This window comes from Hyperolius riggenbachi, chromosome 4 (assembly GCF_040937935.1).
Source record: "Hyperolius riggenbachi isolate aHypRig1 chromosome 4, aHypRig1.pri, whole genome shotgun sequence".
Taxonomy (NCBI): Eukaryota; Metazoa; Chordata; class Amphibia; order Anura; family Hyperoliidae; genus Hyperolius; species Hyperolius riggenbachi.
In genome coordinates this window covers 118,356,129-118,500,307 of record NC_090649.1, presented here as the reverse complement: position 1 = coordinate 118,500,307, position 144,179 = coordinate 118,356,129, and the positions used below count along the sequence as shown (strand labels likewise).

Below are 144,179 nucleotides of genomic sequence, written 5' to 3'. Positions count from 1 at the left end.
ACTGTTTCCATTTAAAAACCTTAATTTAGCCATGCTGACACGACAAGTCTCCTGGCGAGACAAGTAAATTGAGCACCGGCAGTGCTAGAAAAATTAGGCGCTGCTAAAGACGGCACTGTAAATTTGCAACTATGATGTGCTGAGTGCATAATTTGGGTGCCGGGGGATGCCAGAGTTTGCCTATCATATAGCTAAACTTCGGATCAGCCAATTGATGCTGGTGTTCAGCCATTACATACAGTAGCAGTAAAAAGTATGTGAACCCTTTGGAATTATATGGATGAGCTTATAAAATGGCTCAGACAGCGGACCATTGGGGAGCCCGGCTTCAGATTCAAAGAAGCTTTGCCCGGGCTCCTATGTGCACGATAATTACAGAGACAGATACACTGTAATTATGCAACGGAACTTGCGGCGACAGGCGTCGGGTGATTAGCGGTGGTATGTATATATATATATATATTTATATATATATATAGGAGTGCCCGGCAGAGCTACTTTGGGGGCTTCCAAGATGTGCTTCAACCCAACGTGGAGCTCTGGGGTCTCCTCATTACAAGAGACCTCCAGATGCAGCGGTGGAAGATGGTGGCGATGTTCAGTGTGTGAGTGCGCATGTGTGGGGAGCGAGGCCATGGTGCTGAAGGACAGCACCACAGCATAAACCTCGTTCCCCATCGCCTGGTAAAAGGGTGCATTGCTCAGGCAGTAATGCTCCCTAACAATCGGCCACTGTGCAAAGGAAATGGGTAATAGGATTTGCCGTTAATCCGCGCGCGATGGCAAGGTGATAAGTAGCTCGCATCTGCAAGCTACTTATCACCTAGAATAGGATATGGCTCCATGTGAGGAGAAAACGAGAAACAGCACACCAACATCAAAATGTCTTCCCAACTGTGAAGTATGGTGGTGGGGTATCATGGTTTGGGGCTGCTTTGCTGTGTTAAGGCCTGGATGGATTGTTATCATTGAAGGGAAAATGAATTCCCAAGTTTATCAAGACATTTTGCAGGAGAACTTAAGGCCATCTGTCCACCAGCTGAAGCTCAGTAGAAGATGGGTGTTGCTACAGGACAGCGACCCAAAGCATACAAGTAAAGCAACAAAAGAATGGCTTAAACAGAAGAAAATACACCTTCTGGAGTGGCCCAGTCAGAGTCCTGACCTCATCCCGATTGACATGTGTGGCATGACCTCATGAAAGCGATTTACACAGTTCTGTAAAGAGGAATGGTCAAAAATCACTCCTGACCGTTGTGCACATTTGATCTGCAACTACAGGAAACATTTGGATGAAGTTATTGCTGTCAAAGGAGGTTCAACCAGTTAGTAAATCCAAGGGCTCACATACTTTTTCCACCTACACTGTGAATGTTTACATGGTGTGTTCAATAAAAACATGGAAATAGGAGAGATATGCACACTTCTCTTGTGCAGACTGGCCACAACTGGCCGAAGTTACGGGACCCGGAACCGGTGATACAGAAGGCTGAGGACGGCGGCATGGGAGCGAACCGTGCGCACGGGGCTGGAGGAAGCCCCAGGTATGTAGAAAATGTTTAGTTTTATCGTCTCTGGTTTCCTTTTAGTTAAATATTTTATAAGAGTGTTTCTCCAGAAACCTAGACATTTTGAGAAACATGCAAATTTATTTAAAAGGAACCTTAACTGAGAGGCATATGGATGTTTCCTTTTAAACAATACCAGTTGCCTGGCAGCCCTGATGATCTCTGTGGTTGCAGTAGTGGCTGAATCAGACTCCAGAAACAAGCATGCAGCTAATCCAGTCTGACTTCAGTCAGAGGCTCAGAGCACCTAATCTGCATGCTTGTTCAGGGGCTGTGGCTAAAAGTATTAGAGACACAGGATCAGCAGAAGAGTCAGGTAACTGGTATTATTTGTAAAAGGAAAAATCCATATCCTTCTCAGTTTAGGTTCCCTTTAAAGCCTAGCTCCTGCAGGCACCAACATATATATATGAAAGCACAGTAAGAAGGGTTGCCAAGTACTGCAGTACACATTTACTTTGGAACGCCTGAAGTGAGAAGAATATGGAGGCTGTCGTATTTATTTCCTTTTACACAATACCGGTTGCATGGCAGCCCTGATCTCTTTGGCTGCAGTAGTGTTTGAATCACACCTCTGAAACAAGCATGCAGCTAATCCAGGCAGACTTCAGTCAGAGCACCTGATCTGCATGCTTGTTCAGGGTTTATGGCTGAAAGTATTAGGCTCCATTCACACTTAGAAGTGCAAAACGCCGGCAATTTTTGCCGGAGTTTTGCGGGAGTGATTTTTCTAAAAAATCACTGGACAACGCAGCGATTTCTCCGCGATTGCGTTTAGCGCTTCTATAGCACTGAAACACGATTGCTGGGAAATCACCTGAAAATGGTGCAGGCTACGCGTTTGCGTTTCACGATTTTGGGCGATTTGCGGTGATTAGCGCAAATTGCCCAAGTAAGAACGAGCCCATAGGGTTTCATTACACTAGCGCTTTCAAAAGCGCTAGCGTTTGAGCATTTTGCCAAAATCGACGGCAAAACGATCAAGTGTTATTGGGGCCTTAGAGGCAGAGGATCAACAGGACAGCCAGGCAATTTACATTGTTTGAAAGGAAATACATTTGTCAGCCTCCATATTCCTCTCTCTGGGGGACATTTATCAAAAGTGTCAGAGACAAAATATTAGTAGGTTTTTAGAAATCTGTGCAGAATTGTCTCAGACGTCCTAAGAAATCACTAAATAGTGCAGATTCCTTCTTAAACTGTTAGGAATAGGAGGAGTTAGGAAGGTCTCTCAGGCAGTGCTGTGTGTGAGGGAAATTACTGTTGCTGAGGTAACCAACATATCTGCTGTCAGCAGGCTCTATGTGAGGGGAGAGGAGCCCTTCACAAAATCATGTCTAACCTGCACTATCTGTAGAACTGCTATAGAGCACTTTTTAATCTGCAGCAGTTTAGGGATGGATTTGCACTTTTCTTAACTGTAGTGCAGCTCTAGAAATTCACGCTAAACTGCCACTATTATGTAGGCTTTGGGAAGTTTCTTATTATCATGCAGAACAGTTCCTCTGCCGGTTAGAACAGTTTTAGTATAAAAAACTGTTGGTAATGCTTTGCTAAATCTGTCCCATTGTCCTTTCAAAATATCGGTTACATGGCCTGAAAGGGTCCATATGAAGAAACTGTGTGTGCGCTGGACTGCTGCTCTTTCATAATTGAACACCATCATTCTCTTGAGACATCAATGAGTGACGCACAACCTGAAATCTGAGATTACAATTTGCAGTACACAAGGGCCTTGATTCACTAACCGGCACTAAGCCGGTTAGTGTGCCTTATCACTTAGTGGGCACAAACTACAGCGCTAACCTTATCTGAGGTTAGTGTGCCTTATCTGAACTTAGTGCCCCTTAAGTAGCTTTGTGCACACTAAAAGGTGCACATAGCTACATCGCGCACTGCACTGCGCACAGCGCACACAGTGTAATGCGTCGATCTTTGCGCTTGGTGCGACGATAATGTCGCACCCGCTATACTGTATATGATGCAACCATAAGGTCGCATAGGATGTGACGATAACTGTGCACTGATGCGCCGTTTAGGTCGCATCATGTACAGTATAGCGGGTGCGATGTTATCGTGCAGTGCGCGATGTAGCTTTGTGCATCTTTTAGTGTGCACAACGCTACTTAAGGGGCACTAAGTTCAGATAAGGCACACTAACCTCAGATAAGGTACACTAACCTCAGATAAGGCACACTAACTCAGATAAGGCACACTAACCTCAGATAAGGCACACTAACTGGCTTAGCGCCGGTTAGTGAATCAAGCCCAATGTCTGTGTTGCAGGAAACCGTTAATGTAGACCCCTGTGCATTGTACATGGGTTGTTATTATTATTGTTAAATATTTACAGTATATAGCACCGTCATCTTCCGAAGCACTATACAGAGTATATTGTCTTTGTCACTAACTGTCCCTCAGAGGGGCTCAAAATCTAATCCCCACCATAGTCAAATGTCTATGTATGTATCGTGTCATGTAGTGTATGTATCGTAGTCTAGGGCCAGTTTAGGGGGAAGCCAATTCACTTATTTGTATGTTTTTGGAATGTGTACTGGTGAATTGGGCACCTGTGCCACATTTTGGCTACACAAGGCTGCAACAGTTTCGATCCAGGGCCGGATTTACCATAAGGCACTGTAGGCACATGCCTACAGGCGCCTGATGATGGAAAGGTGGCTCCCTCCCCTCCCTGAGAGCCTTCCTCCCTCTTTCCTTATGCAGAGTCCTGATAAGAGTGTAAATGAGAGGTTACTCACGCAGCTCTCGTCATTCCACTGATGAGATCTCCATTCAACTGGGGGAACCTCATGCTACCTAATACTGAGAGTACCTCTGGCTACCTAATACTAAGGGGCACCTGTAGCTACCTATAACAGGCAGGGGAAGTAAGGAGAAGTGACAGCTGGGACAGCCAGCACACTAGCCCAGCGCTGTGCTATAAGCCCAGCACTACATGACCTGGGCTAAGTTTCCTGCGGGAACTGGCCGTCAGGGAACAGTTGTGGGGAGGGGAGCTTTAGTGAGGGGCGCAGGGCAGGCCCGGATTTACCTCCCAGGAGCCTATAGGCACAGATGTCCTGGCAACTTAGACTTCGCCCTCCATGGACCTACAAACAGCTGCAAAACTGCACTTCAATTGTGCTGGCTGTCCCAGCTGTCCCTTCTCCCTTACTTCCCTTGCCCATCATAGGTAGCTACAGGTGCCCCTTAGTATTATGTAGCCAGAAGTACACTCAGTATTAAGTAGCTAGTGGTGTCCCTGGCTGAAGGGAGATCTTGTCAGTGGAATGCAAAGAGAAGGGTGAGTAATAACTTTTACACTCTCATCCAGACTATGCATAGGGAAGGAGGGAGGGAGGCGCCTGCGGAGGGGAGTGAGCCGCCTTTCCATCAGTGCCTTATGGTAAATCCGGCCCTGACGCAAGGTTAGTTTGAATGGGAGGAGGCGGGTTTAGTTAGGCGGGCAGGGGTGACGTCAGTCACCATTAGGAGAGCAGCGAGAGCAAACGTCCCACCCACCCACCCACCCACCCTTTTGTTAGGAGCTAGGTTTTGTTGTTTTGTTAGGGGTTTTAATAAGACATTAGGTAGTTGCCGCAAGCCATGGCGCCTTATGGGACCGGGTGGGGACATGCATTCGTTATAAAAATAGGTTTGTGGGATGGTGGAGGTCCCTTTGCTAGTGGTGTTGGATTTGGCAGGTGGGAGGGGCAATGGAAGGTTTTGGTGGGATGGTTTTCGAGGGAAAGCCATCTGATGTGAGAGTGTTTGGCGAGATTCGGATTAGGTAGTGGCATGCAAGCCCAAGGGACTCCTGAGCCTCAGCCTGCGGCTAGGAGTTGTTGGTTTCATGCTGGTGTTGCCCCTTCCGGGTTATGGTTTCTAGCAAAGGGATGATGTTTTGGGGTTTCATGATTCACTTGTATGCACATGTATGTATAATTTGATTGTTATATTTATTATGTATATGATGTATACTGTGTTGGTTCATGAGGGGCGGAAGGTGGAGTCAAGGGTACCAGGACATCTGTGTCTATAGGCTCCTGTGATGTAAATCTGGGCCTGATCCGATCTGTAACACCGTTTTCATTGGTGGTTTTAGCATTTGTTTTCTCGTCCACCATTTGTGTAACCCTAAACCTTTGCAACCTAACCTCCTGCTTAAGGACACCTTTTCCCAATGCCTATCTCTAACCTTCCCCCTTGGCAAAACCTGCTTCCTAATGCTTGATATTTGCTTCCTCTTTAATGTTTTCCTAAAGCTGATTTTACAATGTTATGTTGTGATTATTGAAGGATCGCACAACAACAGTTTTGACAAGTTGCACCACGCGTTACCGATGTGGCATGACTAAATCAGTGAGGCATACTTACCATTGAAAGTGTGCCTCATTTCTGTGGCTACGGTGGCTACCGTATATGATGCACTGGAACTCTTGCAGTGCCATGACAAAACCGCAGCATGTTGCCGCAACACGATTAATGTAATAGCCTCATAGGGCTATCACTGTTTCTGTGATGGAATGCAGTGGTTTTGAGCAACGTGATGGACCACATGCAGTGTAAAAGGGGCCTTATATTGATGTAAACTGCCTACAGGAATGCCTAACATTAATCTCCCTTAAAGAGACTTAATTTCTTGCACAGGAGACAAGGAAAACACAGAGAAATCCACCCTGTGTGTGTTTATAAAAAACAGCCGGTCTAATACTCCTTTCTCAGCAAGTAATCACACTGTAATTTTAGCTGTCAGCTCTCTCGGCTCTATGCTGTCGGTGTGCTGAGTTATGTGCTAATATGTAAACACTGGTGGTTAACCCTTTCTATGCTAAGTAGAAATTTAGGGCTGGTGAACACCAAGACACCTTTAAAAATGCCATCGCTTTGAAAAGCGCTTGGCTATTGTATTTGAATGGCACGGATCACACCAGAGCGATGTGATTTTCTCCCAAACGGAAACACGGGTCCTGCAGCATTTCCGCTGATTTTTGAGGCGATTCAGCCTCAATGTTAAGTATAGGAAAGTGGAAAATCGCTCTGAAAAGTGCTAGATCAGAGCGATTTTCCAAACGTTTTGTTACAGAAGCTGTTCAGTTACAGCTGTACAATAACAAAAAATAAAAACCACTACACTAAAACGCACCAAAAATCACCAGGCATGATTATAAAATCGCTAGGCACATGCCTAGAATGGCCTAGAAAAATCACTTGTTTGTGTTTACGCTAGCGCTTTTTGGTGTGTACTGGCCCTTATTGTAGGAGTTCTGTAAGCAGTAACAAAGAAATGTTTTTCTTTAAATGTTATTATGATGTTGCTTACTTTTTAGAGAAGAGAGGAAGTTCTGGGTTTAGATCCATTTTAATAACCCATCTATCTTACCACGCATCCATTTTCTAATGCCCATGCTTAACCTTTGTATGAAAAGCTAGTTTTCTATGCCTAATCTTAAAGAGAATCTGTACTCTAAAAGTCTTACAATAAAAAGCATACCATTCTATTCATTATGTTCTCCTGGCAGGGACGGATCTAGGGGGGGGCAGACGGGTCTCTTGCCCCAAGCGCAGTTTGTTGAATTGTTAAAAAGGCGGCAACATTTAGGTGGGGAATGGCAGTTTAGGCGCCAAAACCTGACCTTTAGGCGCCAAAACTGGATGGGGAATGGCAGTTTAGGTGCCAAAACCTGACCTTTAGGCGCCAAAACCTGACCTTGCCCCAGGCGCAACTTGGTCTAGATCCGTCCCTGTCTCCTGGGCCCTTCTGTGCTGTTGCTGCCACTCCCTGCTGCAATCCTGGCTTGTAATTGCCAGTTTTAGGCAGTGTTTACAAACAAAAAACATGGCTTCTAACTAGCATGTGATAGGCTGAGAGAAGCTCAGTCTGTGACTCATACAGAGCCTGCAGGGGGCATTGAGAGGGTGTGTATAGCTTCTACCTATCACAAGCAGAGCAGCACATTCCTGCCTAAATGCCTGAGCCCGACAAAGCCATCAAAGGAAAGAAGATTAGATTATAACAGAGATAATACAGCCACTGTGCAACTAGGAGGCCTAGTGCACACCAGAGCGGTTCTGCTGCGGTTTGCGATCCGCTTGCGGGTGCGGATCCGCTAGGGTAATGTATCTCAATGGGCTGGTGCACACCAGAGAGGGAGGCGTTTTGCAGAAACGCATACTCCCGGGCTGCTGCAGATTTTGGATTGCGGATGCGTTTCTGCCTCAATGTTAAGTATAGGAAAAACGCAAACCGCTCTGAAAAACGGCACTTCAGAGCGGTTTGCCAGGCGTTTTTTGTTACAGTAGCTGTTCAGTAACAGCTTTACTGTAACAATATATGAAATCTACTACACCAAAACCACTTCCCAAAACCGCAAAACGCTAGCTGAAACGCTACAGAAAAATAAGAAAAAGCGTTTCAAAATCTGCTAGCATTTTGCAGATCTGCTAGCGGTTTTTGGTGTGCACCAGGCCGGAAAGGCTGCAATAAGACAGACCACATTAGAACAGGTATAGGAACTTATAGGATAGAAGAAATAAGGCTGAACATTTTGTTACAGAGTCTCTTTAAACCCCTATAGCAAAAAAAAAAATAAAAAAAAAAATAAAAAAACCTTCATGATGCTCAACATGAGCTCTCTAAGCCTAACTAATATAATACACCTCCCCTAATATATTCCTTCAACTGGGTGCCTCACTGTTTTCTGAGTGGTGAAAATAAGCTAATGAAATAAACATTTGTATCTATCTTCCTTCCCCTAAAAATGACTTTTTAAGATATTCCACAGTTTTATTTCATATTTAAATCTAGTTTTCAAGTTTTTACTGTTTTATTGTCTTTGCTCAATGACACGTTCATTGAAGTATGCCAGAGCTAAAATTTATAAAATATTGACCTTTTTTATCTCTTTCCTGCTCTCAGAAGACATTTTCTGTTAGGAAAGTGTTATATAGTTGTAATTTCTTATCAGACAGGGTCACACTGTAGACTGACCCAGTCCTGACTGGAACTGCCACTTACATACCTGATGTTTAACTCTTTCAGGCAGAGAAAGAAAAAAGGAACAGAGCCTAGTTATTTGTGTGCTTGGCACTATACATACCCATGTCTATCTCATCATGTCACATGTCACCGCAGGTATCCTTTAACAGCATAGTTGAAACAATTTCCACTCGGTTCACTGCCCCTTCCAAAATCAGCTGGTCCTTCCAGGACCCAAAACACTGACACTAAAATCGCCTGCTTCCTTCTAGATCAAGATGTTAAAGTGGACCTGAACTCAGCACTCCTTTCTGATCTAAAAGATGTGCAACAGCATAATAACCTTTAAACACAAAACATTTCTGTGTTACAGCTGATACAAATCCTGCAATAAATCTGCAGGGTTTCTACTTCCTGCTTTCATGGAAGCAGACACATTGTTAACATTCTGTGCGTTCGAATGAGCTTTTCTGCCGTGGCAGTCAACTGACTCAGGGAGAAATTAAATTACACTTGTACTTCACAGATCAGGGGGAATTAGACAGGCTAAATTCTTTAAATACATACAGGGTCAGGGGGCACTCTCTATGTTTTCCTTCTGTCCTGTGCAAAAGTTCAGGTACACTTTAAGAGGTGTTTTATTTGACAATAGCGATCAATGAGCGTCAACTCAGACAAACAATCAGCAGCTGAGTGCCAAAATTGGTCTAGGAAAACATGTGAGCCAAGGGAGGATTTAAATGGTAAACAGGACTGTTTCACCAAAATGGAGCAGAGAATATTGTATTCTCAAGAGTTGTTATCTGCAGGTACTGATATGCCGGTCTCTACAGGTACAACACATGAAAGGACATCACCTCCTGAAAACCTCTCCTGGCAATAGAGACACAAGTGCTAACTAAAGCCTATGTAAATATGTAGCTAGACATTTAGACACATACACTATGTCCTTGTTTATTTCTTCAGACTTGGCCAACCAGGAAAAACCCAATTGATAAAGAGACCATGAATTCCAGTAAGAGTTGCTATGAAGCTAGTTCAGTGGTCTCAATGCCTCTCATTCCAGCTAATCCTAATGAGTGATTGAACGGCTGACCTGGCTGGGGATTTTCCCTTCACACAGATACGGGAAAGAGACCAGCATTTCATAAGAGGCACATTGTTTCTCTCATAAGCCAAGAATTTACCATAAAAACACAGCTCAGCAACTAAAAGACGTACATTCTTAAAGAATGGCTATTAGTTCATATTCCTCATGTCACTTAAAGGGGTTCTTTCACGAAAAAAGTAGGCAGTTAAAAAATGTGACAGATGACAGGTTTTGGGCCAGTCCATCTTTTTAAAGAAAACCTGAACTGAAAATTAAAAGTCAAAATAACCATACACAGATCATACTTACCTCCTGTGTAGTGTACTCCTCAATCTCGTTCTCCTTTTCCACGTCCTGTGTGTCCACTGTGATCAAGGGAATTCTCTGTCCTCCATTTTGAAAATGGTCATTACCCCATAACAGCTTCTGGGTCAGCACACTGTTAAACTGTCATATCGCCCACTTGAGCCATAGGAAAACAAAGACATTACTTGGCACATCAGTTGTCCTCTCAGCTATAACTGACAGCAACTGATAAATAACTGACAGCAACTGATATATTTCAATTCTGACAAAATGTTGTCAGAACTCGAAGCGATCACTGTCAGAAGAAAATGGTGCGCTTCTGAGAGGAACTAAAAGCAAGGTAACTATGTAATGTTCATTTGAAGTTACGTCATGTGTTTATTTTAAATAATTTTACTCAGTACAGGTTCCCTTTAACCTCCTTAGCGGTATGGACGTATTGTTACGTCCATTACCGCCGGAGGTCGCCGCTCAGGCCCTGCTGGGCCGATTTTTATCAAATAAAAAGCAGCACACGCAGCCGGCACTTTGCCAGCCGCTTGTGCTACCTGATCGCCGCCGCTCTGCGGCGATCCGCCGCGAGCAGCGGTGAAAGAGGGTCCCCCCAGCCGCCGAGCCCTGCACAGCCGGACCAATCAGTTCCGGCCAGCGCTAAGGGCTGGATCGGAGGCGGCTGACGACAGGACGTCGGCTGACGTCCATGAGGTCACTCCGCTCGTCGCTATGGCGACGAGGTAAGCAAAACAAGGGAGGCTGCTCATTGCGGCCTTCCTTGTTAATTCTGATCGCCGGAGGCGATCGGAAGTACGCTACAGGAGCGCCCTCTAGTGGGCTTTCATGCAGCCAACTTTCAGTTGGCTGCATGAAATAGTTTTTTTTTTATTTAAAAAAAAACCCTCCCGCAGCCGCCCTGGCGATCTCAATAGAACGCCAGGGAGGTTAAGGGGGATTCTCAGGGCTTTCTTTGTTTTCAACAGCATTTCCTGAACAACAGTTGCAAAATCTAACTGACATAATAGTGTGCAAGTGATTAGGGAGGCCGGCTGGTATCTTGCTATTTTTGCAGTTAAACTGCTGTTCAGGAAATGCTGTTGCAAACAACGAAAGCCCTGAGAATCCCCCTCAAAAAGATGGACTGGCTCAAAACCTGTCATCTGTCACATTTTTTAACTGCCTACTTTTTTCGCGAAAGAACCCCTTTAAGTGTGCAGTAGTTGTGTCTTTTTGGCAGCTTCTACCATGCTTCTACCAGAAGAAAACAGGGTTACAAACACACTAATTATAGGCCAATAGCAAACGCAGGAAAACTGCAACGTGCAACGCAATAGCCGAATATTGAAGCACACTGGTGGAAAAGGGGCACCGCGGCAACCATGTTCATTGCTGTGCCCATGCAATCGGAAAATCTTGTGTGATCATGTGCGATCTGAACACAATACACAGCCAGTGTAAAAGGACTGTTATGGTCATAATTGTAGCTGCTGCAAGAAATAATCCTTTGGAGTGAGAGTTCCTCTTTAAAGCTCCTGTTGGAGAGCTTGCATCAGCTGTTTGGAGGCATTAATGAGTGATGACAAGTACATACCGTAATTAGGCTACAGCTTTACATACTTTTGAAGGATACAAATTATAGGATTGAGTAGTGGAGCCTTGAGTCCTTATGCAAGTCACTTTTTCTTCTAAGTTTTCTCCTAGGAGATAATTTTACATCTTCTCTTTAAAATAACTTTCCAGCACCCTGCAAATGAAATGTACTAAGATGTAGGTGAAAAAAGTATGAAAGTACTATCTATTCTAGTATCTATTCTATTATCAATTAGTATCAAATTATTCTGAGAATGTTTTTACTTGTTGGTGGTTTTACTGACTAAAGGGGTGATTCACAAAGGTTACTTATTTTTTCAACTGTAAGGAGTGCTAATGCAGGAGATAAACAAATAAGGAGAGATAATTCATGAGATAAATAGATAAGTAGAGCTAAACCATGATTTAAGTCATTTAAGGAAAGTTATACAATGAATTAAGTCAGTTAAGGAGAGCTAAACTATGATCTTAAGGACCGGCTGGATTTTCAATGATCTGTGCTGGGTGGGCTCTTCAGCCCCAGCACAGTTCAGCAGGCAGGCAGGGCGATCAGACTTCCCCCTTTTTTCCCCACTAGGAGGATGTCCTGCTGGGGGGGGGTCTGATCGCCGACGCTCACGTGTACCTAGCGGGGGGGCTTCTCAAAGCCCCCCTCCGCAGTGCTATCCTGCCCTCCCTCTCCTTCCTTCCCTCCCCTCCTTACTATGGGCGGTACAGGACGCCGATCCGTCCTGTACCGCCTCTGATAGGCTTCAGCCTATCAGATGCTGGCGATCCCCGATCAATCAGAGGCCGGGGATCGCCGATCTCCTTTACGGCGCTGCTGTTTCTTCCCCGCGTGTTTACATTTCGCCTGCGAGCCACTATCAGAGGCTCGCAGGCTGTTCACGGAGACTCCCTCCGTGAACTGACATGGAACGGGCGGCTGTTTCCATGGAAACACCACTGCGACCAGCCGACGCCTATTGGCGTTAGGCGGTCGTTAAGTGGTTTTAAGTCAGTTAAGGAGAGTTATACATTGAATTAAGTCAGTTAAGGAGAGCTAAATCATGAGTTAAGTTAGATAAGGAGAGCTAAACAATGAGTTAAGTCAGTTAAGGAGAGCTAAACCATATCATCAAAATATAGAGCAAACTAAATTTATCCATCTCCATGGACAATACTAACACAGTTTCAAACAAAAAAAGCACCCATGGTTCATAATCCAAGCAATCACAACTGCATGTAGCAAAAAATGTATATAAATTTTATTTAGGACGTATCCAGCAATAAAAACAACCAAATCTCCAGCATGAAGTGAGAGGGGATATATGAATAATAAGCAAATGGATAATGAATATACAGTGCTGATGAGGCAAGTGTCCAGACAGTACATCACATTACACAGTTTACTGAACAGCGTCAGCTCCTAAATACAACTGTCTCAATTACATACACAGTGTGGCTGTCAGAAAAACAAAATAAAATGAACTCCTCACCGTTCCAAAAGCACTGCCCCTCTTAGCACCCGCCGGAGAAAAAAGGACCTCACATGTATCGCACCACCTGCGGTGCTTCTTCGGAGATCGGAGAGTTCGGAGAGTTAAGGAGAGCTAAATCATGAGTTAAGTTAGATAAGGAGAGTTAAATTGTGAGTTATTATGTAAGGTTTAACAGAAAAGCTTTGTAAAATCAGGCCCTAAGTGTGAAAATATTACCTAGGAGAAAACTCAGGAGAAAAGGTGGATTGCATATGGACCTTGGAGTAGCGCGTGTGTACACGCTGTCGGCGGACTGATAAGGCTGTTTCTGAACGATCAGCTGAGCAGATCGTTCAGAAACAGTCTTATCAGTCCGCCGACAGCGCGTACACACGCACTACTGTCGGCTGAACGTCCGCCCAGCGGGAGGGTCTGACGGACCCGTGTTTGCCGCAGGTAGTGCGTGTGTACGCAAGAGTGTGGTCAGTAGTCCACCATCAAGCATTATAGAGTCTTGTCCAAGGACTCCTTACTGTAAAAGTACTGATCTTAGCTAGGATTTGAACCCTGGTCTCTTATATCAAAGGTGGTGTCTTAAACCAGTACAGTATCCAGCCAACTCAAAATAATCGCAGATCCAAATTTTTGTAGAACAAAATAGTCTTGCTTCGCTAATCAGTACACATCACCCAATGCTGTTTTTGTATGGCTGGAATGGGGTGCATCAGTGTGGGATGATCAAGCAGCTAAAAGGATAAGATAGAGATGATGATATGGAGGAAACGGAGTTGAGTGTTAATAAGTGGGGCTTATGGTTGCATATGGGGGACAGAGATTGTAATGTGGGGACCAGAGGTCGGTACGAGAATACTGGCCGCAAGAAGAAATGGACGCGCAGGCGCCGTGCCTGAATTTATCGTTTTGTGTAACGGCTATGATTCGGCAGCCCGACCTTTCCCTCCCCTTCTCTCCCAGCGCCGCCCTCCGTGCTCCGTGCTCCCCTCTCGGACTGTAAATGCGCACAGGGAAGCGATGTAAATACCTACCTCACCGCCAATTGCCGCCAGTCTTCTCCTCTCTGCATAGTCGATATACACACGCTTTTCAGCGTGTGTACAGCGGCTATGCACAGAGGAGAAGACCGGCAGCAATTGGCGGTGAGGTAGGTATTTACATCGCTTCCCTGTGCGGCGTGTGCGCATTTACAGTCCGAGAGGGGAGCACGGAGGGCGGCGCTGGGAGAGAAGGGGAGGGAGAGGTCGGGCTGCCGAATCATAGCCGTTACACAAAACGATAAATTCAGGCACGGCGCCTGCGCGTCCATTTCTTCTTGCGGCTAAATAGCCGTTTCCGACCAGAGGTGTATGTTGGAGGCGCAGATTGCAATGTGGGAGGCAATGGCTGCATGTGGGGAGCATAAGCGGGATTCTGAGGACCAAAGGATTTTTGCATTACAATTGTAATCATATTTAGCATATTATGATCATCACTATATGAAAAAGGGATACTCCCATAGCTTGCCTAGCAACAACAGTACAGTCCTCATAGAGAAAAAGCCATCTTCACTCGGGTATGTGGTAGCTTCTTAATTCCAGGTGGCCGTGCTGTCACTTACAGTAGGTAGTAGAAATCTGACATTACCGACAGGTTTTGGGTTAGTCCATCTCTTCATGGGGGATTCTCAGCATGGCCTTTATTCTTAATAAAAACATTCCCTGAAAAAGATTTATACAAAGATGCTGGCCAGGGCCAGCCTCCCTGCTCGCTGCACACTTGTTTGGCAGTTTGACAGAGCAACTGCCATTCACTGAGTGCTTTTAAAAATAAAGAAAACCCTGAGAATCCCCTATGAGAAGATGGACTAGTCCAAAATCTGTCAGCTATATCAGATTTCTACTACTTACTGTAAGTGACAGCAACATAGGAGAAAAGTAATGTATGGCTCATTTTACTCTGAAAGAAACATACTTCTTATTTGTGTATGTTTACGTGTATTTTAAATGTTAAGATTTTCGCGTCAGAGGTCCTTTAAGTCACTATTCTAGGATAAATGACATAAGACATAGCAGCTCAGATAACATGTATTATACTTTAACAATTGTACTAAGTAGATTTATGTTTTTGTTTTACTTTTTTCATTCAGCTGTCTGAAACAGGGTAAAGGAGATGTGGCTTTTGGGTTAGTCCATCTCTTCATGGGGGAGTGTACTACCTACTGTAAGTGACAGCAACATAGTAGAAAAGTAATTTATGGCTCATTTTACTCTGGAAGAAACATACTTCTTATTTGTATGTGTTTACATGCATTTTAAATATTAAGATTTTCGCGACAGAGCGGTCCTTTAAGGATTGACTGATTGGATGTTCTTGTCCAAGGTACTCTCAGAAGTCTTCTCCAGCAACACAATTCAAAGGCATTGATTCTTCTGCGGTCAGCCGTCCTTATGGTCTAACTCTTACAACCATACATTGCTACAAAAAAACACGGCTTTAACTTGTAGGTGAGCACAAAATGGTTTGCACCTAATCCCCTACATTGATATCCTTCATTGAAAAAGTCCATATCATATTTTAAACTGTTTTTTACATTTTTTTGTTTATATTTTTGGGCACCTTTAGTTACAGTGCATACCTGTGATTATTGGCATTAATGCACTAGAAGTCTTGGATAAGTTATGGATATGGCAACATGAAACACAATATTAGAAAGCACATTCCTTTAGTCTAGCTAAAAGAAAATTGATTCTTCACAAAAAAAAAAAAATTGCATGTCTTTAGATTCAGATTATCTTTCATTTCCTGTGAATACTCAACATAGGGGTACAAATTCAGTAAATAATTAAGACTAGCCGACCCGCGGCGTAGCATACGCCGCATAAGAGGGTAGAGGGCAGGAAGTGGGAATTGGACACAGCAGCGGGGAGGGGGGTTGGACCCTCCCTCAACTGGGTCCCCCATGTGCGCTTGACCTCCTGCTTAACCACTTGCCGACCGCACGCTTATACCGTGCGTCGGCAAAGTGGCAGCTGCAGGACCAGCGACGCAGTACTGCGTCGCCAGCTGCAGCTTAATTAATCAAGAAGCAGCCGCTCGCGCGAGCGGCTGCTTCTTGTCAAATCACGGCGGGGGGCTCCGTGAATAGCCTGCGGGCCGCCGATGGCGGCTCGCAGGCTAGATGTAAACACAAGCGGAAATAATCCGCTTTGTTTACATTTGTACGGCGCTGCTGCGCAGCAGCGCCGTAAGGCAGATCGGCGATCCCCGGCCAATCAGCGGCCGGGGATCGCCGCCATGTGACAGAAGACAGCCTGTCACTGGCTGCACAGGACGGATAGCGTCCTGTGCAGCCCAGATCTCCGGGGGGAGCAGGTAGGAGAGGGAGGGGGGAGAATGTCGCCGCGGGGGGGGCTTTGAGGTGCCCCCCCCGCAACATGCCAGACAGGAGGAGCGATCAGACCCCCCCTGCACATCATCCCCCTAGTGGGGAAAAAAGGGGGGCGATCTGATCGCTCTGTGTGGCCGCGGATCTGTGCTGGGGGCTGCAGAGCCCACCCAGCACAGATCCAAACAAACAGCGCTGGTCCTTAAGGGGGGGTAAAGGGTGGGTCCTCAAGTGGTTAAAGTGAACCTCCAGACTAAAAATCGACTCAGCAGCACTGAAAAGGCTTGGTGTTTCTTTAACAGTTTCACAGCATCAAAACTTTGTTTCTCTTATACAAGCCTCATTTTTAGCTGCACAGAAGAAAACTGCCCGGGCATTTTTCCCCTGATGCTGTGCAAAGCATGATGGGATTTCTGATGTTGCTGTTCTCGTTCTGCTGTTTTGGTGCAATTTTTTTTTTTTACATTTTTAATTTGACATTTGAAACCTAGCACATGCAGCTGGGAGAGGTTATCAGGACACAGGACAGTTGGAGCTGTGTCTTATGCTCCCTGTCACCTCCTTTCACCCAAAAAGATGGCTGCCCCCATGACAAAGATGGCAGCCCCCATGAATCACAAACATTTGCCTGTTCTTTTAAAACAGGGTGGGTAAAAAATTATATTACCTATCTATTCTAATTAACATAACTAATGTAACTTAATGACAGTATGTTTGTTTTGGCTGAAGTTCCCCTTTAAGCACAGTAGCAGCCGCCACTATTAGTAAGAGGCAGCGGGCGGGGATGACTCACCTCTTCCATGTTTCATCGTGCGTTCCACTGTCGTCACTTCCTGCAATGCCGCACACTGTATTGGTGTAATTTGCCTTTTTAAAACAGAAAGAAATCTGCAATAATTCAGCTATAAATGAACATTTGTGGTTACCCACAATGCACTGCTACTAAATATGCAAATGACCCATTTTCCCCCTTGGTAAGCCAAGCAAGCATCCAGAGCCGCTGGTGTATAGCAAGCATATAAGTTTTAAATTTTACACAGTCATATCAAACCCACATGTAGACAGCCTGTTTCAGACTTTTGGTCCTCATCAGTACATGGCAGAGATTGATACGGCTGTATGAGATAGGGCTTGGACCAGTACAACAGAGTAACAAAGCAGCTCAGGGTGACCCAAACCACTCGGAATGTATATGGGGATAAAAGGGACCAAAAAGACCTCCTGCTAAAAAAAGCAAAGCTTGGTGTAATTTGCTTTCCTAAAACAGAAGGAAATATGCAATAATTCAGCTATAAGTTAACATTTGTGGTTACCCACAATGCACTGCTACTAAATATTCAAATAACTCCTTTTCACCCTTAGTAAGCCAAGCAAGCATCCAGAATCACTGGTGTATAGCAAGCCTATAGCTTTAAATTTTACACAGCCTGTTTCAGACTTTTGGTCCTCATCTTTACATGGGAAGGATTGATATGGCTGTATGAGATAGGGCTTGGACCAGTACAACCGAGTAACCAAGCAGCTTGGGGTGACCCAAACCACTCGGAATGTATAGGGGGATAAAAAGGACCAAAAAGACCTTCTACTAAAAAAATCAAAGCTTGGTGTAATTTGCCTTCTTAAAACAGAAGAAAATCTGCAATAATTCAGCTATAAGTGAACATTTGTAATTACCCACAATGCACCACTACTAAATATGCAAATTATTCCTTTTCACCCCTGGTAAATCAAGCAATCCTATAGCTTTAAGTTTTACACAGTCATATCAAACCCACATGTGCCAGCCTATTTCAGACGTTTGGTCCTCATCAGTACATAGCAGGGATTGATAAGGCTGTATGAGATAGGGCTTGGACCAGTACAACAGAGTAACCAAGCAGCTCAGGGTGAACCAAACTACTAAGAATGTATAGGAGAATAAAAGAGACCAAAAAGCCCTCCTACTAAAAAAAGCAAAGCTTGGTGTATTTTTCCTTTTTAAAACAGAAGCAAATCTGCAATAATTCAGTTATAAGTGAACATTTGTGGTTACCCACAATGCACTGCTACTGAATATGCAAATTATCCCTCTTTGCCCTTGGTTTGATATGACACTACTTCTTCTTCTTGCTTGGACCAGCCCCTTCTTCTTGCTTGGACCGGCCCTGGGGGCAGGGCGCTACTTCTTCTTCTTGCTTGAAGGTTGAGGCACTTACTCTATTATATATATAGATGACAGAAATCTTAGGTCACAAGGTAAGGACCAGTGATGGACAGCTCAAAATGTCATTTGAAAACCTATAGTGATGTACACTTAAAAAAACTCTCTATACCAGTGAGTGGACAACCACATTCATTGCAGCATAGATTTCTGTAGTGCATATTTTTTAAAAAATGAGTTTGCAGAGAGCTTATGGTTATTAATATTCAGTTTGTACTTTCTGGTGCAAGAAGGTACTTGTAATGATCCGCTCAGCTGTCTGCACAGACAGACAGCTGTTTGACCATTCCTTAAGTCTGAGGGCTGCAGGTCTCTGGAAAAGAGACCTGTCTTTGCATTGCAAGTTTCAGACCTGCTCTGCTGCTGAGGAATTTGCATAAATTTGTTATGCAAATTGCCTACTTGCCTTCTTTGAGGGCTGGCAGTATAAATACCATGTTCTCCCAGAATCCTTTGCTGGTCATCTTAATGGTTTGTTACTGCTAAACACTCCTAGAGTGTCAGCCTTGCCTGTTTGTCAAAGATTATCTTAGAGTAATTCTTGGGACTGTACTAGGCATTCCCTGTAGTGCAGTCAGATTGTATTATCTGTTTTGCCTGTTCAGTCTTTGTGTTGCGATTGTCCTGTCGCCAGCGGTGGTCGACAGGAAATCGTTCTGTCTGTCTGGGGGTGCTAACCAGAGCAGCGGTTGCTACTGGTAGCCCCTTCTGTTCATCTGTCTGGATTGCATTAGCCCTAATGGTAGTGGCAGTGCTTCCTTCTGTGCCTCAATTGCCTTGTCGCTAGCGGCGGTCGACAGGGAATCGTTCTGTCTGTCTGGGAGTGTAGGCCAGAGCTGCGGTTGCGACTGGCTGCTCCATCTGTCTGGATCGCACTCACCCTAGTGGTAGTGGCGGTGCCTCCTTCTGTAATCTGCCTCAGGGGTGCTAACCAGAGCAGCGGTTGCTACTGGTAGCCCCATCTGTTTGTCTGTCTGGATCGCACTCGCTCTAGCGGTAGCAGCGGTGGTTCCTTCTTAACTCTGTCTGTCTCTGGGAGTGTAGGCCAGAGCTGCGGTTGCTGCTGGCTGCTCCTTCTCTCTGTCTTGTCTGATACGAACGATTGCTGTAGGCTCGGTGAGGTAACCGTTAAGCAAGCGTTTGCATTCTTTATTTCGGGTTGTGTGTCTTTGGTTAGTTAGGGTGGCACTCTTATCACTGGGTGCCTAATGCGCAGTGATCGTGCAGAAACGCGTTCGCTGTTGCGAATGAGTGCGGTGTTCGCATTTAGCTAGCGTTTGTTATGTTCCTTATCTTCTGATTGTTGTTTGCTGTGCCTTTGCTACTCTCATGCTCTGTCCTTCTCAGTCTGGTGTCTGTTGGCAATCGCCATTCTTGAGATTGCATTCCCGCTTTTGTTTCTGTAGATGTGTGTTCACCGTCGCTGGGTGGCGGGAGATTGGGGAACACACATTTAGTCTGTCTCTGTGCTCTCTCTCTCTTAGAGGGCTATCGTGCCCTACTTTGCCTTATCTGTACAATTCCCAACTGGCATCTGTGGCCGTGCAGAGGCTGTGCTCGTCTGCACTCCACAGCTCCATCTGCCGGTGGGAACTGCCCTCTACTGGTGCATTGCACCTAACCTGGGTTCTCCAAATTGCACGTTTGTGGAGGATTTCTGCTGTGTCAGCGCGCATCTTGTGCGCTGACCATGGAGATAGAAACCCGCAAACGTTACAGTACTTTAGCCTTCACTTTGCACTGGCTGACAGTTACTTGGGTGGAAAAGTCTAGGGCTTCGTGCTTGCCAATTGTAGCTGTAATTTGCATAGCGGGCGAGTAGCCCCGGTGTCTGCTATTTCTCAAGTGACTCCACTCTAGCGCCAACATTTTGGCCCATAAACAAAATCTTTATGGGTCATTTTGACTGTGCCCACTACTGCGGCACCTCCATTGTTTTCTATTTATTTGGCGTGGATTTGTGGCAGGGGATGGTTAAAGATCAGGCATCAAAGGAATTTTCCGGGGGGGGGGGGGGGGGGGGTAAGAGGTATAGGCACGTGGGAGGGTGGTTTTAAGGTTAGGCATCAGATAGGGTGGTTAGGTTTAGGCATTGGAGGGGGAGGGTTTTGTGCAAGAAAGAGTAGGGTCAGGTTTAGTTGTAGTAAAATATATTTTCTGTACTTTGCAGCAGTTTTGTCTGCAAAGGGTAAGAAAATTGTTATTTGACCAAAGATGCATGTCACTGGCCATGGCTGGGGACTACCTGAAACATAGCATGTAACCCTATCAGCATGTCACTGGCCATGGCTGGGGACTACCTGAAACATAGCATGTAACCCTATCAGCATGTCACTGCCCATGGCTGGGGACTACCTGAAACATAGCATGTAACCCTATCAGCATGTCACTGCCCATGGCTGGGAACTACCTGCAACATAGCATGCAACCCTATCAGCATGTCACTGCCCATTGCTGGGGACTACCTGCAACATAGCATGTAACCCTATCAGCATGTCACTGGCACTGCCCATGGCTGGGGACTTCCTGCAACATAGCATGTAACCCTATCAGCATGTCACTGCCCATGGCTGGGGGCTACCTGGAACATAGCATGTAACCCTATCAGCATGTCACTGCCCATGGCTGGGGACTACCTGCAACATAGCATGCAACCCTATCAGCATGTCGCTGACCATGGCTGGGGACTACCTGAAACATAGCATGTAACACTATCAAGGGTTCAGGAAAGCTCAGAGGGGCTCAGTATGAACAATACAGTTCTGCTGTGATTTTTATTAACATATTGTTTCAACGTCATTTGTAAAAATACAGGTCTCCAGGTAAATATGTCAGATGCTTCTTTATCTTGAATTCCGCAATACTAACAGAACACAGAGATCCAATACCAAGGCACTTGTTGTACTTGCACAAACAAGCATTAAGCAATAGTGGAGGATGCCAAATGAATCTTTAATTTGTCAATCTTTAATGGATTGATAAGGTATCATGGGAGCACGAGTGTCTGTTAAAGAAGACACAGTGCAGGGTGGGATTAGCGTACTGCAGAAAACTTAATGCGGATAGAAGCTGAATAGCCAAGAAAGCAAATCAGAAGAAACACAATTTTAGTAATACATGCATTAGAAATACAGTGGGTTGCAAAAGTATTCGGCCCCCTTGAAGTTTTCCACATTTTGTCATATTACTGCCGCAAACATGAATCAATTTTATTGGAATTCCACATGAAAGACCAACACAAAGTGGTGTACACATGAGAAGTGGAACGAAAATCATACGTGATTCCAAACATTTTTTACAAATAAATAACTGCAAAGTGGTGTGTGCATAATTATTCGGCCCCCTTTGATCTGAGTGCAGTCAGTTGCCTATAGACATTGCCTGATGAGTGCTAATGACTAAATAGAGTGCACCTGTGTGTAATCTAATGTCAGTACAAATACAGCTGCTCTGCGAGGGCCTCAGAGGCTGTCTAAGAGAATATTGGGAGCAACAACACCGTGAAGTCCAAAGAACACACAAGACAGGTCCAAGACAGGTCAGGGATCAAGTTATTGAGACATTTAAAGCAGGCTTAAGCTACAAAAAGATTTCCAAAGCCTTGAACATCCCAAGGAGCACTGTTCAAGCGATCATTCAGAAATGGAAGGAGTATGGCACAACTGCAAACCTACCAAGACAAGGCCATCCACCTAAACTCACAGGCCGAACAAGGAGAGCGCTGATCAGAAATGCAGTCAAGAGGCCCATGGTGACTCTGGACGAGCTGCAGAGATCTACAGCTCAGGTGGGAGACTCTGTCCATAGGACAACTATTAGTCATGCACTGTACAAAGTTGGCCTTTATGGAAGAGTGACAAGAAGAAAGGCATTGTTAACAGAAAGCATAAGAAGTCCCGTTTGCAGTTTGCCACAAGCCATGTGGGGGACACAGCAACCATGTGGAAGAAGATGCTCTGGTCAGATGAGACCAAAATGGAACTTTTTGGCCAAAATGCAAAACGCTATGTGTGGCAGAAAACTAACACTGCACATCACTCTGAACACACCATCCCCACTGTCAAATATGGTGGTGGCAGCATCATGCTCGGTGAGTGCATCTCTTCAGCAGGGACAGGGAAGCTGGTCAGAGTTGATGGGAAGATGGATGGAGCCAAATACAGGGCAAACTTGGAAGAAAACCTCTTGGAGACTGCAAAAGACTTGAGACTGGGGCGGAGGTTCACCTTACAGCAGGACAATGACCCTAAACATAAAGCCAGGGCAACAATGGAATGGTTTAAAACAAAACATATCTATGTGTTATAATGGCCCAGTCAAAGTCCAGATCTAAATCCAATCGAGAATCTGTGGCAAGATCTGAAAACTGCTGTTCACAAACGCTGTCCATCTAATCTGACTGAGCTGGAGCTGTTTTGCAAAGAAGAATGGGCAAGGATTTCAGTCTCTAGATGTGTAAAGCTGGTAGAGACATACCCTAAAAGACTGGCAGCTGTAATTGCAGCAAAAGGTGGTTCTACAAAGTATTGACTCAGGGGGCCGAATAATTACGCACACCCCACTTTGCAGTTATTTATTTGTAAAAAATGTTTGGAATGATGTATCATTTTCGATCCACTTCTCACATGTACACCACTTTGTATTGGTCTTTCACGTGGAATTCCAATAAAAGTGATGCATGTTTGTGGCAGTAATGTGACAAAATGTGGAAAACTTCAAGGGGGCCGAATACTTTTGCAACCCACTGTAAATAGGAGACTGAACTAGGCATTTAAAGCAAACTGAGATATTTGAAACAAAAGGGGTTATATTTACCTGGGGCTTCCTCCTGCCCCCTGAAGTCTGTTACCTCCCTCCGCATTGGTCTGATCCCCTCTAGTGAGCCACAGTGGAGTCTACGATTCAGCCGGGTCGCGTGGTCCTGTCCATGCACACCCCCAATCACACTCCCGCTGCTGGGAGCATTCTTTGCAAGTGCAACTATAGTCTTAACTAACAGCGCTTGTGCAGAATGCTCCCGGCCACAGAAGTGCAATTGGGGGTTGCACATGGCTGGGACTGTGCATTATACAGTAATCCCCACTGGCTCAGTTGGCTGACTCAGGAGCTGGAAGTAGTGCAACTGAGAGTACAGAGAGGATGGTGAGGGAACAGATGACCCTCCCTTATGTGTTAAAAAAATGTATTGCATTATTTGCAGAAAGGAGCAAAGTATCTATTACAAGGGGGAAGGGGGGAGATCCCCCCCCCCCCGACCTTTCATTCAGTGATTTAGGGCCGATCCAGTGCCTGGTGTATTCAGGTTTGTTGTTGTAAGGCAATGTGAAACACTTGGCTAGCAGATAAAAGTGCAATTAGAGGACAGGCAAGCTGGTAAATATACACAGCATGATGCAGAGCTTGCCTGGAAGGTCTGTGGGCAAACATCTGTCTGGTCTCTCCCCATTGTGATAATGACTGCATGTGCTGATAAGGTGTTAAACAAGTTGAAAAGTTTTTGACAGTCCCTAGACTCCAGGAGGGCTGCTTTCTGACTCGTGTGAGAGACCAGCAGGGACAGGAGTCCTATTACAGGCAAGTAGCCTCTGTGTGATGAAGGACTGCAATACAGATAAGATCTCTGCTCCATCTCAGGCTATTCTCAATTTCTCTCCACTCCTCCTCTGGGCTAGTGCAATAAAAAATCGCAATAGCAATCGCTAGCAATTTGCAAGTGCGATTTTGTGAAGCGGTTTTCAGAGCGATTTTTGAATGAATTGCTCCAAAAAATGGTACATGCAGCATGCTTGCGATTTTGAAAAAATCACAACGCTGCTGTGGGAACACCCTCATATGGCCCGTTTCCACTAGGAGCGGTGCGATGCGGCTACATAGCCGCATCGCACCGTAGGTGTCCTGAAACACATGCATGGCAATGGAAGAGTTTCCACTGCGTGCATGTTGTGCGGAGCGATCCGAGAATCTGCAGCATGCTGCAGATTCTCGCACGGCTGCATCCGCCCGCAGCCGCGTCCCATCTCCTCCATAGGTTTCCGCATCTGGAGATGCGGAAGTGATGTGGCCGGCGGCGGAAGTGATGCGATGCGGCTAGGTAGCCGCATTCGCATCACTTACTAGTGGAAACCGGCCCATAGGGTAACATTAGCCAAGCGCTTTTCAAATCGCTCTTGGTGTGCAACAGCCCTCCCTCATTCACCTTTGTTTCCCTCTTCCACTAGTGCTGGGTGTCATTGTCTTCTTGTCATACAGGAAAGCTAAATAAAAGTGCAATTCTGGTGAGGCAAATATCTTCTTCCCTCTCTGGCCCAGTGCACACCAAAAACCTCTAGCAGATCTGCAAAACGCTAGAGGTTTTTGAATCAGATTTCAGAGCGATTCTAGGCATGTTTAGAGACGTTTTCTACACCTGCCTAGCGTTTTTTGGAGCGTTTTTGTGTAGCAGATTACAAATATTATTACAGTAAAAGCTGTTACTGAACAGCTTCTGTAAGAAAAACGCCTGGAAAACAGCTCTGATGTAGCGTTTTTCAGAGCGGTTTTCCACTTTCCTATACTTTAACATTGAGGCAGAAACGCCTCAGAAATCTAAAAAAATGCTGCAGCCCCTGAGTTTGCGTTTGTGGAAAAAACGAGCCACTCTGATGTGCACCATCCCATTCACTTTCATTAGCCAAGCGGTTTACCCCCTGCAAGCGTTTAAAAAAACGCATCAGAACTGCTCTGCTGTGCACCAGCCCTCTTTCAGCTTTTCTCTCCTCACCGTTTCTTCCCTTCTCTGCATAAGCACTTTTCTGAGCGATTTTACCGCAATCGTGATTTTACCATGATTTTGATGTAAATCAATTTGAGTGTTTTTTTAAAAGCTCTCAGAAAGCTCTGATGGATGGCTAAAAGCGTTCAGAAAATCGCTTATAGTATGTCTGAGCCCCTAGTATTTGTACGCTGCGGGTGAGTTCGGCGCCGGGAGCACTGAATTGACAGCTCTTCCTGCTGCCACGAAACTCCCCGTAGGCGTTAAATACTATTCCCCCTCCAAGGTGTTGCAACTCTGAGGGAGGTGTAATTTGGGGTATGGCGATCACCGGAGCCCGCATTTTCCTTGCACGCCGCACGCAGCATATTATTGCTGCTATGGGGCTCCTGGTTTGGGTAGCCGGTGCTGACCGCCAAAACCACCTGTTTTACCTTCTTCCTTCTCCAATCTTGTTATTAGAAACCATAATCTAAAGCATGCATCAATTGTTACAGGCAGATTTTTTTTCTAATGTTCGGATCATAATGGCTTTTCCACCTGTCAGTACTGAGTATGGATTATTATTATTTATTATTATTTAGTATTTATATAGCGCCGACATATTACGCAGCGCTGTACAGAGGATATTGTCTTGTCACTTAACTGTCCCTCTGAGGAGCTCACAATCTAATCCCTACCATAGTCCTATGTATGTATTGTGCAGTGTATGTATCGTAGTCTAGGGCCAAGTGGGAAGCCAATTAACTTATTTGTATGTTTTTGGGATGTGGGAGGAAACTGGAGTACCCGGAGAAAACCCATGCAGACACTGGGAGAACATACAAACTCCTTGCAGATGTTGACCTGGCTGGGATTCGAACCGGGGACCCAGCGATGCAAGGTGAGAGCGCTAACCACTACCCACCGTGGATGTTGCCTATAGGGTTTCATACTATAGTAAAGTGGGTTGTGTGCAGGCAGTGATGCACTGCCACTGACCACCAAAAAGGCATGGATGTTAAGGGGGGCAAGGGGGATTGGAGTGAAAACAGTGATGGAAGGAGGGGTACCAAAACTTCTGGAAATTAGCATTAGCAAGGCAGGGATCATGGTGCCAGGAGGGAGGTCAGTAAAGATGTGTTACCTGACTGAGGGTGGTCTGATAAAGAGGGAGGGGATATCCAAGATGGAAGAGGGGCATATTTGAGGGATTAGTAGAGATGGTGGCGAAGGGGAGGACATAAATGGGGGTGAGGGGGGAAGGAATGAGCCTTGTGGAATTGAAGTGACCATACATCTATTGACATCTGGCTACCTATACTGGGGAGTGACAGCTGGCTATATATACTGGGAGCTCATCTGGCTACCTATAGTGGGGGGTCACTTGGCTACCTATACTGGGGGAATATCTGGCTACCTTTCCTGGGGGGTTGTCTTGCTATCTATTCTGGGGGGACATCTGGCTACTACCTATAGTAGGGTGACATCCAACTACCTATACTGCAGGGACATCTGGCCACCTATATTGGAGGGGCATCCTTTAAACAGGGTGGCTGAGGAAGGGGGCCCCAAATTTATTGCTCTGCTTGGGGCCCTGTGTGGTCTTAATCCGGCTCTGCAGCTGATGCAGTGAACAAATTAACTACATATTTTTACACAGGGGTGGCAAGGCTGTTTCACACAAAGTGCTCACGCGAGTACTCATTACAGACCAGCCAATCAAACATCAAGTTCAGGAACCACTGCTATCCCTACAGCTGATTGAAAGGCAGAGGTTTTAGTGTGCAAAAAAATGCATTATTTTGCGTGGTCATATACATGGTGCAGTGGCCCCTCTGGGTCAGTAGCCCTGTAACATGCATAATGCAGCATGCAAGCATACAGTGCATACACTCCTATCAGAAGTTCAAGAACACATATCCTGACGGCCCCTTTACACTTAATTAGTTGCTCTCAGTTATAACTGAAAGACAATTGATTTTCAAAGTAATGCCCATGTTTTCTTATGGGTCAAGTCCCACTATACGCATTTTAACTGAAATCTTTTTCACAATGCACTGCGATGGAGAAAAAAAATGTGTATCAACGCATACCAACACCTTAAAGAGGAACTCCAGTGAAAATAATGGAATAAAAAAAGTGCTTCATTTTTACAAGAATTTATTTATTAATTTATTTATTGTATTTATAAAGCGCCAACATATTACGCAGCGCTGGACATTAGTTTAGGTTACAGACAATATTTAGGGGTGACATACAGCAATACGACAATACAGGAAAACAAGAAAACCAGATCACACAGCACAGTATGAGTACAAGGTAATGCTTAGTCAGTCACTGGATGGAGTATGGAGATTAGGCAAGTTAGGTTCACTCAGATGCATAGCATGGGTTCACAGTAATGGAGGTGCATGATCAGGTAGGACACAAAAGGAGGAGGACCCTGCCCAAAGGCTTACAATCTAGAGGGAGAGGTAAGGACACGAACGGTAGGGGACCAGAGTTCAGCTGTGGGTTTAGAGCACTTGTGAGGGGTAGTAGGCCAGAGTGAAAAGGTGAGTTTTGAGGGCTTTCTTGAAGATGTTGAAGGAGGGGGCTGTCCTAATGGGTGGAGGTAGGGAGTTCCATAGTGTTGGAGCAGCTCTTGAGAAGTCCTGGAGGCGTGCATGGGACTAGGTGATGCGGGGGGCGGTTAGGCGAAGTTCATTGGAAAAGCGGAGTGAGCGGCTAAGTGTGTACCTCTGAGTAAGATCGGAAATGTAGGTTGGACAGTTTTTGTGGACAGATTTGTAGGTCAGACACAGTATCTTGAATCTGATTCTGGACTGGATAATAATAATTATGTATAAATGATTTAGTCAGTGTTTGCCCATTGTAAAATCTTTTTAATTCCCTAATTTACATTCTGACATTTATTACATGGTGACATTTTTACTGTTGGCAGGTGACATAGCTGCTGCATGCTTCTTTGGCAGTTGGAAACAGCTGTAAACACCTGTATTTTCCACACTTCAGCAAGGTTCACATCTACCTGATGGACCACGCCTTTCCTGATTCAGACCCATTAATTAATTTGAGCTGTGTGAAAAATGTGTGAGGACCTCGGCCCGTTTGACATCCCTGTATTAGACTAAGAGGCACCCCAGAGCCCCCAACCGCTCACCACCTTAATCTCTGGTTATCTGGATTGCAATTACTGCCATATATCCCCTTTTCTTATTTCTCTCTGTTTCAAACACAATAGGGGAATGATAGCTGTGTGAGTTGTGCGCTCCCTCCTACACTGCGCCCTGAGGCTGGAGCCTCTCTCACCTTTGCCTCGGCCCGGCCCTGCTGACAGCGGTTACAGGACTTGGAGAAACAGCATGAGAATGACCATGACCTTGACCCCATTTATATTTTGTCTGGCCTCTCTTCCATCTTCACTCTCTCATTTTCAAAACTCTGGGGAGATTTCCAGGGCACATGTGCTGTCTATCTGCACTCCTGTATTGCTACAGGTAGTAGGTAACACCTGTACAGGTAATTTATTATGCCTCAAACACCAGATACAATCAATAAGATAAGATAATACGTTTTTTAAAACAGAAACAAAGCTATACAAGAAAGATCAGAAATAACAACACAATAATACACATATAAAACTATAAACCTTAAAGAAAACCAGAGCTAAAGTAAAGAAAAGATTCTATACATACCTGGTGCTTACTCCAGCCCCATACGCGCTGATCGATCGCCCGCCGCTGCCCGCACCTACGAGAACCGGCTCCCCGCTCTTCCGTCAGTCGGAGCCAGTCTAGCGTAGCAGAAGTGCGCTCTTTGCGTATCTCTGCAGCAGCCGCTGGAAAGATACATAGAGGGCGCACTTCTCCAGCGTAGCCCGGCTCCGATGATGTCAGTGACGGGAGCCGGTTCTTGTAGATGCGGGCAGCGGTGGATGGCGGCGTGGGATCGATCAGCGCGGATGGGGCTGGAGGAAGCCCCAGGTATGTATAGAATCTTTTCTTTACTTTAGCTCTGGTTCCCTTTAAAGGGTAACAGAGCCGAATAAAGCTAGAGAAACGGGGGAGCAGGCATATACTATCACCTGCCCTGATGCCCACATCTCCGGCCATTCTCCTCTCTGTCCCTCATATCTTACCTAAAAGCCCCTCGGGATCCTCTTCTGGGTCACCAGAGTCGAGCTTTATTGTGCAGGTGCTGGCTGGGAGCACTTTGCGCATGTGTAGTATGGCATCAATACGCATGCGCAGTGCGCTTCCGGCCACAGGCGCGCACCCTAGGACGCTTGCAGTCTGGCTAGCGCCTGTGCAGTAAAGCCTGACTCTGGAGACCCGGAAGTGGATCCTGGGGGGGACCTTTTAGGCAAGCTATGGGGGCAGAGAGCAGAATAGGGAGAGCAGTGGGCATCAGGACAGGTGACAGTATATGCCTGCTCCCACTGTTTCAGCTTTATTTGCCTTTGGTATCCTTTAGCACATCCCCTGTGTGTTATATCCTTTTGCTTGTGTTGCAGTCTGCATCTATCCTCAACTGTGCAGTGACTTTTCCCCAGTTGTTTAACTGTGTAGGATTGTAATTGCAAGATCATGTCTGATCTGCAAACTTGGCTCTCCAGCTGTTAATGTACTCCTGACCTGGTTCCCTCTCCCCCCTCCTACTTTAAAATTGTTTAATTACTGGTGCTGTGACTAGCACACAGCACCACCCTCCCCCCACCTGTGCCCTCTGTAGTCCCCGTTCTGCTCAGTCATAATCTTCAACTGAGGCAGAACATCGATTATGTGCTTGGAGGAAGTGACAGTTCTTCCTCTCCTCTGCTTGTTTATAATTCACCACCCTCCACCTGCCGCTACAGGTCCCTTTATGATTTACTGCACACAGCGCGCAGGGGAGATGCGCTGAGAGCGATCGTGTGGTATTTGAGGTCGGAAGTATATCTGATCTCAAATACCACAGGATTGCTTACAGCGCATCTCTCCTGCGCGCTGTGTGCAGTAAATCATAAGGGGAACTATAGCGGCAGGTGGAGGGGGATGAATTGTCACTTCCTCCCCGCACATATTTTATGTCTGAACGGGGCGCTGGAAGTTTGAGGATGGTGCTGTGTGCTAGTCACACAGCACCAGTAATAGTATGAGGACCATGTACCAGGTAAGGAGTACTTTAAGGAAATACAAGTCCTACAATGCATTTGCCTTTATGAATCATGACTGTGGCTGTCAGACTCCTGCAATGTATTGTGAGAGTTGTAGTTCCTTAACAGCTGCAGAGCCAAGTTTGCAGATCACTAGCACATATGGCATGAGGGCACAAGGTAAGGTAGCACGTGGCACTTGACTTCCGGGAATGATGAATAATAATGGAGAACTTTTACCATTGAATGTACCTGACATCACACTTTGCTTTCAGACTTACTTAGCCTTTGAAGCATTCAGTAATTACAAACTGTGCAAAGGTAGATTGGAACAACATTCTGCAGTAATATTCTAATGTTTATTTAGAAAAAAAAATCCGTTTATGTATACTTTAATACTGTAATTAAAACATCTGAAATATAGTTTTTCCTCTTTAATCCCTGAGAATGTTGTGCTGGCTACCTGACTTTACAAGTAGTTGATTACATGACTTCAACTCAAGCCTTATACACAGGTATGAGTGCTGTCACCTGACCGAAAATGGGAATCGCAGGTGGAAAACAAATGCATTGTAAAGTATTAATTTTTTTTTTTTTACTTAAACATTAAAAAAAAATATTCAACCCATTTAGATGCTTATCTTACATAGTTATTTGGGTTGAAAAAAAAAACAAACGTCCAATTGAGGTTAACCAAAATCAACCTAGTTATTTGGGTTGAAAAAAGACATCCATCCATCGAGTTCAACCAGAAAACAAAGTACTTTTTTTTTGTTTATTAATGAACTCTGTTACTAGCAGTAACAGTGTTCATTTAGGGTCTGGGAGGACACTCTTGGCAAATAAATCAGTTGATCTCTTGGGCTAATCATTGCAGGGACAGGGGTCAAGGGATCACATGATCTCCTTGACCAATCTGTGGTGCAGTTCGGGGGTCACGTTACGTACAATACAGAAAAAAGGTACTTCCTGTGCACAGTTTACAATGATCACTGTTACTCATTGTAACAGTGATCATTGTAACTTAACAGGACACTGATAGGGTAGAGGGACCAAATGGTCACTTGCACCGATTGGTGTTGTGGTGGGCATGCTCGGGGTGCATGCAGTCGGCAGCAGTTTTTTTTCTCGGATATAGGTCCTTTGTCCTGGTGGCATGAGTGGCCACTTTTCAGGATGTAGAGCCTACGACCTTGTGGCATAAGTGGTTAACACACGATCCATTTACACATCCACTTGCACCTCACTTACTGCAGTGTGAACCTTGCCTAACTCTCAAGTGTTGTCTTTCCAATTATGTATCCCTTTGTGGATGGGCCTATTGTTTCTGTATGATGGATTCCAGCCTCAGCATAACCTTGATGTTGGACTTTCCATGTATTAATGAATATGTGCAACTGCCAATTCTATGTTTATATTGGACATATTCCATCAAAAGACTCTTAAGCAAGTGATTAATGCGGGTGGTAACATGTAGGGAAGTCAATCTTTTATAGTAATGAAGTCTTTAAATTGTGAAATGATAGATAAAGAGCTGTATTCTTAAACGCAATACCTTATTATGTTTATAAGCTGAAAAGCAAACACAAGGCTTTCACCAAAAATGCAAATCACCACACAAGGAGGAGCTACTAACAGGGAATCTGAAATCGCATTGTTCTTTAATGCATAGGATTTAGTAGGATGGCAGATTATTTGCATGGAAATACATAATAAGATAATGAGAGATCTGTTGAATGATGATTTAGCTATCACCCAAGGGAAAAACAAATACATTAATATGTGAAGATAATCACATAACGACTAGGTCAGGAATTGACAACTACTCGACTTCAATGTTGTAAGAACACTTTACATCACAATTATGTATCTAGGGACCTCTAAATTGAATGGTACCCACTAAAAGTATAATTACAAAACAAATGCATATTTAATAGAGCTCAAAGTCAATACTCCTTATTTTGTGTCAACAAAATGGAAAAATATATCCGTATGAGGTCATCTGGAAACAGGCGTTTTCAATTATTACTTTATTTTAGATAGACTATCTTCTGATTATTCTCATTATTTCTCCACAGTATCCCCTCCTTTATTTAAGCATTTGTCATATTTTTTTTTTATAAAGGTCTTCCCTTGTTGTAGTAGCATCACACTCCTCACCTATGGGTAGGATGATTTGACAGCCAACCAGATCTGGTTCAAAAGTCGCCAACTTTACTTTGATCGCAGCTGTTACCGGACCAAAGTACCAGCTGACAGAGTCTCTTGGGTGCCCCATCTTAGTTTTGGGGAACCCCATTCTATATTTATATACCTTTGTTTTGAATTATTCTGTGTGAGCAGAGGAGCCTCTAAATATGGACCGAAATGAAGTTCTGCTGCCGTTCATGAATAACTTGTAGCTTGGTCTTTCTCGGGTTTATGACTTTATTTCAGCTCTAAACAAACTGCATTATTAAGCATTAAAGAGAAGTGCACTTTAGCATGGTCCAGCGGGGTTAACTTCGCAGCACTACTAAGCTGATATAAATAAACAACAAGGAAGCCTGCATGAGCTCTAGAGATCTGCCTCGGGCTGTTTAATGTTCTTTTATAGAAAGCAGTAGGTATGCTGGACACACCAAGAGGCCATTTGTCGGCCAGGTGCACATCCTAGGATGCAGCTTGTATATAAATAATGTGGATCACACAATTTGATTTCTCCAAACTGAAAACCTTAGTAGCCTGCAAATGTAGTCCTGTTTATAAAAAAAAAATGGAAAAAAACGCAAAAAAGGATATGAGATGTCCATATGAACGTTTACAAACGATTCTTCATACGAACGATCGGAAATTATAATTTCAGACCACTAATGGACAAAGATCTCCTAACTAATCTGATCATATTGACAGTATCGATCCAAAAATCAGATTGATTTCATTAATCTGATTAGATTGGTCAGGAGATTTTTTTCCATTAGTGGTCACAAACGATTATTTCCCATTACTCATACGAAGAATCATTTGTATACGATCGTTCAGCAAATTGTATCGTTAGTGACCACCTTAAGAGAATCTGAAGCGAGTTTAAAAAAAAAAAATAGATTCTCACCTAAGGAGAGGGAATGCTCTGGGTCATAGAGCCTTCCTGTACCTCTTACGGTGCCTGGATCTCCTGTTAGCAGTGTCCGACCGACGGGTCGAAGTCCAGTCACTTCCGGCAGCAGCGGCAGCTCCACAGATTGTGGCGGTCTTTGCAAGCAGGAAATCCCGTTCAGAACGGGAATTCCTGCTGGGCTTCCCCCGTCGCCATGGCGATGGGGCGGGATGACATCGCCGATGTCATGGACGTCGGGACGTCAGAGGGAATCCCGATCCACCCCACAGCACTGCCTAGCACTGATTGGCCAGGTTGCACAAGGGGTCTGGAGAGGGGGGGCGGTGCGGCGGGTAGTGGCGGATCGGGGGCGAGCGGCGGCGAGCGGATGTTACAAGCAGCTAGCAAAGTGCTAGCTGCATGTAACAAAAAAAAATTATGCAAATCGGCCCAGCGGGGCCTGAGAAATCCTCCTGCGCACGTTACCCCGACCTGAGCTCGGGATAACCGGCAAGGAGGTTAACTGCTCATGGGAAAGAGGCCTTTCAGATCACTGAAAGCGAGATTTGTGATATTGGGAGACACCTGTTCCAAGGCAAAGTATATAAATGAGTGTGTAATGTATACAAAGTTTTAGCTGTATAGTAGAGACATGAGGAAATGTTACTATTGCTTTAGTTATATCAGGACTTGCAAAATAATGGAATCCTATTCCCCAGCTGTCTAAAGGACATGCTTCTGTAGTGTTTGCCTAGAGAAATGTCATAATAGTTATCGATTGCCTGAGTAGAATGAGGTCACTAGCAGTCCGATACACGCTGCAGCAGGTTACACAAACTGGACAAAGTTTTTGAATATTCTAAGAATTCAGTTGTTTTCTTTTGTAACCATGTTCCATGATTTACTCTACATTGGATATATTATAATTTATTATTTATTGTATTTATAAAGCGCCAACATATTACGCAGCGCTGCACAATAGATAAATCGGTTAACATACAAGGTAGAACAAAACAAGATCATGCAAATGATTTGATAACAATACAGTGTCATAGGTCAAAATAGAGACTGTTCTAGTCCACAAGAAGGGTGATTGTCAGTGAGATTGCATAATCAAGATGGAAACACTAGGGAGGAGAGCCCTGCCAGAGGCTTAAGGTAGCCATACACTGGTCGATTTGCCATTAGATCGACCAACTGACAGATCCCTATCTGATCGAATCTGATCAGAGAGGGATCGTATGGCTGCCTTTACTGCAAACAGATTGTGAATCGGTTTCAAGCTGAAACCGATCACAATCTGTTGAGCTGCTCCTGTGCCCTCTCGACACCCCCCCCCCCCCCGTATACATTACCTGAAGCTGGTTCTGGGTCCTCTTCTCCGCGCTGCACGCATCCCAGCATCCTGCACTGCATCCCAGCGTACACTGTGTCACTCTGTGACCAGGAAGTTCAAATAGAGCGCCCTCTAGTTGAACTTCCTGGTCACTGGAGTGACACAGGAAGTTAATGTACGCCGGGATGGAGCAGGAACAGAGCGGTGCAGCACGGAGAAGATGCCCGAGAGCCAGCGTCAGGTAATGTATACCTGCATCGGATCGGCCGCCGCTAGCGACGCGCTCCCTACCCGCGGGTGATCGATGGTAATTTTCCGCACGGCGCGATCGACGGACCGATCCGATTTCGGGAGGAAATCGGATCGGCGGGTGCGTTTAGCGCGAACGATTGGCAGCAGATTCGATCCCAGTGATCGAATCTGCTGTCGAAACGGCGGCAAATCGGGCCAGTGTATGGCCAGCTTTACAATCTAAAGGGTGGGGGTGGAGACAATAGGTGCATCTTTTGAGAGGGTGTCTAACAGAACATATTATGGTGCTGGTGTAGGGGGGTATGCGAGCATGAAGAGGTGAGTATTGAGACCTTGTTTGAAGGTATATATGAATATTCATTGTATACAGTACATATACACACGTAGGAAGGCTTTCCTGTACAAAGTCATAGCCATCATTCAGAAGAAAAGGATTGTGGAAAGTATGCATTAACTTCATAAAGATTTTTTGAAGTATTGGCACTTGCACTGTGTTTGCTGGAATGTTCAAGGCCCCCTTATGAATGTGCTGTCTGTGAATGATTAACATATGGGCAGGCCCGGTCCGCCCATGATGCCAAGTGAGGCGACTTCCTCAGGTGGCAGAAGACTGGAAACAGCACCAGCAGAAACAGGAAGTGAAGAGAGTGCCTGGCCAACCTATACTGGGGGCAACTGTACCTGGCTAGAAATACTGGGGGCACATATACATGGGTACCCACCTATAATGAGCGTTTTTTAGGGAGATCACTGCAGCTATAACGTGTGGTGCAAATTGTCTGGTGCTGTGCGATCATTCCAATTCGTGCATTTTTCAAGAATAGATCTTTTGCAGGAACAGATCTTTTGCAGATACTGATCTTGTGAATGTCTACAGCATCTTTGTGTGCAGCATCTTGCAAAGATTTCTGTCTGATGGGGAGTTCAGCTCCATAGAATAGACTGTGCAGAGTATGGCTCTCATACTACATGGAAGGGGGTAACATTGGTGCAGCATCTTGCAAAGATTTCTGTCTGATGGGGAGTTCAGCTCCATAGAATAGACTGTGCAGAGTATGGCTCTCATACTACATGGAAGGGGGTAACATTGGTCTAAGATCTTTCTTTAATCTTTCAAATGTGTACAAACCATAAGTGAACTCTCTGCATTCAGTGAAGAAATACCACAATGATGAAGTTCTGTTGTTGTCAGTCTTCTCCAGTGGTAGCCTCTGCTTTCTTCCTGCTGCATCCCGACCCTATGTGATCCTCATCACCTCTCCTTATCATAGCCATACTTAGATCTACAATAAATCTCCCTGGGTGAGTAGGTTGGTTCTCTTGCTGGACTGTTATTATGGACTTAGCCAGGTCATCTCAATCTACGCATTTATACAACCTGAACATGCATGTGTGTGTGTGGGGGGGGGGAGGTGGAATTACAGCTGCCCAGAATTTTTGGGTCCTCTTCCAGGTGTGTCCCTGCATCTTTATTATTAGACACTGGCCTCAGTACACGTACGTGTGAGCTATTTTTAGGTAGAAGAGGGTCTGTGTATTTACTGAGTGAGAAACTGGTCAGGAGAAAAATCTTGGCCTTGGTTTTTAGGGTACAGTCAGTTATGTCACTGTGAATGTATACAGTAAGGTCTAGTTCACACTGCAAAACATAATCGCTAAATGTTTAGCGATTGCGATTTTGCAAAGCGATTTTCAGAGCAATTTTAAAAGGAATGTGAGTTTTTGCAAATTCCTGTAAGAAAAATGGCTCTAAAAATAGCAGTACATTTTCGATTTTCTCAAAATCGAAGCGCTGCATTAAGAACACCCTCATAGGATGACACTGCTGTAGCGCTTTGCCAATCACTGCCGATCGGCAAACTGAGCGCTGTCGCTGACAGTGTGCACCAGCCCTTAAAGCTGTTATATTGTGGCTATCCTGATTTATTATTATTATTATTATTACCAGTTGACCTACGCCCATTTAAAAATGGGCTCTAGGTCTCTTCACGCACCACCACCGCCAGTCAGTGCGCGCCCACCCGCAACAGCCGTGCGCACGCACTCGCTCCCGCCGTGCACGCTCCCACACCTGCCCGTCCGCCCTGCTCCCTGGCTGTCCTCCTGTCCCAGCAGTTGACTGTAGTGCGCACATGCGCAGTACAAAAAACCACGGACACACAGACAGGGTAAGAGGATGAGGCAGGGACAGTTAGGTTTTATTGTATAGGATTATTAATAATAATAATAATAATAATAATAATAATAAACTGTTTGTACTTGTGGTAATCCTTATGTGGAAACCTCTCCGCTCCAAATATGATCGTTTTCACTCTGCAGTTCATGTATGAAATAAGTGTGAAATGACAAGCATATAGACCAAATAACACCTTGCTTATGTAGGGCTAGTTAGATACACAACAGCATAATAACCTTTAAACAAAAATCATTTTTTTGTTACAGCTGATCCAAATCCTAAAATAAATCTGCACTGTTTCCACTTCCTGATTCATGAAAGGAGACATATTGTTAACATCCTGTGCTTTCAAATGAGCTTATCTGCCATCTTTACCATGACAGTCTGATGACACATGGGAGAGATCAAATTACAATTTGGGATTAGTCACAGATGAGGAGGAATTAAACAGGCTAAGGTCTCTAAACACATACAGGGTGCATTTCTCTTATGTTTTCCTTCTGTCTTGTGCAAGAGTTCAGGTCCACCTTCACTTGTGCCAAACGAAAAGTGGGCAGTAACATGGCATTATAAAATGTATACAACTGAAGTCCAATCATGAGCTGTATATTCAAGTCCGGGATTAGGAAGGTTAACTGGCATGTGGAGCTGCCCTTCTCCTTGATCTTTGATGTGATTTGAAAGGTTGTTTGGCTGATACCATTGTGGAAAATGTAAACATGTACTGTAAATATATGAGACAATAAAGTTGGTGCAAATAGACAACAGATTGTTTAGTCTCTTACTATGCAATGTAGATATTCCCACAGTCTAAACAACTGATACTTATAAGTAGGTGAACAAACAATTACAAAGACTAACATTTCCCTGTTATACATTGCAGTTATTTGTAGAGTCTAACTACAAATAAGAGAATGAATATACTGTAAATAATTACTAATGGTAGCCATACATATAGCGATGATGGGCAGATTCAATCTAGAGACACATTTCTCTCTAATCAAATAGAGAGAGAGATAGGTTGGCTGCCCATACACCACCGGCCAGAGAGATCTGTTGGCTGCCCATACACCACCGGCCAGAGAGATCTGTTGGCTGCCCATACACCACCGGCCAGAGAGATCTGTTGGCTGCCCATACACCACAGGCCAGAGAGATCTGTTAGCTGCCCATACACCACCGGCCAGAGAGATCTGTTGGCTGCCCATACACCACAGGCCAGAGAGATCTGTTAGCTGCCCATACACCACAGGCCAGAGAGATCTGTTGGCTGCCCATACACCACCGGCCAGAGAGATCTGTTGGCTGCCCATACACCACCGGCCAGAGAGATCTGTTGGCTGCCCATACACCACCGGCCAGAGAGATCTGTTGGCTGCCCATACACCACAGGCCAGAGAGATCTGTTGGCTGCCCATACACCACCGGCCAGAGAGATCTGTTGGCTGCCCATACACCACCGGCCAGAGAGATCTGTTGGCTGCCCATACACCACAGGCCAGAGAGATCTGTTGGCTGCCCATACACCACCGGCCAGAGACATCTGTTGGCTGCCTATACACCACCGGCCAGAGAGATCTGTTGGCTGCCCATACACCACAGGCCAGAGAGATCTGTTGGCTGCCCATACACCACAGGCCAGAGAGATCTGTTGGCTGCCCATACACCACCGGCCAGAGAGATCTGTTGGCTGCCCATACACCACCGGCCAGAGAGATCTGTTGGCTGCCCATACACCACAGGCCAGAGAGATCTGTTGGCTGCCCATACACCACCGGCCAGAGAGATCTGTTGGCTGCCCATACACCACCGGCCAGAGAGATCTGTTGGCTGCCCATACACCACCGGCCAGAGAGATCTGTTGGCTGCCCATACACCACAGGCCAGAGAGATCTGTTGGCTGCCCATACACCACCGACCAGAGAGATCTGTTGGCTGCCCATACACCACCGGCCAGAGAGATCTGTTGGCTGCCCATACACCACCGGCCAGAGAGATCTGTTAGCTGCCCATACACCACAGGCCAGAGAGATCTGTTGGCTGCCCATACACCACAGGCCAGAGAGATCTGTTGGCTGCCCATACACCACAGGCCAGAGAGATCTGTTGGCTGCCCATACACCACCGGCCAGAGAGATCTGTTGGCTGCCCATACACCACCGGCCAGAGAGATCTGTTGGCTGCCCATACACCACCGGCCAGAGAGATCTGTTGGCTGCCCATACACCACCGGCCAGAGAGATCTGTTGGCTGCCCATACACCACCGGCCAGAGAGATCTGTTGGCTGCCCATACACCACCGGCCAGAGAGATCTGTTGGCTGCCCATACACCACAGGCCAGAGAGATCTGTTGGCTGCCCATACACCACAGGCCAGAGAGATCTGTTGGCTGCCCATACACCACAGGCCAGAGAGATCTGTTGGCTGCCCATACACCACAGGCCAGAGAGATCTGTTGGCTGCCCATACACCACAGGCCAGAGAGATCTGTTGGCTGCCCATACACCACAGGCCAGAGAGATCTGTTGGCTGCCCATACACCACCGGCCAGAGAGATCTGTTGGCTGCCCATACACCACCGGCCAGAGAGATCTGTTGGCTGCCCATACACCACAGGCCAGAGAGATCTGTTGGCTGCCCATACACCACAGGCCAGAGAGATCTGTTGGCTGCCCATACACCACCGGCCAGAGAGATCTGTTGGCTGCCCATACACCACCGGCCAGAGAGATCTGTTGGCTGCCCATACACCACCGGCCAGAGAGATCTGTTGGCTGCCCATACACCACCGGCCAGAGAGATCTGTTGGCTGCCCATACACCACCGGCCAGAGAGATCTGTTGGCTGCCCATACACCACCGGCCAGAGAGATCTGTTGGCTGCCCATACACCACCGGCCAGAGAGATCTGTTGGCTGCCCATACACCACAGGCCAGAGAGATCTGTTGGCTGCCCATACACCACAGGCCAGAGAGATCTGTTGGCTGCCCATACACCACAGGCCAGAGAGATCTGTTGGCTGCCCATACACCACAGGCCAGAGAGATCTGTTGGCTGCCCATACACCACAGGCCAGAGAGATCTGTTGGCTGCCCATACACCACAGGTCAGAGAGATCTGTTGGCTGCCCATACACCACAGGCCAGAGAGATCTGTTGGCTGCCCATACACCACAGGCCAGAGAGATCTGTTGGCTGCCCATACACCACAGGCCAGAGAGATCTGTTGGCTGCCCATACACCACAGGCCAGAGAGATCTGTTTGCTGCCCAAACACCACAGGCCAGAGAGATCTGTTAGCTGCCCATACACCACCGGCCAGAGAGATCTGTTGGCTGCCCATACACCACCGGCCAGAGAGATCTGTTGGCTGCCCATACACCACCGGCCAGAGAGATCTGTTGGCTGCCCATACACCACAGGCCAGAGAGATCTGTTAGCTGCCCATACACCACAGGCCAGAGAGATCTGTTAGCTGCCCATACACCACAGGCCAGAGAGATCTGTTAGCTGCCCAAACACCACAGGCCAGAGAGATCTGTTAGCTGCCCATACACCACCGGCCAGAGAGATCTGTTAGCTGCCCATACACCACTGGCCAGAGAGATCTGTTGGCTGCCCATACACCACCGGCCAGAGAGATCTGTTGGCTGCCCATACACCACAGGCCAGAGAGATCTGTTGGCTGCCCATACACCACAGGCCAGAGAGATCTGTTAGCTGCCCATACACCACAGGCCAGAGAGATCTGTTGGCTGCCCATACACCACCGGCCAGAGAGATCTGTTGGCTGCCCATACACCACAGGCCAGAGAGATCTGTTGGCTGCCCATACACCACAGGCCAGAGAGATCTGTTGGCTGCCCATACACCACCGGCCAGAGAGATCTGTTGGCTGCCCATACACCACCGGCCAGAGAGATCTGTTGGCTGCCCATACACCACCGGCCAGAGAGATCTGTTGGCTGCCCATACACCACAGGCCAGAGAGATCTGTTGGCTGCCCATACACCACAGGCCAGAGAGATCTGTTGGCTGCCCATACACCACCGGCCAGAGAGATCTGTTGGCTGCCCATACACCACCGGCCAGAGAGATCTGTTGGCTGCCCATACACCACAGGCCAGAGAGATCTGTTAGCTGCCCATACACCACCGGCCAGAGAGATCTGTTGGCTGCCCATACACCACCGGCCAGAGAGATCTGTTGGCTGCCCATACACCACCGGCCAGAGAGATCTGTTGGCTGCCCATACACCACAGGCCAGAGAGATCTGTTGGCTGCCCATACACCACCGGCCAGAGAGATCTGTTGGCTGCCCATACACCACCGGCCAGAGAGATCTGTTGGCTGCCCATACACCACCGGCCAGAGAGATCTGTTGGCTGCCCATACACCACCGGCCAGAGAGATCTGTTGGCTGCCCATACACCACCGGCCAGAGAGATCTGTTGGCTGCCCATACACCACAGGCCAGAGAGATCTGTTGGCTGCCCATACACCACAGGCCAGAGAGATCTGTTGGCTGCCCATACACCACAGGCCAGAGAGATCTGTTGGCTGCCCATACACCACAGGCCAGAGAGATCTGTTGGCTGCCCATACACCACAGGCCAGAGAGATCTGTTGGCTGCCCATACACCACAGGCCAGAGAGATCTGTTGGCTGCCCATACACCACAGGCCAGAGAGATCTGTTGGCTGCCCATACACCACAGGCCAGAGAGATCTGTTAGCTGCCCATACACCACAGGCCAGAGAGATCTGTTAGCTGCCCAAACACCACAGGCCAGAGAGATCTGTTAGCTGCCCATACACCACCGGCCAGAGAGATCTGTTAGCTGCCCATACACCACCGGCCAGAGAGATCTGTTGGCTGCCCATACACCACCGGCCAGAGAGATCTGTTAGCTGCCCATACACCACAGGCCAGAGAGATCTGTTAGCTGCCCATACACCACCGGCCAGAGAGATCTGTTGGCTGCCCATACACCACAGGCCAGAGAGATCTGTTGGCTGCCCATACACCACAGGCCAGAGAGATCTGTTAGCTGCCCATACACCACAGGCCAGAGAGATCTGTTGGCTGCCCATACACCACAGGCCAGAGAGATCTGTTGGCTGCCCATACACCACCGGCCAGAGAGATCTGTTGGCTGCCCATACACCACCGGCCAGAGAGATCTGTTGGCTGCCCATACACCACCGGCCAGAGAGATCTGTTAGCTGCCCATACACCACCGGCCAGAGAGATCTGTTAGCTGCCCATACACCACAGGCCAGAGAGATCTGTTAGCTGCCCATACACCACCGGCCAGAGAGATCTGTTGGCTGCCCATACACCACAGGCCAGAGAGATCTGTTAGCTGCCCATACACCACAGGCCAGAGAGATCTGTTGGCTGCCCATACACCACAGGCCAGAGAGATCTGTTAGCTGCCCATACACCACAGGCCAGAGAGATCTGTTGGCTGCCCATACACCACAGGCCAGAGAGATCTGTTGGCTGCCCATACACCACAGGCCAGAGAGATCTGTTAGCTGCCCAAACACCACAGGCCAGAGAGATCTGTTAGCTGCCCATACACCACCGGCCAGAGAGATCTGTTGGCTGCCCATACACCACCGGCCAGAGAGATCTGTTGGCTGCCCATACACCACAGGCCAGAGAGATCTGTTGGCTGCCCATACACCACAGGCCAGAGAGATCTGTTGGCTGCCCATACACCACAGGCCAGAGAGATCTGTTAGCTGCCCATACACCACAGGCCAGAGAGATCTGTTAGCTGCCCATACACCACAGGCCAGAGAGATCTGTTAGCTGCCCATACACCACCGGCCAGAGAGATCTGTTAGCTGCCCATACACCACCGGCCAGAGAGATCTGTTGGCTGCCCATACACCACAGGCCAGAGAGATCTGTTGGCTGCCCATACACCACAGGCCAGAGAGATCTGTTGGCTGCCCATACACCACAGGCCAGAGATCTGTTAGCTGCCCATACACCACAGGCCAGAGAGATCTGTTGGCTGCCCATACACCACCGGCCAGAGAGATCTGTTGGCTGTCCATACACCACAGGCCAGAGAGATCTGTTGGCTGCCCATACACCACAGGCCAGAGAGATCTGTTAGCTGCCCATACACCACAGGCCAGAGAGATCTGTTGGCTGCCCATACACCACAGGCCAGAGAGATCTGTTGGCTGCCCATACACCACCGGCCAGAGAGATCTGTTGGCTGCCCATACACCACCGGCCAGAGAGATCTGTTGGCTGCCCATACACCACCGGCCAGAGAGATCTGTTAGCTGCCCATACACCACCGGCCAGAGAGATCTGTTAGCTGCCCATACACCACAGGCCAGAGAGATCTGTTGGCTGCCCATACACCACAGGCCAGAGAGATCTGTTAGCTGCCCATACACCACAGGCCAGAGAGATCTGTTATCTGCCCATACACCACAGGCCAATTCCCGATCAGTTTCATGCTGAAATTGATAAGGAATCGGCCTTGTGACAACGCATCCTGTCACCTCACCACCTGGACGCAATCCCCCTAATGTTAAATGTCCCCCCAGTGCCCAGTGCAAGTGATACATTACTTGTCTGCGGCCTCCGCTTGTCCTCCACTGGCTCCGGGCATTTTCCTCTCTCCATACAGGCTCAGCATCAGAGGTTTTGTTCTTTGCTCGTCCTGATATCGCAAGACGTTACTGTCACGCACCAGATCAAGCATGTTGGCCCTACATCTTGCAGAATGTGCAATCGACCGATGCAACCAATTTCGGTCAGGCATGCACTTGGCGGCACCGAATTGCATCCGATTCGATTATAATAATCAAATCAGATGGTCGATTGGCCGCCAAGTCGTCTGATGTATGGCTACCTTAAGAGTCTAATCCTAACAACAGTGTTTTGTGAGGGATGAATATGATTTACCAGTAGTAAACTGATCTTATTGATTTCAATACAGTGGGATGCAAAAGTTTGGGCAACCTTGTTAATCGTCATGATTTTCCTGTATAAATCGTTGGTTGTTACGATAAAAAATGTCAGTTAAATATATCATATAGGTGACACACACAGTGATATTTGAGAAGTGAAATGAAGTTTATTGGATTTACAGAAAGTGCGCAATAATTGTTTAAATAAAATTAGGCAGGTGCATAAATTTGGGCATTTTATTGATTCAAAAACCTTTAGAACTAATTATTGGAACTCAAATTGACTTGGTAAGCTCAGAGACCCCCGACCTACATACACAGGTAAATCCAATTATGAGAAAGAGTATTTAAGGGGGTCAATTGTAAGTTTCCCTCCTCTTTTATTTTTTTCTGAAGAGTAGCAACATGGGGGTCTCAAAACAACTCTCAAATGATCTGAAGACAAAGATTGTTCACCATCATGGTTTAGGAGAAGGATACAGAAAGCTGTCTCAGAGATTTCAGCTGTCTTTTTCCACAGTTAGGAACATATTGAGGAAATGGAAGACCACAGGCTTAGTTCAAGTTAAGGCTAGGAAGTGGCAGACCAAGAAGAATTTAGAATAAACAGAAGTGACGAATGGTGAGAACAGTCAGAATCAAGCCACAGACCAGCACCAAAGACCTACAACATCATCTTGCTGTAGATGGAGACACTGCATCGTTGAATCATTCGGCACACTTTACACAAGGAGAGGCTGTATGCGAGAGTAATGCAGAGAAAGCCTTTTCTCCCCCCAAAGCACAAAGAGAGCCGCTTGAGGTAGGCTAAAGCACATTTGGACAAGCCAGTTTCATTTTGTAATAAGGTGCTGTGTGGAGGAAAAAGAACACCGCATTCCAAGAAAAACACCTGCTACCTACAGTAAAATATGGTGGTGGTTCCATCATGCTGTGGGGCTGTGTGGTCAGTGCAGGGACTGGGAATCTTGTCAAAGTTGAGGGAGGCATGGATTCCACTCAGTATCAGCAGATTCTGGAGACCAATGTTCAGGAATCAAGGACAAAGCTGAAGCTGCGCCGGGGGCTGGATCTTTCAACAATACAACAACCATAAACACTGCTCAAAATCCACTAAGGCATTCATGCAGAGGAACAAGTACAACATTCTGGAATGGCCATCTCAGTCCCCAGACCTGAATATAATTGAAAATCTGTGATGTGAGTTAAAGGACAACTGAAGGAAGCAGCATATGGAGGCTGCCATATTCATTTCCTTTTAAGCAATACCAGTTCCCTGGCCATCCTGCTGATCCTTTGCCTGCAGCATGCAGCAGATCAGATGTTTCTGACATTATTGTCAGATCTGAGAAGATTAGCTGCATGCTGGTTTCTGGTGTTATTCAGCCACTACTGCAGCCAAATATATCAGCAGGGCTGCCAGGCAACTAGTATGGTTTAAAAGGAAATAAATATGGCAGTCTCCATATATCTCTCACTACAGTTCTCCTTTAACCACTTGCCGACCGCACGCTTATACCGTGCGTCGGCAAAGTGGCAGCTGCAGGACCAGCGACGCAGTACTGCGTCGCCAGCTGCAGGCTGATTAATTAGGAAGCAGCCGCTCGCGCGAGCGGCTGCTTCCTGTCAAATCACGGCGGGGGGCTCCGTGAATAGCCTGCGGGCCGCCGATGGCGGCTCGCAGGCTAAATGTAAACACAAGCGGAAATAATCCGCTTTGTTTACATTGTACGGCGCTGCTGCGCAGCAGCGCCGTAAGGCAGATCGGCGATCCCCGGCCAATCAGCGGCCGGGGATCGCCGCCATGTGACAGAGGACGTCCTGTCACTGGCTGCACAGGACGGATAGCGTCCTGTGCAGCCCGGATCACTGGGGGGACAGGTAGGAGAGGGAGGGGGAGGGAATGTTGCCACGGAGGGGGGCTTTGAGGTGCCCCCCCCCGCAACATGCCACCAGCAGGAGCGATCAGACCCCCCCTGCACATCATCCCCATAGGGGGGAAAAAAGGGGGGCGATCTGATCGCTCTGCGTGCCCTCTGATCTGTGCTGGGGGCTGCAGAGCCCACCCAGCACAGATCCCATCAAACAGCGCTGGTCCTTAAGGGGGGGTAAAGGGTGGGTCCTCAAGTGGTTAAAGAGAGCTGTCCATGCTCGGAAGCCATCAAACCTGAATGAACTAGGGATGTTTTGTAAAGAGGAATGGTCCAAAATACCTTCAACCAGAATCCAGACTCTCATTGGAACCTACAGGAAGCGTTTAGAGGCTTTCATTTCTGTAAAAGGAGGATCTACTAAATATTGATTTCATTTCTTTTTTGTGGTGCCCAAATTTATGCACCTGCCTGATTTTGTTTAAACAATTATTGCACACTTTCTGTAAATCCAATAAACTTCATTTCACTTCTCAAATATCACTGTATGTGTCTCCTATATGATATATTTAACGGACAATTTTTATAGTAACAATCAACGATTTATACATAAAAATCATGACGATTGAACAAACTTGCCCAAACTTTCGCATCCCAATGTATAATATACTATATATCCACTAATTATATCTTTGAACTGTTTAACAATCAAGAAGATCAAGTGGTTTGAATCTACCTGAGAGTTAAAAAGTGACATAGACCAATCCATTTTTTCTGTGCAACCTTATGCATAATAATAATCATTAGTTCATTCAGGGCTTTATGCTAGGGGAATATGAACAAAAGTCATATATACATTTCTATATAAATAAAATGAAACATAATATTAACATCATCAAAAATGATTTCACATAGCACAAAATCATAATGCTTATGTTTTATGCAAAAATTATTCATGAAAATAATGGTAATTACAAAAATGATTGTAATTACAAACATTTAATATACAGACATAATTACATGAAAATTCATGACATTTTTGCAAATAGAATTTTTTCATTTATGATTGTAATCGAGAATTTGAAAAAAAAAAAGATGTGAAATTTCACAAAGTTGTAATTACCGCATTACGATCAACCCTACTACTTTGTAAAAACATGCATGGTTTTGGGCTGGTGCTAATGCCACACAGAGACTCCTCTGTTAATCTGTGTAACCCTGTAATATGTATTGCACAGCAAGTAAGCATAATATGCATTGGCCTTGTTAGGACTGGGGGATTCTACACAAGGTATCAAATATGCTGCATATTAACCTAAGGAAAAAGGCAATTTAAAAGGTAATTGTTTACATGAAGATATTCCAGGTTAGTGTGATTTGTTTTGCTGGGTTGCCTCATTTTTGTCTTTTTGGAAGGCCATAGTGAAAGTATTGAATGAAAGTAATTATGTGCCTGGACAGGTGGTATGTAAATAGGTCTATGTATGGTTTATATATACTGTGGCTTGCAAAAGTATTCGGCCCCCTTGAAGTTTTCCACATTTTGTCATATTACAGCCACAAACATGTATCAATTTTATTGGAATTCCACATGAAAGACCAACACAAAGTGGTGTACACGTGAGAAGTAGAACAAAAATCATACATGATTCCAAACATTTTTTTTTCAAATAAATAACTGCAAAGTGGGGTGTGCTTAATTATTCAGCCCCCTTTGGTCTGCATGCAGTCAGTTGCCCATAGACATTGCCTGATGAGTGCTAATGACTAAATAGAGTGCACCTGTGTGTAATCTAATGTCAGTACAAATACAGCTGCTCTGTGACGGCCTCAGAGGTTGTCTAAAGGTGCGTACACACATGCGACTATAGTCGTTTGTAACGATCGTTCCCCGATCTTTACCAACGACGATCGTTACAAAAAACGAACCAACGACTATTAAGGCAAACGACGAACGAGGCAAATCGCTACAAAACAAAGTTCTGTCTTGGCGGATTTTTACCACCGACGATCGTTTGCAAAAGTAGTACATCGTTGGAAACGATCGTTCGTACTAGGCTTGACATGCGCATTTCACTATTTCTCCATGGAACTTCTCATTTTTATGCGCAGGCGCAATAGTTGCTTTCTGTGATGTAACGTTCGTTCTAACGATCAGATCGTTACACACATTTTAAAACTACCTTTACTTAGGTCGTTCTTTCATCAATTAAAAGTTCGTTCGTCGTTCTTAACGAACGATCGTTGTCGCATGTGTGTACGTAGCATAAGAGAATATTGGGAGCAACAACACCATGAAGTCCAAAGAGCACACCAGACAGGTCAGGGATACAGTTATTGAGAAATGTAAAGCAGGCTTAGGCTACAAAAAGATTTTCAAAGCCTTCAACATCCCACGGAGCACTGTTCAAGTGATCATTCAGAAATGGAAGGAGTATGGCACAACTGTAAACCTATCAAGACAAGGCCGTCCACCTAAACTCACAGGTCGAACAAGGAGAGCGCTGATCAGAAATGCAGTCAAGAGGCCCATGGTGACTCTAGATGAGCTGCAGAGATCTACAGCTCAGGTGGGGGAATCTGTCCATAGGACAACTATTAGTTGTGCACTGCGCAAAGTTGGCCTTTATAGAAGAGTGGCAAGAAGAAAGCCATTGTTAACAGAAAAGCATAAGAAGTCCCGTTTGCAGTTTGCCACAAGCCATGTGGGGGACACAGCAAACATGTGGAAGACGGTGCTCTGGTCAGATAAGGCCAAAATGGAACTTTTTGACCAAAATGCAAAACGTTATGTGTGGTGGAAAACTAACACTGCACATCACTCTGAACACACCATCCCCACTGTCAAATATGGTGGTGGCAGGATCATGCTCGGGGGGTGCATCTCTTCAGCAGGGACAGGGAAGCTGGTCAGAGTTGATGGGAAGATGGATGGAGCCAAATACAAGGCAATCTTGAAAGAAAACCTCTTGGAGTCTGCAAAAGACCCGAGACTGGGGCGGAGGTTCACCTTCCAGCAGGACAATGACCCTAAACATAAAGCCAGGGAAACAATGGAATGGTTTACAACAAAATATCCATGTGTTAGAATGGTCCAGTCAAAGTCCAAATCTAAATGTAATCGAGAATCTGTGGCAAGATCTGAAAACTGCTGTTCACAAACGCTGTCCATCGAATCTGACGGAGCTGGAGCTGTTTTTGCAAAGAAGAATGGGCAAGGATTTAAGTCTCTAGATGTGCAGCCTGAGGCAAACTTGTGATGATGCCATTCCCCCCCCTTATAGGTAGTATAAGTGCCCCCCAGTATAGGTAGCCAGGAGGGGGTAGCAGCCAGGAAGGTGGAGCAGTCGGCACAGCGGTGGGGAGCCCCATCTCCCTCCCCTGGGGCTCCCCCATCCGTGCTCCCCCTACAGCTATTGGCTCAGTAATTACCATCAGCCAGGCAGCAGGAAGAGCAGACTCACCTACTTCCTGAATCCACCGCTGCATTCCACCACTTGCGTCACTTCCTGCAATGCTGCCCAATGAAGTACAGTGGGCGGCATTGCATGAAGTGACGGGAGCGATGGAACACAGCGATGGATCCAGGAAGTAGGTGAGTCTGCTCTCCCCATTGCCTGGCTGATGGTAAATACTGGAAAATAGCAGGAGGGGGAGCAGGGACGGGGTCCAACAGGGTATAAATCCCCTCCTCACCGCTGTACCCACTGCTCACTCTTCCTGGCTGCTACCCTCTCCAGCTCGGTGGCCCCAAAGGTCAGGCAGGCACCGCCCCCCACTTCTGCCGCCGGAGGAACCTGCCTCACTCTGCCTCATGGGTGGCCTGGGGCTGGTGAGGAGGCTGTCATTGCTGTTCAGATTTATGGCATTTGACAGCTGTCAAGGGGAGTCGGGTTACAGGCAGCCAATGATTGATGAGATCACTTCCCACCTCTAATGTTTCACCTCAGCTTGTTCACTTTCCAGTCAAGCAAGTTGAAATCCCCTCCCTCCCTCCCTCTTTTGTTTGTTATTTAGTCGTAGGCTGATTGACTTTATTGGCGGTAAAAGTCGCCCACGATGATGGGTTGACTATTTTTCACTGATTGAAATTCCGAGTCTAAAGACTGTTTTGAATTTAGTTTTGTAACAAACATGGAAGAGACAGCTGCTGTGAACAGCGATACCACCGCAGCTGCCTCCATCTCCCTGCCTGGCGATCTGTCCATGCCTCAGGCGTCTAGCACGCCGAGGACGGGTTTGTCAGCAGCACATAGGGTCGCATTGTCGCGTGCGCGCGCACACAGACAGGACCTTTATGCGGGGAGGAGGCGCGTCAGCTGACCGGCCGGTCGGCTGACGTCAGAGGAGACGCTCGCCGCTCCTCATTGGTTGATGGGAGTGGGCATGCCGGAGGGGTCTCCTCTGCTTTTTAAGCCTTGCCGAATCACTCGCAACTTGTCAGCTGTTGCGAATACTTGTGTTAGCGCTCAGACCTTAGATAGATCCAGTGTGCTTTGATCCGGGAGGAAACCGGGGATTTCACACAGAGATAGGAATTGTTTGATAGCTATAATTATAAATGATATTCTGTATATTATCTGTGTATGACTCTGGCTTGTTCTGACTACTGTTCCGCTCAGTGATTCTGTACTTCTGCCCATCTGATCTTGCTGCCGACTCTGCCTGTTAAAACCTTCTTGCCTTTGCCTTCTGATTTTGTACTGTATCTGTCTGTCTGTTGCCAACTCGATTAGTCTGACCACTCTACTCTCACCAGAGGGCCCTTGTCTCTGGTGAGGGGCTCTTTACTGTTAGTACCCACCAGCTCCTCTGGTGAGGTATAGCTAAACCTATCAGTACTACTGTTGCACCAAGCACTATACTTTGCTAGTAGCTATCACATTAGCTGTCTGGTATACTTGTATTATTGGTGATTCTGCAGATCACCATATAATCAGGTATATATCTGTATTATAGGTGATACTGCAGATCACCTAATAATCAGAACTCTGTTACTTGCTGACACATATCGTTACAAGTTTATTTTTTTATTGATACAAGTTTTGAAAGTGTTTTATGATTGGTTATTTATTGATACAAGTTTCATAAATATTTACGATAATTAAATTTAATCCGCAATAAACAGTGCCTTCGGCCAATTTTCTTCCAACCCAGGTACTTGTGTTTTATTTATTTATGCATTATTAGGGTTGTTTTATTATGTCATGTGCCACATAAATTACAATGATCTGCTTTATTTCCACCTTGTAAACTGGTCCCCAGTCTGTGTACCAGAGGACTGCTTGGTACATCTTTCCTCTGTGATGATGAAATCATAAAGATTGCTAAGATGGGAGCGGTGCAGAGCACAACAAAGCGTTTTTCCTCTGACCTGTATCTGTGCCAAGGTGATGGCTGGGAATTTCCCTTTTCTTCCCCATGCCTAATACACCCATGACAGCAAGAGTTAATCCATTCATTCAAAGGACAGGGGAGTTTTGTGCCAAAATTTCAAATCTCCCAAATCAGAGGGGGAGGAGAGGAGGCAGCCAGGATTGAGAAACACAGAAAGGTAAACATGACAGGCACAGAAATTCTGTCCACTCAGCTCCTCTGCTTCTGTATAAAAGGCCACCCGTTGCTGCTGTCTGTTCTCCACAAACTGAAGCCTGACAGTTTGTGTGGGACAAAATCTGCCGCAACCATGGCTTCTACACTGACACTCGTTTTATGCCTAGGGATGATGGGTAAGTAAAATGTCTGTGATAGCAGGAGCACACATGACAAACAATTATTGCCTTTACTCTTATTGTGCAAATGGATTCAATGGATTTATAGAAGAAGAAATTAAGTACAGTATAGCAATACCAAAAAGACAAACAGAAGCTGCAAGTTGCAGAAGGCATGTAGGTGCTCATTATTTGGTCCCATCTACTATCTATTTTTTAATTTTTTCATTCTGGTATTTAAAGGATCATTATGGCAAATAATTTTAAAATTAAAAATACATGTGAAGACATACAATTAAGAAGTACATTTCTTCCAGAGTAAAATGAGTTATAAATTACTTTTCTCCTATGTTGCTGTCACTTATAGTAGGTATTAGAAATCTGAACTGACAGGTTTTGGACTAGTTAATCTCCTCATGGGGGATTTCTAGCATTTTGTTTATTTTTTTTAAAAAGCAATTCCTGGAAGGGATCTATACAAAGATGCTGGCTGCCCCCCTACCTGTTTGCACATTATTTTGGCAATTTGACTGAACAACTGCTGTTCATTAAGCTTCTCAGGAAACCCTGAGAATTCCCCATGAGGAGATTGGCTAGTCTACAACCTGTCAGATTTTTACTACTTACTGTGACAGTAACATGGGTGTAAGGTAATTTCTAGCTCATTTTATTATGGGAGATACGTACTTCTTAGTTGTATATGTTTACATATACTGTATTTTAAATTTTACAATTTTCGTGACACTGCTTCTTTAACAAAATTTTGTGCATGTGTACATTTAAGTATTATCTATATTGTCTGTTTTTTCCATCTAAAAAATATCTGTAACTTTTTTTGTACTGATCAAATATTTCTTAAAGGGCCACTATTGCAAATAATTGTAAAATTGTAAACACATATGTATGCACATGTATAAAATGTTCATTTGATCCAGAGTAAAATGTACTATAAAATAGTTTTCACCTATGTTGCTTTCGTTTTCAGTAGCCAGTAAAAATGTGACAGATCTGACAGATTTTGGAATAATCCCTCTCCTTATGGGGCACTCTCAGGATTTTCTCCATTTGCAAAAGTGCTTACTGGGTAGCAGTTGCTCAGTCCAACTGAAAAAATAGTCTGCGACCAAATAGGGAGGCCGGCCGGCATGTTTATATACAGTGGTGCTCAAATCCGGATCCGGGAGACATCCGGATAGTTCTATCCGGATATCTCCGAGTAAACCTGTGCGGGGTGGGCTTCCGGGTTGAAGGAGGAAGTGTTTGTAATCACGTGACGGGTGTGGAGCGCATCGTGGGAGGCGCCGAGGGACGGACGAAGAAGACGTCAGACAGGTAAGATTGACCCCCTCACCCAGGTTTACTGGGCGATATCCAGGTAGCAACTATCCGGGTATCTCCCGGATCCAGATTTGAGCAGCACTGTTTATATAGATCCTTCCCATAGTGCTTTTGTAAACAATAAAGGAAATACTGAGACTCCCCCATGAGGGAATGGACTAGTCCAACACCTGTTAGATCTTTCAATTTTTAACTGCCAACTTCAGGTGACAGCAACATAGGAAAAAAGTAATTTATAGAGTATTTTACTTTAGGAGAAATGTACTTCTTAAGAGTACACATATATTTTAACCTTTCTAGTTTTCTGCGATAGTGGTCCTTTAAAGGGAACCTGAAGTGAAAGGAATAGGGGGGATGCCATATTTATTCCCTTTTAAACATAAAGACGCAGAAGCTATCACACTATTTATGGTGTGGTGTGGTGCAATGGCTGCTGTCGGGGCAAAGCTAGAGGTACTCTTGCGATTCAGCGCTAGCAGTGAGGCTTACAAAGTAAGCCTCACTGTACGCTTGTCCCGAACCATTTACCTTTGAAGAACAATCGCATCCCATCGGAAAGCAAGAAGGAATATAGGCCTTCCTTAACTCTCCTGGTAGAGCATTACTTTCAAATATTATTGAATCAACTTCAAAATGCTTCTAAAATAATCATTTAAATACATTTCTTCTACAATCCACATGACGCCACCAACGCTCCTGCATCAAGAACGAAAAACTTAATAGACCAATCAATGTGATTGTAGATTGTAGATCAATGTGAGTAGACGGTCAGTCACTTTTTCTTCTCTCTTGCATATTTGGTACTCCTTGATCCATGATCCATGATGACATCACATCACATTGCCATTAGATCAACTCCAGCCAAGATGACTACGCTTTTTCTCAGTGATGAACAAAAATGTCGATATTCTTTTTGCAATAACTTTTGCAAAAATAATGCAAAATTCAATTTCCAAGCGTAAATGCCATCAAAAATAATTTTGGCATAAGTTTGAGATGTTTTACATTTTCGCAAAGTTTTTTCATGCATTTCTTGAATTTTTTGTGGGTAAAAATAACGTTTCTTTTTGTTTTTTGCAAATTTTTGTAGTGAAAAGAAAGATTAATTTTATTTGATCATATTGTGAAAATACAATATTTTCTCAAAATCGAAAACTAGCATTTTTGGGGGTGAAAATTCACAACCAACACTACTGTTTATAAAAGCTGGAAATGGTGGCAAGAAAGAAACAAAAGACACAAGTACCCTATAACAGATGTCCCAGATTAACAATTATAACTACACTTAGGTAAAAACAATGGCTCTGATTCAATAAACTTTTCTTTAAAATTTTGTTTCGGAAGTTGTTTCTCCTCTTATCTATGGAATTCATTTTTTAGCACATTGGAAGTGAAATAGCCCTAAACAGTTGGTGTGACATAAAATACTGAACTTTTCACTGGTCGTTTTACTTACCTGAGGCTTCTACCGGCCCCCTGCAGTCGACCTGTGCCCAGTGCCCACGCTGGTACTAGCCCCAGCTAAAGAGCTCTGGCCCGCAGTGCGAGTTTTACACTGCCCCCCCCCCCCCAAGCACTCTATACATAACAATTGATACAGTGCACCAAAACCTGTCAAGGACAACCACAGTGTTTGAGATGCAGGAAGGGGACTGGAACAGTTTAATGATCACTACTATTTAAAGCATCTATAGAGGTGATTATTACCAGCACAGGACCAATAAAGAGCTAATACTGTGGTTAAGGGAGGGCCCTATGGGGCCCTTCTGGCTCAAGGGCCCTGGTGCAGTCTAGGCCTCTGCAACCCCTATTGCTACGCCACTGCCCCCATACACGATATTGTCTCTTAATTTGTTATGTAGTGGCAATAAGTCAAAAGTAAAAAAATAATGTTTTGTAGTTTTTGAGAAAATCAATGTTAAAAATGCAAAGGAAAAATGGTTTTTAAATTGTCATTTTTTAAATCGATTTTCTCAAAAACCAAAAGGTCTTTTTGAAAAAAAAAAATATTTTTTTTGCTTGTTCCTACTCTTCTTAAAGCGGATCCGAGATGGAAAACTAACTATAACAAGTAACTTGTCTATATATCTTATCTAAAGTTTAGATAGTTTAGATAGTTAGAAAGTTTACACAGCAAATCTAGCTGCAAACAGCTTTAATAGAAAATGATTATTTCTTCCTGTGATACAATGACAGCAGCCATGTTGTTTGTAAACATTACACAGAGGCAGGCTTATCTGCATCTTGATCACTCAGGCTGTGAAAAAAAACGAATCCCCCCTCCTCCCTCCTCCCCTCTGCCTCTGAAATCAATGGCTAGTAACACCTCCTCCTCCTCCTGCCCAGACTGAGCTCCCATGAGCCCTTGCTACTGCCAAGGCTCTCTGAAAACCTGTAGGCATGGTTTATTTAGTTTATAGGGAATTAGAGTATTAACACAAAAACAAAAAAAGTATTTGGCTTGAAGAATGCCCTATAAACAATAGGAAAGGAACACAATTATGCAATGAGTAAAAGTTCACCTCGGATCCACTTTAACATACCTAGCAATTTTGGTGACAACGGCATATGGCATATATGGGGGCTTTGGTCTTACCCCTAAAGTCAGCATAACATTACGTGAAAATTATGCAAAATGATGGTTCCTGATTCGGCTTACAAACAAAATTAATTATGATTATTCCCGAAATTTTGCATTACAATTTTGCATCATAATTGCGAATTACAATGTGAAATTACGATGAGGCGAAATTTGTGCTTGTCATCACTAATCTTGGCTATTCAGACTGGAAGCAGAGATAGATTGCAACTCTGCTGTTACTGGCTGAGCACTAATTACACTTCCATTTTGCCAATTGTAAACTTGTTTGTGAAAAAAAAATGTGTAATACGGTTTTTGCATCACTGATATGAAGTGTAAAAAGCTATACCTGATCTGTGTTTTTAATTCAATATCTTTGTACAGCCGTGTCCCTGGCAACCCCAATAAACACTGTCCGCTGGTGTGTGAAATCTGAGGTGGAACAGAAGAAGTGCAGAGAACTCAGCAAAACCTGTGGAAGTGAAAATATAGGCCTCAGCTGTGTCCTCAGATCTAGCAATGCTGACTGCTTTGACGCCATCTTTGTAAGTTGATACTAAATCCTGGACTGCGTTCAGCATAGAGTAATGGAGTGCGTGTATGGCGGAGTACTTTTTCATGGCTTAGATAGCAGTTGTTAGCTCTGCTTAACTATTTACTGGATCTTGTGCAGTATATCTACGCCCTGCAGGACTTCATCTGAAGTCCAAGGGATGTAGATGTTCATCTACTACTGTATCACTGTTGTGTGCACTCCCAGATCTCAATCCTGCGCACACTCCCGCGCATGTTCTTTTCGCCGCTGGTTAGTACAGAGATCTGTGAAGGGAAAGACAGTTCCCATTCACCGATCCAAGCACCTGTGTAAATGATCGCTGTCATTGACAAAAAGAAAGTAACACAAACACGCATTACTTCCTTCGTACACTGCTTAGAACACAAGAGGAATAAACGAGGGGGGCGACATCTAGTGGCCAAATAGTAAAATGACACCTCCATATATTAATTTAATACATATACATACACTTCTCATTAAAATTAACCCCTTACTCCCCCCCCCCTACTATCTACCATCATTATCAAAATATGACATTTGCATCCATATTCAAAAATTACATTTTTTAATATTTATGTCATGAGGATATACTGTCATTTTTTCAAATATGGGCATGTAATTAGTGATGGCCCCAAATGGAAAAAATGCACCTTTGTCCCAAATAAAATATTGTCGCTATACATTGTAATAGCCGGGACAAATGGGCAAATAAAATGTGTGGGTTTTAGCTACAGTAGAATGGTTTATTTTCAAACTAGAATGGCCAAAAACTGAGGAATAATGATTATTCTTTTCAAAGAAGGCCTAATCGGTGGCAAAAAAAAGATAAATTATGTCATGTTAAGGGAGTGATTACGTTATTGGTGAATGAAAGGGAGGAGTACTGAAAAGTGAAAATTGCTCTGACGTAACTGTCAGGCGTACAATCAAAAATCAATTCTTTATTTTTATCTGGTGAATGAGTAAAAAAATTAAAAATCACTTTTACTTTTGTTGCTGATAAAAGATCATTCCCCACTTTCCCTGGCTCTTATTTGGTACATTGCTGCATGAAGAAAGTTGCAGGGCATGCTGGCTTGTCTTTTTTTGCTTCTTTATTTCCGCCCAGACTTAACCACCCTGGCGTTCTGATTAAATCGCCAGGGTGGCTGCGGGAGGGTTTTTTTTAAATAAAAAAAAAACTATTTCATGCAGCCAACTGAAAGTTGGCTGCATGAAAGCCCACTAGAGGGCGCTCTGGAGGCGATCTTCCGATCGCCTCCGGCGCCCAGAATAAACAAGGAAGGCCGCAATGAGTGGCCTTCCTTGTTTTGCTTATATCGTCGCCATAGCGACGAGCGGAGTGACGTCATCGACGTCAGCCGACGTCCTGACGTCAGCCGCCTCCGATCCAGCCCTTAGCGCTGGCCGGAACTTTTTGTTCCGGCTACGCTGGGCTCAGGCGGCTGGGGGGACCCTCTTTCGCCGCTGCTCGCGGCGAATCGCCGCAGAGCGGCGGCGATCAGGCAGCACACGCGGCTGGCAAAGTGCCGGCTGCGTGTGCTGCTTTTTATTTCATTCAAATCGGCCCAGCAGGGCCTGAGCGGCAGCCGCTGGCGGTGTTGGACGAGCTGAGCTCGTCCAGACCGCTCAGCTGGTTAACTAATGCAGCCTGATTGGCTGAAGCCTCTTTCCCTCCTGTTTTCCTCTCCCACACCTCTGTTCCTCTATGATTGGCCAATATTTCTCAAGATCTAAAGCTACAGAGTCACACAATGACAAAGCACTTTCTATTGCAGAGCTGGGTGGGAGTGTCTGAAGTCTGTGTTTGCATTGGCCGCCCTTATCCCAGAGTAAGGGAGGAAAAGACATCTGGGTTGGCTTCAGATACAGGGATTCCAAAATGGCAAATGCCTGAAACAGTTTACTCTTTATTTACTACCGGTATATAAATCTCACTGATATCAAATGTGGACAGTGCAATACATATGTTATATACATAGAACAACTATTTATCTATTTATATATGTGTTTGTTTGTTTTTAAACCCTTAGTGGTTAACTAGTTAAATATCAACTCTAGGAACGTATGTGTTTCTAGTCCTGTGCGGGCTTGGCCAAGGCAGAGGTGATAGAGGTGCCAGCCTTAGGTGCAGTGGTGAGGAAAGGTCAAGGTGGTGCATTTGAATTGGTGAAACTGTGGCTGGAAACAATTGAACAATAGAGACATGCACTACTCCCATACTCCAATAGTGCTATCATCGCCTAATGTCATTATACTGACCAGCAGGAGTCGGAGCAGATAAAAATAGCACACACACAGCGCCGCCGCTATAATAATGCGCCGCATTAAGATACATTGTAAAACGCTAATTAGCCTTTTAAATGTTAAAAAATGGCGTATCGCATTAGGTTACATTGTAAACTGCCATTTAGCAGTTTAAGCCTAACAAAATGGCTCGCTGCATTAAGTTAAATTGTAAAACGCTGTTTAGCTTTGTTGGGGTTGGGAGGAAGCGGGACACTGGTGTTAGGGGTGGAGGGAGTAGGATTAGGTGGAGGGAGAATGTGTGCATAGGCAGCATACATTACCTTGTCCCGGCCGGCGATCTCTCCTTCACTTCTTCAATTAGTTTGCTGTAGTCCTGCATCCAGCCAATCACCATGTGGCTTCAGTCCCCGCATGGTGATTGGCTGGCTGCAGGACTGCTGCAAACTAAATAGGAAGTGAAGGGGCGATGATGATCGCCAGCCGGGACAAGGTAATGTATGCTGCATATGCACACATCCTCCCTCAACCTAATCCAACTCCCTCCACCACGCTGCCTAACACCAGTGTCCTTCTGCCTCTCCCCGTCCCCAACCCCTGCTGCCTAACACTATCCCCCCTGCATTTTTTAATGGTGCACCGTTCCGCCGATAAATTTATCATAAAACGTTATTTACAGTTTTAATGTATTTACATTAAAACAGTAAATAGTGTTTTATGATACATTTATCGGTGGAATGGTGCGCCATTTTTCACCCTGCGCCATTTTTAACTGGACGTGCAGGAGTGGCTAGGGCCATCACTATGATACAAGTGGCACCATCAGTAGGGCTATTGAACATGTGGACTAGGGATGAGAGAGCGAGAATCAGGCGAATCTGGCCTTTCTTGCTTACCAAACATTTCCATGAGAAAGGCCTATGCGTTATGCGTTCGTTTGTCACTGAATGACCATGGACAAAACATAAGGGTCATACGGCACCAAAATGTCACCAGGAAGTGCAGAATGGGCGCCTGCTGAGCTAATCATCTGCTCCCAGGATGCACAGCAAGCCCAATATCCAATAATAAGATCCCATTACACGCACTTATTAAGGCGGAGAAAGGGGTTTTTAACCACCTGCCGACCAAGTGGTTTCCTATTGATCTGTGCTGGGTGGGCTCTTCAGCCCCCAGCACAGATCGTATTGCAGGCAGGGCGATCAGACTTCCCCCTTTTTTTCCCCACTAGGAGGATGTCCTGCTGGGGGGGTCTGATCGCCGCCGCTCTGCTGTGCCTTGCGGGGGGGACTCCTCAAAGCCCCCCTCTGCAGCGCTATTCCCCCCTCCCTCTCCTTCGCTCCCTCTACCTGGCTCTGTAGGCAGTACAGGACGGCGATACGTCCTGTACCGCCTCTGATAGGCTTCAGCCTATCAGACGGCAGCGATCCCCGGCCTATCAGAGGCCGGGGATCGCCGATCTCCTTTACGGCGCTGCTGCAGCGCCGTGCAGTGTAAACACCGGGGATTTCTTCCCCGCGTGTTTACATTTCGCCTGCGAGCCGCGATCGGAGGCTCGCAGGCAGTTTACGGAGACACCCTCCGTGAACTGACATGGAACGTTTCCATGGAAACCCACAGACAACCAGTTTACGCCAATCGGCGTTAGCTGGTCGTCAAGAGGTTAACTCTATCTTGTGTTCTCTGTGTGATAGCAGCTAGAGACAGACTAGGAGAGAAGTGTATGCTGTGATAGATTTACATAGGTTAGAGCAGTGTGTGCTTGTGGTTCGTTTTGGATGGTGGCAATAGACAACAAAAGATTGATTTATCAATCGTTTCCTTCCGATCACACATTTATGAATTCTTAGAATGTTTCTTTCTAATCACAAATGTATTGGTCGGTAATTACAGCTCAATTAATTCCAAATCCTTTTTTGGGCAAAAAATTGCAGAACCAAAGGCGTTCTCGCCTATCCCTTGTGTGGTCATATAATCCTATGACTGGGTGATCAGGTAGTATTGAATGGAAAGCACCTGTCTGTCATCCTGATTGTGTAAATGAGCTAGCTGCAAGTAGGGACTGACCTGAAGAGGGGTGGAGTGGGGGGTTGACAGGAAGCACTCCCCATGGCAAATGCATGAAAACATACCCTTTAAAGAACTTTTATACTCTAAAGTTAAATAAATAAATAAACAACACACGGGAAGGTGTTTAAAGGCTGCGGCCCTTTCTTTATTGGGGATTTTAAACCGATTAAACTTTTTTAAAACTTTAACGTGAGTTAAACACAAACCAAACACACACATTTTTGTTTTCCCATTTTCACCAGAGCTATTGCATGATCTGTAGACCCTAGCAATACATCAGTTGCTCATAGCAACACACCAACTGCCTGCCCCTATTAGTGGGAAGCAATAACCCCCCTCCCTTCCCCCAATAAGTAGGTACTGAGACAAGACACTGTTGGTTGTTCCTAGCCAACTGACCCAGAGCACCAGGTTACTCACATTTTATACTGTCCTTATTTCGTCACTCATTGGGTCACCTGGGGACCCAGCTCCAGACCAGAGCCAATCAATTGCCACACCCTGCCCTCAGTCCATCTCCTGAATGATTGGTTAAACGCCCAGGTAGCATCCTCAGCAACAGCACTTTCCAGAAGCTGAGATGTATCTCCTCACAGCCAGCACCTATAACAAGAAAAAAACACACAGCGAGAAACACACACAGCTGTATACTCATACACTGGATACATATAAGGAGTATTCAGCATTTGCCATGAGTGTGTCACCCTATTAGTGTTCCTTCCTTTCCAGCATCTGCCAAAGCATGTAATGGATTGGCTAGGATGCACAAGAACTAAGCAAGCAATTGAGGTCTGATGGGGTAAGGAAGAGGACTTTAGCATCTCTGCCTTGTCCCAAGCCTTTGCGTAGGCACTCAGTGGCAGAGTTTGTTTTCATCTGTGTACAGACATTAGGCAATTTCATTAGCCAAGATCAAATAGACAATATATTTACATTTGTATCAGGAGACTTTATTTGCTATTTTGCACAATAGTTTGCAGTGCATAGTACAGGCTGACATCTGTAGTCATGGAGCTGCTTGTTGAACCATGTCTATGAACTGCTCCCACTCATGGATTCTGTGTGCACATAACAAGTTTAAAGAGGAACTCCAGTGAAAATAATGTAATAAAAAAGTGCTTCATTTTTACAATAATTAAGTATAAATGATTTAGTCAGTGTTTGCCCATTGTAAAATCTTTTAAATCCCTGATTTACATTCTAACATTTATTACATGGTGACATTTTTACTGTGGGCAGGTGATGTAGCTGCTGCATGCTTTTGTGGCAGTTGGAAACAGCTGTAAACAGCTATTTCCCACAATGCAGCAAGTTTCACAGACAGGAAACTGCCAATAGTACGTACTCAGAATTTATTTGTGGGAGGGGTTTCACCACAATATCAGCCATACAGCGCCCCCTGATGATCTGTTTGTGAAAAGGAATAGATTTCTCATGTAAAAGTGGTATCAGCTACTGATTGGAGTAAAGTTCAATTCTTGGTCGGAGTTTCTCTTTAAAGGACAACTGTAGCAAGAGGGATATGGTGGTGGCCATTTTTATTTCCTTTTATGCAATACCAATTGCCTGGCTATCCTGCTGATCATCTGCCTCTAATACTTTAAGCTATAGACCATGAACAAGCATGCTACATATCAGGTGTTTCTGACATTGATGTAAGATCTATCAAGATTAGCTGCATGCTTGTTTCTGGTGATATTCAGACACTACTGCAGCCAAATAGACCAGCAGGGCTGCCAGGCAACTGGTATTGTTTAGAAGTAAATAAATATTCCAGCCTCCATATTCTTCTCACTAAAGTTGTCTTAGTATTTCTGATATTTTTATGTGTGTATTTTCCTAATTAAGTGTATCTTGTGGACTTAGGCTATTCCAAACATTTGCCTTACCCTGATATTAGCAGTGAATGGATGTAATGGGTTTATTTTTCTTATTTTTTAATCTTGTGTAAAACTGCATGTTGTTAGTGGTCCAGTCTTTATTAATCGGTAGCCCTATAACCCTGCACAGAACGATGAAGCAACACCAATCCATTCCCCAGAGAGTCTAGTATAAATGCAAGGAAATTGTATACCTTCAAACAGTGGGGTAGTAATAGGGAATGCAGAGGTTGCAACCGCATCAGGGCCCATTGCCGCTATGCACCCGATCAACCACGATGGCCCGACAACTTGCAGCATGTCTCATCGACATGCTCAGCCTGAAATTGGTTGCATCGTCGATCCAGCATGCACTTGACGGCACCGATTTTCTCACAGTTTGATAGTACTTATCAAAACGGATGGTTGATCGGCCACCAAATCGCTAGATGCATGTGTACCTTAAAGAGACTCAGAGATGAGTCTCACTGCAGTTTTTTACCCGGGGCTTCCTCCAGCCCCATAAGCATGGATGTGTCACTCACCATCCTCCTCAGCGCCACCATTCTCCGGCAGTCAACCCCGGTAAGCAGCTCAGTCGAACTCAGTCTGACTGAGTGACGTCAGCCGGGACCTTCTGAGCTTGCACAGAAGTTCTGCGCATGCGCAGAAGGTCCGCCGCTGACGTCACTGAGCCGCTTACCGGGACTCACCGCGGCTGAACGGGACATTGTAGGACGGCAAGGGACACAGCAATGCTTATGGGGCTGGAGGAAGCCCCAGGTAAGTAAAAAAAACTGTAGTGAGATTCATCTGAGTCTCTTTAGTAAAGGTGTGTTTATGGACGGTGTTGTGCCTCGGATTGCTCTCTGCATATCTAAATGATCAGCCTTCTCCTACTACCATCTAGTGCTCGGCTTGTTCTGTATTTGAAAGACTTTCATAGTGTGCTTCTACTTTCCCTACGTAAAGTAGCTTCATTAAGACACAGACAAAACATTACATTACATCTTTACATAAATAATTTCAGGAACAAAACACTGGGACTATGTGGGAGTCCTTGCATCCTCCTATAGCCAAGCTTCTCACTGCAGCTCCTGCCAGTTGAACCAGAAACAATATAAGATTTGATAGTGCATTCAAATAAGTTGCCCTGTTCCAGTACCTATATCCTAGGGTGACACTCCACACACACAGTAAATCTCTGTGGTCACTCCCCCCCCCCCCCCATCACACGAGGCTCACCAAATAACATAGCCAAATTAACGCTCATGTTGCAGTAGATTCAACCTCAAAAGAGCAATTGATCATAGTGTAACAATGTTTAATAAAACTTGGTAAAATCAGAAGTTGCACTAACAAGTATAGAGTAAAAGACAGCATTTATTATTATTATTATTTTTAGAATTATTATTTATATAGTGCCGACATTTTCCCTCAGCGCTGTACAGAGTACATTGTCTTGTCACTAACTGTCCCTCAGAGGGGCTCACAATCTTATGTCAGACTACAAAATGCAGTTTTACTTACCTGGGGATTCTACCGCCCCCTGCAGGGTAATCTAGGACGCTCCGGTTCCCCGCCGTGGCTCAGTTTCAATTCTGGTGACTGAGCCTGTCGCCGGCCACTGCGTCTGTGCGCCCCTGGCCGCACGGGTACTTATTCACGCTCCCGTCGTCAGGAGCTTCCTGCGCAGGCGCAGTATGAGAAGATCTCTACTGTGCCTGTGCAGGATGGTCCAGGTGCTGGGAGTGCAAAAGCTGACATGCCTGGCCCAGGCCGCACAGGTGCAGTGGCCTGTCATCGTAGAAAACAAAACTAATCCATGGCAGGAGGACCGGAGCATCCTAGAGTACCGGCGCCGCCACTGGATGACTGCAGAGGGCCGGTAGAAGCCCCAGGTAAGTAAAACTGACTTAAGTTTCCCTGTAACCCTACCATAGTCATATGTCTATGTATGTATTGTGTAGTGTATATACTATAAAGTCTATAGTCTAGGGTCAAATTTAGGGGGAAACCAATTAACTTATCTGTATGTTTTTGGGATATGGGAGGAAACCAGAGTGCCTGGAGGAAAGACACGCAGACACGGGGAGAACATTCAAACTCTGTGAGGGTAGTGTTGGGTTAAGCAGTACTAACGAAAAACGCAATGCCATTTAATGTTAATATTTATTAGTTTTTATATCTCGTTTGTTTTTTGCAACAGTAAATATCGTTAATAAAGCTTGACAACGATGGTTCTCGTTATTAAATTTCGTTAATACCTGGCGCCAAATTCGTTAATAAGTCAGGCCCTTTTTTCACGGCGCCCTTTTTTCATGCGCGCCTTACTGTGTGTATGGAGTTTCATCCATAGTCAACTTTAGTTGCCCACCTGGCTAGAGAGACTAATGAAATATTCTACATGTATTTTTTGAAGGACACAATCGTTTTAATTGCCATCAATTACAAATACTATACAGTCAAATCTCATTATAGTGAACTCTGATATAGTAAACCTCTGTATATAGTAAACTCAGTCCTCAGGTCCCAGCAAATGCATCTCTATAAATATTCAATGTATGACCAATTATGATATAGCGAAGTGATATAGTAAACTAATTTTTCTGGTCTTTTTTGGTTTACTATAACGGGATTCTACAGTAGTTACTGAATGCCAAATCCAATAAGCTTTCATGGTGTTCTCCTTTATCATTTTACCTGAATAAAAGCCTTTTCGTTCTATGCCCTTCTTCTCCCCTTCCTCTTTTTTGTGACTTGTTTATATACTGTAACTCTATTAACTACAGAAAGCTCCATTAAAGCGGCCATGAACTCTGAACTTTCTCTCTGCTCTAAAAGATACACAACAGCATAAAAACCTTCAAACAAAAACATTTCTTTGTTACAGTTGATACAAATCCTACAATAAATCTGAAGTGTGTCTACTTCCTACTTTCATGGAAGCAGACATATTGTTAACATCCTATGTTTACAAATTAGCAGTTTTGCCATGGCAGAGGAGATTCCTGAGCTGACACAGCTGAGGAACAGTTCCCATTCATTGATCTAAGTCTCAGTGTGAATGAACACCACGTCTATTCATAAACCCCTTTATTCATAAACATCGTCCACGCAGTCCTTCCTTTTTGCATACTAATAGTAAGCATACTGAAGTCACCACCGATGACATCTTGTCGCCAAATTGTAAAATTACATCTACATTTTTTTTTTCAATAAAATATCCCTTGTTACCTTATTTTTACATTTTAAATTAACCCCTGGCCTCCCACACTCCCCTAAAGTTACCAAATGTTTTTTGTTTTTGAAAAAAAATATTTACAAATTAAAAAAAAATCATAAATTGTTACCTTAGGGACTCAACTTTTTTTAATATGTATGTAAACAGGGAATATTACCATTACTTTATAAGTGATGGGCTTGTAATTAAGGATGGACGTAAAACTGAAAAAATGCACCTTTATTTCCAAATAAAATATTGGTGTCATACATTGTACTAGGGAAAAATTGTAAACATTGCAATAGCTGGGACAAATGGGCAAATAAAATGTGTGGGTTTTAATTACGTTAGCATGTATTATTTTAAAACTATAATGGCTGAAAACTGAGAAATAATGAATTGTTTCAATTTTTTCTTATTTTTCCTGTTAAAACACTTTTAGAAAAAGATAATTCTTAGCAAAGAGTACCCCCCAAAGAAAGCCTAATTGGTGGCGAAAAAAAAAACCAATATATAGATTGTGATAAGTAGTAATAAAGTTATAGGCAAATGAATGGAAGGAGTGCTGACAGGTGCAAATTGCTCTGTTTTTTTAGGCCTCTTTCACAGTGCGACATTAAAGTCGCACGTTAAAACAACATTTAGGTCGCATTCACAGTGGGACGTTATGGTTGCACGGTATAAAATCTTATAACGCAGCTTACCGCACTGCAATGCTAATCCTATGGGTCGTTCACAGTGTGACGTTAAAGTCGCATTAAAAAATGTTGCATTGTGGTAACTCACTGCTTGCAGTAGGTTACCTTTTAACGCAGACACGTTGCGACTTTAACGTCGCATTAAAACCCCCACATGTGGTGGGGGTGCCCGATAGTCAAAAAATTCTGGGATGATATTAGCCTCTTGGCTGGGAGACTGCTAAAAGAAAAATTTGAACTTACTCCAAAAGAAGCAATACTTAGCTATACAGATACGGAAAAAAAAAAGAAAGCTCCGGATGTCGATTGATCAAAGAATATGGCACAATAGTGGCTAAAAGCATTATTGCTAATAATTGGAAAAATCTGGCCACTTTGGATACAAGGGAATGGTTTGTTGGGATGGACGAACTGTGTATGAATGAGGGGCGGGGTCATGCAGCCAGTTATGAAGTGTGGAGAAGCCTCACAACTAACCTTAGTTAGGTCATCTGAAGGGGAGGGGCTGGGGAGGGGAGAAGGGCATGGGAGAGAAGGGCATGGGAGAAAAGGGCATGTGTAAGAGGGTGTTGTGGTATGAGCGAAGGTTGTGTTTTGAGAAGGACAGACGTGTACCAGGCTCAGCAATAGTCGTCTAATGATGAGGTAGGGTGTGAAAAGAAAGACCGAAAACGCTTGTATGTAGCTCCTACCAAACTATGATGATCACACAATTCAGTTCAAAGGTACGGCAAGAAAACTGCATTGCTAATGCCTCATGTAACTGATTTCTCATGAATTTGGGTCTGTGTGCTGAGTTTGAAAGAAAAAAAAAAAAAAAAAAAACGCAACTTCCCACTGTGAATAGAGCCTTAACGCAGAATAACTCACTGCAATGAAAAATCAATACCCCATTCACAGTGCACATGTTGCATTGGTGACTAACGCTGCATGTTAAGTGAAAGTACTGCATGCAGTGCGTTATACACGTTATTAGCTGTATTGGACTATTTGCACATGCTCAGTAATGACTTGGAAACATACTTTTCATTGCCTGTATGCTCTACTGTATGCGACCATAAAGGGGCATTAAAGTGGACCCAAATTAAAAATACAAGATTTCAGAAATAAAATCTATTTTCTAAATTATAATAATAAATAGCAGCCTTTTTTCAGCTGCATGATGACAAATATAAAATATTTTACATTTATTGTAGGAACCCGTCCCTTCCTTTCAAATTGCCGGGATTTTTCCGGCAAACTGGTGTAGTAGATGTTGTCTGGCAATAGAGGAATTGCTAATGGCTGCCCCCAGTATAACCCTAGTTATGCAAAGAGAAGGGTGAAAAGCATGAACTGAAATGCTCACAGGATTGAAGGAGTGTTTATTTATCTTTGTATGTGTCAGAGTGCTGCAACTAAATATTTTTAATTTAAAAAATGTTTAGTTTTGGTCCGCTTTAAGTTGCGTTGCAACTTTTTTGGGGCATTGCATTCTAATTTGCGTTGCAACTTTAACGTCGCATCAAAACGCAATGTCCTACTGTAAAAAGAGGCCTTAAGGGGAAATACCCTTCAAAGTAAAGTGGTTAAGCACAGATGAGGGGGGAATTAGATAGACTAAACTCTCTAAATACATACAGGGTGCATTTCTCTATGTTTTCCTTCTGTCCTGTGCAAGAGTTCAGGTCTACTTTAAATTTCTGCATATCCAGACATTGTAACTCTTGTCATGTAAATGTTGTTTTCCAGAAAGGTGCTGCAGATGCCGTCACGCTGGATAGTGGAGAAGTTCACAAAGCTTCCCTTACTCCTTACAGCCTGAGGCCAGTCGCCGCTGAAAACTATGGCACCAAGGAAGGTAACGGAATTCAAAATCAAGTATGGTGCAAATTTGTGCACACGTCTCCTGCTTAAGGCAGACCCAAATCAAGCATTTTTTTAATTCAAAATATTTAGTTGCACCACTCTGACACATACAAAGATAAATAAGCACTCCTTCAAGCCTATGAGCATTTCAGTGCATGCTTTTCACCCTTCTCTTTTCATAACTAGGGTTATACAGGTGGCAGCCATTACTTCTGAGTAGTGTTGGGCGAACAGTGTTCGCCACTGTTCGGGTTCTGCAGAACATCACCCTGTTCGGGTGATGTTCGAGTTCGGCCGAACACCTGACGGTGCTCGGCCAAACCGTTCGGCCACATGGCCGAACTAAGAGCGCATGGCCGAACGTTCCCCGAACGTTCGGCTAGCGCTGTGATTGGCCGAACGGGTCACGTGGTTCGGGCCCGAACGCGCTCTGATTGGCCGAACGGTCACGTGGTTCGGGTAAATAAATACCCGAACCACGTCATATCTCCGCCATTTGTCTGTGGGTTTAGCTTTGGGTAGGCAGGCAGGGTAGTTCGCTCTCCAGCCACGCTAGCCAGGGTCCCCCCCAGTCATTGTGTGTCGCTGCTGGGAACAGTAGTACACCGCTCGCTCAGCCACACTATATATAGCATTGTTTACTGCCACTGTGTACCTCGCTCAGCCACGCTATATATATAGCATTGTGTTTTCTGACACTCTGTGTACACGGCTTAGCCTGACTAATATAGCATTGTGTGTACTGCCACTGTGCACCTCGCTCAGCCACGCTATATATAGCATTGTGTGTACTGCCACTGTGCACCTCGCTCAGCCACGCTATATATAGCATTGTGTGTACTGCCACTGTGCACCTCGCTTAGCCACGCTATATATATAGCATTGTGTTTTCTGACACTCTGTGTACACGGCTTAGCCTGACTAATATAGCATTGTGTGTACTGCCACTGTGCACCTCGCTCAGCCACGCTATATATAGCATTGTGTGTACTGCCACTGTGCACCTCGCTCAGCCACGCTGTATATAGCATTGTGTGTACTGCCACTGTGCACCTCGCTCAGCCACGCTATATATAGCATTGTGTTTTCTGACACTCTGTGTACACGGCTTAGCCTGACTAATATAGCATTGTGTGTACTGCCACTGTGCACCTCGCTCAGCCACGCTATATATAGCATTGTGTTTACTGCCACTCTGTGTACACCGCTCAGCCAGACTATATACCGTTGTTTACTGACACTCTGTGTACACCGCTCAGCCAGACTATATACCATTGTTTACTGACACTCTGTGTACACCGCTCAGCCAGACTATATACCATTGTTTACTGACACTCTGTGTACACCGCTCAGCCACACTATATACCATTGTTTACTGACACTCTGTGTACACCTCTCAGCCAGACTATATTGCATTGTTTACTGACACTCTGTGTACACCGCTCAGCCAGACTATATACCATTGTTTACTGACACTCTGTGTACACCGCTCAGCCAGACTATATACCATTGTTTACTGACACTCTGTGTACACTGCTCAGCCAGACTATATACCATTGTTTACTGCCACTCTGATTCTGCTGGGAACAGTAGTACACCGCTCGCTCAGCCAGACTATATGGCATTGTGTTTACTGCCACTCTGTGTACACCGCTCAGCCACACTATATAGCATTGCGTACTCTGCCAGTCAGTGTGTATATTGCTGGGATCAGTAATACTCCACTCACCGTCAACCACTATATGAGCTCAACATGAGTTCCCCAGAGACCTCCGCTGTGAGCAGCACTCCCAACAACAGCAACAGCCAACGCCCCACGCAAGCTATAACATCCACCCCAGCAGCCAGTGGTCAGCAGCAGCCCTCCCCGGAGGAGAACGTTGTGTCCATCGGTCCGGCGCCAGAGCGATTAATGAGGGCTGCCATTGAGGAGATGATGGGGCCTGATGTGGAGGAGGAGGTCTGGCTCAGGCCAGCATCCCAAGTTAATGTTGAGGACGATGAGGGGTCTGTGTCTGGGGATGTTGGGGTGGCAGAGGTGGTGGGTGGGTCAGACTCAGGAGAAGAGTTGTATGATGAGGATGATGATCGGGACCATCTGTATGTGCCTCAGAGTCTGACCCCGGAAAACATGTTGTATCGTGTGTTTAGGTACTAAAATCTGCGTTCCCTCCCAGTAGTGTTGGGCGAACAGTGTTTGCCACTGTTCGGGTTCTGCAGAACATCACCCTGTTCGGGGTGACTATATAGCAGACTATATAGCATTGTGTTTAATGCCACTCTGTGTACACGGCTCAGCCACACTATATAGCATTGTGTTTACTTCCACTCTGTGTCTGCTGGGAACAGTAGTACACCGCTCACCCGCCACTGTATAGCATTGTGCTCTGTGTCGCTGCTGACAATAGTGGTACACCGCTCACCCACCACTGTATAGCATTTCTGTACTGCCACTGTACTGCTGCCAGTCAGCGTGTACTTTAAGGATAAGTGAAATGAGGAAGAAATCCGGTGAAAGAGGGAGGGGCAAGGGAAGAGGTGTTTCCCCTGACGGTTCACGTACAGGCCACAGGGGAGCACCCAAGAAAACCCACTCAATACCGCCCATGTTGTCCAGGACAACAACCCTCACAGATCCAAAAGAACAGGACCAGATAATTACTTGGATGACCTCTCAAGCGTCCAGCAGTGGGTTAAGCAGCACCAGCACATCACGCACGAGGTCCGAGTCCTCAGCCAGTTACAAGGAGCCAGTGGGCACAAAGCTGACACAACCGGCAGCGACACCACGCACACAACTGCCAGATAACCAGACGACGTTGGAGTGAGCTGCGCAGAGGTTGTTCTGGGGAGCTCTACTCCACGGCGGCGGCCCCCCACAATGACATATGACGAGTTTGAGGAGATGGAAGAGGAGGGTATGGACAATGTGGACATAGACCCAGATTTTGTTTGTGAACGAGAACATCGCCGTCGTAGCAGCAGCACAGATGAGTCTGTTGAGGAACCCACTGCTGCACGAGTTCGCCTTGTGCCACAAGGTAGGCGGCGCGCAATTTCAGGCACCGCAAGCATGGTTCAAGTGAGAGGCAAAAGAGGGGCAAACAGAAATCGCCAGCAAGGCAGGTGCTCCAAAGTCTGGGCTTTCTTTGAAGACTGCACTGAGGATGTTACCATGGCGATTTGCAAGGTGTGCAAGACCCGCCTGAGCAGGGGGAAAAGTATTAACAACCTCTCCACCACCAGCATGAGCCGCCACATTCTATCCAAACATCCCACTCTGTGGGCAAACGCGGCAGGACAGGGTACCACCAGCAACACTGCCTCCCTTGGGTTCACCAGACTCACCACCAGACCCGCCTCAGCAGCAGCAGTAGTCCAGCCATTGCGTGGTTCACAACATTCACAAACATCAGACGATGCTGACACTGTCACTTTCCGGACTAGTGCTCTTGAGGTCTCCCAGTGTTCATCAAACACAACAACCAACAGCCCTTCGGTGTGCAGCCCTACGGTTGAGTTGTCTGTCTCTGAGATGTTTGAGCGCAAGAGGAAATTGCCAGCAAATGACCCCCGGGCCGTGGCAGTAACAGCCAGCCAGCATAGCCAAGGTTCTGGCCTGCGAAATGCTGCCATATCGAGTGGTGGAGACAAACAGCTTCAAGGGCATGATGTCAGTGGCCATCCCACGTTACGTGGTTCCCAGCCGCTACCACTTTGCGCGCTCTGCAGTGCCTGAGTTGCATGAGCACTTGGTCAGCTAAATAACCCGAAGCTTGAAGAATTGCCTGCAAGGTTCACCTCACCACTGACACCTGGACGAGTGCGTTCGGCCAGGGTCGATACATCTCCCTTACCGCGCACTGGGTGAACCTTGTGGAGCCTGGCAGCGATTCCTCACCTGCTACGGCGCGGGTGTTGCCCACGCCGCAAACAGCTGCACCGCCGTCCCTCCCACTGGATAACAACAGCAGCACCTACCTCTCTGACTCCTTCTCCTCCAACGCATCTCAAAGCTGTACCTCATCCGGAAACGCTAACCCAGCACCAGCAGCAGTAGGATCGTGGAAGCAGTGCAGCACAGCTGTTGGCATGCGTCAGCAAGCGTTGCTGAAGCTGATCTGCCTTGGGGATAAGCAGAACACAGGGGAGGAAATTTGGAGGGGAATAAAGGAACAGACAGATTTGTGGCTGGCACCGCTGGACCTGAAACCGGGCATGAAGCTAGACACCTGGCACGAACTGGCAATGTACGCAATAGAGGTGCTGGCTTGCCCGGCAGCCAGCGTTATGTCGGAACGCTGTTTCAGTGCTGCCGGAGGCATCGTCACAGATCGGCGTATCCGCCTCTCCACAGAAAATGCAGACCGTCTGACTCAAATTAAAATGAATCAATCCTGGATTGGAAACGACTACGCAACACTCCAGGACCCCAACCAAGTAACATGACCAATGAACATCTGGGATGGTTTAGCGTTTCCGGTCCCTGTTTATTGAACCTCTCATCTGTATTACATTTATGACTGCATGGCGGTACAAAGCATGCTATCCGCACGCTTCTTGTCCTCATGCAAGGCCTGGGTTGTTGTGTCTCACAAAGCGTGGCCTTCTCCTCCTGCGCCTCCTCCTGTTCCATCACGTGTGCTGCTGCTGCTGGGTTAGCGTTGCCGGTCCCTGTTTATAGAACCTCTTATCTTTATTACATTTATGACTGCATGCATGGCGGTAAAAAGCATGCTATCCGCACGCTTTTTGTCCTCATGCAAGGCCTGGGTTGTTGTGTCTCACAAAGCGTGGCCTTCTCCTCCTGCGCCTCCTCCTGTTCCATCACGTGTGCTGCTGCTGCTGCTGCTGGGTTAGCGTTGCCGGTCCCTGTTTATGGAACCTCTTATCTTTATTACATTTATGACTGCATGGCGGTACAAAGCATGCTATCCGCACGCTTCTTGTCCTCATGCAAGGCCTGGGTTGTTGTGTCTCACAAAGCGTGGCCTTCTCCTCCTGCGCCTCCTCCTGTTCCATCACGTGTGCTGCTGCTGCTGGGTTAGCGTTGCCGGTCCCTGTTTATGGAACCTCTTATCTTTATTACATTTATGACTGCTTGCATGGCGGTAAAAAGCATGCTATCCGCACGCTTTTTGTCCTCATGCAAGGCCTGGGTTGTTGTGTCTCACAAAGCGTGGCCTTCTCCTCCTGCGCCTCCTCCTGTTCCATCACGTGTGCTGCTGCTGCTGGGTTAGCGTTGCCGGTCCCTGTTTATGGAACCTCTTATCTTTATTACATTTATGACTGCTTGCATGGCGGTAAAAAGCATGCTATCCGCACGCTTTTTGTCCTCATGCAAGGCCTGGGTTGTTGTGTCTCACAAAGCGTGGCCTTCTCCTCCTGCGCCTCCTCCTGTTCCATCACGTGTGCTGCTGCTGCCAGGGACGGATCTAGGGGGGGGGGGGGGCAAGCGGGTCTCTTGCCCCAGGCGCAATTTGTTGAATTCTTAAAAAGGCGGCAAAATGTGGATGGGGAATGGCAGTTTAGGCGCCAAAACCTGACCTTGCCCCAGGCGCAACTTGGAAGCAACTTGGTCTAGATCCGTCCCTGGCTGCTGCTGGGTTAGCGTTGCCGGTCCCTGTTTATGGAACCTCTTATCTTTATTACATTTATGACTGCATGGCGGTACAAAGCATGCTATCCGCACGCTTCTTGTCCTCATGCAAGGCCTGGGTTGTTGTGTCTCACAAAGCGTGGCCTTCTCCTCCTGCGCCTCCTCCTGTTCCATCACGTCTGCTGCTGCTGGGTTAGCGTTGCCGCGTGGTCCCTGTTTATTGAACCACTTATCTTTATTACATTTATGACTGCATGGCGGTAAAAAGCATGCTATCCGCACGCTTTTTGTCCTCATGCAAGGCCTGGGTTGTTGTGTCTCACAAAGCGTGGCCTTCTCCTCCTGCGCCTCCTCCTGTTCCATCACGTCTGCTGCTGCTGGGTTAGCGTTGCCGCGTGGTCCCTGTTTATTGAACCACTTATCTTTATTAAATTTATGACTGCATGGCGGTACAAAGCATGCTATCCGCACGCTTCTTGTCCTCATGCAAGGCCTGGGTTGTTGTCTCACAAAGCGTGGCCTTCTCCTCCTGCGCCTCCTTCTGTTCCATCACGTGTGCTGCTGCTGGGTTAGCATTACCGGTCCCTTTTCCTGGAACCTCTTATATGTATTACATTTATGACTGCATGCCGACAAAAAACATGTTACCTGTGCAAAGAAAACAGACATTTCCCGCATTTAAAAGACAGTTTTCCCTTTGAAACTTTAAAATCGATTTTCTCAAAAACTATAAGCTCTTTTTGCTAATTTTTTTTTCCTCTTGTACCCACTCCCAAGGTGCACATACCCTGTAAATTTGGGGTATGTAGCATGTAAGGAGGCTTTACAAAGCACAAAAGTTCGGGTCCCCATTGACTTCCATTATGTTCGGAGTTCGGGTCGAACACCCGAACATCGCGGCCATGTTCGGCCTGTTCGGCCCGAACCCGAACATCTAGATGTTCGCCCAACACTACTTCTGAGCTTAGTAGGAGGTTTTAGGTCATGGGTGTGTTTTTCATCAGCTACCCTCCCTCACAGTGGCGTCGGCTATGTGAAATCTCACACAAGCTGAGATCACCTCCCCTGTGACATCATCAGTAGCACCCTGTGTTTTGTTTTTGTTTTTTATCTCCTCCACCAGTCTGCCGGATTCTGTCCTGGCAATACGAAAGGAAGGGAGGGCTTCCTCCAACAAATGTAAAATATTTTATATTTGTCATTATGCAGCTGAAAAAAGGCTGCTATTTATTATTATAATTTAGAAAACAGATTTTATTTCTGAAATCTTGTATTTTTAATTTGGGTCCGCTTTAACCACTTCAGCCTAACTGGACGAAAATGTTCGTCCAGTTAGGCTGCGCGCACTCCCGCGGGTCGCGCGCGCTCCTGCGCAACCCCCCCCCCCCCCCGTGCGCGCCCCCGCTGCTGGCCGTTAGCCCACCGATCAGTGAAAGGGATTATAAATCCCTTTCGCTGATCGGACCCCCCGGAGAAAAGCCGACAGCGTCTCTTCAGACTCTGCGGCTTTTCTGAGCTCTGGTCTCCTTTCTTCTGCCTGGGAGCGAGATCGATCGCTCCCAGGACTTTTTGACTATGGCCAACTTGTGGCCAAATAGCAAATTACACCAAAAACACACTTTGTGTTAAATAATTACATTTTAATACATTAAATAAAAAACCTGTTTTAAACCGTGGCATACCACAAGAGGTTGTAATGACAAGGGCTTCTTTCACACAGTAGGCTGAAATGTATGCTTGTCCGACAGTTAAAGAGGAACTGTAACGACAAAACGGCCCCTGGGGGGTACTCACCTCGGGTGGGGAAGCCTCAGGATCCTAATGAGGCTTCCCACACCGTCCTGCGTCCCTCGGGGGTCTCGCTGTAGCCCTCCGTACAGCCATGACGCAATATTTACCTTCCTGGCTCCTGCGCAGGTGCTCTGATGGCTGTCGGCGCCGAAGTAGGCGGAAATACCCGATCGCCGTCGGGTCTGCTTTACTGCGCAGGCGCAAGTTTCCGGCGCCTGCGCAGTAGAGCGGACCCGACGGAGATCGGGTATTTCCGTCTATTTCCGTGCCGAAAGTCACCACAGCGCCCCCGCTGGAGCCAGCAAAGGTAAATATTGAAGCTACAGTCGGCTCTGTCGCCGGCTGTTCGGAGGGCTGCAGTGAGACCCCCGTGGGACAGAGGACGGCGTGGGAAGCCTCATTAGGATCCGGAGGCTTCCCCCACCCGAGGTGAGTACCCCCCAGGGGAGGTTTTTGTTGTTACAGAGTCTCTTTAAGCCTCCTGTCTGCTGGCCACTGAGCACCAATCGGCTGCAATTACATGAAGCCAAATTGCAGTGTTTTGTAGGAAGGACATCATGTATTGCTTTGATCCAGAAAAATCATCTATCTGCTCTGAGGCCTTGATCACATTGCATTCAGTTCGCATGTCCATCCACGCTTTTTTTGCGATTCCCAGCGCATGGGTGGGCGATTCGTTTTGTGCTTAGCGGTTTCCTACGCGTTTTTTCTGTGCAGTTTTGTAATTCACTCCCTTTGACCTGGAAAAGAATAAACACAATGTATTTCTTCTTAAAAATGCAAACACAATCGCTACACAAAGCAATTTTGTGAGCGTTTTGCATTTCTCCTATACTTTCCATTGAGGTGGAATCGCTTTAAAAATGGTACAGGCACCGATTTACTGAACGGACAGCGCACAACCCACGCTGATATGAAACTTCTCATAGACATTTATTGTCCACACGGTTGGGGGGCGTTTTTAAGGACCGCACGTGGATGACAAAAAGCAGAAAAACGCCTGTAGTGTGAACAAGCCCTGAGAGAACATTTTTTCCTCCTGTGAAGAAGAATGGCCTCTCATGAGTCTGCGTTATTTATTTGTTGTGTGTGTGGTTGCAGCTGAATTGGCCTACCGTCAGCAGGATGACAATATATGCCACTGGTGTAAAGAGAACAGGCTGGTCCTCAATACAGCCAAAACTGTAGAGATGATCATTGGCTCCAGAAAGCATGCCCCCTCCCCACCTCCAATCTACATGGATGGGACTGAAGTCACTAGAGTAGGGATGGTCAACGACATACAAATCATTTGGAGTTGATGCAGCATTATGAAAATTTTGTATGCACATTTATGCAGCTTGAAATTGAACCAATCAAATCCTTCTGAGGTAAAACTCAATTGGTCCATTTTTAAGCTGCATACATTTGCATACAAAATGTGCATAATCCTGCATCGACTTGAAATTATTTGCATCTCATTGACCATCCCTACACTAGAGTACCCTGTGTCCACTTCCTGGGCACAGCCCTCTCCAATGACCTGAGCTGGAGGGCCAACACCACCTCTTCCCAGAGAAAAGCCCAGCAGAGACTATTCTTTCTTCAACAACTGAAGAATTTCGGTATGGCTCAGAAGCTTATGGCAAGCTTCTACTCCGCCACTATTGAATCTGTCCTGGTCTGGTGTGCTGTTTCCTCCGCCAGCGACAGACACAAACTACAGAGTCATCAGGTCATCAGGTCATCAGATCATTGGGAAACCCCTCCTCCCACTTGACCTCCTCTACGCAGTGTTTCCCAACCCTGTCCACAAGGCCCACCAACAGTGCATGTTTTGTGGAAATCCACAGAGGTAGTTAATCAGCTCTGCTGAGTCACTAATGACCTCACCTGTGCATGTTTGTGGTTTTCTGCAAAACATGTACTGTTGGTGGGCCTTGAGGACAGGGTTGGGGAACTCTTCTCTACAGCACTATACTGTGCTCCAAAACATTGAGGGTAAATAGCGATCCTGAACTCTCTTCACATGCTTCCCCCTAATAGTTTGATCACTGGTCATTGCTATCAACATGTAGACTTCCTCATGCTCTCAATGTATCTTGCTTCGCTGCTACAAATGGTACGCCATATATTGTGTCTACTCTGCTATATACCGTGTGTTTTCTGTATATTGTCCTTCCTTTCTCCTTCTTGTGTCCTGCTGTGTGCCAAACCCAATTACAGGGACGGGCCAGTCTTGCTTGGTGAATAAAATGTTTCTGATTCCAATTGTGAATATGTCAGAACAGTTTTATGTTTTCCTTATGTTACTGTCATTGTGTAGCTAAAGCCCGTCCTACACATAACAATAATACACTGTTGAATTGTTTTCTTATGCAGCACCAGATACGTGCTATTATTCAGTGGCTCTAGTGAGCAAGACAAGTACTTTCATGTTTAAAGACCTCAAAGGGAAGAAATCCTGCCACACTGCAGTCAAAAGAGCAGCAGGTTGGGTCTCTCCAATTGGAACTCTCCTTTCAAAGGGGCTTTTAACGTGGGAAGGACCTGAGATCCAGTCTTCTGAGAAAGGTACATTTTATTTCTACACCCCACAGTCCATACATGCTATTGTGAAAGTGATATTGGCACCAAGACAGGACACAGAATTTTTATATTGTGCTTTTCTCCTGGCCACTAGGGTGCAATCTATAGGCAGTATTCAGGGTTGGTTCTAGTAACAATGGGGCCCCCAGGTAAAATAAATCCAGGAGCCCCCAAATTTGTTGCAGCCAAATTTCCTCCCAGGGCACCTCACCGGCTGCTGTCCCTCCTGTTCCCCCTCCCTTACGACCACCACCCAACTTAACTGTGTTCCCTGAGGCCCCTGCAGAATTTTTGGTAGAGTAGTGTCTCACCTGCTCTGGCACGCAGGCATCACTGTCAGTCCAACTTCATCCTTACAGAGGATGGAAGTGCATAGAGCCATGGATTGAAAGAGGTGTACATCCGCTGGGACAGGTGAATGGGCCCTATGGGGACACAGTTAAGTTGGGGAGGAGACTCCTTGGGGGGCCCCTAGAGGCTCTGGGGCAATTTCCCCCTTTGCCTCTATGGTATCTCTGGCCCTGGCAGTGTTAGTAGCAGGAGTCTTGCACAAGGCTCTTTCTGCCTTGTGGACAGGGGTGTAGCACTAAAGACCAACTTGATGAACACTGAGATAGAACACTGTCACTTAAGAGAGAGGGTATCTTGTTTTTAGCAACATGTTCTTTGCATCATATTACAAGCAAGATGTGTAAAAAAAAAAAAAAAAGGTCCCCAAGAAGCCCATTTAGTTGTACGTCAGAAATGTGATGCAATGGATTTACAGTTCAGCAATAATCTCATCATCCATGTGGAAACAGAAACATGGCCTTTGTATGAGAAAGCACATATCATGGCAATTACAGTGGCTTGCAAAAGTATTCGGCCCCCTTGAAGTTTTCCACATTCTGTCACATTACTGCCACAAACATGAATTAATTTTATTGGAATTCCACATAAAAGACCAATTTTTACACCAAGTGGTGTACACGTGAGAAGTGGAACGAAAATCATACATGATTCCAAACATTTTTTACAAATAAATAACCGCAAAGTGGGGTGTGCATAATTATTCAGCCCCCCTGAGTCAATACTTTGTAGAACCACCTTTGCTGCAATTACAGCTGCCAGTCTTTTAGGGTATGTCTCTACCAGCTTTGCACATCTAGAGACTTTATGTTTAACCTCCTATGCCGCCGGGAGGCACCGCTCAGGCCCCGCTGGGCCGATTTGCATAATTTTTTTTTGTTACACGCAGCTAGCACTTTGCTAGCTGCATGTAACCTCCGATCGCCGCCGCTACCCGCCGATCCGCCGCTATACCCGTCACCGCAGCCGCCCCCCCCCCCCCCAGACCCCGTGCGCTGCCTGGCCGATCAGTGCCAGGCAGCGCTGTGGGGTGGATCTGATTCCCCTTCCGCCCCATCGCCATGGCGACGGGGGAAGCCGTCCAAGAGATCCCGTTCTTTGAACGGGATCTCTTGATCTCCGTTCGCCGGAGGCGATCGGAGGGGCTGGGGGGATGCCGCACAGCAGCGGCTATCATGTAGTGAGACATTGTCTCGCTACATGAAAAAAAAAAATTAAAAAAAGGTATTTGCTGCCCCCTGGCGGATTTTAACAAACCACCAGGGAGGTTAAGGTCGTTGTCCTGCTGCAAGGTGAACCTCCGCCCCAGTCTCAAGTCTTTTGCAGACTCCAAGAGGTTTTCTTCCAAGATTGCCCTGTATTTGGCTCCATCCATCTTCCTATCAACTCTGACCAGCTTCCCTGTCCCTGCTGAAGAGAAGCACCCCCAGAGCATGATACTGCCACCACTTGACAGTGGGGATGGTGTGTTCAGAGTGATGTGCAGTGTCAGTTTTCTACGATACATAGCGTTTTGCATTTTGGCCAAAAAGTTCCATGTTGGTCTCATTAGACCAGAGCACCTTCTTCTACATGTTTGCTGTGTCCCCCACATGGCTTGTGGCAAACTGCAAATGGGACTTCTTATGCTTTTCTGTTAACAATGGCTTTCTTCTTGCCACTCTTCCATAAAGGCCAATTTTGTGCAGTGCACAACTAATAGTTGTCCTATGGACAGATTCCCCCACCTGAGCTGTAGATCTCTGCAGTTCGTCCAGAGTCACCATGAGCCTCTTGACTGCATTTCTGATCAGCGCTCTCCTTGTTCGGCCTGTGAGTTTAGGTGGACGGCCTTGTCTTGATAGGTTTACAGTTGTGCCATACTTCTTCCATTTCTGAAAGATCATTTGAACAGTGCTCCGTGGGTGTTCAAGGCTTTGGAAATCTTTTTGTAGCCTAAGCCTGCTTTAAATTTCTCAATAACTTTATCCCTGAGACCCTGACCTGTCTGGTGTGTTCTTTGGACTTCATGGTGTTGTTGCTCCCAATATTCTCTTAGACAACCTCTGAGGTCGTCACAGAGCAACTGTATTTGTACTGACATTAGATTACACACAGGTGCACTCTATTTAGTCATTAGCACTCATCAGGCAATGTCTATGAGCAACTGACTGCACTCAGACCAAAGGGGGCTGAATAATTACGCACACCCCACTTTGCAGTTATTGATTTGTAAAAAATGTTTGGAATTATGTATGATTTTCCTTTCATTTCTCACATGTACACCACTTTGTATTGGTCTTTCATGTGGAATTCCAATAAAATTGATTCATGTTTGTGGCAGTAATGTGACAAAATGTGGAAAACTTCAAGGGGGCTGAATACTTTTGCAAGCCACTGTAGATCTAATCTGAAAATCACAGTGGGAACAAGGCCTGAACCAGCTCCTTAATTTTTTGGGCGCCTGGTGCCTGAATTCGTGCATAACCACAACCCCAAGTCCTGGTTTTTTTTTTGTGGGGCACCCGATATTGTAAACAGCCACTAACGTATACGCGCTATGCAGGGGAGACCAGCGGCAAGGGATCTGCGATTGGAACTCAGGGAGGTGAGTTGCTGACTGTATACAGCACGTCCTGCTGCGCTCACTCTGCAGCAGAGGGGGGAGCATGGAGGGCGGCCTGGGAGATGAAAGGAGGGAGAGGTTGGGCCGCCCTCCCCACAGCTGCGGCTCTCCCTCCATTACAGCTCCCCCTCCCTCAGCGCTCAGGGCAGCCACACTGGCCGCACGGCCCTAGAAACAGGCCTGCACACTTACCTGATGAAGCAGAGTAGTTTGCACACGGGTTTGTACAGTATAATAAGTCAGAACTCTTTACTGAAGAAAAACACGCAGAGATTAAATCATACACAACTATCAAATAATGCCGCTTACTTAGAACAGAGAGAAACACACAGAGAACACAGGAAATAAAGATCCCATAAAGATCATCATCACATTTTACACCCAGTGACATCTCGTGGTTTCCAACATCACCAAATCCATGCCAGGATCCATGGACCAGTAGCAACCATTCTTCCAGGTGTCCTCGAGACTTCTTCTTTGAGGGCTCTTTTATACTGCAAATGGAAAAACACAATCACATTGTGATTTATTTGCAATTTCCTATGCGATTTTCTGTGATTGGGTTGCTCTCTGCTGCTAGGAGCACAAGGAGAAACACAGAAAATATGCAGCATGAGGGACGTTTGCGATCGAGCAAAAATGGGATCGCAGCTGTATCACAGTAGTATAAAAAGGTTCCTGTGATTTTCTGCACTTTGAAGATGTCTTTTTACTTTGCGACTTGCATGCAAAGGGAAATGGATCACAAAATGTAGAAGATTGCATCCTATACAATAAAACCTAACTGTCCCAGCATACACTTCTGTCCCTGTGTCCGTGGGTTTGCGTTGCTGCGCATGTGCCGCACGGACAGCCGTTGAGACAGGAGGACGGGGCCAGGGAGCCGGGCGTGCGTATGTGTGGATATGTGCGCTCTAGCGGGGCGGGTGGGCACCCATGCACACTGACATATGGCGGTCGCAGTGATAAGAGAAAGAGACCTAGAGCCCGTTTTTAAATGGGCTTAGGTCTCCTAGTCTAGTATAAAAGAACTTTGAAAAATAATTCTTTCTTTTAACACAGTATTTTTGGGTTTCAGTTGTTTCAGAATTCTTCTCTGGTAGCTGCGCTCCTGGAGCCACAGAACCAAACTTGTGCAAGTTGTGCGCAGGAAAGGACGAAAATAAGTGCAAGGCATCTGAGAGTGAGCCGTTTTATGGCTACTCAGGAGCATGCGCGTGAGTATACAGCAACCCAGCCTTCCAGTGATGTGTCCTTTTTATGTTCTGTGACTCAAATTCTACTGCACTCTAGGAACTCTACAAGCAATTCTGATATTAATGCTGATGTCTTTCCTTGGTAGAAAGAGAGACAAAATATAATAAGAAGATGGGCAGATTCCATTCAAGGCTAAGGGCATTTAAGAGACTGTACACCTTTCATGCAGTCTTTATTGGGTGCTTACCAGCAATGAAAGCAAAGATGGAGAACCTGGATAGGGTAATTTTTCGCTACTGTACATGTGCTTACAAAAGCATTCCCTTCCCAATTATTTTGGAGCCATGGACAGTCCATCGAAAGATCTCCAGTTATTTTGGAGCCATGAACATTCCATCTAAACATCCCCAGTTATTTTGGAGCCATGGACACTCCATCTAAACACCCCCAGTTATTTTGGATCAATGGACATTCCATCTAAACATCCCCAGTTATTTTGGAGCCATGGACAGTCCATCTAAACACCCCAGTTATTTTGGAGCCATGGACATTCCATCTGAACATCCCCAGTTATTTCGGACCCATGGACATTCCATCTAAACATCCCCAGTTATTTTGGAGCCATGGACAGTCCATCTAAACACCCCAGTTATTTTGTGAGCCATGGACAGTCCAACTAAACACCCCCAGTTATTTTGGAGCCATGGAAAGACTAGCTTAACATTCCCAGTTATTTTGGAGTTCTGGGCCTTTTAACCTTGAAGTAAGGAAACTCACTTCAGGTTAGATACATACCTAAGTAGAGGGAAATCTCTGGATACCATAGAGCCTTCCTGGTCCTCGCTCCGCACCGTACTTCCAGCGCCATGCTGGTTGAAGTTATTTATCCAGCAAGGTCTTTAGTACTCTTTGGCCGCCTTCAAAAAAACTCATGTGCCCAAGTGGTTCTGAAGATGAACACATTCATACTGTTCATGCATGAGCCCAGACTCCATGTGCAGTATGGATCGTCTCATCTTTGAACCTTTTCGGATCCGTGAGTTGTTTGGAAGGCAGCCTGTGGATTGCCGCAGATAGATGTTTTTGAGTGCTCTCCCTCGCCACAGCTGGTTACAGTGGCTATTAGTCTCTGTGAGACTGGCCACAGTACCCACAGTGTAATGTGATGCAATGGAAGTGCTTTCGAATGACGCAGAGCATTGCTGAGCGGTAGGATTGCATTAGAGTCAATAGCACTGCAACAATCTATTATAGATTGTTGTGGTAGCGGAGCAATCGGCAACCATCAAAAATCCAGTGTCTCACTTCCTGTCCTGCAGGGAGCATGCCACTGATTGGGGGCAGAGCTAGGAAAATTACCCTGTTGGCGCAGTCTGCCACATGTTGTATTATATACTAAATGGTTTGGTGCAATTGTCCTGCAACGGCCTCTCCTGCCACAGGAAAATTGCACCTCATGTGTTTTAGCACAAAGAAATGGAAGAAACACACAATGCGACACAGTGTGTGTAGAGCTGCTCAAATCCGGAACCGGGAGACATCCGGATAGTTCTATCCAGATATCTCCCAGTTACCTGTGCTTCAATCTTACCTGTCTGACGTCTTCTTCGGTCCGTCCCTCGGCGCCTCCCACGATGCGGTCCAAGCGGTGGTCACGTGATTACAAACACTTCCTCCTTCCGGGTTGAGGCAGGAAGTGTTTGTAATCACGTGACGCGCGTGGAGCGCATCGTGGGAGGCGCCGAGGGACGGACCGAAGAAGACGTCAGACAGGTAAGATTGCCCCCCCGCCCACCCCGCACAGGTTTACTGAGAGATATCCGGATAGCAACTATCCGGGTATCTCCCGGTTCCGGATTTGAGCAGCTCTATGTATCCTTGAGAAAAGATGTCCTCCATGGCTCTGTTTTGTCTAACAATTTATAGAACGTTTTTGTGATGTCAAGTAAATAAAAATGGAGATTTATTGAAAAGGTTTGCTGTCCCATCTGTATTTTATGTCTTTTAGAACAAGTGTACATCCTCTTATTTGAATCCAGATGGTCATTCCTCTGTGTAGCTGCAATGTCAGGGGGAATTTAACAGGATGTCAGAAAGAACTCAAATGCATATATGACTTGTCCTTTAAAGTGGACCTGAATTCAGAACTTCCTCTCTGCTCTAAAAGATACGCAACAGCATAATAACCTTTAAAGAAAACATTTACTTGTTGCAGCTCACAGAACTCCGGCAGTAAATCTGCCGTGTTTCTACTTCCTGCTTTCATGGAAGCAGACAAAGGGTTAACATCCTGTGTTTACAAATTAGCCGAGGCTGCCTAGGACTGCTGAGATTCCTGTGCTAACACAGTTGAGAAATCAAATTACACTTGTGATTACTTACAGATGAAGGAGAATTAGACATGCTTTTCACTCTAAACATAGAGTGGATTAATCTGTGTTTTCCTTGGGTCCTGTGCATGAGTTCGGGTCCAGTTTAAAGAAAAAAGAAATGTATAAACCCCATAGCTAAAAGTAGGCAATAATGGTTATGATCTTGTACTGAGAACATTGAACCACTCATAGAATTGATGGTCCCTCAGCAGGACTCACAATCTATACGTCTCAGCAGACTAGGGCTAGTTTTGACCATTATAATTTAGCCTATCTACCAGTATGTTTTTTGGAACTGGAAAGAAACTGGATCACCAGAGGAAAGAGGATACAAAGGCCATACAGATACTTTAGTATCCTGGTTAGGATTGAAATCTCTAGTACTGCAAACTGAGATTAGTGACCTAATTTCCACATTTATAATTTAGTGTTGCATATATTAATCCAAAATTATTTTAATAAGCTGCGAAGTGGATGCAGGTGATCTTCTGCATCTTTGATCATAACTGCAGCACCCTGATTCCTTCTGCAACATCTTCCTGGAGGGTTGTAGTCTATTATTATTTAGTATTTACCAGGAATATACAGTGGAGGAAATAATTATTTGACCCCTCACTGATTTTGTAAGTTTGTCCAATGACAAAGAAATGAAAAGTCTCAGAACAGTATCATTTCAATGGTAGGTTTATTTTAACAGTGGCAGATAGCACATCAAAAGGAAAATCGAAAACATAACCTTAAATAAAAGATAGCAACTGATTTGCATTTCATTGAGTGAGATACGTTTTTGAACCCTCTAACAATAAAAGACTTAATACTTAGTGGAAAAACCCTTGTTTGCAAGCACAGAGGTCAAACGTTTCTTGTAATTGATGACCAAGTTTGCACACATTTTAGGAGGAATGTTGGTCCACTCCTCTTTGCAGATCATCTCTAAATCCCTAAGGTTTCGAGGCTGTCTCTGTGCAACTCTGAGCTTGAGCTCCCTTCATAGGTTTTCTATTGGATTAAGGTCCGGAGACTGACTGGACCACTCCATGACCTTAATGTGCTTCTTCTTGAGCCACTCCTTTGTTGCCTTTGCTGTATGTTTTGCGTCATTGTCGTGCTGGAACACCCAACCACGACCCATTTTCAGTTTCCTTGCAGAGGGAAGGAGGTTGTTGTTCAGGATTTCACGATACATGGCTCCGTCCATTTTCCCCTTAATGCGATTAAGTTGTCCTGTGCCCTTAGGAGAAAAACACCTCCAAAGCAAAATGTTTCCACCCCCATGCTTGATGGTGGGGACGGTGTTTTGGGGGCCATAGGCAGCATTTTTCTTCCTCCAAACACAGCGAGTTGAGTTAATGCCAAAGAGCTCTATTTTGGTCTCATCAGACCACAGCACCTTCTCCCAGTCACTCACAGAATCATTCAGGTGTTCATTGGCAAACGTCAGACGGGCCTGCACATGTGCCTTCTTGAGCAGGGGGACCTTGTGAGCCCTGCAGGATTTTAATCCATTGCGGTGTAATGTGTTTCCAATGGTTTTCTTGGTGACTGTGGTCCCTGCTAATTTGAGGTCATTCACTAACTCCTCCCGTGTAGTTCTAGGATGCTTTTTCACCTTTCTCAGAACCATTGACACCCCACGAGGTGAGATCTTGCGTGGAGCCCCAGAGCGAGGTTGATTGATGGTCATTTTGTGCTCCTTCCATTTTCGAACAATCGCAGCAACAATTGTCACCTTCTCTCCCAGCTTCTTGCTAATGGTTTTGTAGCCCATTCCAGCCTTGTGCAGGTCTACAATTTTGTCTCTGGCATCCTTGGACAGCTCTTTGGTCTTTCCCATGTTGGAGAGTTTGGAGTCTGCTTGATTGAGTGATTCTGTAGACATGTGTCTTTTTTACAGGTGACTAGTTAAGACAGGTGTCCTTAATGAGGGTGACTAATTGAGTAGAAGTGTCTAAATACTCTGTGGGAGCCAGAACTCTTAATGGTTGGTAGGGGTTCAAAAACTTATTTCCCTCAATGAAATGCAAATCAGTTGCTATCTTTTATTTAAGGTTATTTTTTCGATTTTCCTTTTGATGTGCTATCTGCCACTGTTAAAATAAACCTACCATTGAAATTATACTGTTCTGAGACTTTTCATTTCTTTGTCATTGGACAAACTTACAAAATCAGTGAGGGGGTCAAATAATTATTTCCTCCACTGTAGCACCAACATCTTCTGCAGCGCTGTAGAGTATATTGTGTTACTAACTGTCCCTCAGAGGGGCTCACAATCTAATCCCTACCATAGTCCAAGGTCTATATCATGTACTGTATGTATCATAATTTAGGGCCAATTTTAGGTGGAAGCCAATCAACTTATCTGTATGTTTTGGGTTGTGGGAGGAAACCGGAGTGCCCAAAGGAAACTCATCTAAACATGGGGAGAACATACAAACTCCATGCAGATAGGTCCATGGCTGTGATTCAAACCAGGAACCCAGTGCTGCAAGGCGAGAGTGCTAACCACTACGCCACTATTCTGCTCATTGTCTATGTTGCAAGTAGCCTTCCATCTTGCTTCTTTCAGTGGAGGGATGCAGGCCTTTTGTTCTACCTCTCTCTTCTTTGAATAGAAGGGGATTGGGAAAAGTAACAGAAGGGAACAGGCTGGAACTTGTCCTCCATCCTACTTCACTCTGTGGGTACAAGTACAGCAAAGGTTGTGACATGCCCTCTCTTCTATATCTTTATGTGTTAAGTGGTTGCCACTTGCTCTATCTTACAAATTTCTGTCTACAGAAGGGAACATGGTACGTTCTGCCACTTGCATTCCCTCCAATGCATAGCGAGTCAACTTCAGGCTTGAGTTGAAATTCTATGACTTCTTTAAAGAGGAACGGTCGCAAAAATCTTAAAATTTAAAACACATACAAAGAAGAAGTGCATTTCTTTCAGAGTAAAATGAGCCATAAATGACTTTTCTCCTATGTTGCTGTCACTTACAGTAGGTAGTAGAAATCTGACATCACCGACAGGTTTTGGGTTAGTCCATCTCTTCATGGGGGATTCTCAGCATGGACTTTATTCTTAACCCTCCTGGCGGTATAAAAAATTCCACCAGAAGGCAGCGCAGCAGTTTTTGTTTTTTTTTTATATCATGTAGTGAGCCCAGGGCTCGCTACATGATAGCCGCTGCTCAGCGGCATTCCCCGGCTCGCTTCGATTGCCTTCGGCGATCTCCGATCAGGAAATACCGTTCAAGGAACGGGATTTCCTGGAGGGCTTCCCCCGTCGCCATGGCGACAGGGCGGGATGATGTCACCAACGTCCCCGACGTCGGGACGTCATTGGGAGTCCCGAACCACCTCTCAGCGCTGCCTGGCACTGATTGGCCAGGCAGCGCACGGGGTCTGGGGGGGGGGCGCGCGGGGCGACGGATAGCGGCGATCGAGCGCGGGGCGGCGGCGATCGGTGTGCTGACGCAGCTAGTTGCATGCAGCAAAAAAAATTAAACAAACCGGCACAGCAGGGCCGGAGGAAACCTCCGTTCGGGGTTACCGCCAAGGAGGTTAATAAAAACATTCCCTGAAAAAGATTTATACAAAGATGCTGGCCAGCCTCCCTGCTCGCTGCACACTTTTTTGGCAGTTTGACAGATCAACTGCCATTCACTGAGTGCTTTTAAAAATAAAGAAAACCCTGAGAATCTCCTATGAGAAGATGGGCTAGTCCAAAATCTATCAGTTATATCAGATTTCTACTACTTACTGTAAGTGACAGCAACGTAGGAGAAAAGTAATGTATGGCTCATTTTACTCTGAAAGAAACGTACTTCTTTTTTGTGTACGTTTACATGTATTTTAAATGTTAAGATTTTCGCGTCAGAGGTCCTTTAAGTCACTATTCTAGGATAAATGACATAAGACATAGCAGCTCAGATAACATTTATTATTCTTTAACAATTGTACTAAGTAGATTTATGTTTTTGTTTTGTTTTTTTCATTCAGCTGTCTGAAACAGGGTAAAGGAGATGTGGCTTTTGTCAAGCACATTATGAAAGGTAATTGAGATATTTGTTTGTACTGTATTTATAGATGATATACCTGAGCTTTTTTTTTTTTTATCAATACATTTTTATTGAAGTTTTCAAAAGCATATAATACACGAAGTAATATATCGTATATGAATACAATCATTTACTTTACATAGAATTAAAAACACATAACACACAACACTATATGCATATTCTACTGATATTAAACAATAAACTTCTTTAGGATACATCAGATGTTTGAGCATTATCCCAAACACTACATACAACTTTCCTACTACAAACTATAGGGGTTAACTCTCGAATCATATTAGGGCTATTGTCTAAACGGAAACTTCCTAATTGCTATACAGCCAATAATAGTTGCTAACTACTTTGTGTCTTCCAATTATAACACTGTAAGAACCCAGACTCTCCCAACAGTGGTAGCTGGGGTTACAGTTTGCGCAGTTTGAAGAATCTCTCCATTTGTAAGTTGAATTTAAGTATATGTATTAGTTGGCTGATGCTAGGTCTGTCCGTTTGTTTCCAGTTGGAAACTATTAGTTGGCGGGCAATACATAAAATGTGAGTACAAACCAGTCTAAAATTTTTAGGGATTTGGTCTAGATCAGTAGAGAATAAGGCCATTTTGGAGGATAGTTTAACCACCCTGGCGTTCTATTAAGATCGCCAGGGCGGCTGCAGGAGGGTTTTTTTTAAATTAAAAAAAAACTAGATGGCGCTCCGGAGGCGTTATTCTGATCGCCTCCGGCGGCCAAAAGTAACACGGAAGGCCACAATGAGCGGCCTTCCGTGTTTTGCTTACTTCGTCGCCATGGCGACGAGCGGAGTGACGTCATGGACGTCAGCCGACGTCCTGACGTCTGCCGCCTCCGATCCAGCCCTTAGCGCTGGCCGGAACTATCTGTTCCGGCTGCGCAGGGCTCAGGCGGTTGGGGGGACCCTCTTTCGCCGCTGCTCGCGGCGGATCACCGCAGAGCGGCGGCGATCAGACAGCACACGCGGCTGGCAAAGTGCCGGCTGCGTGTGCTGCTTTTTATTTGGTAAGAATCGGCCCAGCACCCTCTGGCGGTAATGGACAAGCTGAGCTCGTCGATACCGCTAAGGTGGTTAAAGCTAGTATCCACAAATTTAGTTAAGATGGTTTCTACTTCATCCTTAAAGGGAAGTATCTTGGGACAGTACCATAACAGGTGAACTAAGGTACCTGTATGTGAACATTGTCTCCAACTGTCTGGGGTAACAGTTGTAAGTGAGAGGTATTTGGAGCTTGCCATAATTATTTACTTTTAAACAATACTAGTTGCCTGGCTATCCTGCTGATTCTCTGCCTCTAATGTTGGGCATACACGGCGTCGAGGGAGGCTTATCAATCGAGCCTGATGGCTCGATTGATAATATCCGACGTGTCTGATCACCGCGTGGATTGATTCCGCGCTCGATACCCGTGGGCGGACAATAGCGGCGAATCGAGTGGAAGATAAGAAACGCCGGCGAGGACGAGCGGGAATCGATCCGGGCGCACGCGCGGACGAGCGGGGACGCGGCGGGAGTCGATCCAGCAGCTAATCGCCCACCAGATCGACCCGTGTATGCCCAGCATAATACTTCAAGTCATAGACCCTGAACAACCATGCAGATCAGACGTTTGTGATAAAAATCTGACAAGATTAGCTGCATGTTTGTTTCAGGTGTGTGATAAAGACGGGGACAGGCAAAAATGGCGCACAGCGCCAATAGTGTCAGAATGGCGCTGGCGCTGCACTTAAAACGATATTTATCGTTTTATATGTTAATATTTTTTTGCAGTGATTGGGCTGGAGAGGCAGTGGGCTGGCAGCGGGGGTCGGGCTGGAGAGGCAGCGGGGTCAGGGTGGAGAGGCAGCGGGCAGTGGGCTGGCAGCGGGGGTCGGGCTGGAGAGACAGCGGGGTGGAGGGAGGATTACGCAGCATGTGTATACATTACCTCGTCCCGGCCGGCGATCGCTCCTTCACTTCATAGCTTGCACGAGTCCTGCATCCAGCCAATCACCATGCGGCTTCAGTTTCCGCATGGTGATTGGCTGGATGCAGGACTCGTGCAAGCTATGAAGTGAAGGAGCGATCGCCGGCCGGGACGAGGTAATGTATACACATGCTGCGTAATCCTCCCTCCACCCCGCTGTCTCTCCAGCCCGACCCCCACTGTCTCTCCAGCCCGACCCCCGCTGCCAGCCCGCTGCCTCTCCACCCTGACCCCGCTGCCTCTCCAGCCCGACCCCCGCTGCCAGCCCGCTGTCTCTCCATCCTGACCTCGCTGCCAGCCCGCTGTCTCTCCAGCCCGACCTCCGCTGCCAGCCCGCTGTCTCTCCAGCCCGACCTCCGCTGCCAGCCCGCTGTCTATCCAGCCCGACCTCCGCTGCCAGCCCGCTGTCTCTCCATCCTGACCTCGCTACCAGCCCGCTGTCTCTCCAGCCCGACCTCCGCTGCCAGCCCGCTGTCTCTCCAGCCCGACCTCCGCTGCCAGCCCGCTGTCTCTCCATCCTGACCTCGCTACCAGCCCGCTGTCTCTCCAGCCCGACCTCCGCTGCCAGCCCGCTGTCTCTCCAGCCCGACCTCCGCTGCCAGCCCGCTGTCTCTCCATCCTGACCTCGCTACCAGCCCGCTGTCTCTCCAGCCCGACCTCCGCTGCCAGCCCGCTGTCTCTCCAGCCCGACCTCCGCTGCCAGCCCGACCCCCTCTGCTAGCTCCCTGCATTGTTCAATGGCACACCGTTCTGCTGTTTTATAAAACGCTATTTACCGTTTTAATGGATTTACATTAAAACGGTAAATAGCGTTTTATAATCGGCAGAACAGTGCGACAGTGCGCCATTATTTCCTCCGCGCCATTTTTTACTGTATGCATAAAGACACTAGGGATACCGGAATGATCAGCAGGACTGCCAGGTATTGGGTATTGTTTAAAAGGAAATAAATAAGGCAAGATAATACACATCAGTCATAATTAGCAATGTCATGTCTAGGAAAACTCATGGAAAAGCATAAGATCAGTTTGGTCAGGTAATAGATATGTAAGTCTCTGATTTGCTAGTCATTATCATGTGCTAAAGCAGGATGTGATCACAACAAATCAGAGCTTTGGTAATGTATCTGCTGGTCAAAGAAAGCACATGCTTCTCCAGAGTTCTCCTAGACAGCACCATCACTAGTCATAATGTCCCATCGCCTGTTGATCAATAAACTCTGTGCTCCTGCCACTAACTGACACATTTCTGGTTGTAGTAATTTAAAACAAAAATAGATAAAATATGTGTAGGAGGCGCCCAGAATATACATTAACTTTAAGTCATATAGTATTTAAAGTGGACCCAAACCAAACATTTTTTTTAATTCAAAATATTTAGTTGCACCACTCTGACACATACAAAGATAAATAAACACTCCTTCAAACCTAAGATGCATTTCAGTGCATGCTTTTTACCCATCTCTTTTTATAACTAGGGTTATACAGGTGGCATCCATTAGCAATTCATCCTTTGCCGGACACCACCTACTCCACCAGTTTGCCGGATTCTGTCCCAGCAATATGAAAGGAAGGGAGGGTTTCCTCCAATAAATGTAAAATATTTTATATTTGTCATCATGCATCTCAAAAAAGGCTGCCATTTATTATTATAATTTAGAAAATAGATTTTATCTCTGAAATCTTGCATTTTTAATTTGGGTCCACTTTTAAGTAATCATGTCTTACCTCTATCAATGAACAATCCACATAGGTAGAAATTAATTTTAATTTTAATGATGCACAACAAAGACAACGAGTTTCACGGTTACTGGCCCACTTCCTCAGGTCAATAAAAACTGCGTAAGTCAGCAGTGATCATGAGTGTAGGCGCCTCTTTTTATTGACCTGAGGAAGCGGGTTAGTACCCGTGAAACGTGTTGTCTTTGTAGTGCATCATTCAAATTAATTTCTACCTGGTTTAAAAATAAGTTATTGCGCAAAGGTGGATCAGCGCATCACCAGGCCGCCTCCGAATGGCCACCAATCAGAGGTGCGCTGAGCCCCCCCAAGAAACCACAAACGCACCTTGAAACCAAACAGAAGCTCTGCATAAACATCAATAAGCAATGCTATTACATGGGAGCAGCTGACCAAAGTTACTTACATTTGTACATGGCGAGGAAAGGAAAGTACATGGCCTACATATACTGGGCACATATACCCCTGGCTACCTGTTCTGGGGACATCTATACCACTGGCCACCTATTCTGGGGACACCTATAGACCTGGGGCTACCTATTTTTGGGGAACCACTGCTGTCAGATTAAGTGTATTTTGGGGAACTATTGACAGATTATGTGTATTTTGGGGGAATCGCTGCTGCCAGATTACATCTATTTTTAGGGAACCACTGCCATATCTGTATTGTTCCGTAGATTTTTGGTGAAATGTTGTAAGATTACATGTATTTTGGGGGAAGGGGGGAAACACTATGGCAGAGCTCAAACTTCCCCGGCAGACCTTTTGCAGCACTACTAAAATCATGTATATTTGGCCCCACCCATGACCACGCCCACAATCTGGTGCATGACCACGCCCATTTTTCAGCATGCCGCGCTGCGTGCGGAGCAGGGGATTTTCTCAGTAAAAACAATCTTTTGTCAGTACATTTTTAGGTATTTGTCAGTAAAAAATAATGTGAAAGGTTGGCAACACTGCGGGCAGGGCAGATTGTAGAATTTTTGCTGAGAGGATGCGCCCCCCCCCCCCCCCCGTTCCGGATGAAAGGATGATATGCTATGTATATAGATAGATAGATAGATAGATAGATAGATAGATAGATAGTATATAATCACATATAAGCCTAATTTTTCAGCATGAAAAATGTGTTGAAAAGTTACCCCCTATGCACATATGTGAGTCAGTGGAGAAGAACGGATGGTGGAGCAGATTTGTTACTGGCAGAGGAGCGTAAGGATCGTGCACTAGTGATCCTGCTCTTGCCAACAGACTCTCTGCTGTGTCCGTGCCCCCAACCCCTGCAACATGGTGTGCAGAGTGCGCTGCTCAAAACTACCTATGTCCCCTGGCTTGTGGAGTGGAGTGTGCCAGCAGCGTGTCAGTGGTACAATGGTCAGGGATTCTTCCTGTGTGGCATTTGCTGTGTCTCATATCTATGACCCCATCTACTGGCATCTTGAGAAACAGCTGTATCATCCTTGGGGAACATCTGGCTATAGAGAGGAGGGCTGACTTGTACTGGGGCACAACTAGCTACTGTGGAGGGGGCTACACAGGGGAGGGGGCTTATATGTGAGTCAATTACTTTTTCCTGGTTTCTGAGGGAAAAGTGGGTACCTCAGCTTATACACTTCTGTAACATATATTAGGTGTATAAAAACTATCGTAAAATATCAGTATTGAATACTGATATTTTACTATAGCTACACCTAAGCCTAGCTTAGTTCGCGGTGCCTAAATTTCTACTAATCATTTTCAGCCATGTCTAGCTAAACTGACAGCGAGTCAAGCATGGCATAGCAAAAAGTTTACTTATCTACAAATAACTGGGAACTGGCTGATGATATTGAAATAGGAAGCACAACTATCTGCTGTTAGGTGGCAAAGCTTGCAACCTTTATCTGGGTCATATCATATCCTGATGGTCGGTAAGTTAGCAGTTGTGCAATCGCAGTAATGTTCATTTGTTAGTCTTCTTCATATGAATCTATGCATTTACATTCACCTGCAGAGGAATGCAAGAAGAACACTGAGCTGCTGTGTCTGGATAACACAAGGAAACCAGTTGAAGACTATAAGAATTGTTACTGGGGACAACTACCATCTCATGCTGTGGTAACTGCAGACAAAGAGGACAAAATTAAAACTGTCACTCAATTCCTGGAAGATGCTCAGGTAAATATGTTGCTTTACCTTTGATAACCAGTAATACAATCAAGCTGATTTGTGTACATGTAAAACAAGGTGCCTGGAAAAAAGGGCGCTGTAAATAGTCGCTTGTAGAATATCGATAAAATTACATATAATCTACTACTTAATTACAATAGTAATATATCGGTAATCTTTACTGATATTTTACTATGATCTAACTTAGGCCTCTTTTCCACGAACTGTTTACAGGCAGTGAAATGCCTCTCAAACTCTCACAACTGCTTGCTGCTGCCTGGTAACTGCTCACTGCTGCCTGGCAACTGCTTGCTGAGCACACAGCTCAACAGTTCGTGGAAAAGAGGCCTTAATCTAATCAGACAATGGGTAGAGCCACACAGTCCTGCTTCTCACCCTCATTTGATCCGAATTTGTGGGTGGGACACGAGAATCACAGAGCAGAAGAAGAAGATGACCAAAAAGGCTTTCCCATACCCCTTTAGATGTGCAGATCTATACATTGATATACAGAAGAGAGCCCTCTAGTGGCATGTATGCATATCTAAAGGGATGCAGGAAGCCTTTTTTTTCACAGGACAGAAACAGGAACTGCATATGCAGACACTTGTGAAAAGAATCACAGCTTGCAGCAGAGACATCCTCCACAGCTGGTGAGACTTCATTACTGAACATGGCTTAGTGAATTGAAGCAACATTTTTCAGTATATTACTGGTCTATTGCCGCATGTGAGGAAATTTTAGTGAATGTGAAAAAAAAGTCTAAAACTCTGTATGACTTTGCTGAACAGAGGCGCCAGCAGAATAAAAACTATAATTAAAAGTTTTAAAATATGCTGGGGAGGCAGTGGTGAACTTACCTCCGAAAGCAGACTAGACTACTTGTCTGACATAAATAAACACTTTATTAGTACCCCAATAGATGCAACGCGTTTCGCAGGACCAAGCCCGCTTCATCAGGCAATAAAACAGGGGACAAAACCAGTGGCGTAGCTAGAGATCATGGGGCCCCGTAGCAAAACTTTCTTGGGGCCCTTAGATATAGGCATTCTTAAAGTGGATCCGAGATAAACTTTTACTCCTTGCATAATTGTGTTCCTTTCATATAGTTTATAGAGCATTCCTCAAGCCAAATACTTCTTTTGTTTTGTTTTAATACTCTAATTCCCTATAAACTAAACAAGCCTCGCCCACAGCTTTTCAGAGAGCCTTGGCACTCTGTCCCAGGTAGCAAGGGCTTATGGGAGCTCAGTCTGGACAGGAGGAGGTTACTAGCCATTGATTTCAGAGGCAGAGGGGAGGAGGCAGGAGGAGAGGGGACTGAACTTACACACAGGCAAGCTAATAGCATCTCCAGCCCTCAGCCTGTGACAAACAGAACATGGCTGCCCTCATTGTATCACAGGAATAAATGATCATAAACTGTTGAAGCTGTTTGCAGCTAGATTTGCTGTGTAAACTATCTAAACTTTAGATAAGATAAATAGAGAAGCTAACTTGTTATAGTTACTTTTTATCTCGGATCCGCTTTAAGCAATGCCACTTGCCCCTACCCTGTGGATATGAGTTAATTGGGTAATTTACATTCCCATGCATTCAACACTGCACATAGTTTATGCGCACTGAGATAAAGTCAGAGGGTGAATAAACACAAGAAAGCTAATAGTGATTACATCAAATACCCACTGGGCCCCCTTTGCTGAAGGGCCCCATAGCAGCTGCTATGGCTGCTAGGGCTATTGCTACGCCCCTGGACAAAACAGTAGCTCTCAGGTAGCACGTATAGTGCCTCTGAGTCATTATAGTGTCCACCCTTGGTGGAAGGGGGACCCACCCCCTACCTTTCTTCTATCTACAGAGAGCGACTTCTTAACCCTGAGTGAGGACAGGTCTAATCTCCTCACCTGCATTCACAGAGGTAACCCTTGTTTGTGAGTATAACCTTCTCACATTACATTATTCACTATTGTCCTTAGCATACTACACCATATTGGGCTCTCGGTGTCTTTTTCTTAAAATTCTGTATGTGGTATTTTTATGACCTAATGTATTTCATTGAACAGCCCTTAGTGAATTTTGGCCAATATGAATGAACGTAATGCATGAAAATGCAGCACAAAGCAGCAACTAGATCCTAGTTGGATCTAACTAATATTTCCAAAACAAAAGTGGCTCACAGATTGCCACTATTGCCACATAATTAGTGCTACAAGCAAGTCTGACAGGCTCTATGTAATGCAGCAATGCTTGTGGCTAGGTGCACACTTAGCAGAAACGCAAGCGTTGCGGAAAACGCTGCGTTTTTGCCGTTAATGGAAGTCTATGGGCCGCATGAAAAAACGCATATAAAGCGTCTACTTTAAGTCTGTTAACATCCACCAATCGAAAGCAGTCATTTTGGCTTGACAGATAACTGCCAGATAATTATAGATTGAAATTATTATCTTGGTACCATGACTGTAATATATATTTGTTCATTACATTCAGAAAAAACCAGAGTGTAAACTGTTTGGTTCTGCTCACGGCAAAGATCTGATGTTCAAAGACTCTGCAACCAGTCTCATCCCACTCCCAGAAAAGATGGATGCCTTCCTGTTCTTGGGCCGTAAATACACAGATGCCAGTAAAGCCCTGGATCAAGGTATATAGGTCCTATTTTCAGATCTATTCTGTATGCTATGAGTACCGGTATATAGCAGTGCACTAACCCCAAAAGAAGTCAATGCCTTTAGACGTCTGTGGCTGATGGATGCAAAAACACATAACACCTATAGATGTCCGTGGCAGTAGAAAGTGGCTAGTTTGTTAGGTCAAAAAGTACTTCTTCTTGTTTAAGGGCCTGTACACACGGGAAATCTCCAACACCATCGCAAACGCAGGGCAATGCAATTGCATTTTTTAATCAAAACTCTACTTGCAATTTTTGTGCATTTGCGATGCAATTGCGATTTTTCTGAGGCTATATTTTGTTTGCCTAAAAAACACAATTAAAATTGCATGCCTTGTGGTTTTCCTGCACAAACGCGAGCACTCAAAAAGCACTGCAGGCACCGCAATTGTAGCTTTCTAAAATCATATCATGCCTCACGATTTACCGTATTTTCATGAAGGCTTTGTGATTGAAAAATCACATGCGACTCTAAAATCGCAGCGCAACACAGCCAATGTGTACAGGCCCTAAGGCCTTGTTCACATTATAAATCACCAGTGCTATCGCAAGAGATGACGCAAGAGACGATTTATAGAGTGCTTTTCAAAGCGCTTTGCACATAGAAAAGTGCTTTTGTAAGCACTTTTCTAAACATGTTTTCTAAGCGATTCAGATTAAGATTTTCACTTCCTGACGTCAAACAGGAAGTGAACTCTTTGACCCAGAAATAAATAAATACAATGTATTTATTCTTAAAAGCGCTTGGAAAATTGCAATTCAAAGCGATTTTTCAAGTGCTTTTACGATTTCCCTATATCTTCCATTGAGCCAAAACGCTCAGAAAATGGCACATGTAGCGTGTTTTTAATAAAATCTAAATGCTTACATGAGAACACTCTCCTAGAAAATCATTGCACAATTGTTTTTAGAGAGATTTCTAAAATCGTCAGCACTTTATAAAAATTGAAAACGCTCATAGTGTGAACAAGCTCTTAGAGTACTTCCAGGGGGGGACATCAGGGGGGGACATCCGTGACTCCCGTCACGGGCCCGGGCCTGCAGGGGGGCCCCATCCCCGCCGCGGCCCTAGCGGGTGCCGCCGACCGCCGCTCAACCTCCCCTGGCCACTGCTCCCTCCCTCCATCCCTCTAGCCGCCGCCTCCGCCGCCGCGTCAGACCCCGATCAGGCGGCGACAATAGTGCGGGCGCTAGGACCCAGCGCCCGCACTGATATGCGGAAGTGACGTCACTTCCGCATATAGAGCGGGTGCGTCCAGCGCCCGCTCTTACTGGTCGGGTCGCCGCTGATCTTGAGGTCTGATGCTGCTGGCAGCCTGGCAAGGTAGGGGAGGCAGCGGCGGCGGCTGGGGGGGGCTCCCTGTCACTCGCTCACTAGCTAAAGGGCCTCCCTGTCACTCACTCCCTAGCTAAAGGGCCTCCCTGTCACTCACTCACTGCCTAATGGGGCTCCCTGTCACTCACTCACTGCCTAATGGGGCTCCCTGTCACTCACTCACTAGCTAAAGGGCCTCCCTGTCACTCACTCCCTAGCTAAAGGGCCTCCCTGTCACTCACTCACTGCCTAATGGGGCTCCCTGTCACTCACTCACTAGCTAAAGGGCCTCCCTGTCACTCACTCCCTAGCTAAAGGGCCTCCCTGTCACTCACTGCCTAATGGGGCTCCCTGTCACTCACTCCCTAGCTAAAGGGCCTCCCTGTCACTCACTCACTGCCTAATGGGGCTCCCTGTCACTCACTCACTAGCTAAAGGGCCTCCCTGTCACTCAGTCCCTAGCTAAAGGGCCTCCCTGTCACTCACTCACTCACTGCCTAATGGGGCTCCCTGTCACTCACTCACTAGCTAAAGGGCCTCCCTGTCACTCACTCCCTAGCTAAAGGGCCTCCCTGTCACTCACTCACTGCCTAATGGGGCTCCCTGTCACTCACTCACTGCCTAATGGGGCTCCCTGTCACTCACTCACTAGCTAAAGGGCCTCCCTGTCACTCACTCCCTAGCTAAAGGGCCTCCCTGTCACTCACTCACTGCCTAATGGGGCTCCCTGTCACTCACTCACTAGCTAAAGGGCCTCCCTGTCACTCACTCCCTAGCTAAAGGGCCTCCCTGTCACTCACTGCCTAATGGGGCTCCCTGTCACTCACTCCCTAGCTAAAGGGCCTCCCTGTCACTCACTCACTGCCTAATGGGGCTCCCTGTCACTCACTCACTAGCTAAAGGGCCTCCCTGTCACTCAGTCCCTAGCTAAAGGGCCTCCCTGTCACTCACTCACTCACTGCCTAATGGGGCTCCCTGTCACTCACTCACTAGCTAAAGGGCCTCCCTGTCACTCACTCACTAGCTAAAGGGCCTCCCTGTCACTCACTCACTGCCTAATGGGGCTCCCTGTCACTCACTCACTAGCTAAAGGGCCTCCCTGTCACTCACTCCCTAGCTAAAGGGCCTCCCTGTCACTCACTCACTGCCTAATGGGGCTCCCTGTCACTCACTCACTAGCTAAAGGGCCTCCCTGTCACTCAGTCCCTAGCTAAAGGGCCTCCCTGTCACTCACTCACTGCCTAATGGGGCTCCCTGTCACTCACTCACTAGCTAAAGGGCCTCCCTGTCACTCACTCACTAGCTAAAGGGGCTCCCTGTCACTCACTCACTGCCTAATGGGGCTCCCTGTCACTCACTCACTAGCTAAAGGGCCTCCCTGTCACTCACTCCCTAGCTAAAGGGCCTCCCTGTCACTCACTCCCTAGCTAAAGGGCCTCCCTGTCACTCACTCACTGCCTAATGGGGCTCCCTGTCACTCACTCACTAGCTAAAGGGCCTCCCTGTCACTCACTCCCTAGCTAAAGGGCCTCCCTGTCACTCACTCACTGCCTAATGGGGCTCCCTGTCACTCACTCACTAGCTAAAGGGCCTCCCTGTCACTCACTCCCTAGCTAAAGGGCCTCCCTGTCACTCACTCACTGCCTAATGGGGCTCCCTGTCACTCACTCACTAGCTAAAGGGCCTCCATGTCACTCACTCACTAGCTAAAGGGGCTCCCTGTCACTCACTCACTGCCTAATGGGGCTCCCTGTCACTCACTCACTAGCTAAAGGGCCTCCCTGTCACTCACTCCCTAGCTAAAGGGCCTCCCTGTCACTCACTCACTGCCTAATGGGGCTCCCTGTCACTCACTCACTAGCTAAAGGGGCTCCCTGTCACTCACTCACTAGCTAAAGGGGCTCCCTGTCACTCACTCACTAGCTAAAGGGGCTCCCTGTCACTCACTCACTAGCTAAAGGGGCTCCCTGTCACTCACTCACTAGCTAAAGGGGCTCCCTGTCACTCACTCACTAGCTAAAGGGGCTCCCTGTCACTCACTCACTAGCTAAAGGGCCTCCCTGTCACTCACTCACTAGCTAACGGGGCTCCCTGTCACTCACTCACTAGCTAAAAGGGCTCCCTGTCACTCACTCACTAGCTAAAGGGGCTCCCTGTCACTTACTCACTAGCTAAAGGGGCTCCCTGTCACTCACTCACTAGCTAAAGGGCCTCCCTGTCACTCACTCACTAGCTAAAGGGGCTCCCTGTCACTCACTCACTAGCTAAAGGGGCTCCCTGTCACTCACTCACTAGCTAAAAGGGCTCCCTGTCACTCACTCACTAGCTAAAGGGGCTCCCTGTCACTTACTCACTAGCTAAAGGGGCTCCATGTCACTCACTACCTAACCTGGGGGTCCCTGTCAGAATCCAGGTGAGAGGTGTCTACCATAATAAGGGGGCATTATGTGCCTCATGTCTGCTGAATTTGTCTTGTTGGGGGCCTAATGATTGAATTTTTACTTGTTGGGGGCCTCATGATTTGTTGGGAGCCTCATTGCCTCAAGATTGCTGAATTTGTCTTGTTGGGGGCCTCATGATTTGTTGGGGACCTCATGATTTGTTGGGGCCTCATGATTGCTGAATTTGTCTTGTTGGGGGTCTCACGATTGCTGAATTTATCTTGTTGGGGGCCTCATGATTGCTGAATTTGTCTTGTTGGGGGCCTTATGATTGCTGAATTTGTCTTGTTGGGGGTCACATGATTGCTAACTGCGAGACTATGGGAAAAGCTGAATCATTACCATATGAGACAATAGCATTAAACCTACTTTTTTAGTTTTTTTAAACAGAAAATAAAACTGGGAGGTTCTAAAAAAATGATGGAGCACTTCCTCCTTCCGGCTTGAAGGAGGAAGTGCTCGATATCGAGGCTTGCAACGCGTCCATTCGGAAACTTGCATCTCGTTGAAACGCTGGGCGGAGAGCGGCGGTCTGGGTAATTAACCCCGCCGCATCTAGCCGCTCAGCTGTGGCAATTAGAGCTAACTTGAATCACGAGTATCCACCGTGGTTATTCGTGATTAATTTGTGGACAGCAAGCCTCCAACTAGCTCTGCCAACATGTAATGGCTACGCACATTTCTCAGTTTGGGGGGGGGGGGGGGGCCCGGACTGATGATTTGTGAGGGGCCCCAAAATTTCTGATGGCGGCCCTGACTTCCACACTGACTCACTGTGAAGTGTTTTACACTGACACTGCTTTGTGTGAAGATGTGTTTTCTACTACCTACATATCAGTGGATTCTTTGAGCATGATTTTGCATATCTTGCGAATATTATGCAAAATGAATATTACCCACGAAATTAAAAAATTAGGTGCAGAATGTAAAAAATTAGATGAAAATTCATGAAAGCCATTTATCCCTATCTGTTTTCAAAAGAAACTGCTCACAACGGATGGAAATATTTTGATTGCTTTTTGCTTGGGTTGCCGTGTTTGTATGTGGTTTTGTGTTCTCAGTTGCTATTAGTTAAAGAGAACCCGAGGTCGGGTTCTGACAATGCTAGCTGCACACAGAGGCTGGGTCTGCCTATACAGCCCAGCCTCTGTTGCTATCCTAATCCCTCCTAAGCCCCTCTGCGCTCTGCTATCCCCCATAAATCACAGCCGTGCTGTCGAAATGCAGCGTGTTGCACAGGGCTGTGTTTACCTCTATAGTGTCAGTCTGCTGCTGCCTCCGCCTCCTGCATAGCTCCGGTCCCCGCCCACGTCCCTTCCCTCCCCGCTGATTGGAGGGAAGGGCCACGGGCGGGGACTGGAGCTATGCAGGAGGCGGAGGGAGCAGCAGACTGACAGTACAGAGGTAAACACAGCGCGGCTGTGATTTATGGGGGATAGCAGGGGGAACTTAGGGGGGGATCTGGATAGCAACAGAGGCTGGGCAGTATAGGCAGACCCAGCCTCTGTGTGTAGATAGCATTGTCAGAACCCCACCTCGGGTTCTCTTTAAAATCATAAAAAATTGCCTGAAAATTGCCATGTACATACAGTATATAGGCACCATAAATGTTAGGCTAGGTTCACAGTGGCAATTGCGTTGTGTTCCCCGTAACAGCAGTAGCGCAAAGGATAGGCTAAGCGTCACCTAATGTTATCCATCCATAGCGTCGCATAAAGTGAAATTCAATGAAGCATATAGTCAATGAAAAGTATGCATCACTGTCACACTAAATAGATGCATTCTGTGGGAACGTACTGGGAACGTACTGCATGCAGTGCATTACGATGTCACACTCTTTTATACAGCAATGCACCCACCGCACAGTGAATGTTGCACAGGTGGTGCATTGCAGTGCGGCAAGCTGCATTGCGTCCTTTAACCGCACCACAACGCACCACTGTGAACATAGCCTAAATGCTTAAAAATGCTTTAGGAGATGGTGAAGGGATGGGCTGGGATCCCCGGAGAGAGTGGTCCATTTAAAGGACAACTGTAATGAGAGGGCTATGGAGGCTGCCATATTTATTTCCTTTTAAAACAATACCAGTTGCCTGGCAGCCCTGCTGGTCTATTTGGCTGCAGTAGTGTCTGAATAACCAATAACAAGCAATGTTCTTCAGTTGGCTAGTGCAGCAGACTTGAATGTGTTTTCCAAATGCAGATAAAATCAGACAGCAGTGAAGCACTGCACGCATTTTTTCTATCAATTACATTAGCTTCTGTGATAAAACGTGCATGTTTTCACACATACAGACACACATGGGGGTTGATTCACAAAGCCGTGATATGCTTAGCGCGTGTGGGTTAGCGTGCTTACAGGTTTGCGTGCATAATAGTAAAGGTTTGCGAGCATTAACTTCCCCGTTCACATTCTAAAATATGGGTTAGCACGTGAATGGGGAAAATGAATGCGTGCAAACCTTCACTTTTATGCGCGCAAACCTCTAAGCACGCTAACCCGCGCGCTAAGCATATCATGGCCGTGATATCATTTATCATGGCTTTGTGAATCAAGCCCATGGTGTGCAGAAAACGCATACAGAAAACAGACAGACGAGTGATCTCCCAGCCTCAGCTTATTACACTCACTCTGTCCATCTCTGATGGAGCAGAACTGGCTCTGCGGACTTCTCCAGCACCACTACAGTACACAGCACTTAGGGACTGGTAGAGAGGTTGGGGGCTGGGCGTTGTATACAAGAGCCTGCTGCACACTGAATAGGGACTGTCTACAAATCTTTGTATGCAAAACTTTGTATGATTCGTTTTCAGCGACTGTGCAGATGCAGTCATTAGAACAATTTGTGCAGAGAGCAGAACGTTTTTTTTCTTTCCGTGCCCTTAGATTTCAGTCTCTCAGGACAGGGGAAAATACCTTTTTCCCCCACAGGGTTCCCCTGCGGCTGCATCCCTTGCAGGGTCTATTGTTACGCCCCTGTGCACCGGGCCCTTAGGACAGAAGGGCCCCATAGGGCCCTCTCTCAACCACCGTATTAGTTTATTATTGGTTCTGTGCTGGTAATCACTTCTATAGGTGCTTTGAATCAGGGACGGATCTAGAGGGGGGCGAGCGGGTATCTTGCCCCAGGCGCAGCTTGTTGAATTCTTAAAAAGGCGGCAAAATGAATGGCAGTTTAGGTGCCAAAACCTGACCTTTAGGCGCCAAAACCTGACCTTGCCCCAGGCGCAACTTGGTCTTGCTCCGTCCCTGCTTTGAATGGTTGTGATCATTAACAAACTGTTCCCAACTGCCTTTCTTGCACCTTTGGTTGTTCTTGGCAGGTTCTGAAGTGCCGTATCAATTGTTATGTATAGAATGCTTGGGGGGCCCAAAGAACAACTTTTACTGGGGCCCATAGCTCCTTAGTTATGCCACTGGGTCTATGGCTAAACGTAGAGGCAGAGGTTCAGCAGACTAGCCAGGCAACTGGTAATGCTAAAAAGGAAATAAACATGGCAGCCTCCATATCCCGCTCGCTTCTGTTGTCCTCTAGGGACCCATCCCTGATTCTTCAAGACAGCCTTGCTGTTAGAAATAGAAAAAAGCATGCAGTTTACAGATATATTATGTTGTGCAGCCTGGAGAACCTTGTTAACAGGGCCGGCGCTACCATAGAGGCAAAGGAGGCAGCTGCCCCAGGCCCCCAGAGCTTGTAGGAGCCCCCAGTGGCTACAAGAGGGAAAAAAAATTCAAATCGGCCTTATAGTATTTGAGAAAATCGATTTTAAAGTTTCAAAGGAAAAAAAAAATACACATTTAAAAACCTGCTGACTTCAATGGTTAAATTTGCAGGATATGTTAAGGAGATCATTAGGAATAAGAGGAAAAAACAATTTTTCAAAAAGACCTTATAGTTTTTGAGAAAATCGATTTTAAAGTTTCGAAGGAAAAAAGTATACTTTTAAATGCGGTAAATGTCACTTTTAGTAGCAAACCTAACGGTAGTGTAATTTTACATGCATCAAACGAAATCACAATAAATTTCCTGACAGGGTTTCCAGGGGGTCTATACGCAGCCGCAGCGCTTTGGCCAGGGATCGCTATACAGCCGCAATATGGCTGTATGAAGATCCCTGGCATTTTTTCCTATTTTCCCAATTTTTTATTTTATGTTTAGAGTGTGGGAATTTAAAAAAAAAAAAAATATGTAAGGTCCCCCCTCCTGAAACTTTTTAACCCCTTGTCCCCCATGCAGGCTGGGATAGCCAGAATGTGGAGCTCCGACCGATTGGGACTTCACACCCTGACTATACCAGCTGCAAAAAAGGTCCCCTAATGCCGATTTTTTGTTGCGGGGTAAATGTTGGGGGGGCCCCCCAGGTTTATTTTGCCCTGGGGCCCCATTGTTGCTTAAACCGGCCCTGCTTGTTAAATCAAGGACATAGTGCCCGTGTCAGCAGCAGGGTGAGTGAGATATGATCACAGTGACTTCTAGTCATAACGATTACTAGACAGCATTTGTCTGATCTATTAAAACATTCTTTGTGCAACACAGAACATACACAGCAACAATGACTGATTACATTTTTTTTTATGTAGGAGTGCAACCTCCGTCCCAAGATAAGATCCAGTGGTGCACACAGAGTGCAGAGGAGAAATCAAAGTGTGACAACTGGAGCATAATGAGCGGAGGAGCCGTGGAATGCATTGCAGCTTCTGACGCAGAAGAATGCATGGTTAAAGTTTTGGTGAGTGAGACATTAACCTTTTTTAAATTGAGAATGACAAATGGACATGCACAGCACAATGGAATGCTAAATAATGAAAACTAGACTATATTATATTACAAAAAAACAGCAGTCACAATAGTAAACCAAAACATACCATCAACTACCATATAGGCACAAAACTCCTAAAAATCATTGGAATTGGTACTCTACTGTATTTTTCGACATTTAAGACGCATATTTTCTCTCCAAAAAATGGGGATTAAAAGTCACTGCATCTTATATTCCAAATACAGGGAGTCCCTGAGTTACAAACACCTGCGAATATAAACCGCAGACCCGCTGCAATATCAGGGACTCCCTGTATTGTCCCTCTGCTCCCTCGTGTATAATTACAAGCAGAAGCAGCAGCTGCACAGCTCACCTCATCCACTGGCTCCAGCAGTGATCAGAGACCTCACCTCTCCCTCACAGCGGGAGCAGTAAAAAATGTCGCAGGGGAAATAATGGCACGCCGTTCCACCGATAAATGTATCATAAAACGCTATTTACCGTTTTAATGTTAATACATTAAAACTTTAAATAGCGTTTTAAGATACATTTATGGGCGGATCGGTGCGCCGTTAGAAAAAGCAGAGGGGCTTCACTACAGCTACGTTCTCACGTTTCCGGGAATGTTAGCGTCCAAATCCATGGCAACAGAGAGGAATCCGAGGCAGCCTCTGCTAGATGTTTCCCCATTCTGGCCAATAAGCAGCACAAAGGAGGGCAGAGACGTTCCACAGACACTCAGTAGCACGGACACCCGTACTTAATTAATCTTTTCTGATAAGTTCCTGCAACTGATGTAGTGCAGCGGTAAGGGTACAGACTAGGATAAAAGTTTTGCAGGTTCGAATCTGCTCTTCACTGCTTTTATTTATTTATTTATTTATTTTTAAACGGCAGTATTGTAATATTATTATACGTTTTTAAAATAGAAGTGTGAACGCAGAATAAGGATAAAGAGACAAAGAATTGATGGCTGCAAACTGACCAAAAATAGCTGTGATTAGTCAGAGAAGTGACTTTTCTCTGACTAATCACTGCTATTTTTGGTCAGTTTGCAGCCATCAATTCTTTTTCTAACGGCGCACCAATCCGCCCATAAATGTATCTTAAAACGCTTTTTAAAGTTTTAATGTATTAACTATAAACCGGTAAATAGCGTTTTATGATAAATTTATCGGTGGAACGGTGCGCTATTTTTTCCCCTGCGCCATTTTTACTCCATGCTTCACAGCTCCCCTAGTGCTGGCTTCTGCTGATGACACTCTGACGGAATGTGAAGTCACCCTCCAGCTCCTATTCCCTTTGCCGCAGTTTACCATTCAGCCTCAGACCCTGAGGGAATCCTAAAGGCATTCAGCGATGCAGGCAACATAGCCTTTTGGATTGGTTCGTGAGTCCACACAGTCCAATTTCGATTGTATGTAAGTCAAAACAATCTGTGTTCTCTATAGAGACCAGTTCACTGCCACCAATTCGCAATTTAGCATGCAAATACGCAAAGTATAACTCTAGCTAAATCCTGTAGGAAAAAGGGGTCAATTCAACACCCTTTTTAGAGATAGCAAAAAAAAAAACAATAAAACGGTTATGGGTTTTCAGAACAAGCACTTAGACAAACAATATCTAATTGTTTATTTTAAAAAATAATGCATAAACTAAATATAGCAATTGAACGAAATCAATCCAGTAAAAATAATAAGGCTTAAAAGTGAAAGTTGAAGATCAAAAGAGATAGAAAAAAAGAGGGGAAGAGTCGGCACTACATGGATTACTTTCCGCTTGTTGGGAGGATCCGTAGGATCATGGCAGATGCGACCCCATTGGTGCGGGCAGCGTGCCTTCAGCCTTCAAATGCACGGTATGTGTTAAAAAATTTTTGTACACTGCACGCCATCTGATGTATACCCACTGGCAATAAATGCACTAGGAGCAGTAGTGCCGACTTCGCATCTTCATTACTTGTTTAAAAGTGAAAGTAACTGCGTATAATGTCTTGAGCAGTTTGTGTCAGATTACTGTGCCATTTGCGATAGTAAGTCCAAAGGGAAGATATAATAGTCCAGTTATGTAAAGTTCTGTGGATAGAAGTCCATGGATAACAGCCACTCCTAGATGATATGTGGATGGCAAAAGAAGGACTCTTTTTTTTTTTTTTTTTTTTTTTTCTCACAGCCTGTGTCCAGCCATTTAACCCTTTCTCTGCTAGAGGGTGGAGATTGTAAGGGGAGCTGGGCCATTCTGATACATGCCCCCAGCTCCACCCTCTGTCATGTCAGGCAGGAAAGAATAAGAAATATCATCATGGTCATATCTCAGGGTCAGTTGATCGGAACCCGCAGAGAATGATACAGGCGTATTCCTGGCATTCTCTGTTTTAATTGGAATCTAAAAACAGGTACTTTGAAATATTCCATTTCCAAGCACCCTGGATCTCAGTGGAGGAAGATGCTATACACACTAGGTGGTTCAGACACACTCAAATCGTATGTAATAATTATTTAATCATTTTGACATGGCTGGCATCAACAGAAAACTGATTAATTTAGTAACATGACTATTCTTTTATCCCAAGGTGAATTAAAAGTAATTTCCATATCTGTAGTCAGCAGGAATTTACAACGGGAGGGGTCTGGTTTTCTAGTCCATGCATCCCTTTATCAAGATTCCTTGTAGTAGATCTTGAAGTATAAGAGATCACTCTGGTTTTGTGTGCTCATTCTCGCATAATTGCGCGGATGGCTCATCTCCGCCTGTGAATCCGTCACAGACATGATCAGCACAAGTCAGAAGTCAGCACTAGGGACTAGGGGAGCAATGATTGAGAGCAGAGATTCCTGATTGCCACTGGAACCAATGGATTAGGAGAGCCGGGCTGCCACTGCTTACATCTAATCAGGGGGAGCGAAAGGAGGACATGGGGGAGCGGGGGATTGAAGGACACACATGGGGACACAGGAGGACACATTGGGACACAGGAGGCATCTAGGCACATCCTCACAAGTTTGCCTCAGACAGCAAAAAGTCTAGAACCGGCCCTGGGCCTACTCGTGGCCTCAGAGGTGATAATCTTGTGTTGGCTTTGGCATTTTATCAGGGGCAGGGCAGGTTGTGCTACTGTGTATTAAATGCCATGTCTGCATGTTGATGTTTGCAGAAAGGGGAAGCTGATGCTGTCGCACTTGATGGGGGATACCTGAACACAGCAGGGAAGTGTGGACTGGTTCCTGCAATGCAAGAGATTTATGACGGTAAGACAAAATACTGGCTATTAACGGCAAGTCCTCAGAGTCAGCAAAATATGTTTAAAATTCTATTTTAAGTATGTTTTGGATTTGCAAGGTGGTGTATTTTAGGAGCACCTGTAGTCCTTACCCATTCTTTCAGCAAATGGTAAACATGAAAAGTACTGATGTCAGTAAACTGAAACAATAAAGACATTCTTTCAGCAGGTCAAAAAGCACAAGAAAAGGTATCCATATAGCATAAAGTAATAATCAAATTCATACAGACAGCACTGTAGATATTAAGCAAATTTATTAGGGACTTATCCCTTTAAAAACAATTAAAACATATAGCTGGGGGTACAGCTATCTCTTTACTTAGGTTATTTCCACTCGTGGTACATGTTGATTTTTACATAGGAGATTGGTATATTACTATTGGAAGATAGGTTGATTTGTGATTGAGCCACCAATGTTTCCCTGTAATTGTTTATTGTATATGTTACGGCCAGAACCCGAAGTGTGGCCACTTCTAGTTCTGGCCGGCCACTTCGGGTTCTGGCCGGCCAATGTGCGAAGTGGCCGCAGTGCAGCGGCCAATGTTAGAAATGGAATGTTTCCTTTTATTATTAATATAGTTTTCCGGCCGTCTCTGGCCAAATGGAGCAAAACAGTTAGTTAATTTAATTAAATGAAGCTGGCGGCAATGTAGAAGGATGAAGCCGCCCGGCTTCCGCTCCGCCTCCTCTCCTCCGCCCCTGCCTCTCTCTCCTCCCCGATACTGGCAGCGGGGGACATGCGTGTCCCCCCAGAGTCGTTCGTCGCGGCGGGCAATCCTGTCGTTCGTCCCTGCAGAGCGGGTGCTGGCAGAAGCAATGTCTGCAGCCTCCCCGCTCTGCTTTCCTGGCGCCACGAACGACTCTCGGGGACACGTGTGTCCCCACCGGCTGCCCGAAGAAGAGAGAGAGAGAGAGAGGCAGGGGCGGAGGAGAGGAGGCGGAGCCGCCAGCTTCATTTCATTAAATTAACTAACTGTTTTGCTACATTAATAATAAAAGGAAACATTACATTTCTAACATTGGCCGCTGCGCTGCGGCCACTTCGCATATTGGCCGGCCAGAACCCGAAGTGGCCGGCCAGAACTAGAAGTGGCCACACTTCGGGTTCTGGCCGTAACATATACACTGTGTTTTCTTATCAATGTTCAGTTGATGACCATTATTACATGTGTCATTTTCCTGTGACACCTAACCTGTACCCCCAGCTATAAGTTTTAATTGCTTTTAAAGGGATAAGTCCCCAATAAATTTGCTTATTATCTACAGTGCTGTCTGTATGAATTTGATTATTACTTTATGCTATATGGATACCTCTTCTTTTGTTTTTGATCTTGTTAATATGTATCCATGGCAGTTTTGAATAATATTTGGCTCATTTGTTGCATTATTCTTTCAGCAGGTATCATAGCAGGGAATTGTGATTTCCCACAAAGCACTTGTGGTGGGTCCTCCCTAACCTAAGATTGTCTCTGCCCCCATTAAGACATGCTATCAGTAAGCTTCAGAAATAAGTTTTGGATAGTGTAGCCCAGCGTTTCCAGCTGTATGCTGCTAATATCAACACTGCCTATAGAATTGTTTGATAAGTCTGAGGGGGAGAGTTCCGTTGTCAGGGCCATTGGTTGATTAGAATGACTGAGAAATTGGAAGTTCCATCCCAGCCGGGTACATTAAAAAGAGACGCCGCAAAAAAATAGCGCAGGGTGATGCAGATACAGTGGGATGCGAAAGTTTGGGCAACGCTGTTAATGCCATGATTTTTGTGTATAAATCGTTGGTTGTTTTACGATAAAAAATGTCAGTTAAATATATCATATAGGAGACACACACAGTGATATTTGAGAAGTGAAATGAAGTTTATTGCACTTACAGAAAGTGTGCAATAATTGTTTAAATAAAATTAGGCAGGTGCATAAATGTGGGCACTGTTTTCATTTTATTGATTCCAAAACCTTTAGAACTAATTATTGGAACTCAAATTGGCTTGGGAAGCTCAGTGACCCCTGACCTACATACACAGGAGAATCCATTTATACGAAAGAGTATTTAAGGGGGGTCAATTGTAAGTTTCCCTCTTCTTTTAATTTTCTATGAAGAGTAGCAACATGGGGGTCTCAAAACAACTCTCAAATGACCTGAAGACAAAGATTGTTCACCATCATGGTTTAGGGGAAGGATACAGAAAGCTGTCTCAGAGATTTCAGCTGTTTGTTTCTCCAGTTAGGAACATATTGACGAAATGGAAGACCATAGGCTCAGTTCAGGTTAGGGCTTGAAGTGGCAGACCAAGAAAATCTTGGATAAACAGAAGCGACGAATGGTGAGAACAGTTAGAGTCAACCCACAGACCAGCACTAAAGACCTACAACATCATCTTGCTGCAGATGGAGTCACTGTGCATTGTTCAACCATTCGGCACACTTTACACAAGGAGATGCTGTATGCAGAGGAAACCTTTTCTCCACCCACAGCGCAAATAGAGCCGCTTGAAGTATGCTAAAGCACATTTTGACAAGCGAGCTTCACTTTGGAATAAGGTGCTGTGGACTGCTGAAACTAAAATTTGGGCATAACAAGGGGCGTTATGCATGGAGGAAAAACAACATGGTATTTCAAGAAAAACACCTGCTACCTACAGTAAAATATGGTGCTACCTACAGTAAAATAAGGCCTGTGTGGACGGTGCAGGGACTGGGCATCTTGTCAAAGTTGAGGGACGCATGGATTCCACTCAGTATCAGCAGATTCTAGAGACCAATTTCCAGAAATCAGTGACAAAGCTGAAGCTGCGCTGGGGCTGGATCTTTCAACAAGACAACGACCCTAAACACTGCTCAAACTCCCTTAAGGCATTCATGCAGAGGAACAAGTACAACATTCTGGAATGGCCATCTCAGTCCCCAGACCTAAATATAATTGAAGCTAAGTTAAAGCTGAGCTGTCCATGCTTGGAAGGCATCACACCTGAATGAACTAGAGATGTTTTGTAAAGAGGAATAGTCCAAAATACCTTCAACCAGAATCCAGACTCTCATTGGAACCTACAGGAAGCGTTTAGAGGCTGTAATTTCTGCAAAAGGAGGATCTACTAAATTTTGATTTCATTTATTTTTTGTGGTGCCCAAATTTATGCACCTGTTTAATTTTGTTTAAACAATTATTGCACGCTTTCTGTAAATCCAATAAACTTCACTTCACTTCTCAAATATCACTGTGTGTGTCTCCTATATGATGTATTTAACTGACAACGTTGCCCAAACATCCACATCCCACTGTAATGACATCTTGCTACTAAAGTTATTTAATGTTTCCCAGCGATCACGTCTCCTCCACTTCCTGTTTACTTTGCAATAGTCCTGCAGCCAGCTAATCACCATGCAGGGAATGAAGCTGCATGGTGATTGGCTGGCTGCCAGACGTCTGCAAACTAAGTAGGAATTGGAGAAGACGCGATTGCCCGGGAGCAGGTAATGTATACAAACCTCCTGCCTACTCTCACACTGAACCCTCCCTCTACCTCTGCCTAAACCTAACTGCTCCAGCCACGATGCCTAACCCAGGACTACTCCCCCCTCCCGCTGCCACCCCGCTGCTTAACGCTAACCTCCCTTCCTCTAGCTACTCCCTGCCACCATAGGCATCAATAGCACAAGCCGCGATCGCCGGCAAGGAGATTAAATTATGGTGCCCGATAAATAGCTAGACGCCCGCTGTTTATCGGGCACCATAATTTAACCTTCCTGTCGCTAATCATGGCTTGTACTATTGCCACCTATGGCGGTGCCCTTTTTATAGGTACTCGTCCTATGCCATTTTTATCTGATCCCCAAGGCTTACCCATTTCATGCATGGGGGGGGGGGGCAGGTAAAGGCACCGATGTTTATTATTGGCAGCACATTACTGGGTAGACTAGTCAGGCTACTCCATCACAAAACTCCTGTCTACTTGTCGCTTAATGGGGATATCTTTCGTGTCCATTTATGCAGCAAACAGGAGTACAGATGGATATTAGTTTCAATGTCAGTAGTTTTTCAGTCGGCATTGCTTCTACAGTCCCCTTTTTTTTTAGTTCAGCCCCAGGAGAACATTCTCTTTATAACACCTGACAGTGAAATAGGTACAGGAATAATAAATGCAAGAAAGTTTGATAACAGCTTGCCAAGAAGGTGACCACTAGAGCTCAACTATGCACACTGCTAAATGTCACAAATTCAACAGTTGGTGGAGGTTTCTGTTTAAGGGAGAGAAAAGCCTGGAATCTACTTTTCGAATTTTTGTACATAACTAATAGAAATGAAAAGGTTTCAATCAAATATGATGGTGGACTGTACTGTGGAGAGTGCTTGCTGAAAGCTGGAGCTGAACAGACACCAGAAATGGTGGCACTTTTCTCTGATCCCGAGCGGCGGCTCTGTGATGCTGCGCTGGTGCGAGCCATCTGTGCCTGCCCAGTGCGAGCGAGCTCCGTGGAACTTGGATGTCCCAGCGCTTGAACGGACTGATGAAGAGGGACTGCGGAAGCCTCTGTAGGATCCAGAGGCTTCACTCTCCTCTGGTAAGTATCTACATTTTTGACTTCCATGTCTCCCAGATTTGCTCTAGGCTGGTTTTACATATATTCTTTGCTTTATGGTGGGGTTGCCATGCTCCTGGCCCATACCACCGCAGCACAAAAAATGACAAACATACGTTCTTGCAGCGGAGGGCGCTGACAGGGTCAACGGTGCAAATCGCCGTTTCCCGCTCAGTGACGTAGTCCCTGCTGGACTGCGATTCCCCCGACAGTCCTCACATTCGTGACGCACCATGGTTTACACTACTTGCGATGCCCATAGACTTCCATTACCCCAAGCACCATGCATTAAAGGGAACCTAAACTGAGAAAAATACTGATTTTTTTCCTTTTAAAATAATACCAGTTGCCTGACTCTCCTGCTGATCCCGTGTCTCTAATACTTTTAGCCACAGCCCCTGAACAAGCATACAGATCAGGTGCTCTGACTGAAGTCAGACTGGATCACCTGCATGCTTGTTTCAGGTCTGTGATTCAACCACCACTGCAGCCAAAGAGATCAGCAGGACTGCCAGGCAACTGGTATTATTTAAAAGGAAACATCCATATGCCTCTCAGTTTACGTTCCCTTTAAGCGCGCTACTTGCGGTAACGTGCTGTTGCCCTCAAGTCGGCTTGGATGAGTTTGCCGCACCACAAGGGACTGCAATAAGTGTGAAAGTCTCTATAGACTTTCATTGCTTTTTGTGGCCCCTTGCAGAAAAATAGGAGAAAAAGGGGCCTTAATGATCAGGGGTGTAGCAATAGGGGTTGCAGAGGTAGCGACCGCATCGGGGCCCTTGGGCCAGAGGGGCCCCGAAGAACCCTCCCTCGACTGCAGTATTAGCTCTCTATTGGTCCTGTGGTCATAATAATCACTTCTATAGATACTTTGAATAGTGGTAATCACTAACAAACTGTTTCCCATCCTTTTCTTGCACCTCTGACACTGTAGTTGCCCTTGGCAGGTTGTGGTGCGCTGTATCAATTATTATATATAGAGTGCTTGGGGGGCCCCATGTAAAACTTGCATCGGGGCCCACTGCTACATAGCTACGCCACTGTTAATGATGTAAAATGTAATGAGATTTATGCTGCATAAGTAACTGAAATGTGCTTTTACATATTGTTCTTTCCTTGTTTTTCACAGTTGACGTGTGCAAGTCAGGAAGTCGAGAAAAGAAAGGTAGGGGTGCCATTTTCTGAATTCTCATTTGGTTTCTAATATAGTTTGCTATGAAAATCACAATATCAATGCAGTCACTACTCTGACTTATAACTAGGTTATATACCCATGTATTTTAGTACTGAACCACTCTATTCTTCACATTAATTAGGGCTTCCAAAGGATGTTGACTTTTGTAAAGATACATGCAGCCTAAGTTGAAGTCAACTTCCTATAAAAGTAAAAGGAGCTGTAACACATAGCAACCGAAAACAAACATGTACTGTTGTGATCATTCCCACTCAGGTAAAACTAATTTTGATCTTTTATTCCCGCCAAGGCACATACTATGCTGTTGCCGTTGTGAAAAAGAGTGACAAGAACATCACATGGAAGACTCTAAAAGGTGTCAAGTCTTGTCATACCGGCTTAGGACGCACTGCTGGATATAATATCCCTGTTGGCCTAATTTATAAGGACACAAAGAACTGTGATTTAGGTATGTTTTATGATCAAATGGTATAGCCTAGAGGAAAGATTATTCTCAAAGTACTAGCTAATCATTTATGGGGGCTATTTTGCATAAATCATGTTATTTGATGTCAAGCTCAAAGCATTAATTCAGAATCCGTTTTATTTGACAAGCACGACTGGGTCATGCCGAGAATAGGTTTTGGCACATACAGGGAACCTACAGGATGCAAAGTAGGAATGAAACAGTAAACTATGAACAGCAAAATGGATACCTGAGCAGGCCATCAAAGAGGCAGAGCATCTATACACAGTTTATCATTAGCATTAACAGCCAAGATTCAGCAACTGTGGCCACAGCCTAAGGGGGTAAAGGGAGGGGGGGGGGCAGCATAAAGGAGGTTCAAGAGATTAAGAGATTAACAGCGGAGGGGGAATAAAGTGTCTCTATGCCTTGAGGCCCTGATGAAGATGGCTCGAAACCTCCAGCCTGATCTATGCCAACTGAAGAAACAGTAGCCTAGGTGTGAGGAGCTGTTGGCAACCTTCATTACTCTAGAGAGCAGTCTAGAGTTATGAATGAAGTCTAGTGTGGGGAGGGGTTTCCCAATTATTCTCTCCTCTGATCTGATGATCCTCTGAAGTCTGTATCTGTTGCTAAGGTAAAAGCTGGCGTACAGACCAGGATGCCACTTAGTGTTCATTTCTCAGTATGTAAAATTTACAATCTGCAATTTTGACACAAGCCAAGCTAATTTCCTGGTACACTGAAGTCTGGCTATCTAGAACTGAGGCAACTGGCAATCTCCAGCAACCATGATGCATGGGGGGTGGGGTGTTTAATAGGGAGCATCTCTCTGTCAGCCCAACTGAGTATCTAGCATCTAATTTGGAAGAGGTGATTTCTTAATATGAACCCGAGAAAGTGATGAGTGGTGGTACGTGCCTGACCAAGTAATGGGGGCTGAAAGGGGGAGGGGTTGCTCGAGTAAGCCATTAGAGCTCAAAGTATGATGAGGAGAGGCACTTAAACTTCTCTGCTTTTGCCACCCAAGGATTATGTCACTTTCAAAGGTAAGCAAGGAAGGTCTGACACAGGCATCTAGAGTAGAACATAAGGAATACTATCAGTGACTGAACCTGATAATATCCACCTGAAATTAGTACTTCTGGTAATCTCGTCTTTTAACGGTTGTTGACAAATCGTTGACAAATTCTACAGCATCTTTGTTGATTTTTTTTGTAGGTTCATTTTTCAAGCAAAGCTGTATTCCTGGTGCCGATCCTGAATCCAACCTCTGCTCATTATGTGCTGGAAATCCAGACAAACCAACTGGTGTCTCAAGATGCCTCCCAAACAACCAAGAACAATATTATGGTTATGATGGAGCAATAAGGTGATGGAATTAAAAATATGAGTGTGTTGTTATGGCAATGAAAGCTGGAGTAGGGAATACATGTGAATATAATCATAACTCCATGACCAAATTAAAGGGAAACTGAATTGAGAGTTTTATGGAGGCTGCCAATTATATATTTCCTTTTAAATAATACCAGTTGCCTGGCAGTATCGTCTGAATCACACACCTGAAACAAGCATGTGGCTTAATCTAGTCAGACTTTAGTCAGAAACATCTGATCAGCATGCTTGTTTCAGGGTCTGTGGCTAAACATAATAGAGGAGAACATCAGCAGGAACGCCAGGAAATCTGGCTTGTTTAACCACTTCCCCTCCCCCGGGACAAGTAACGATGTCCCAGCAAAATCCTATATCTACTTGCAGGGATGTAGCTACTACCTCCCTCCCCGCTGAACCCCCCCACCCCCACTCTCTGCGCGCTCCCGCAATCGTTACTGCCGCCATTCGTTAGCTGGGAGAGCAATGAATGGGAACACAGATCCCATTCATTGATCTAAGTCCCCGTGTGAATGACCGCAGCCGTCTATGAGACGGTGCCTTTATTCACAAAAACCGATACTTACACATCCACGCATTACATCCTCTTTGCGTAGTAATATTAAGCATAGGGAAGTTATACGTGAGGACATCTTGTGGACAATCTACACACTTTTTTTTTCCATAAAAAGACATTCTTTTAACATTTAAAATGAACCCCTTACTTCCTACACTCCGCAGTACTTACCCCCAAAAAATGTTGTAAAAAAAAAAATAAAACAAAAATTTACAACTAAAAAAAGATACAGAAATAGGTACCTTAGCGCAGTGATTCCCAACCTTTTCCGGGCCGGGGAACACTTTCTGACCATATTTTTCTCCGGGGAACGGCGGCGGCGGCGGGGGGGGGGGGGGGGGTTTGCGGCGGCGCGGGTGTTTGCGCGACCTAGTGGACAGTGCCGTGCTATGGGGGGGGGGGGGGGGGGGGGCTGCATAGCTAGCATAGCTGCCCCAGTATAGGGAGTTTAGTTGCCCCAGTATGGTTAGTATAGTTACCCCAGTATAGTGCCCCAGTATAGCTAGTATAGTGCCCCAGTATAGCTAGTATAGTCCCAGTATGGATAGGTAGTGCCCCAGTATAGCCAGTAAAGTGCCCAGTATAGCTAGTATAGTACCCAGATAGCTAGCATAGTGCCCAGTATAGCTAGCATAGTGCCCAGTATAGGTAGGTAGTGCCCCAGTATAGTGCCCAGTATAGCTAGTATAGTTGCCCCCAGTATAGCTAGTTTAGTTACCTCCAGTGTAGGTAGTTTCGTTGCCCCCAGTATAGCTAGTTTCGTTGCCCCCAGTATAGCTAGTTTAGTTGCCCCCAGTATAGCTAGTACAGTTCCCCCCAGTATAGATGCCCAGGAGGGGGGGAAGCAGCGCTAGAAGGAGGGGCAGTGGAGGCAGCGGTGGGGAGGGGGGAAATATCCCCCCCCCCTCACCTGGGACCCCTCCTTCTGCCTCTCTCCCCCTCCGTTTAGCGGTGGCAAGTGCGGCTCGGCGGCGGGGAGGCATACGGAGAATTACTCACCACTTCTGCGTTCCAAGCGCCGGCAACGTCATGTCGTCACACATCTCCGCCTTCAATACCGCCCACTGTGCTTCCGCTAATCAGGAAGAACAGTGGGCGGCATTGAAGGCGGAGATGTGTGACGACTTGACGTTGCCGGCGCTTGGAACGCGGAAGTGGTGAGTAATTCTCCGTATGCCTCCCCGCCGACGAGCCGCACTTGCCACCGCTAAACGGAGGGGGAGAGAGGCAGAAGGAGGGGTCCCAGGTGAGGGAGGGGGGGGGATATTTCCCCCCTCCCCACCGCTGCCTCCACTGCCCCTCCTTCTAGCGCTACTTCCCCCCTCCTGCACCCTAAAGTAGGTACAGGTCTGGCGAGAGGCCAGACCTGTACGGCACACCGGGCAACATGCCGCGGCACACTAGTGTGCCGCGGCACACTGGTTGGGAAACACTGCCTTAGCGACTGAACTTTTGTAATATGTATGTCATGAGGGTATATTACTGTTACTTTATAAATTATGGGCTTGTAATTAAGGAGGGACGCAAAGCTAAAAAAAATGCTCCTTTATTTCTAAATAAAATATTGGCGCCATACATTGTACTAGGGAAAAATTTTAAACGTTGCAATAACCGTTGTTGTTGTTCTTGTTGCATAGCGCACACAGCTAGGAGGGGTGATCAGGACACAGGACAGTTGGAACTGTGTCTCATTCTCCCTGTCATCTCCTTTCAACCAAAAAGATGGCTGCCCCCATGAATTCACAAACATTTACCTGTTCTTTTAAAACAGCGTGGGTAAAAGATTATATGAACTATCTATTTTAATTAACATAATTAATGTAACTTAATGACAGTATGTTTGTTTAGGCTGAAGTTCCTCTTTAACTACTTTGGCCTCCTGGACGTACTAGCTACGCCCAGGAGGCCATGTGCGCTGCCGCGCGCCCCCACGGCCGATCGCGCGCGTGCACACGCACTCCCGGCCTGCGGTTCGCTAGTCAGGCAATCAGTGAATCAGGCTATGGTGCCCTATCACTGAATGCTCTCCCCCGAGAAAAACCGTCAGCTTCGCACGGAAGCTGAGGTTTTTCTGTTCCGATTTCCCCTGACGTCACTCTAAGCGTCTGTGTTATGCTTAGAGTGACGTCATTGTAAACGAACTCATGGCTGCCATCTTGTGGCCAAAAAGCTAACTGCATGAAAATGCAAAAAAAAATTAAAAAATAGACCAATATGTCCTAAAAAAATCCCACCCTCCCAAAAATACCCACATGAAATGTTTAATAATAAAAAAAAAACACAAATATTTACCTAAGGGTCTAAACTTTTTAAATATCTATGTAAACATGAAATATTTATATATATATTTTTAATTATAAGCTTGTAAATAGTGATGGATGCAAAACGGAAAAAATGCACTTTTATTTCCAAGTAAAATATTGTCGCCATACATTGTGATAGGGACATAATTTAAATGGTGTAATAACCGGGAGAAATGGGCACATACAATACGTGAGTTTTAATTGTGGAGGCATGTATTATTTTAAAACTATAATGGCCAAAAACTGAGAAATAATGAATTTTTTCAGTTTTTTCCTTATTCTTCCTGTTAAAATGCATTTACAGTAAAGTGGCTCTTAGCAAAATGTACCCCCCAAAGAAAGCCTAATTGGTGGCGGAAAAAATGAGACATAGATCAGTTCATTGTGATAAGTAGTGATAAAGTTATAGGCTAATGAATGGGAGGTGAACATTGCTCGGATGCAAAAAAAAAGTGAAAACGACTGAAGGCTGAAGTGGTTAAAGGACATCCAAGGTAAAAAAACAAACTGAAGAGAAAAAACAATTGTATCTATCCTCCCTCTCCTAAAATGACATTTTTTTTTAGATATCACGCAGTTTTATTTTACATTTAAATCTAGTTTTTAAGTTGTTACTATTTCATTGACTCTGCTCAATGACACCTTCATTTAAGTATGTTGGACCTAATATCTATAAATTATTGACACTGTTTATCTTTTTCCTGCTCTCAGAAGGCCATTTACTGACAGGAAAGTGTTTTATGGCTGTAATTACTTATCAGTGAGGGTTATGCTATAGTCTGACCCAGTCCGACCCGGACAGAAATTGTCACTTTTATACCTGATGTTTAATTCTTTCAGGCAGAGAAAGAAAAAAAGGAACACAGCATAGTTATTTGTTTGCTTGGCACTGTACATACCCATGTCTATCTTATTATGTCACAAGTCACCTCAGTTGTCTTTTAAATGCATTCAATGGAAACTATGCCATTGAAATTGCATTGCTTTCAGTACTAGTGCGTATTTTTGCAATGCGAATTCACACTCAGTGGAAATAGGCCTGCAACCATTCAGGTATGCAAATGACAGTTTCTCTCTAGAGAGGACCTAGTCAGCATAATCCTTACTAAGGCCTGGTGCACACCAAAAACCGCTAGCAGATCCGCAAAATGCTAGCAGATTTTGAAACGCTTTTTCTTATTTTTCTGCAGCGTTTCAGCTAGCGTTTTGCGGTTTTGTGTAGCGTTTTTGGTGTAGTAGATTTCATGTATTGTTACAGTAAAGCTGTTACTGAACAGCTACTGTAACAAAAAACGCCTGGCAAACCGCTCTGAAGTGCCGTTTTTCAGAGCGGTTTGCGTTTTTCCTATACTTAACATTGAGGCAGAAACGCATCCGCAATCCAAAATCTGCTGCAGCCCGGGAGTATGCGTTTCTGCAAAACGCCACCCGCTCTGGTGTGCACCACCCCATTGAAATGCATTACCCTAGCAGATCCGCACCCGCAAGCAGATCGCAAACCGCAGCGGAAACGCTCCGGTGTGCACTAGGCCTAACAGGAGATTACAAAGCTCTTGCCTGGCCTTCTGAGTGCAGGGGATAGGCAGGCAGGGCCCGGGGCTGCCATACAGGCAAAGTGGGAATTTGCCCCAGGGCCCCCAACCTCTTCAGGGACACCTGCATGCAGACCCTGGCAAGTTAACTCCCGCACTGCTCCCCGGGGTCCCTGCACATTAGCTGCATACTCACTTGTCCCTCTGGGCGGCTGCTGCTAAGTTCGTGAAGCAGTGGCGTCTCTAAGAAGCTGTGGGCCCCAGTGCAAGTTTTGCATTGGGGCCCCCAAGCATGCTAAACATAACAATTGATACGGCGCACCAAAACCTGCTGGAGACTGTCGGTGTCTGAGGTGCAAGAAGGGGATGGGGAACAGTTTGTTAATGATTACTACTATTCAAAGCATCTACAGAAGTGATTTATTACAAGCACAGGACCAATAAAGAGCTAATACTGTGGTTGAGAGTAGGCCCCATGGGGCCCCTCTAGCCCAAGGGCCCCGATGCAGTCGCTACCTCTGCATTGGCTAGGCCAAATCAACCATTCTGTCTACCTTTTACACATAACATGCACAGACCCGACAGCGTGGTTGAAGACTGCATGGACATTGCAGCCGCCGCCCACCGAGACGATTGAGTTAATGATTATTAATGCAGCTAATATGCAGGGGCCTCGGGGAGCAGTGGGGTAGTGTCTATTAATGGGGAAGGGGGGGGCTATCGTGGGGGGACTACCATGGGGGAGCTCCCCACTTAATTTTGCCCCAAGGCCCAGGAACCCCCTTCATCCAGCCCTGGGAATAGGTTAAAAAAAGGTCAATAGTTCCTATATTTTAGTTCTGGGACACTGAGGCTGTGTGAAAGACTGTATCAGTCATATGAGACAATACAACATTAAACCTACTTCTTTAGCTTTTAAAGAGAAAATAAAACTATGGAATTCTAAAACAAACAAACAAAAAAAAAAGAGTAGGAGGGTAGATACAATTGTTTATCTCATCAGTTTATTTTCCTTTAAAGAGAGTCTGAAGCGAGAATAAATCTCGCTTCAGACCTCATAGTTAGCAGGGGCATGTGTGCCCCTGCTAAAACGCCGCTATCCCGCGGCTTAACGGGGGTCCCTGATCCCCCAAATCCCCTCGGTGCAGCGGGGGAGCGCTTCCTGGTTGGAGCAGGGCTAACCGCCGCAGCCCTGCCCCACGCGCGTCTGTCAGCGCGTATCTCCGCCTCTCCCCCGCCCCTCTCAGTCTTCCTTCACTGAGAGGGGCGGGGGAGAGGCGGCGATGCGCCTCTGATAGACGCGACTGGAGGCAGGGCTGCAGCCGTTAGCCCTGCCTCCAGGAGCGACCAAATCTACGACCAAGTCTTGCGGGGGTGGGTTTGGGGGTGAAGGGACCCCCGTTTAGCGGCGCGATAGCGGCGGTTTAGCAGGGGCACACATGCCCCTGCTAACTATGAGCTCTGAAGCGAGATTTATTCTCGCTTCAGAGTCTCTTTAACTACCTAAAGACTGCCCCAGCCAATTGGCGTCATGTCCTGGGGCCGGCTACTGCAGGAGATCATGCGCAGGTTGCGCGCACATCTCTTGCTTGGGGGGTGGAGCTCCACCCCGCCTTCAGTCTCCAAGTGGCGGAGACTGGAAGATGGCAAAACCGCCGTCTAATTACCATGTACAGCGCTGCAATCTGCAGCAGCGCTGTACTGGGGACAGCCGTGTGACGCGGTTGTCCCCTCCTGAGGCTGGGGAGTGATCGGCTGTCATAGGCTGAAGCTGATTAGCTGGCGGGGGGGAGGGAGGGAGCAGGGAAAAACAAAACAAAAAATAGTACATTTTATAAAAAAAATTAACATAAATATTTATAAAAAAAATAAACACGGGGGGGGGGGGGGCGATCAGACCCCCTCCACCAACAGAGAGAGGGAATGTGTGCTGTGTTGTGCGGCCCTGCAGCTTGGCCTTAAAGCTGCAGTGGCCTAAAATAGCCTGGTCTTTAGGGGAGTTTAGCACTGTGGTCCTGAAGTGGTTAAGCAAGGAAAATGCACTGTTGTATAATAAGAAGTGAAGAAATATTCAGCATGTATTTACAGACTACGTATGTACTGTGTCATAGAGTTTAGTACATATTTTGTTTACACAATAGCCTCTGTTTTGCTATAGGTGTCTAAAAGAGGTCGGGGATGTAGCCTTTGTGAAACATACCACCGTTCCAGAGCTATGTAAAGGTAAGTTAAAATGATTAATGTCCAAAGAAATTACCGCTATAGTGGAAAAAAAAGATATCTACATCAGCACACAATAGCTTTAGCTACCATATATCCCAGCTACTTAAGCCGTGTTCACACTTTAAATAATTGTCACCTGGAACAGGCAGAGCCGCCACCAGAAATTTTGGGGCCCCTCACACGTCATCAGTCCTGGGCCCCCCTCCCTGGGCCCACCCACTGGTTGCTGTGCTCGCCCACTAGCCACCCCACCCTCGTGTCCGTGCGCTGTGGCGAAAAATGTGCATGGCTCCGACACTGGAGAAAGCTGCATGCACAGTGTGATTCGGCAAAAAGTGGGCATGGCCATGGCATGTGGGTGGAGCCAAATACTAGCAAAATACACGTAGTCTCGGTTAAAAAATGAGATAGGGACTTGTAGGTCCCTTCTTATCCTTTATCCATTCTCTTTTGTCCCCCTCTTTTCTTCCTGTGCCTCTTTTGTCCCCCTCTGTCTCACCTCAGTTTGTGCCTCTTTTATGTCCCTCTGTGTGACCTCATGTTCCCGTCTTATCTCTTTTCTCCCTGTGTCTCTTTTGTCCACCTCTGTCCCCCCTGTGTTACCTCTTGTCCCCTTCTGTCTCAGCTTGTCCCCCTGCCCTAGCCAGGTATAGGTGCCCCCAGTATATGTAGCCAGGTATAGGTTCCCCCAGTATAAGTAGCCAGCTATAGGTGGTGCCCTAGTATAGGTAGCCTGGTGTAGATACCCTCAGTATAGGTAGCCTGGTATAGCTGGTGCCCCAGTATAGGCCAGCAAGATACAGGTTTCCTAGTATATTCAACTATAGGTGGTGCCCAGGTATAGGTAGCCTGGTATAGCTGCCCCCCAGTGTAGGTAGCCTGGTATGGGTGGTGCATTAGTATAAGTTAGCCAGGTACTGGTGCCCCCAGTATAGGTAGCAAGCTATAGGCACTCCAGTATAAGTAGCCAAGTATAGGTGGTGCCCCAGTATAGGTAGCTAGGTATAGGTGGTTCCAGCTCCAGTATAGGTAGCTAGGTACAGGTGGTTCCAGCTCCAGTATAGGTAGCCAGGTATAGGTGGTGCCCCAGTTAAGAAAGGTCACTGTGGCAGTCTCTCTCATCTGCTCCCCACGTTCAAGCGCTGATGTCACTCTTCTCTCAGTGCTGGAACACTGTGTGCTGGTTAGTGAGCCACAGGCCCGCAGCCAGCACATGCAGCCCTTCCAGCGCTTTGGTGGGGCCCAGGGCCCCCAGAAGCCCTGGGCCCCTCACTGCAGTGTCAGTTGCCCCCCCTGATTGCTGCCCTGGGAACAGGCAGCAATGTAGGAATGAGTGCTGTACAGACACATTGCTTAAAGGAATACTATCGATACCCAAGTGTTCTAAAATGACAGTGAAAATATGTCTAAGTAGCTGTGTAAACATTTTCCTACTTTTCATGTTAAATATCAGAGGCAAAAGCTGTAATTTATTGAGGGTAGGATTTAGCTATATTGGGACAAATTAATTGCAGAAGGGGTGTCTGCTTCAATGCACAGCCAGAGTTGCATATCAGACTACAGAAAGCAAATATCAAACATATCAAACTCTGAAACCAAAAACAGTATGAAAAAGCTGTGACAATTAGTTACATTTCCTCTTCTCTCTTCAGACAGGTCAGTCAGAAACACAGGACACAGGAGCTGCAGCTGTTGGGAGCTCTCTTCTCTGTCACACACAGAGTTAACTGATCAAGTGTGAGGGGAATTTCCCCTCTCCTCATGGCTCAGTCAGCCGTCAGTTTTGGCGTCAGTAAAGATTGAATGTATTTTGATAACCGTAAACAAAGAAGTTGCTACTAAAATGTATACACTAGTACTTAGCAGCACATCCCAAACAATTCCTGTGTCAATTGAAAAAAATATGTGAATCTATAGTATTCCTTTAACTAATGCCAGGCAGTCTATTTTATCCTGTGGAATGTCTATGGACAAAGGAAAGGGGGGACAAGTGAGTGACAGCCTTCTGCAGAGAACAGAACAGTAGTAGTGGTTGGGCAACCTCAGTCCAGTTTGCCCGATTGTTGAATGGAATGCTGATGATGTTGGGGGACACTTGTACACACTATAGATTTTCAGAGAAGAAAGAATGCAAACCATCATTTTGGCTGAACACAATTGACATCACGTAAAAAAGTGAGATTTTGAAATTTAAGCAAAGTAAGTTTGGTGCACGTTTTAGGTCCACTTCAGCTATGTCCTTCTTGTAGTCCTGCCCATGAGATGGTCTGTGACCCATGAAGCAACATCACATTGCTCTGTACAAAGCTAAGACAGTTACAAGGTCTATAACTATAGTTAGTATAGTTGCCGCAGTATAGGTGGTATAGTTGCCCCAGTATAGGTGGTATAGTTGCCACAGTATAGGTTGTATAGTTGCCACAGTATAGGTTGTATAGTTGCCACAGTATAGCTTGTATAGTTGCCACAATAAAGGTAGTATAGTTGCCGCAGTATAGGTGGTATAGTTGACGCAGTATAGGTTGTATAGTTGCCGCAGTATAGTTAGTATAGTTGCCGCAGTATAGGTAGTGTAGTTGCCCCAGTATAGTTAGTATAGTTGCCGCAGTATAGGTAGTGTAGTTGCCCCAGTATAGTTAGTATAGTTGCCCCAGTATAGTTAGTATAGTTGCCCCAGTATAGGTAGTGTAGTTGCCCCAGTATAGGTAATGTAGTTGCCCCAGTATAGTTGCCACAGTATAGGTTGTATAGTTGCCGCAGTATAGGTAGTATAGTGGCCACAGTATATGTAGTGTAGTTGCCCCAGTATAGTTAGTATAGTTGCTGCAGTATAGGTTGTATAGTTGCCCCAGTATAGTTAGTATAGTTGCCGCAGTATAGGTGGTATAGTTGCCCCAGTATAGTTAGTATAGTTGCCGCAATATAGGTGGTATAGTTGCCCCAGTATAGTTAGAATAGTTACCGCAGTATAGGTAGTGTAGTTGCCCCAGTATAGTTAGTACAGTTGCCACAGTATAGGTTGTATAGCTGCCGCAGTATAGGTAGTGTAGTTGCCCCAGTATAGTTAGTATAGTTGCCGTAGTATAGGTTGTATATTTGCCCCAGTATAGTTAGTATAGTGCCGCAATATAGATAGTACAATTGCCCCAGTATAGTTAGTATAGTTGCCGCAGTATAGGTAGTGTAGTTGCCCCAGTATAGTTAGTATAGTTGCTGCAGTATAGGTTGTATAGTTGCCCCAGTATAGTTAGTATAGTTGCCGCAGTATAGGTGGTATAGTTGCCCCAGTATAGTTAGTATAGTTGCCGCAATATAGGTGGTATAGTTGCCCCAGTATAGTTAGAATAGTTACCGCAGTATAGGTAGTGTAGTTGCCCCAGTATAGTTAGTACAGTTGCCACAGTATAGGTTGTATAGCTGCCGCAGTATAGGTAGTGTAGTTGCCCCAGTATAGTTAGTATAGTTGCCGTAGTATAGGTTGTATATTTGCCCCAGTATAGTTAGTATAGTGCCGCAATATAGATAGTACAATTGCCCCAGTATAGTTAGTATAGTTGCCGCAGTATAGGTAGTGTAGTTGCCCCAGTATAGTTAGTATAGTTGCCGCAGTATAGGTTGTATAGTTGCCCCTGTATAGTTAGTATAGATCCCACAGCTCTCCTTCTCTGCGCTGCTCCCCTCCTGCTGGAGGACACCTGGCTACCTATTCTGGAGATATATACCCTGCCTACATATACTGGGGACATATACCCCTGTCTACATATACTGGGAACATAAACCCCTGACTACATATACTGGGGACATAAACCCCTGACTACATATACTGGGGACATATACCCCTGACTATATATACTGGGGACATATACCCCTGACTATATATTCTGGGGACATATACCCCTGCCTACATATACTGGGGAGATATACCCCTGTCTACATATACTGGGGACATATACCCCTGTCTACATATACTGGGCACATATACCCCTGCCTACATATACTGGGGACATATACCCCTGTCTACCTATACTGGGGACATAAACCCCTGCCTACATATACTGGGGACATACACCCCTGACTATATATACTGGGGACATATACCCCTGCCTACGTATACTGGGGACATATACCCCTGTCTACATATACTTGGGACATCTACCCCTATCTACATATACTGGGGACATAAACTCCTGCCTACATATACTGGGGACATATACCCCTGACTATATATACTGGGGACATATACCCCTGACTATATATACTGGGGACATATACCCCTGCCTACATATACTGGGGACATATACCCCTGACTACATATACTGGGGGCATATACCCCTGCCTACATATACTGGGGGCATATACCCCTGCCTACATATACTAGGGACATATACCCCTGGCTATATATACTGGGGACATATACCCCTGCCTACATATACTGGGGACATATACTCCTGCCTACATATACTGGGGACATATACCCCTGCCTACATATACTGGGGACAGCTATACACCTGGCTACATATACTGGGGACTACTATACACCTGGCTACTTATAGAGCATATACACCTGGCCACCTATTCTGTGGACATCTATACACCTGGCTACCTATGGGACATATATACACCTGGCCACCTTTTCTGTGGACATCTATACACCTGGCAACCTATTCTGGGGACATTATACACCTGGCTACCTATTCTGGGGACAACTATACTCATGGCTTCTGTCACAAGAGCCCTCAGTGGCTGACCGCACTTAGCCTTCTAAACGGTGCCAGCGCACAGATCGTGCGAACTCTGGTCGCAGTCAATGCGCAGGAACCGTTAAGAATTAGCCGCAGACAACTCAGAAGGGAGCCTGTGAGACACGGGTGATTACAACGTCACCTACTGGTTCAGAGTAAACTGCCACCACCGCGGTTACTATGGGACCGTGGGGCCCACTAACTGACTGACTAATCCTGCGAATAAAACGGTTAAACACACGATATTCTGTCTAGCCAACAACAAACAAACAGTAGCGTATCTTCAGAGACCCGGGATCATTTCTGTGTGTGCTGATAAGCAGGGTAGCGGAAAGTGAATGACTTGGAGAAAGTCGTTTATTCACGCAATATAAATAATTAATATATACAGACAATTATGAAAATCAACAATTATGAAAACAGTAATAGCCAGTATGAAAAATAAAAGAAGGGAGAAAAAATACTTAGTTCCTGGAAAGATGTCCTTATTGTGGGAAGAATCATAAAGTCCTTGGTTTCAAAGTCCAGAGTTCAGAGTTCAGACCAGGTGGATGCCAGCACATCCTCAAGCTGGCATCTGATGAGTGCAAGATGTTTCAGTGTGGAGGACCCTGAGTTTTGGCTCCTCTCCCATTCTTATGCCCCTGATTCAGTAGGAGGAAGTGAGGGCGGGCCCACACACCCCCTTAGAACATGAGATGAGTCCTGCCCTTGTCCTGGAGACCAGAAATCATGCCTTAACCATATATGGGCTCTATCTCACAGAACCGTACAGGTCAGGGCAGATTTACTAATATTTTCAGATCTGCCTCGATGTACCCAGCAGTCTGATACCAAACATGAGGGGTGGGACCCCTGTGGTACCATTAGGGCACTGTTGGACTGCCTAACGGGCAGTCTTTACCTCAGAAGGTTCTGAAATGTGCTCAGAACCAACGCCAGGCAGGGCCCTACCTGCTCTGTTAGTTTGGAGGGTCTGCCAGCCTGGCAACACAGAAAATATGATACATATAGCAGTTTATGGAATATGAGAGACCCCTGGGATTTATACCAGGTCATTCTCAGGCAAAGGTTCTTTGAAGTTGGCAGCAGCAAGCCACATGTCGGCTCCCTGCTGGGAAAAGGAGTCGGAGTGTCTGAGTTCCCTCACTCTAAATTTGGTTCTGTCATGGTGTTTGTCACCTTATACCTGATGGATGGGCCATCAGCACAGCTTGAAGCCAGGGACTCTCTGGGCCCAGGCTCATTAGCATATCAAAAGAGCCATCCTGCAGTTAAGGTGATGCTATTCCTCTGCTAAGAAGGGACTGCAGACCTCCTACACAATAAATCCAGATTCTATCGATTTGAAGCGCAATCGACGCAGAGAATCGAGTGCGATCGCTTTTCTTCACGGGCGGTTCCAGGACGCGCCTGCGTCCCCGCAATCGTCCGTGACAGCCCCCCCCCCTTGTCCGTGGCTTAGCCACTCATCCGCAAGATGTGTGGCGGCGCCGCTAACCTGGCTGACGGGCCTCGAGTTGCCGGTACGGCGGAAAAAACCTATTGGAGCCTGTGGCTCGGTTCCCCTGGACCGGTCGCGGTCTGCTACCCTCAGGGTTGACCCAACATGGACCGTTCTGGACAGGGCGTTTGCGCCACTGCAGTCGGACGTGGTGTCTGCCGGGACTGCGGACAACGGGCAGTGGGTTGGTTAGGTCAACAGCCAGCCCACGCAGGGTTCCCCTGCTGAGTGGCTGTGGACCTAAGGGAACCCCGCGGGAATCCCTGGACCTTCCCAGCTCCTGACAGACGGCACATGCCCTGCAGTAGTTGGCTACATCCCTGTTCATCCGGGGCCAATAAAACTGTTTCCGAATACCGGCGAGTGTCTTGCGGACACCCGAGTGCCCGGTCAGAGGACTCACTGTACAGTCTCCCACCTTCCCAGTACACCTTGAAAGCGGCCCCGTCTGCGAGGGGCTCAGCGGCTTGCTGCATGAGCACCTCCAGGCTTGGGTCACTTTGTAGTGCGGCTGAGAATACGGCGCTGTCAGTTTCAGCCAACTGGCTCATGTCACACGAGGCCAGCGGCTGAAAGGTCTCATCCCTGCGGTCAGAGGAGGGGGAGGAGGCCGGAACCCCCTCCACCTGTCCTGAGCTCGGGTTCTGAGCAGTGCAGCTGCGCGGTACTGCTAGCACCGGTACACTGTCAGAATGGCACAGACGGACATTACTCAGATCATCATTGCATGCAGTAATGACATTGACAGGTATAGACATTTTTTCATTACAGACAGGTTGTACAGGAGACTCAGGTACAGTTACAGCATCATCACAACAGACAGTCTGTACCTCAAACTCAGGTGCCTTTGAAGCAGGCACTATTGAACCTGGTACCCTTGAACTGGGCACATTCAACCCACCTCCCCCTGGTGCTCCCCCAAGTGTATAAAGTACCTGGTGGTGGGTGGAGAGTCCGTCTCCTTCCGTGAGCGACAAGGCGGTCGTGGCAGGTTCATAGTAGGACACAAGCTTGCCCAAATCAGTCCCTAGCAACACAGGGACTGGGAGATCCTTCATAACCCCAACAACCCTTTCTTGGACCCCTCCCACTCCCCAATCCAGCTTCACTCTGGCGTGGGCTATGTGAAAAAGGGTGCCTTCTACTCCAGTAAGGGCAAGGGATCGGCTGGAGCTGATGCTCTCCTTTGGCACAAGATGTGAGTGAACTAACGTGATGTCAGCTCCGGTGTCTCGAAATCCGGTGACAACTTTGCCGTTCACTCTAACAAGTTGCTGCTGGTCGGTTCGGTCGCGGATTTCCTTTCCGCGGGCAAACAGGACAAAATCGGATGATCCAGGCTGTGGTTCGCTGGCGGGTTGCCTCTGCTGTGGGTGAGGTGCAGGTGATGCAGATGATCCAGGTGCTGGTGGTGTCTGTCTCCGCTCCGGACAGTCGAATTTCATGTGTCCGGGCTGGCGGCAGTAGTGACAGGTGACCTCTCCAGGCGCTGCAGGCCTGGGTGCAGCAGCTGCGCTGGGTGGCCTCTGTGGCGGACGGCTCACAGGGGCAGGAGAGTCTGCCAGAGTATTGGGCTGACCTCCTCTCCAGCTGGATGGGACAGTTCTGCGGGTATCAGCCACCCGGGTAGTTGCAAAAGTCTCAGCAAGGTCTGCAGCGACAGTTGCTGAAGTCGGCTTGCGTTCTAACACAAATTGTCGTACATCAGCAGGGCAAATGTTCAGAAATTGCTCGAGGACTATCAAGTCCTCCAGGACGCCATAAGACCCTTTGGTGAGGCCTAGAGTCCACTGACGGAGTGTGGTGAGCAAGCTGCTGACCACATCTCGGTACGAATCAGAAGACTTTTTCTGCCAGGCCCTGAACTTTTTGCGATAGGCTTCTGGCGTCAGCTGGTACTTAGTAATGATAGCGTCTTTTATAGCAGCATAATCATTATCCTTCTCCGCAGGCAATTCTGCGAAGGCATCAAGCGCTTTGTAGCGCAGCAAAGGTGTCAGATGTCTGGCCCACTGGTCTTGGGACAGACGATACTGACGGCATGCTTTTTCAAAAGACCGCAAAAACAAGTCAATGTCTGTGTCTTTTTCAATATTAGCAAATTTAAACTTTGCACTTACGGGTGGTGCAGCTCCTTCAGCAGGGAGGCTGGGCGGTGAACTCCGGCTGGCCTGTTGCACTTTTGCCATGTTTAGCTCATGCTGTCGTTGGCGCTCCCGTTCTCGCTCAGCGGCATCCCTCTCCGCGTGGCGTTCTGCAGCAGCGGCCTCCCTCTCTGCGTGGCGTTCTGCAGCAGCAGCAGCATTGCGTTCCGCAGATTGGCGCTCCTCACGCATGTACTGCAGGTACTTGTCCAGGTCAGTGTCCATCAGCTTTTGTAATGCCTGCTGCATTACTGCCTGCTGCATTAGCGGATCAGTACAAACGGACAGTCCAGTACTGGCCGGTTCCAGGCGAGTACTTTCAGAAATTCTGGGATTGGGGTCCACACTGACAGTCTCTGGCGTAACTGTTGCAACAGGGCCCGCAGGATGCTCAACCTCTGTACGCCTAAGATCTTCAGCCTCTGGTTCCCCTTGATTGTCAGATGGGCTGGTATCCACCTCAGCGGACACTCCCGGCTCCCGCAGTTGCTGGGCATCCCATCTGGACAAGTCTGCTATCAGGTCCCGTTTTGTCTTGCGGAGGATGCCAATGCCCCTCTCTTCGCAAAGATTTTCCAGGTCTGCTAGGCACATGTTCTGGTAGTTCCCGGACATTTCCATGCCAAATAAAATAAAACTTTGGGGAGGGGTACTGGCTACACAGTCTCTCTGTATATATAAAAAATATATTGCCTTCCAGCTACACCAACGAATTAGTTCGTTTCTCGATAGCGCTAGCGCTATCGCAGATACTTTCAGCACAACACAGATCCCACCGCTGCCACCACTGTCACAAGAGCCCTCAGTGGCTGACCGCACTTAGCCTTCTAAACGGTGCCAGCGCACAGATCGTGCGAACTCTGGTCGCAGTCAATGCGCAGGAACCGTTAAGAATTAGCCGCAGACAACTCAGAAGGGAGCCTGTGAGACACGGGTGATTACAACGTCACCTACTGGTTCAGAGTAAACTGCCACCACCGCGGTTACTATGGGACCGTGGGGCCCACTAACTGACTGACTAATCCTGCGAATAAAACGGTTAAACACACGATATTCTGTCTAGCCAACAACAAACAAACAGTAGCGTATCTTCAGAGACCCGGGATCATTTCTGTGTGTGCTGATAAGCAGGGTAGCGGAAAGTGAATGACTTGGAGAAAGTCGTTTATTCACGCAATATAAATAATTAATATATACAGACAATTATGAAAATCAACAATTATGAAAACAGTAATAGCCAGTATGAAAAATAAAAGAAGGGAGAAAAAATACTTAGTTCCTGGAAAGATGTCCTTATTGTGGGAAGAATCATAAAGTCCTTGGTTTCAAAGTCCAGAGTTCAGAGTTCAGACCAGGTGGATGCCAGCACATCCTCAAGCTGGCATCTGATGAGTGCAAGATGTTTCAGTGTGGAGGACCCTGAGTTTTGGCTCCTCTCCCATTCTTATGCCCCTGATTCAGTAGGAGGAAGTGAGGGCGGGCCCACACACCCCCTTAGAACATGAGATGAGTCCTGCCCTTGTCCTGGAGACCAGAAATCATGCCTTAACCATATATGGGCTCTATCTCACAGAACCGTACAGGTCAGGGCAGATTTACTAATATTTTCAGATCTGCCTCGATGTACCCAGCAGTCTGATACCAAACATGAGGGGTGGGACCCCTGTGGTACCATTAGGGCACTGTTGGACTGCCTAACGGGCAGTCTTTACCTCAGAAGGTTCTGAAATGTGCTCAGAACCAACGCCAGGCAGGGCCCTACCTGCTCTGTTAGTTTGGAGGGTCTGCCAGCCTGGCAACACAGAAAATATGATACATATAGCAGTTTATGGAATATGAGAGACCCCTGGGATTTATACCAGGTCATTCTCAGGCAAAGGTTCTTTGAAGTTGGCAGCAGCAAGCCACATGTCGGCTCCCTGCTGGGAAAAGGAGTCGGAGTGTCTGAGTTCCCTCACTCTAAATTTGGTTCTGTCATGGTGTTTGTCACCTTATACCTGATGGATGGGCCATCAGCACAGCTTGAAGCCAGGGACTCTCTGGGCCCAGGCTCATTAGCATATCAAAAGAGCCATCCTGCAGTTAAGGTGATGCTATTCCTCTGCTAAGAAGGGACTGCAGACCTCCTACACAATAAATCCAGATTCTATCGATTTGAAGCGCAATCGACGCAGAGAATCGAGTGCGATCGCTTTTCTTCACGGGCGGTTCCAGGACGCGCCTGCGTCCCCGCAATCATCCGTGACAGCTTCTTATACTGGGGACACCTATAGACCTGGCTACCTATGCTGGGGGTACCTATTTTGGGGGAACTACTGTCAGATTATCTGCATTTTTGGGGAACCGCTGTTAACAGATTAAGTGTATTTTGGGTAAACGCTGACAGATTATGTGTATGTTAGGGGAACGGCTGCTGCCAGATTACGCGTATTTTGGGGAACTGCTGCCAGATTTTGTATGTTTGGGAGACCACAGCTGCCAGATTACATGTATTTGGGGTTTTACGTGTATTTTGGGTGATCCTCTGCCAGGTTTCGCGTATTTTGGGGAACTGCTTCCAGATTGTGTATGTTGGGGGAACTGCTGCTGCCAGATTGTCTGTTTTGGGGGAACCACTGCCATTTTATCTGTATTTTGGAGGAACTTCTACCAGATTACGTGTCTTTTTGGTGAAATGCTGTCAGATTACATTTTTTGGGGGAATAGGGCAGCCATCAGGGGGGGACAACTGACGCTGTAGTGAGGGTCCAGGGCTTCTGGGGGCCCCGGGCCCGCCAAGCACTGGAAGGGCCGCTTGTGCTGGCTGTGGGCCTGTGGCTCACTAACCAGCACACTGTGTTCCAGCACTGACAAAAGAGGCACAGGAAGAAAAGAGGGGGACAAAAGAGAATGGATAAAGAATAAGAACGGACCTACAAGTCCCTATCTCCTTTGTTAACCGGGGACTACCTGTATTTTGCTAGTATTTGACTCCACCCACAACATGTCGTGGCCACGCCCACTTTTTGCCACATCTTGCTGTGCATGCCGCTTTCTTCAGTGTTGGAGCCATGAACATTTTTTTGCCGCAGCGCACTTCGTGCACGGGGGTGGGGTGGCTAGTGGGTGGGCACAGCAACCAGTGGGTGGGCCCAGGGAGGGAGGGGCCCAGGCCTGATGATGTGTGAGGGGCCCCAAAATTTCTGATGGCGGCCCTGGGGGGGATACACTACGGCAGAGCTCAAACTTCCCTGGTAGACCTTTTACATCACTTATAAGGTCGTGTATATTTGGCCCCACCCATGACCACGCCCACGTTATGCTTGACCACGCCCATTTTTGGCACACCGCGCTACGCGCGGCGCACGAGTTTCTGGGGTGAGTCCACTCACCTCTTTTCATAGGACTAGACCCCTGGTAATATTAGTATAGATTGTGTAGGAAAGCAGCTTCCTGTAACAGCGATATACAGGAACTTCCTGTATATCGCCAGTACCAGGGAAACTGCTGGAATCAAAAGGTGGCCACACACGATTATTCGAGTGATAAAATTTACTATTTTTATATTGATGTAAGTGAGTCGGGAGTGGCTGACTTTTCTGATCATTTTTTATGAAAATTGAATGATGTAGGATAAATTGTTAATTTCTTGATTTACAGACTCAAGCAATTTTTTTTTACCGTTTTGAACTCTCTTTTTTTGTAATTGTGGAACAACTGAACACGTGTGTGTGTGTGATACATTAGGCAGACTTTTTCAATCAGACAAATTTTTTGTGATATATAAAAAATAGCATCTAGTGTGGCCACCTTAAGGCTGTGGACACACTATGAGTGCTTTCTGAGTGCATTTCTGACCATCAAAGCTTTCTGAGAATTAAAAAAAAACGCTCCAATCGACTTACATTAAAATTGCTGTAAAAACTCCACGATCGCAATTTAAAAAAAAAAACCCTCAATTTTACAGCAATTTTACTGCAATTTTTATGCAAGTCAATGGAAGCATTTTATAAAAATGCTCAGAAAGCTTTGATGGTCAGAAAAGCGCTCAGAAAGCGCTCATAGTGTTTCTACAGCTTTAGACTAATATGAACTAACAAGCTTTATACTACAGTACAGTACTGAGATTGACCTGTTTTGGAAATGGTATCAATGCTACAGTAAATAATAGATAGAAGGCCAGGTTTTGGTGGTGATTGCAGGTCCTAGGTGGAGTATTGTACCTTATTCGGGGGAATGCATGCTACATGGTACATCTGTTCTGTAGTAGAGCATCTGTTGATTCTTTCCCTAGAAATACTGTACATTGCAGCTAGATGTCTTCTGTCTTGGAGCCCTTTTGGTGTAATATATTGTGTTTTTATTGTTTTAAAAAATTCTCCTTCCACAGTTTAGCTTAATGAACATGCAAACAACTTTTTTTATTTTGATGTATTTATTTATTTATTGTTTAGTACTAACTGATTTTTTTTTTATTTACACCCCCCCCCCCCCTTTTTTTTCTAATAAGGAAAATATTCAAATTAAAAAAAAATGTGCTATTTACTTTAGCCATACCTGTGTAATATAAATAAGGTTTAGATAAGAGGTCTTTAAAATGTGTGTTTTAACCTCTAGATAAAACCTCTCAATCATGGACAAAAGGCTTAAAAGAGGAAGATTTTGAATTGTTGTGTCCTGACGGCACTCGCAAACCAATCTCAGAGTATAAGAGCTGCCACCTTGCATTAGTGCCATCCCATGCTGTTGCCACCACTCCAGAAAGAAAGCCAGTTGTCGCTAAAATCCTTAAAGCACAGGAGGTAAGAACTACACCTGATTCATAATTAAAGAACAACCGAGGTGACATGTGACATAAAGCTGCCACCTTGCATTAGTGCCATCCCATGCTGTTGCCACCACTCCAGAAAGAAAGCCAGTTGTCGCTAAAATCCTTAAAGCACAGGAGGTAAGAACTACACCTGATTCATAATTAAAGAACAACCGAGGTGACATGTGACATAATGAGATAGACATGTGTATGTATAGTGTCAAGCACACAAATAACTAGGCTGTGTTCCTTTTTTTCTTTCTTTGCCTGAAAGAATTAAACATCAGGTATAAAAGTGACAAATCCTGTCCGGGTCGGGACTGGGTCAGGCTACAGCATTACCCTCACTGATAAGTAATTACAGCCATAAAACACTTTCCTGTCAGGAAATGGCTTCTGAGACCAGGAAAAAGATAAAAAGTGTCAATTTATAGATTTGAGGTCCAGCATACTTAAATTAAGGTGTCAATGAGTCAATGAAATAGTAACCACTTAAAAACTAGATTTAAATGTAAAATAAAACTGTGTGATATCTAAAAAAAGGTCATTTTAGGAGAGGGAGGATAGATACAATTGTTTTTCTCTTCAGTTTATTTTTTTTTTTACCTTGGATGTCCTTTTAAAGAGGAACTTCAGCCTAAACAAACATACTGTCATTAAGTTACATTAGTTATGTTAATTAAATATTTAAATAACATAACCTCTTACCCACCCTGCTTGAAAAGAACAGGCAAATGTTTGTGATTTCATGGGGGCAGCCATCTCTTTGGTTGAAAGGAGGTGACAGGGAGCATGAGACACAGTTCCAACTGTCCTGTGTCCTGATCACCCCTCCGAGCTGTGCGCACTATGCAACAAGAACAACAACATCAGAAATCCCATCATGCTTTGCACAGCATCAGGGGAAAAATGCCCGGGCAGTTTTCTTTTGTGGGGCGGAGCTCAGCTTCTGTAGAGCTAAAAATGAGGCTTGGGTAAGAAAAACAAAGTTCTGATGCTGTTAAAATGTTAAAGAAACACCAAGCCTTTTCAGTGTTGCTGAGTGGATTTTTAGTCTGGAGGTTCACTTTAAGAAGCAGGTTTATACTTAGAGACACTGAAGTCTCTTAAAAATCCTCTTTTTATTACAAAATTGTGTTTAACATTATTGCCCTACCTAAACCGCCGCATCCCCGCGGCTGTAATCTCACTAAATCTCCCCTAACTCCCCCCTCCCTCTACCCCGCAAAATACATGACTTTCTTGGTCGTGGACTTTGCTGCTGTTGGAGGCAGAGCTATGAGCCGCAGCTCTGCCTCCATGCCCGTCTATCAGCAGCGGATCTCCGCCTCTCCCCCGCCCCTCTCAGTGAAGGAAGACTGAGAGGGCGGGGGAGAGGCGGTGATCCGAGCTGACAGATGCACTGAGAGGCAGAACTGTAGCTCATAGCTCTGCATCTCATGGAAGCGCTACCCGGTTTGCCCCCCCCCGGGGAGTTTGATGCACCTTCCAGCCATGGTAAAATAGATAGAAAGGATGTAAGCATGGGTGTAACAATCACCCCTGCAATCCCGCCTTCACTTTAGGGGCCTTTCCTCCTCCCTCCCCCCAAAGGTAAGTTAAGCCAATCAGCAAAAAACTCCCTGTTCGCTCACAAACAGTGGCATAACTAAGGAACTTGGGTCCCAGTGCAAATTTTACATGGGGCGCCAAGCGGTCTATTGATATAGAGACCCAAAACCTATCAAGGACAGCTGCAGCGTCAGAGAGGTGTAATCAGAGTAAGGAAGCCGTTTTTAAGGATTACCATTAAGTAATGAACATGTAGAGGTGCTCATTTCCATCATAACACCAATAAAAAGCTAATAGGATGGATGAAGGAGGGCCCCTAATGGGCCCCACTGGTCCAAGGGCCAAAATGCATCCTCTGCATTCCCTATTGCTACGTCACTGCTCACAAAAAATGTCCCTTCCACCTCCTCCCGCCATGCAAAGTAGTGTGTATCGGGGCCATCTGTAATTTTTTACCTGCTTCTAGACGCTTCTTCACAGCAGAACACTTTCTGCTGACATTCGCCAGCTCCCAATCATGTGACCCTCATCGGGTTCGGGGACCAAGGAAGCCCCATGCTATCATTTTTGCAGGGGGGCCCTATTAAGTGTAGTTAAGGTAGCCATACATCTAGCGATGTATGGAAAGATTCGACAAAGAGACAAATCTCTCTCTTATCGAATCTGATAAGAAAGAGATCTGTCAGCTGCCCATACACCACAGGCCAATTCCTGATCAATTTCATGCTGAAATCGATCTGGAATCAGCCTTGTGCGCCGCCTCGCCGCTGTGCCACCCTAATGTAATGTGCCCTGTGTGAAGTGTATACGTTACCTGTCCGCGGCCTCTGCTTGTCCCACGCTGGCTTCCGGGATTCCTCCACTGCATACAAGCGCACCCCACGTGGTTTCCAAGTAAGGACACGTGTGTGTGTGACACCACCCTTACCAGGAAACAACGTGGGGCATGCGTGTATGGAGAGGAGAATGTGCCCGGAGCAGCAGGAGGGACAAGCAGAGTCCACAGACAGGTAATGTATACTTTACACGGGGGAACCGGGGGGCATTTACATTAGGGGAGCACAGTGGCGAGGTGACGGATGGTTTCCTCGACCATCAGGAAATTGTACGCTGTTCCTGCCACACACCCGACCAACCAACTTCAGCCTGACATCTTACAGCATGCGCGATTGACAATGCAACCCATTTCTGGCCCGAAATTGGACACTTTGTCGGTCAGGCATGCACTTGGCACCAATTTTAATCCAATTAGATTATAATTGAATTGGATGGTTGATCGGCCGCCAAGTCGCCTGACTGATGTATGGTCACCTTTACTCCCCTGGATGTAAGGTAAGGTATACATGGATCAGTGGCAGCCTAACTGTGCAAACAGTTAATCACCAGATTGCACTACTCCATTTCCATTAGATGAAATCTGTTTAAAACTAGATAAAACCACTGCCCTGATAGCTTTGTACTGCTCAGCAGGGGCGTTGCCAAGATCCTAAGAGATCCAGGGCACTTTTGGGCACTCTAGCAGGAAAATGGGTGTGGCCAGGCCCGGATTTACCTAACAGGAGCCTATAGGCACAGATGTCCTGGCACCTTAGACTTCACCCACTCTGAACCTTCAAACCCCTGCCGAACCGCACCACAAGTGTGCTGGCTGTCACTTCTTCTTTTGCCCATCATAGGTAGCTACAGGTGCCCCTTAGTATTAGGTAGCCAGAAGTACCCTCAGTATTAAGTAGCTATAGGTGCCTCCAAAAATTTAGCTAGAGGAACCTCAGTATTAAGTAGCTAGAGGTGTCCCTTACTGAAAGGAGCTCTCATCAGTGGAATGCTGAGAGCAGGGTGAGTAACCTCTCATTCACACTCTCACCAGGACTCTGCATAGGGAAGGAGGGAGGTGTTCGGGGAGGGGAGTGAGCCGCCTTTCCATCACCAGGCACCTGTAGACACGTGCCTACAGTGCCTTATGGTAAATCTGGCCCTGGGTGTGGCCATGCACCAAAATGTGGGTGTGGTCATGGGTGGAGCCAAATTTACATGAACTTCACTATGTAGGCCTGCCAAGCAAAATGTTGGATGAAGCCCCCTCTCCATTAATACAAATAAATAAATAAAATAAAGGCATATCAGATAAATAGGCAGTGTCACTTAATCATAACTTGGCAGAGTTACCTGGCTTCTGTGCTGGCTGGTCTGGCTTTCAGCTGGGCGGACTGGCCTGCCACCAGGTTATCTGGCTTTCACCGACAGCATTCCCTAACCTTCTAGTGGACCCTCTTGCATGCTCCCACGGGCCTTCCATTGAGCACCACAACTCCCAGCATGCCCCATAGAATAACCACAGCTCCCGGCATGCCCCCATAAAGGCATCACAGCACCCATCATGGCACCACAGCACCCAGTATGCCCACAGAGAGGCACCAAGGCACCCAGCATAACCCTGATTGATGCACCACATCTCCAAGCATGCCTGCCATTGAGGCACCACAGCTGACTCTGCCTGGAGGACATTTGGGGCACCCCAGAATAGATCTCGGGCACGTGCCACTGATGTTTGGGGCTAGCAACGGCCCTGCTGCTCAGAGCATGAAAAAAGTGAGTTAAGATCAATATTTCTAGCCCCTCATCAAACATCTATCATCACTTCCCCTGACAATTCTGTTGTAGAGAACAGAAAAGCTAATGATGTCACAATCTTCATTTTCAGAGAAATTTTGGAAGAAATGGAGACATGAAAGATATGTTCCAAATGTTTGTCTCAGAAGGAAAGAAAGATCAAATCTTCAAAGACTCCACACAGTGTCTGAGTGAAGTCACAGAGGACAACATGGATGACTTCCTGGGCAAAGAATACACAGATGCTCTTACTGCACTTTATAAATGCGGAAAGACAGGTACCTCTACTACTTGGTTAAAGGAAATTTAAAGTGACTCTGAAGTAAAGCTGTATTATAGGATCTGAACATATCAGGATGCAAAGCATAATCTGAACAAAGTAAAAATTGCATGGTAGAGCTATGCCCTGTAGAAATATATGCAAATCAGAACTGTTGCTAAGGGTGTCAGGAAGGAAGTAGTCATTAGTTATCATGAGGAGGATGTCCCTCCCCTTAGGGTCCGTATCCACTAGAGCAAATCTACATGCGTTTCATGCATGCAGATTCGCATAGACAATACAAGTGGATGGGACTGTTTCCACTTGTCAGGATTTCTGAGCTTTTTTCTGTGCAGAAAAATCTGCACAGCAGAGCCATCAGAATTCGCCTACCACTGTACGAATTGCATACAATGTAGGAAATTTGCATGCGGTTGTGGTATGCGAATTTTCATGCGAATTTGCATACGATTTCACATAAAAACAATGGAAAAGTACACAGGCACTGCCATGGTTAAATTTGCATACATAGTCATCCATGCGAAATCGTATGCGAATTCGCATGAAAATTCGCATACAACTGCATGCGAACTTCGCATCCGCATGCAAATTTTTTTCCACAGCGATTCCCATCGCACAAGTGGAAATAGGCCCTTAGACTTCTAAAGCCTGCGCGGTTTTTTTTTTCTGTAATGCTACAGAAGGCATCACTGACCAATAAGGAAACTTAGTGCATTTAACTTACTTTCCTTTCGCCTGGCTATACCTGCTCTTTTTTCTGTAACTACTGACAATTAGATTTTAGAAAATAGACAAAGAGTTTTTACTATAAGCAACCTCAGATCTACTTCAGCATGCCTATAAATTACAATGTAAAAGAAGATCTTTATTGGGGAAGGTCTTTTATAAAATTGAAAACTTTGATCTAAAATTGGAAAAACGGAAAATCAGTCTTGTGATTGTTCTAAAATTACTGATCCGACTTTGGCAGAAAAATTTTGCATTTTCTGATTTGTCCACTGCCTGCCTGCACCATGCACCATACAATACCACCATACATCTCACTGCCTTGGAGGGAGAAACGGAGTCGACCATGGGGAGTCGGGGACATCTGCCTCATCAGGACCAAGGGGAGCACAGCAGCGATGCCTAATATGACATTTGAGGAGGGGGGCCATCCAGGCCCGGATTTACCTCACAGGAGACTATAGGCGCAGATGTCCTGGCAAACTGCACCGCAAGTGTGCCGGTTTTCCCAGCTGTCACTTCTCCCTTACTTCCCTTGCCCATCGTATGTGGCTACAGGTGCCCCTTAGTATCAGGTAGCCAGAAGTACCCTCAATATTAAGTAGTTAGAGGTACCTTGGCTGAAGTAAGCTCGCATCAGTGGAATGCTGATAGCAGGGTGAGTAACCTCTTACTTGAACTCTCATCAGGACTCTGCATAGGAAAAGAGGGAGGGAGGCGCTCAGGGAGGAGAGAGAGAGAGACGCCTTTCCGTCATCCGGTGCCTATAGGCTCGTGCCTACGGTGCCTTATGGTGAATCCGGCCCTGGGGCCACTTTTACTACATAAGGCGCCTGTAGGCAAAGCCTAAAATGACTTATGGAATATCCAGCTCTGAGAGGGAGAAATAGGGAGAGCAGCCATAGCCTTGCTATGGGGCCCATGGGCACTAGGGCGCCCCATCCCGGCAACATAATCATATAAGCGGGTCTCCAGTGCACAGCACATGGCCAGGAAGTTTACAGTTCTTCCTGCCCTGACTCACTTCTGTCCCTCCTATCCCTTGTGTGCAGAGTCTAGGGGGATAGAGGCAGAAGAGACCGCAGCTCTGGCAGAGTAAGTAATGGAGCTGCACTCTCACAGCATTACAGATGTCAGATTTCAGTGTTACTATCTGTGTATACACTGCCTGCTGTGACACCCGACTACCTGCATTATTGATTGATTATTCTGATCAGTGTACATGCTTATCAGAATGAATAATCAATAGTTCAGACAGTCTTGCCTCCCCCCCAACACCCCATCCCCCAAAGCTATGCCTCTGTTCTCACCACAACCCAAATATGTTTTATAATTTAAACCACATTGGTCCTTTCTGTCCTGGTTTATTTTCCTTCATATTTACATTTGAAAATAAGAAATACAGTATATCAATTTAAAAGATGGGAATTGTGTTTAGAGTCAAGTAGTCAAGTAAACACATTTTTTCAGTAGAAAAATACAAACACAGATCTGTACATTAGTCCTGAAAGAAGGGCAAATGAGCAAGAAAGAGGGTCAGGGGTATTAGGTCCCCAAGAAGGTACAGCTGGGAGCTAATGCTGACATGAATTCATGGTGCTGGGGGATTTGCTTGCAATTTATTTGTATTTTTTTTCTCTCCCTAAAAAAAATCATTGGAAAAATGCAAACACAATCACACAATAAAAATTAAAAAATGCACAAAAAATGTGCCAAAACTCGTGGAATAAAATAGGAAAATTGCAATGCTTATGCTTTAGAGTTGCATTTTCTATCTTCATATGACTGTGTCCCGTTCTTTTCTTGTTCCAGGACTTTTGGCTGCCTGCACTTTCCACACCTGCAAGCCGGAATGAGGGAGGAAGTCTACAAAGTGCTCGCCGTTTTCTCTTACTTAACCATTTATGTATAAAAGAAAAGTTCTGTCTGCTCCAGATTGCTGTCTTCCACCTTTCAATAAATAGCCTGAACCATATATTTCCTTTGTGTAAATTTTGGTTTATTTATGATTATGAGTAATTGACGATGACTCTCAAAGTTGTTTACTCCAGACCATAAATTATTTGATCAAGATAAAATCTGGTGCCTGCCTGGTTCTGTGCAGGCGTGGCCAGCCATGTTTGCTGTCTGGAATAGATTAAAGTGGACCTGAACTCTTGCACAGGACAGAAGAGAAACATACAGAAATGCACCCTGTATGTATTTAGAGAGTTTAGCCTTCTAATTTCCCCTCATCTGTGACTAATCACAAGTTGTAATTTGATCCCTCAGCTGTGTCAGCTGGCTGCCACGGCAGAGCAGCTAATTGCTAAACACAGGATGTTAACAATATGTCTGCTTCCATGTAAGCAGGAAGTAGACACACTGAAGAATTATTGCAGGATTTGTATTAGCTGTACTAAAGACATGTTTTTCTTTAAAGGTTATTATGTTGTTGATTGCCTTTAAGAGCAGAGAGGAAGTTCTGAGTTCAGGTCTGCTTAAATAAGTGAAACGGGAAAGGAACTAAAAACCCAAA

The 144,179-nt window shown here is 45.8% G+C and overlaps 1 protein-coding gene across 1 annotated transcript; it reads left to right on the top strand.

Moving 5' to 3' along the window:
• Positions 1-51,714: 51,714 nt before the first annotated feature.
• On the top strand, positions 51,715-143,636 carry LOC137571407 (serotransferrin-A-like). The gene is made up of 17 exons (XM_068280442.1): positions 51,715-51,823; positions 56,109-56,269; positions 68,109-68,217; positions 77,977-78,168; positions 82,215-82,353; positions 88,692-88,744; positions 94,476-94,639; positions 97,118-97,271; positions 105,637-105,785; positions 108,970-109,063; positions 114,799-114,834; positions 115,154-115,312; positions 116,531-116,681; positions 123,251-123,315; positions 136,302-136,486; positions 140,747-140,933; positions 143,474-143,636. Exons 1-17 carry the CDS (start codon positions 51,781-51,783, stop codon positions 143,515-143,517), a joined length of 2,085 nt encoding a protein of 694 aa, XP_068136543.1. The 5' UTR covers positions 51,715-51,780; the 3' UTR covers positions 143,518-143,636.
• Positions 143,637-144,179: the final 543 nt, after the last annotated feature.

Excerpts from the sequence above, each read along its gene's own strand:
- LOC137571407 (XM_068280442.1), top strand. The coding sequence starts at position 51,781 with ATGGCTTCTACACTGACACTCGTTTTATGCCTAGGGATGATGG. Across the intron at positions 78,169-82,214 it reads GATCCAGTCTTCTGAGAAAG|TTGTTTCAGAATTCTTCTCT; the intron begins GTACATTTTATT and ends TTTGGGTTTCAG. Across the intron at positions 94,640-97,117 it reads AATTCCTGGAAGATGCTCAG|AAAAAACCAGAGTGTAAACT; the intron begins GTAAATATGTTG and ends CATTACATTCAG.